This window comes from Linepithema humile, chromosome 1 (assembly GCF_040581485.1).
Source record: "Linepithema humile isolate Giens D197 chromosome 1, Lhum_UNIL_v1.0, whole genome shotgun sequence".
NCBI lineage: Eukaryota > Metazoa > Arthropoda > Insecta > Hymenoptera > Formicidae > Linepithema > Linepithema humile.
Window position 1 is genome coordinate 19,704,197 of NC_090128.1, and position 144,179 is coordinate 19,848,375.

At 38.7% G+C, this 144,179-nt stretch overlaps 3 protein-coding genes and 5 long non-coding RNA genes across 12 annotated transcripts in view; 5 read left to right on the top strand and 3 right to left on the bottom strand.

The window, feature by feature from the left end:
- Positions 1-1,749: 1,749 nt before the first annotated feature.
- Positions 1,750-86,497, bottom strand: LOC105667349 (dipeptidase 1). The gene is made up of 11 exons (XM_012359101.2): positions 86,190-86,497; positions 81,504-83,950; positions 68,738-68,891; positions 60,766-60,898; positions 53,730-53,880; positions 49,697-49,766; positions 32,220-32,396; positions 31,869-31,953; positions 27,180-27,255; positions 10,587-10,722; positions 1,750-4,837 (listed from the first exon to the last, which is right to left on the bottom strand). The coding sequence occupies exons 2-11, from the start codon at positions 81,626-81,628 to the stop codon at positions 4,727-4,729; spliced, it is 1,218 nt and encodes a 405-aa protein (XP_012214524.1). The 5' UTR covers positions 81,629-83,950; positions 86,190-86,497; the 3' UTR covers positions 1,750-4,726.
- A 10,921-nt stretch (positions 86,498-97,418) lies between these two features.
- LOC137000568 (uncharacterized) lies at positions 97,419-102,155 on the top strand. The gene has a single exon (XM_067357604.1). It carries the CDS (start codon positions 99,820-99,822, stop codon positions 100,786-100,788), a length of 969 nt encoding a protein of 322 aa, XP_067213705.1. The 5' UTR covers positions 97,419-99,819; the 3' UTR covers positions 100,789-102,155.
- A 9,680-nt stretch (positions 102,156-111,835) lies between these two features.
- On the top strand, positions 111,836-117,328 carry LOC105667353 (uncharacterized). 2 transcript variants are annotated; one of them, XR_010887856.1, is made up of 5 exons: positions 111,836-113,590; positions 113,684-114,271; positions 114,412-116,346; positions 116,442-117,028; positions 117,148-117,328. It is a non-coding gene; the product is annotated as an uncharacterized lncRNA (long non-coding RNA). The 2 variants fall into 2 exon arrangements; XR_001099915.2 differs by having other exon boundaries at positions 117,173-117,328.
- A 1,605-nt stretch (positions 117,329-118,933) lies between these two features.
- Positions 118,934-121,225, top strand: LOC136997482 (uncharacterized). Its single transcript, XR_010888226.1, has 3 exons — positions 118,934-120,192; positions 120,280-120,874; positions 121,145-121,225. It is a non-coding gene; the product is annotated as an uncharacterized lncRNA (long non-coding RNA).
- Positions 121,226-125,608: 4,383 nt separating this feature from the next.
- On the top strand, positions 125,609-129,382 carry LOC105667352 (uncharacterized). 4 transcript variants are annotated; one of them, XR_010888223.1, is made up of 6 exons: positions 125,609-125,740; positions 125,836-126,024; positions 126,105-126,450; positions 126,580-128,477; positions 128,828-129,018; positions 129,101-129,382. It is a non-coding gene; the product is annotated as an uncharacterized lncRNA (long non-coding RNA). The 4 variants fall into 4 exon arrangements; XR_010888224.1 differs by having other exon boundaries at positions 125,610-125,740; positions 126,165-126,450; XR_010888222.1 differs by having other exon boundaries at positions 125,836-126,450.
- A 477-nt stretch (positions 129,383-129,859) lies between these two features.
- On the bottom strand, positions 129,860-130,248 carry LOC136997481 (uncharacterized). The gene is made up of 2 exons (XR_010888221.1): positions 130,110-130,248; positions 129,860-129,976 (listed from the first exon to the last, which is right to left on the bottom strand). It is a non-coding gene; the product is annotated as an uncharacterized lncRNA (long non-coding RNA).
- A 574-nt stretch (positions 130,249-130,822) lies between these two features.
- LOC105668836 (uncharacterized) lies at positions 130,823-138,050 on the bottom strand. The gene is made up of 2 exons (XM_012361460.2): positions 131,162-138,050; positions 130,823-131,038 (listed from the first exon to the last, which is right to left on the bottom strand). The coding sequence occupies exon 1, from the start codon at positions 137,047-137,049 to the stop codon at positions 131,812-131,814; it is 5,238 nt and encodes a 1,745-aa protein (XP_012216883.2). The 5' UTR covers positions 137,050-138,050; the 3' UTR covers positions 130,823-131,038; positions 131,162-131,811.
- Positions 138,051-141,919: 3,869 nt separating this feature from the next.
- LOC136997483 (uncharacterized) overlaps positions 141,920-144,179 on the top strand; it is a 3,030-nt gene continuing 770 nt past the window's right edge. Inside the window, exons 1-3 of the long non-coding RNA XR_010888227.1 lie at positions 141,920-142,235; positions 142,331-142,919; positions 143,049-144,179. The exon at positions 143,049-144,179 is cut by the window's right edge and continues 770 nt beyond it. This is a non-coding gene — a long non-coding RNA (uncharacterized lncRNA). The remainder of the gene's footprint in view (positions 142,236-142,330; positions 142,920-143,048) is intronic.

The window sequence follows — 144,179 nt, forward strand, 5'->3', positions numbered from 1 at the left end:
TTATAATTATAATTATTTGAATAATTTAGGATCGCTATATTTGTTTGAATTATTATTGGAATAATTATTTGATACTTATTTATTTAAATATCATATGATATAATTTTCCAAATAATGAACAATATTGTTCGTTATTTGGAAAATTATCACGCCTTATTGAATTAATAGGATTTTATTACTATTCAAATATTATGTATTATATTATACAATTGTTAGCAATTCATTAATATTGTATATACATAATTATATTATTATACATATTTTATAATATTATATAATTATGCATAATTATTTGAATAACTATTAGCACGTTTCTGAATACTAATTTCTGAAAACATAACTATTTTTTTCGGTCAATTAACAGACAATTAACGAAATGACATTTATTAAATTTTTTATTGACTTGTACGTAGGAAAAAAATTTTAATATATCATCGCGAGCCTATTTCACTAGGCGGAGTGACGCGAGCGTGCAAGTAAAATAATGCACCATTTCCTTTTACTCTTTTCTCTCTCTCCACGCAGGATGCGGCTAGAGAATTTTCCTAACTTTAGGACTTCTTTTTACTCCGCGCCTCGCGCTCACTTTGCGGAGCACTCAGGAATATCGTCCGCGAACTTTTTGCAAATCCAACAAATTCCGTCCGGGAAACGCGAGCGGGCCGGGCGAGTAACGCCGTCAGGCGTTTCTTAAAACGGCCGCGAGGTATAACTCGCCGGTTTCATATTATACGTTGCGCGGGGCCCGTATTAAGGGATGAAATTTATAGGTCGAGTTTCTACAGTAAACTTAGCCGATATCTCGCCGCGAGGCGAAACAAAGAGTAGTTCTCTTACCGGAGGTTGTGGCACTCCGCTGCCTTCGTAGGCTCTCTCGAAGGTAGTTTCCTCGTTTCCGTCACCTTTCTTGCGCCCCTTTACTCTCGCGGCTAGTTTTTCTCACCTTTTTACTTCTCTTTTTGCCTCCACTCGCGTCCCCGTCTCCTCCCTGTTTCTGCGGCGGAGTGTCGGCCGAACGACGGTAAAAAAAGCTGAAAACTGCAGCGGTAACGGCGCGCGGTAAACGCTGGAAGATGGGGGGAAAAAAGTAGCTGGTTCGGAGATGTCGACGTGCGCGAAGAAACCGGCCGTTCATTCAGCTCCACGATTCGACAGAGGAAAGAAGCTTAAATGGTTTTTCCACGGTCGAATCCGGATCTAAACGTGTCGAAACTTTTTAACGACCTCGTTAGGCTTCCGCGAATACCCGGGAAATTAATTACCCACGAAAAGCCGTCCGCTCATTTACGGACATACGACGCTCCCGCTTTCTTTTTCAACCTTCTCATCGTTCTTGCTTGATGGCTGCACATTCACACGTGAATCTGGCCTGGTGACTGATTCGGTGACTGGTCGTCGACGTTTTTTGCGTTTTCTGCAGAAGAACATAAATTGGTCCTTTTTGTAAAATTAAAGGTTCGTTGAAAAAATTTAAATCTAGAATAATATGCATTTTACAATGAATTACTAATGAGCGATTAACTTTACTCTTTTTTTCTTTCAACAAGTTTTTTTGAAACATTCAACATTTAGAAACGTATATTTCATGGAATGTCAAGTTAAAGTTTTATTTGACGTTTACTCTGATATTCTTGCACTGTAGATTTTCGTCGGAAAGTTCGTCGTAGCTCTTGAATAGTTTAAATTGTGAAATGTTAATTTATTATTAAATTTTGGGAAAGGTATCGAAATAAGTGAGAGAACACGATCGCTTTTGCAACGACGGCGTTCGACCTGCCGTAGATTTATTTTAGATACCAGTAACTTTCAAAACCTTATAGGATATTAGTTACGAGGCTCGCGTTTCGTCGATCCTATTCTGCTCGCACGAGAATGGTCGTTAAGTCGGTCGAACGAGATTCTGCAAGAGATCAGCTCTATTAACTCTCCTGATTGTGTTACCGTTGCGTGAAATAATAAAGCTAAATGAAATTCGACGTTTTGCACATTTTACCGTGTCACGTACCATTAATTAAGCGTAATATTACCAGAGAACCAAAAAAATTGTAATTAAATTTTTGTTTCCTATATTGTTTAAAAAACTTGCGCATCTGTATGCGTTTCTGACACTTGTTTTTATTTTGCAAACCATTCGCGTTGAAATGAAATTTGCCACGCAATGAAACGAGTTAACGACCATATCGTCGTGGCACGAGGGAAGTCGATGCGTTCGTCCGAAGCTCCGATGTAATCACCGAGCTCGTGGCAATAATAAAATTTCGGTGCAAAAACAGTTCATACGAGAGCGGAACCGCGTGAGATAAAAAATCTTTCACCGACCGGAATTGTATGCGACGGTGTGGTATATAATGACGGTATAGAATTTAAAAAAATCACCGTTCAATTCGATAAACGCCGACGTATACGTGATCGACGTCAACTTCGATCGTGCAAAATCGTGTAGGAAAGGCCCGCACACAGTGTCGAGCAATCGTAATCCATCCGACTTGGTCGGACGTTCACTCAGGGATCCGGATTGCTTCGCGCGATTTAGCCTCACTCGCAGCTCTCCTCGTAGATCATGATTGGTCAAGCCAACCATCTGGAATCGTGGTCGGCTAAAAAAAATGATTGGTTTTGAAAAAATCACGAGTATTGCTCGACAGTGGAAACATGTAAATTTTTTTAGCTACCCATCGACGCGCGACTTTGTGTGCGCTTTGCATCTAGATTAAAAAAAATCGAGGACACCCGATGACCTGGTTCTTCGATCCAACATGGCCGGCTTGACATGTCGGAGAAATAATATGTTTTTCGACTTCAGGTACCATATGTACAAGTTGTCATTCGAACACGCATACACGCATACACGCACGCGCGCCGCGTGTCACTTTCATTCAGTTTCACACTCACATCGCGTTTACTCGTACTCGAATATAATTGTCAGCTTCGTCGCACGTAATCGGTCGTGATGTATACATAATATAATTATTGACTAGGACAGTTTTTTTGGTTCCGGCTTCGACGAGGAAATCGCTTGAGTACAAATTTTCATTAACATCGAGTATGCCCGTGCGGCTAAATTGTTAAACATTTATACAAACGCGTTGGTCTTCGTATCGCAGTGATAAGGTGCGTGTTTCCGCCTTGTTGTCGTGCTAATTTCGACGTTCCGTTCTTTCTTTGTGGCCATTTTTCAGCCGCATTGACAGCTTGACTAAGAACTAGCTCGGCTCTTTTATCAACCGAGCACGCAAAACACGCTTTCTCATTCAACCATCGCATGACGAGTGTACGTATCAGTACCGCAACAGTATAATTAGGTAGCCATAATAATTTTAAATGTCACAATAATTTTAAATGTTATCGTAATTTTCGATCATTTCAAAAAATCGTAGGTGTCCTCTTATTCGTTAAGACTTATCCCAAGCTTAATGTCAATTGCGAAAAGAATTGCCATCTTCTAAAATAAATGAATAATGATTAGAACGATTTTAACATAAGAGAGCGTAATTATAACAAAATTACGATGCAAAAACTCTCTTTCGAATCACTATAGATAGATACTATTGAATTTGCATATGAAACTTGCAAATTGATGTTATTATTGAGTACGTAGCGTAATTTTCCATGTATTTCATCATGTAGCATATATTTGATTTTGTTTCTAGGATAAGTAATTAAATTGTACAATAGCTCGCCAATAGCTCGTTTGTATAATCAATAGTACTACAATAGCACTACCCATGCTAGTGTGAAATTAATGGACGATCGCTTCATTAATACGTGCCATACCATTATTATTGCCATTATCGATTAAGTTGGATATTGTTGATAAATATGATGAGGATTATTCCAGAGTTATGAGGCAAGTCAATATATGTTGGTTGAATTAAAGCTTACAAATTGAACTTTAATTCATTTCTAGGAGCAACTAGCTATAATTAATCAATCCCATTTCGCAATTTTTTCTCCCGGGGCGTTGAGCTAGTCGCGTTGAAATTTATTAATAACTGGTATTATCGATAATAACGGAGATTATATATAGCGTATAACAAATGCGCAGCGATAATTATAACGAAGAGAATTTTTAGACGTACGAAGCAGATCGATGTGAACGAAAGCTTTAAAAGACAAAAGCATAACTCGCAAGTTAGATTTCACTTTACTTCTACGAATAACTTAGAGAGCCGATATATACCTGGTCGATCTAGTTGCAATTTTTACTCGCGGCATTGAGCCTGCAGTCGCGGTACTGACATATCCACTGGCCGTCTCGATATCCTTCGCGAACATTCGCATCTCACGGTTCCGGGATCTCTGGCGGAAATCGAGTTTATCTATCTACTTACGTACAAAGATGAGAATCGTGGGGAATAACGTCGAGAAGGATCGAAAGGAGTAAAAGTGAGAAAGAGAGAGAGAGAGAGACAGAGAGAGAGAGAGAGAGAGAGAGAGAGAGAGAGAGAGAGAGAGAGAGAGAGCGAGAGAGAGATGGAGAAAGCGTGTGTGTAGCGGACGCCGAGGCGTCCCCGGGAGATGCGAGGAGTCGCGAAACTCTGGGATGAAGTTGTAAAGAGCGAGTTTTACTCCCGCTGGGGCAGTGAAGGTCTTTTTCTTTCTTCTCTCTCTCTCTCTCTCTCTCTCTCCCTCTCTCTCTCTCTCTCTCTCTCTCTTTATCTTTCTCTTTCCCTGTTTCCGCTTCGATCACTCGATCGTTTACGTTCGCCATGAGGATTCCGACAGCTTAAGGCGCCATCAGACGCTTTATGTTGTAACGGCAATAATCGCGACCAATTATGTCCTCATGCGGGATCTCCTCCTCCAGCGGCTCCTCTGCGGCCAGACTGTCACGAATCTGCACACATAGAGAAAGCTACGATGTAGCAAATGAGTTATTGACTGTTAAGGCGTAGTTTACCGTGATTTACACGCTGAGCCCTTTGATATGCATATCGTTGTCGTCGGCTTCCATCGAACGCTAAGCGCTCGTGGAACAATGCTACCAATCATAGTTTACTGTCGCCGATCACTCATTGTAATCCGCGCGTACATCTATTCGCTGCGAATCGATCAATAAACCGACAGTGATCAAATGTCCTTATTTACGCGGATTAATTCTATGCAACGCACTTCGTTTTTTGCAGCGCTGCTCATTAAAGAAAAAAAAAAAAGACTGCCAGATTAGGAAATACCAAGAGCTTCGAGAGGGTTTGATACAAAGTGTGTTATCGTGTGTTTGAAAGAAAAGCCGGTCTTCCTCATTTCTCTCCGGTGTGCATTCCGGTGGTGGCGCGTGAAAAAAGCTGATGAATTTTGACGCTGCGCTGGGCTTCTGAGACCAGCGCGAGGAGGGGGTGCGGCGAAGATGGAAGACCGTGCACGTCGCAAATGTTCTCAGGAAAAATCGCGCCTGGCGATTGCCGTTGCAGAAGACGGGGAAATAAAAAGAGCGCGCGCCTCCCGGGATGGGCAACGATGAAAGGCAAAGGTGAGCGCGCGGGGAACGGCAGCAGGGAAAAAAGTCGGCGTGATGCACGTATTTCATACGGGCATGCACGGCGCCCATCAATTTTCGGTGAAGCCCATTAACCTCCCACGGGCTTCGCCGAAAACGAAGCTTTCGACGGCTGACGAACGCGTCAGCGATGCTCGCGACATGCCGCCCTTTTTCCCGCGTAATGACGAAAAATCGCCGCGACGTATATGCGAGCCGAAAGTCGTTGAGAACAGATTAACATATTTATGGCCAGCTATATTGACAGCAATTTATACGTGCCGATAACGAAATGAGATTGATGATAATAGACAAGTGTGGAAGAAAAGAAGTTTGAACAATTTCTCTTGATTTGTTGTGATAATTGTTACACTTTTCGTTCGATCAAGTAATTATACAGATTTCTGCTGTGATTGAGTTGCGAACAGAGTTAGTTTTAATTAAATGAATATACGAAGATTGATCACGCCGTATCCACAAGTGAAACGTGTGAAAAGAAGTGTTTCATATACAGGAGATAGGTACATATTCGTAAAAAGTATCATTTGATTGAGATCTTTCTTGCACTCTCCGGAATTTCGCCAAATAAAACTTTTTTACAACATGAAGGGGCAGTCTTTTTTTGATTCGTACAGAAATAATTTATTGGCACAACGTCGGACGGTGAAAAGCTTTTATTGACTTGGAAATGTCGGCCGCGCCTTTTTTCACGCTTTGTAAAATTTATTTCGCTTCTCGTGAAATAAGAAAACTACGTTCTTCGCTCGGGATCGATTCCGGCGGAATACATATTAGAGCGGCGTGGCGCGTGCATTTCTTTCCCGCTCGAAGTCTAGCATGCAGTTTTTCAATTAAACGAGCGTCACAGGAAAGCGGCGTTCTATCACAAATATTTACGCCGTGTAAACGCAACTGCAATTTTTCGGGCATTGGTTATCTGCGCCGCGAGAAACCAATATTGCGCAAAGGGCGTAAAAGAATATTTTTGTTAAAATTAAAAAAATTTCCCAAATAATTTTTATCACCGCCAACGCCGGTAAGTTGATTTTCTCATTGATAAAAGTAACAAATTGTATCATGAATATATAACTTTTTTTATCATAATATTTAAGATATATTATTGTAAAATTGTAGTTGCGTTCGGCCCGATGATTTGTACGATCTGTTTTATACTTTTTCGCGTAATAAATGACTAGGAAAAACAATGTGGAAAAAAAGGTATATCACGTATTGTCTTAAATGTTTATACGTCATTTCTGTGTAACAGTCCATAACGTAAACCCAGTGTATATACGTAAAGTTTCATTTCGTCGCCCCGGTGGATTTCCAATTAAACGAGTACAGAGAATGGCGGCGTGCATCTCTAGTGACGAGGCAACACAGAAAAGGAAATGAGTGGGCGATGTATACGAGAGAACGTCGACAGTCTAATCAAATCTGCCTTTATTGTCGCTTTCACGCCTCGGGCGCACAATGTTTACGGTACTTGCGATATAAACGCTAGCCTGTAATACGGACATCTCGCAGGCGTAATAGCCCTTCTCCCTTCGCCGAACCTTTTATATATTCTGCTTTAAAATTGAAATTTTTTTTTCGAAATATCAAGCGGACGACACGCGCGAGCGCACGAAGAAACTACTAACTGAACGATTAAACGTTAATGGACGTTGGAGTTTCTCCTCATGAAAATACGTGAACGGTCTGGTTACTGTTGGTACTTTTCTACGTTTAATTGCATAAAGCTAAAAGTTATAAATTTTTAGTTGAAAAAATAAATATTGTGGAATGGAAACTATTAATTTTCACTTTTGATATTTAATACATAAAGTTTAATAACTGCAAAAAAATTATATACGTGATACAGTTGCTTGATAATCATATTAGAGTTTTTATGTTTTCAAAAGACACTTGAACGGGAATACATTCTACAAAATGTGAGATTAAAATATTAGATGTTGAAGGAATTTAAAGAAAAATGCATAGACAATCTTAGTACAGTTGATATCATATCACCCGTTAATAGCATATTTCTGAAGTTTCTCATGATAAGGATATAAAGATTTTTGTCTTCAAGTAATCTCAGGAATTTGGTATTAACCAGTGATAGGTTAGTTGGTTCGAGACACCCTATATATCCCTACAATATTTCACGTTTACCGATATTTATGAGACATAAAATTATTACGAGAGGAATAAAACGTTGATGAAATGAGGAGGGAATCTAGATTGCGAACAATGTAATATCAGAACAGAACAGGCCGATAATAACATGACATGCGTGATGCTAATTGCGTTGTTGTTCATAACATGCTGATGACTGTTTGTCAATAGTTCGTTAATGAAAAATATGTGGTAATGAAAGAGAAAAATTTTTTATGAGAGAAATATTTTCTGTATAAATCTGCCAGAGAGATAAATTAATTTTTGCAGTTTTTGAGAAATTATTAATTAAAAGTTTTAAATCTTTATGAATCACAAATGTTGCGTAATATTTTTTATAGAAATAGAATTAAGTACATAAAGATGCAAAGAGAGAAATTACGTGTGAAAAACATGTTTCGCAACATTTTTAAGTATCTTTCTTTTTATTATTTATTTAAAAAATTTTTTTGAAATAAGCGAGTTAATTATAATTTATCTCGTAAAACAGGGAAGAAAATAAAAAAAAGTGGCTCGCCATTAGCACGTTTGAAAGTAGCATGACGATTTATATAATGTGAGCGACAAAATGATTACATTACGTGCGAGGAATTTTCCACCATTGCTTGCGGACGATTTCTCGCGGTGGGCGTTTGGCGGTGTTGCCGCGATCTTGCGAAACAGTATCAAAGTTCCCTTAGATTTCGCCTCTCGTACGAGGGACAATAGCGGAATTGAATTTCAAGGTAACGTAATCGCCATCGTTTTGTTCGCCGCGCCGCGCCGTAGGCACGGCCATTATTTTAGCAATTACGACGTTTCTCGCCTACCGCGAACTAGCACTCCACCGACCGGTGGAAAACGGCGATGAAGTGGGTCGGGATTGCTCAAAGGATTTACCTCTCGCCCATCCTCGTCGACATAGGGTGCGTTCCACTTAACTTCACTTTTCTCATCGCAGTAAGGGTGCGTTCCATTTAACGCCCGCAACGCTCCTAGGATCATTTTATCCTTGTTTTTCATCGAAAGTTAAACGAGGATAAAATGATTCTAGGAGCGTTGCGGGCGTTAAGTGGAACGCACCCTTACTGCGATGAGAAAAGTGAAGCGTCTGGAAACGTAAGCGTGCTATGTCTATGTGTGTGTGTGTGTGTGTGTGTCTCAGGTAAGAAGCTACGACTTCTGCGCGTATTTGCACGTTGAAAATTAATGACGACTCTGCCGTCTCTCGGTCGGAAGAAACTGGAATTTTCACGTGACTCGCGCTACAAATTGTTCCCCGGCATGGCAAGTCACATTTTCGTATTCCGATAATCAAATAATGTTATCCGCGATTCGGATAATACCGCACGCGTGAAATTAGACTGCGATAATTTGAGACGGCGTACGAACGCGATTATACGCGTAATACGTTTCCATTTAGGTTTTCATTGTGCCGTGCGGACTAATTCCGCAGTTCTTTCGCGTGACAATGCGATGCCACGTCTCTCACAAAGGCGCGCGCGCGCGCATTTTTTTGCGACACGACGGTAAATCACCGTGGAATTCAGAGAATAATTTTAATTCCCCAGCTATCCCACTGGCCGGCGTGATCACGCACGTTAATTCTTTGTCCTTACGGAAACCGGCGCCGGAGAGAATTGTTAGGTGAATGCGAAATTTACGCGTGGCTCAAACCGCGCCGCGTTTATTACATTACGATCCAAAATGTGATAGACATTCTTCTCCAAATATAATAAACGACTCTTGCTTTGGACAAATAACCGTGGTTCCGTTGACCGCACCGCGCCGCAATTAAATTATCACAGTAATTTCAACAACGGCCATCCTGAGCGTCCTCAAACATCCGGAACATTCGGCGCACATAATTTCTCACATCATTCCTGTCGGGGCGTGTACCACCGGGTAATATCCAGACTGAAACATTTTCAGGCATGGCGGAATTCTCGCAGGGCGATCTGCATTCGACTGCACTCCGCGAAACCGGGTATTTAACGTTGAAATATACGAGACATTAATCGAGTGGCCAAAGTGTAGAAACCAGATTAAATTAGAGGAAATTTAGTTCAATTTCGGTTAAACATTTGAGACTAACGCGGCGAAATTCAGCGATACATTTTCATCGGAGAAGCACAGACAGTATTGCGCATAGTTCGATAAACGTACAGCGGAGATTCGACCAGTTTTGCCGTTTTTAATCCTTTAGGCGCTGCAATTTTAATTCCCCGCATTTGCATTCGCCTAATCTCTTGTTATTATTACGACGAGAAAATAAATAGGAAAAACGAAAAGTTATTATATTATTGTTACTTTATTTCAAGCCGAGAGCACAATTACGATTTCTGCAACATCATGCGTAAGAAAATATGCTTGAAGCGTTGGATTTTAATTAAAGCGAGCGGCACGCTCAGATTGCGGAGCGCGATTCTCCTTTGAACGAGCTTATCTTTCGCGAAGTGTACTTATATATTATGAAACGTCAGTGTGTTGAGCGATGCTGAGCGATATTTCAGAGTCGTTTAATACACACGTCACATGTAGCCGTGGCTATACGTCATAAGCGCGCACGCGAGAGAAAGAGAGAATGGGAGCGCGTACCAACGGACGGGGTTAGTGGATCGTGCCAGCTGGTTCTACGACTGGCAGGGCTCCAAGGGAGTAAAAATCGCGGTACGCCCGGGTTTTCTCGTCCGGTGATGCACCGCGCGCGGGCCGGATCCATGATTTGTGTGCTTTATTAAATTCGATATTGGTCAACTCGGCTAACCCGAACCAGGCCATCGGTTATTTCGTGGTAGAAACGAGCGCTCTTCTCCCTCTCTCTCTCTCTCTCTCTCTCTCTCTCTTTCTCCCTCTGTCACTCGTCGAAGCGACTTTTTCACTTTCGACACACGTCCGCTTTTTTCATCGAGATAAGTTGGAAAGAGGGTCATTTCGCTTTTTTTCCTCTTTCCGACGTGGTATAATTTACCTGTTCTACCGCCTTGAACACCCGTATAAGATTCAAGCCAGCCAGCTTCTGGATGTCTCTCTCCGACCAGCCACGCGCTAGCAATTCTGCGAAGAGCTCTGGATACTTGCTGACGTCCTCCAGGCCCGTTGGTGTCCTGAGGCAGAGAATTTATGATGAGACCTTATTGAGATTCGCAGATGAGACTGCGACGTGATCGATTAGGGTGGAATCGCAATAGACCGAACTACGTCTCCTTTCTAGACATGGAAATTTAGGAATCTCAGATCGAAGGAGATATTCAAAGGGAGCTTTTCTCGGGAGAAGTACATATCTGTAGAAATATTTCAGCGATAAAATGACAGTTTTCTTTCTTCTTTTTTTTCATCGAGTAATTATTTGTCCAAAAGTTTCTTCATTATTTTTTGTTTTACTAATGTAATCAAGGAAAGAGCAAATTGTTTGCTTTAACTTAATACATAAATATTTTAACGGTCAAACTTGCGTTGGAAACTTGTCAATGCGTTGACTTAGAGCCGCGTTTGGCGAGAGAGATACGGGGCGAAAATAATTTCGTCTTCCTTCATCCCCGAAAATATTGTTTTAAAACACTGCACTCGCCGCGATAAATTTTCGTTGCCGGGCGGGCCATAAAAGTCGATATGGAAATAATGTCCGTCCTGCGGAGCGCCAGCTTGTGAACGTACGGTGCGCCTAAGACCACAATTTACATGAATATTTCCGCTCGATAAGATAGAGCTTTAATGAAGCAGAAAGCTCCGGGAATTTAAATTAGAAAACTGCTTGAAACTTTTATGGGTCCACCCTCGTACTTTGCGTATTCCATATTACCGCGGTAATTTTACAGCGTGCAATTCTTTGCGGCAATTCTTATCTATTACATCGGAGCGTGGTGAATTATATTTTCGTCTATTTGCATTATTCAGTGTGTATGGCCTTGATGACGGACGCTGAAAAGCTCTATTATGCATGCAGCACGAATTAAAAAAGTTAATTAATATGTGTCTGTTTGAGATTAATGATGCACTTTTCATTACAATATTTTGAGCGTGATCCGAGATAAAGAATATGTATCTCTTTCTCATAAAAGAGTAGAATCTGTGAATAGTTAAACTGAATCAAATTTTAGTTTTTATTATTGAGCAAATATTATTTGAACAATTTTTCTACACAGATTCCTGCCTCGAATAAATGTTTGCATTTTTCAGAATAAATGAAGTTTCCACATTTTCACAGTGATATGAAAATTACTTAATGCTTTCCAAGCGTTTCTCCTGGAACAATTATTTGCAGACTATCATCGCTGTAAAAATGAAACGTACGTTCCGCATATCAGGAAGGCAGATGAGAAATGCATTCACGCGGAAGAGAAGGTCAAAGTACAATAATGAGCTAGTCAGGAAGCAGTCACGGATAAATTACACGAGTTACTTCAGGCGGTTTATCCTTCATTACTTTAATTACCAGTACGCCGGGCGACTGCGGCGAACTTACTTTACCGCTGAGAGAGGCATGTCGGGAAAGCGCGACTCTGCTCTCCTGCTTCATGCAATCCTCACTTATAAGCCGAGGGTGGAAATGTGCTACGAGACCGAAATATTCGAGTTTAATGTTGGCGCGGAAAAGAATGTACCTCTCTTGCACAAAAATACTTCAATTAAAAAAATTATTTATAATAAAATTATAAATTTTTTATCTTTACAAAAAGAAAGATATTATAAAAAAGTCACGTATCACTTCACTATAGGTTTGCCGAGATATTCTGCACGTTCGGGAAGCATCGAGCCTTTCGCTTTTCGCAGCCGTCTGCAATTTATCTGCTGGAATTGTTACACGAACGAGCGTAGTCGATATTTCTCGCGAAGAAATACATTGAAACATATTGAAATCGCGCTATTAACGGGTGAACGGGTGGAAGGTAAAAGGGGGTTAGACTGATTTTTGACATTATCATTACAAGCGTCATAACGAGGGCTCGTAGAAGACCGACCCGGTGACAACAGTCCGCGGGTAGGAGGAGGAGGAGGGCGAGCTGTCGAAAGCTGCTCGCTGACAATGTCGGGCCAACAAGAGCGGTTAGAGACTTATTCATGGCGCGTCGTGTCCCGACTGAAACTGGCAGTTATACAGCTGTATACTGTACACATCGGCCGACCGCATTCAGAGAGCGGCCGTTATTTCAATCTCGGAAATTTCCAAATCGAGTATGTCCATCATTATAAGCTGGCTGTAAACGCGCGACAATCGCGTGCGTATCGAGAACGATTTGTATACGCACGCGATCCCTGATAATTATACTTCACTTTTGTTCCGGAATGGCTGTATGTTTTTGGAAATATAGTGTCCGACGCGATTACCGATACGAAATCCGATTTTGCCGTGACAATGTTCGCCTGGAACAACACGTTGGTCGGGCATTTTTGCAGCGCAAATTTCTTCGAGAATATCCAACAACTTTCTCGGCAAGCCTAGAAATATTTCTCTTACGTATTACGTCTGCAATTTATGTAGTTGTTTTAAGCTCGCGTTATAAGCTCAGTAAAAGTCCGTTTATAAGCCTCCTGGGACTCCGTAAAGTGCTGCTTGAGCGTTTTATCTAGAAGTTATTAGAGATGCGGAACTTTGTTTAGCGTATAATTTGTTTCATTTATGATTAAAAAAGGAAGGAACAAACGAGAACCGTGTTTGTGAAGGGGATATAATATCTAATATAACTGGATTGCGCCGTAGTTTTACGATATTGTTGAACGTAGAATAATGTAGAACTTTCCAGGTTTTCGATTTATGCGATGTTTCGACCGTCAAAACGTGAGGAAGGGATGATAATCGAGTGAGCGAAATTATGCAAGCGGCTGCAAATCACTCGACGTGTATTCGAGATGTGTATTTTGTTCGCGGAAATTGTTACGACGTAACAAATAAATAATCGAGCTTTGGGCGAGTTGTACATCGTCGAAAATATTGACCTGTCGCGGACCACTCGTCGCGGATGTAGCCCGTCGAAACGTGACGGTCCGAGGACCCGGGCTGCTGTCGTTGTAGAGAGTTGTTGGCTGACCACGGTCACGAACGTTGTTCCAATTCGTAAAATTTCCCATTCTGTCCGTCGTCTCTCTGTCGGACGGGATTGGTATCGGATCCGGCAGAGCGTGCGCCGTGTCTGCGTTCTCGCGCACACGCGAATACTTTTCGCTGCGGCGAGATACCTGGTGGCGAATTTATGCGGGCGAAATCCGTTGTAAAAAATGTATGCACGCGCGCGGCCCTCGTAAAAATCCGCTATCCGAACAACGACAACGCGGTTACCGTAACATCGATTCGCCTTTCTGGAGCGTCGGACTCTTTCTACTTTTTGCCCGTCTTGTACGTACCTCGTCTATTTGCCCGTCGCTACGACCGAATCGAATTCAAAAATGCCGTTTCCACGGGAAAATACGTTTCGCTCAAACCTAGTGACAGTGATTTATGGACGAGGATGAAAAGCTCGATGGATCGTCCCGCGGAAGAAACGATATGCGGATCTCGACTCTTGCAGGAAAACCGAGGCAGGAAGTGTCCGTCGGCGATCGTTTCGTCGTTTTTCGTGATCGGATATCAAGTCTTTATAAATAAATGTTTTTAATTATTAACTCTTTTGATACAGGATACTGCACAATTTTATTTACATTTTTGCAGCAAATTTATATTTTTTATTTAAAGATACGATACGATAATTATTATTTAGAATTACACAGTTCCGTATCTCGATTTTGATAGGTAAAATTAGCAATAAATTACAGTATAGTAATATAATATTATTATTTCCCGTAATTCTGTTTTGAACGCTGTTACAATGTAAATGTATTTGTTTTACAGATAAACTTCCGAGCTATGAATCCTCAATGCTACGTGAATCGTCATACTTGTCTCATCATAATTTCGTTCCGTCGCAATGTAATAAAATGCGGGAGTGTCGTAAGAGTTTCGCGCGAGTTCGAAACGACGAATTCTAGCGAATTGTATAGACGATCGGATTTCCGATGGATGCAAACTCTGGGACACGATGGTATCTCCGTCAAAGGGTTCGGTCCGGAGGGGGGAAGAATCGGCGATTATTTTAAAGCATCGCGAATGGGCCCCCTTTAGTTATGAAATCGTGTTAGAACATATGATTCATGTGTAATGCATGATGTCACGTCAAGGTGGTCATATGATTCGCGGCTACAAGTCGTCGCTGACTCAAGTTCCGCTGGCATCGACACGAAGATGCTGCTGGGTCACCCGATATTCCGATGACCCCACGATTGATCCTACCTTGTTTTCTTCGTACTTACTCTCTGTTGCGAGATATCCGTGTCCCAATTTGCCAAGTTCGATCGTCCGAAACGCGAGCGGAATTCGCGAATAACGTCGCTGTTTAAACTATTCGATTCAATTCGCCTGCGACGTCCGGGAATACCGTTTAAGTATCGCGCGATTTTCGTGTGCGGGTGCGCTCGCGTGCAATGCGAGCATGATCGCGAACGCGTGTGAGTGCTATGAAGAAGCAGGAAGCTCAAGCGGCATCGGGCGACGTCGGTGCAACATTGTGGTAAGTAGTTTATCGCAAAAAATGTGAACTTTTTTTAGTAATGGTGGAGGGATTACAGCTTAATAGAGAGTTGTTTTATGTAAGCTATGCATATCTTTTATATACTAAAATTATTAATTATTATAACGTAAAAATTTGTATATGAAACAGTGAAAATGATATATTGTTTGTACTTTAACGGCACATACGTGACGCGAAAATTGTAATGGGACGGTCGTAAACTCTTCGCTCGTGCATAAGCGGTGTGATGCTCTTGGATGGCATGCTGTAACTAGTCGCTACTGGAAACTCGCGCCGTTATGAATTTTAATCTAGCGTAAAAGCTTATTGGCCGACAGGACTATCAGCGGGGCCACGTTCTGCCAGTTTTAACCTTCTCGTGCGCTTCCTGCGCGTCCCGCTGTCTATTTCCGCGTAACCCATTTTCCATCTTTAGAAATAATTAAATATATCTTCAGGTTCTTTCCGGCCCATCTCTCGTACAAATATTCCCGTTACTTTTCACGCCACGTGCGAGTTACTGGCTCGTGTAATCAATAAGATGACCACCATCCGCGATTAGCTATCTGAAATTTTAACGATTTACTCCACAGTTCAGACCTGAATGCTTGGCTTCTACGTTTTTCCACGGCGGTGCCATAATTTTTCCTAGATAGCAAAAACGAAAAAATTTTAATTGCACTTTAGCTAGAAGGTTTCAGAATTTTTTTACTGCTCTCGAAACAGATTTTTTGTTAGATTCAACTCGCCGAATTTTGCCGAAAATGTTAACGAAATGAATATTAGTTAATAAATGAATTAAGTAAATTCAAGATATATCAGAATTTAAAATAGAGCTCAGATAAAAAATTTTAATATTTTATATGTACGAACTGTTTAAACAAATCGAAAAAAATAAAAAACGAGCGTCGAGTTCGAATATCTTGGACATAAGCAATGGTCGATTTATAATGTTAATATGTAATGTCTGAAGGTTCGAGCAATTTAGATAGTAAAGCAAAAATAGCACGCACTAGAAGCAGAGAACAAATATTTCGTTGAAATTTTTGAGCAGTACAAATAATAAATAAATGATAAATTGGTTTAAAGTTGTTCCGCTGATGCGAGTTAATATTTTACGGACTTCCTTCTCTTAATAATCCATCGATAATTGCTGCTTCATGATACTCATTTGCGAAAATGTAATTATGATCACGCGAGCAATAATCATTGGGGATAATTGCACGGCCCTACTGTGACGAAAGAATAACTCGGAAAAGTACGATATCGCACGGAGTACGATCCGTTTAATACTCGCAATGTCGGAAGCAAACAACGACGGTAAAGGGAAATCGAAATTGCGCAGCCAACTTTGCGCGTCACTCACCACGGCTATTCTGTTGTACATTTGAACTTTTGTACACTTTTGGAAATGTTCGTGTATGTAAAATAGTGGTTCGAGTATCGACAAGTTTTAAACACTTAACACATTTAAAATATTGTACATTCTATGTTTCTGTGTATTATATTTTAGTTTTGACAAAGAAGATATTATTGTAGAAATTATATCTTTTGTATTTTGGTTTTGTAAACTCGTCAGCGTTATTTAAAATAAGGATTAATTTTGTTGTATTAAAATTTTATTTTCTAAAATAGCTAGAGTATTTTATTAATACAATACATATTATTAGGACCTTGAATAAGTTCTCGCTGTTTTTTTTGTTAAAAAAAAACATTAATTTAAAATATAAGGCTTACAATAACTTTACTCAAAGTATTGTCCATCATTAGAGACCACTTTCTCCCATCTTTCTGGCAGTAATTGAATCCCCCGTCGAAAAAACGATTCATCTTTTGACGCAATCCATGAATCGACCCATTTTTCGGTTTCTTCGAAAGAATGGAAGCGCTGCTCGCTCAAACCATGCGCCATCGACCAAAACAAGTGGTAATCCGAGGGGGCTATGTCCGGTGAATACGGCGGGTGAGGTAGAACTTCCCATTGAAGCGTTTCCAGGTAAGTTTTGACTGGTTTTGCCACATGTGGCCGAGCATTGTCATGTAACAAAATGACTTTGTCGTGTCTCTGCCCGTATAGTGGCCGCTTTTCTTTTAGAGCTCGACTCAAACGCATCATCTGAAGTCGATAGCGAGCTCCCGTGATAGTTTCATTAGGTTTAAGCAGCTCATAATAAATTACGCCCTGCTGATCCCACCAAATGCAGAGCAGAAGTTTCGAACCATGGATATTCGGCTTTGCCGACGATGTTGATGCATGGCCGGGCTTACCCCACGATTTTCTACGCTTAGGATTATCGTAGTGTATCCACTTTTCATCTCCAGTGATGATACGGTGCAGAAAACCTTTTCTTTTATGCCGTTGAAGCAGCAATTCACACATGAGAAAACGTCGTTCAACGTCTCTCGGCTTCAACTCATACGGCACCCAATGTCCTTGCTTTTGGATCATTCCTAACGCTTTTAAACGTTTTGAAACTGTTGACGCATCTACTTGCAATGTTTTCCCGAGCTCTACTAGCGTCTGACATGGATCTAGATCAAGCAATGCCTCCAATTCTTCGTCTTCAAACTTTGTCGGTGCTCCAGAACGTTCTTTATCTTCAAGGTCAAAGTCATTATTTTTAAAGCGCCTAAACCAGTCTCTGCATGTCGTATTCGACAGAGCATTGTCACCATATGTTTCAACAAGAATTCTGTGTGCTTCAGCTGCAGATTTCTTTTGAATAAAGCAGTGCAATAAAATTCCCCGCAAAAACACTTTATTTGGCACAAAAGTAGACATTTTCGCAATAGGTAATTAAACACGTGGTTGACACTGTGGTAAACTGTATCTACTAGAATTTGAGGTTACATATAGTACTACTTAGCTGATGCGTTTCCGTACGAAATTCCATGCACAGAGTGCCGCTACGCCATCTTTTAAGAAACAGCGAGAACTTATTCAAGGACCTAATATAATTTAAATGAATAAACATAGAAGATACAAATAAAAATAAATGTTCGCAAAATAAAACATTTGAAAATATGACTGTTGTTTTTTCACTGTTCGCGCAATAAACTTTAATGGAATAAATCTCACGAAACCAGATGTTCATCGCGTGGGCAGCAAAGTGGCAATCATGTTTTTGAATATTTTATTCCACTGATGTTTGTCTTTTATTTTATCTATTTATATTATAATACAGATAATAAAATGCTTTAAAATCTAAATACTTTAAAACGTGAAATTTCAGTTTTGACTAGAAAATTTATTTTTAAGTTAATAAATATATAAAACATAAGGATATAAAATATACAAATAGTAATTTGTTTGCTGAAATTAAAATTTTAAATTCAAGACACAGAGTATACGTACATTTTATCTCGTAATGTATAAAATATTTTAAACACGTAAATGTCCGAAACTTGCCGATATCCGGACTACTACATTTACATGTGCGAAAAACACAGAAAACGTAGGAAAATAATTCAAATATACAGGGTGTTGCATATACATATTGGGCAGTACGACGGGTTGCGCGACATACTTTGCAGGGATAGGCGCGGTTCAGTGGGTAATGACAGCATATATATGTAGCATCATAATTTATTGATCGAATTGATCGCGCGCATTTTTACTAATTTTGAGTTTACAGCGTTTTAATTATAACGGACTTGAATAATCGTTGCAATTATTACTAAAGAAGCTAAAACACATTAAAGATAAAAAATTAAATTTTAGAAAGTTAACACGTTAAAGGAAACAAATATGATACAACAAAATTTTTTTTCTTTACCGCTTTACTTTTCGCGCGTGTTAGCGTTGTAAACTTTGATAGAGCGGTAAAGAAAGAAATTTTGTTGTATCATATTTGTTTCTTTTAACGTGTTAACTTTCTAAAATTTAATTTTTCATCTTTAATGTGTTTTAGCTTCTCTAGTAATAATCACAACAATTATTCAAGTCCGTTATAATTGAAACGCTGTAAACTCAAAATTAGTAAAAATGCGCGCGATCAATTCGATCAATAAGTTATGATGATACGTATATATGCTGTCATTACCCATTGAACTGCGCCTATCCCTGCAAAGTATGCCGCGCAACCCGTCGTACTGCCGAATATGTATATGCAACACCCTGTACAACAGAATAGCGTCGCGGCGGGGTGACGCGTAAAGTTGACTGCGCAATTTTCGATTTCTCTTCACCGTCGTTGTCTGTTTCCGATGCCGAGTGTTAAACGGATCGTACCTCTGTGCGATTGTGCTTTTCCGAGTTATTTTTTTTTGTCGCTGGTAGTGCTGCGTGATTGTCTCATTTGATGGTTATTGCTCGTGCGATCCTAATTGTATTTTTGCCAGTGAATGCTATAATGGATCGAACTTCTTGAAATTTCCGAGAAATAATTTAAAGCAAGAAAATTTGTTTCATTTATTATCCGTGGCTGTTCGCAAAAACGGATATTATTTTTATAACTGTTTTATTAAAAATTAACGTTAGTCATTGATCTGATTTATTTCTGAAACAAACTTGCTGGCAAGTGTTATATATTATTCCAGTTCTGCATTATTTGCATGAGAATAGAATTATTATATTTATAGCCATGTTGCGATGGACATGGTCAAACGATTTGCGTGCTGAAACGGCTGACGAAGTGGAAATGCAGTAGGCGTAGCAATAAACGAATTGATCGTCGAAGAATAAATAGCATCGTGCTTCCGGCATTCATGAATTTCAGACCAATTTCCTACGTGAAGGCAATGAGCCATCAGCCGTGCACGCGGGCGTTACCCACAAATCGAAGGCTCCCCTGCGAAACGGTTCCCTCGATTAGCTCGTTGAAATTTTAACCACGCGCTGTCAACCAGTGAGTTAATTTAACGTGCAATTAAGAACACGGCATTCCTGTCGTGGATTCAGCATGATGTCAGTCTCTAATGTAGTTGTCAGTACAGTTTCTATGAAATTGAGGGACCGTGCAATTCTTTTCTACAGAACAAATTGCTGATTAATTTAGCAAATAAGTCCTGAGTGAATTTGCCGCTGATAAATTTGAATCCTTTTCGGGAATAAAATAGTGCAGAAAATGTTTTTTTGGGATATTATATTACTTATATTGCTAGGTATAAGTGAACATTCACAATGAATAGTAAAAAGTATTATGTAATTTTATATCACGATACGTCAATGCAAAAATCGTCCAGAAAAACGTTTTATAGAAAATTTCGCTCATCGATTTTGGTTTGTATCGACTATTGCGATTAACACTTTAAAAATTTAACTACGATTGTCAGCCGAAACGCTTCACCGTACGATTCACCGTACGTGATCTCCCTGACACGGAAATAACGTGGGGTTTTACCCCTGGAATTAAATATACTTGCTAGAGAACGGTTTTTGTCTGCAGCGAAAGCACGTTATTGAATTTATTTGCGGTGAATTCGCCACGAATTCGAATAAAAGTCGTTCGATAGATAAAATGCGTTTCGTCCTTTTAAAAAATTCACCCGATTATTATTTTTTTCACATTTATGGTAAAAGATATCAGTCAATATTCTCAAATATTTTCAATTTCATCGTATACTCATTACGAGAAGTTTGGAAGAAAAAATATAGTAAATGAGAAAATGCTGCTTTCTTCTTTCTTCTGGAGTTTCCATGCATGACTTTTTCTTGTTTTCTTTTATGGTGTGATTTCTAATCAGCAAGAGCAAATATGTTGCAAAAAGGCTAGTAATAGATTTCTTTTCTACTGCGAGCGCAACTTTAAACCCCAAGTTACCGCGGTAGATATTAAACCTCCTTTTTTTCGTAGAACGAAAAGCGAGAACGAGATGCGGAGAAAACGAGCATTGTTTTCGTTCCGCTGCGACGTCTTTCCCCAACCGTTCATATGGCACCATCAAAGTACACTCTTGTCATTTACGTCATTTTTTTTCGAAACCATTCAGAAGTCTCAGACTTTGTGAGAAATGTGCAAAATGTTTAAGAATAAGAGTGAGAGTTATTTTCATGTAGATATGCTGCAGTACAAAAAAAAAAGAAATAAAAAAATGCAGTATTACACTTTGTGTCGGACATGTTATCAATTTTGATTCACAATAATTGAATTCAAAACCGCTTTAATAAAGTTTTGATCTGTCCGCTGCTATTACCGCAAATAAATTGAATTATGAAACGATACGAAGCGTGTAAATTGTTTCGCATTTAAAGTTGGCAAGTTTTATACGATATTCATCGAGAATTTCAAAAAATCGAAAATGTTTTATGGTGTGAAATTTACACATTTCTCTCCGATATTAGTTTTGTAAAATTTAGTTTTAAGTTTGTTAACCGAATGCGATTAATTGCAATCACAAATATTTGACTTTCACGCCCTTTTTTAAAAATATTCTCGTACCTGTAAAATTCCACCTGTAATATCGGAAATTGATGCACGAGATATTTATATGCAAAAATTTTGTTGATTGAAAATACAATACGATATCGGGCATCTGCGCTTTAATTTTAATACCGCTGTAATCGAATATTTTTACGAAAAAAATAAAAAATAATTTGTATAATATAATGTGATAAAATAAAATTTTGTGTAGAATATAATTTCCAATATATCAATAATTGGTGATTTATTTTTTTATTTGTTTAACTCTGCTCGTCTCGCAGTTTTTCTCCTCTCTGAGTTTCACAATTCAATCCAATTTATTTGAAAAACAAATTTGAGTTTACGCACAATAATTATATTTCAAATCAGAGGATGCAAATTTCTTGATTTTGCACAAAGAAGTTGTATTGAAAATTAATATTTTTTATACTTAAATCCAGTTGTTGAATGGAAATTTATTTTTCGCCTGAAGAAAATATTGCAGGCATTAATTATTGGCGGTACCAGCGTATCTACATATTTACCTCTGTGAAGTTGGCCCCCCATTTTTCAAAATAAAAAAAAATGATTAGAGTTCTGGATGCCCCCCGAGGAGTTCTAGAGTTCTCAGACCATTTTAGAAAGAGTTCTGCCATTTAAAGTAAAGAAAACACCATTTGAAAAATGGGGGGGCTAACTTCACGGCGCCCCCCATTATGTAAAAAATCCAAATTTTTTTATAGTTCTGAGTAGATTTCAAATAGTTCTATAGTTCTAGATAAGATTCAAAAATAGTTCTGCTCGAAATACTACGTAAATTAAATTTGAAATTCTCGACTTAGAAAACGAAAAATAGCGAGAACTCGTTCAATTTTGATTTCAGCGTTTCGAGCCTTAAGGATAATCGTTAGAACTCGTGAGGGGCTATACAGAACTCTCAACAGAACTGCCGGTTACCGAGAAAAAAATTTTTTTCCTGTAGGACTTAAAAATTTTTCGAATCCGAACCTTCAACCATCGAGAACTTTTTTATTTCGCCTCTGAGCGCTTCGAGTGTTAATAATTATCGTTAGAACTCTTCGGGGGGCGTCCAGAACTCTCATCAGAACTGCCGGTTACCGAGAAAAAATTTTAATAGAAATTTTTCGAATCCGAAACTTCAACCATCGAGAACTTTTTTATTTTACCTCTGAGCGTTACGAGTGTTAATAATTATCGTTAGAACTCTTCGGGGGGCGCCCAGAACTCTCAACAGAACTGCCGGTTACCGAGAAAAAATTTTTTTTTCTGTAGGACTTAAAAATTTTTCGAATCCGAACCTTCAACCATCGAGAACTTTTTTATTTCACCTCTGAGCGTTACGAGTGTTCATAATTATCGTTAGAACTCTTCGGGGGGCGCCCAGAACTCTCAACAGAACTGCCGGTTACCGAGAAAAAATTTTTTTTTCTGTAGGACTTAGAAATTTTTTGAATCCGAAACTTCAACCATTGAGAACTTTTTTATTTCGCCTCTGAGCGCTTCGAGTGTTAATAATTATCGTTAGAACTCTTCGGGGGGCGTCCAGAACTCTCATCAGAACTGCCGGTTACCGAGAAAAAATTTTTATTAGAAATTTTTCGAATCCGAAACTTCAACCATCGAGAACTTTTTTATTTTACCTCTGAGCGTTACGAGTGTTAATAATTATCGTTAGAACTCTTCGGGGGGCGTCCAGAACTCTCATCAGAACTGCCGGTTACCGAGAAAAAATTTTTATTAGAAATTTTTCGAATCCGAAACTTCAACCATCGAGAACTTTTTTATTTTACCTCTGAGCGTTACGAGTGTTAATAATTATCGTTAGAACTCTTCGGGGGGCGTCCAGAACTCTCATCAGAACTGCCGGTTACCGAGAAAAAATTTTTATTAGAAATTTTTCGAATCCGAAACTTCAACCATCGAGAACTTTTTTATTTCACCTCTGAGCGTTACGAGTGTTAATAATTATCATTAGAACTCTTCGGGGGGCGCCCAGAACTCTCAACAGAACTGCCGGTTACCGAGAAAAAATTTTGTTTTCTGTAGGACTTAGAAATTTTTTGAATCCGAAACTTCAACCATTGAGAACTTTTTTATTTCGCCTCTGAGCGCTTCGAGTGTTCATAATTATCGTTAGAACTCTTTGGGGGGCGTCCAGAACTCTTATCAGAACTGCCGGTTACCAAGAAAAAATTTTTTTTCTTGTAAAACTTAAAAATTTTTTGAATCCGAAACTTCAACCATTGAGAACTTTTTTATTTCACCTCTGAGCGTTACGAGTGTTCATAATTATCGTTAGAACTCTTCGGGGGGCGTCCAGAACTCTCATCAGAACTGCCGGTTACCGAGAAAAAATTTTTATTAGAAATTTTTCGAATCCGAAACTTCAACCATCGAGAACTTTTTTATTTTACCTCTGAGCGTTACGAGTGTTAATAATTATCGTTAGAACTCTTCGGGGGGCGTCCAGAACTCTCATCAGAACTGCCGGTTACCGAGAAAAAATTTTTATTAGAAATTTTTCGAATCCGAAACTTCAACCATCGAGAACTTTTTTATTTTACCTCTGAGCGTTACGAGTGTTAATAATTATCGTTAGAACTCTTCGGGGGGCGTCCAGAACTCTCATCAGAACTGCCGGTTACCGAGAAAAAATTTTTATTAGAAATTTTTCGAATCCGAAACTTCAACCATCGAGAACTTTTTTATTTTACCTCTGAGCGTTACGAGTGTTCATAATTATCGTTAGAACTCTTTGGGGGGCGCCCAGAACTCTCAACAGAACTGCCGGTTACCGAGAAAAAATTTTGTTTTCTGTAGGACTTAAAAATTTTTCGAATCCGAACCTTCAACCATCGAGAACTTTTTTATTTCACCTCTGAGCGTTACGAGTGTTCATAATTATCGTTAGAACTCTTTGGGGGGCGTCCAGAACTCTTATCAGAACTGCCGGTTACCGAAAAAAAATTTTTTCTTGGTAACCGGCAGTTCTGATAAGAGTTCTGGACGCCCCCCAAAGAGTTCTAACGATAATTATGAACACTCGTAACGCTCAGAAGTGAAATAAAAAAGTTCTCAATGGTTGAAGTTTCGGATTCGAAAAATTTCTGTCTTACAGAAAACAAAATTTTTTCTTGGTAACCGGCAGTTCTGATGAGAGTTTTGGACGCCCCCCAAAGAGTTCTAACGATAATTATGAACACTCGTAACGCTCAGAGGTGAAATAAAAAAGTTCTCAATGGTTGAAGTTTCGGATTCGAAAAATTTCTGTCTTACAGAAAAAAAATTTTTTCTTGGTAACCGGCAGTTCTGATGAGAGTTCTGGACGCCCCCCAAAGAGTTCTAACGATAATTATGAACACTCGTAACGCTCAGAGGTGAAATAAAAAAGTTCTCAATGGTTGAAGTTTCGGATTCGAAAAATTTCTGTCTTACAGAAAAAAAATTTTTTCTTGGTAACCGGCAGTTCTGATGAGAGTTCTGGACGCCCCCCGAAGAGTTCTAACGATAATTATTAACACTCGAAGCGCTCAGAGGCGAAATAAAAAAGTTCTCAATGGTTGAAGTTTCGGATTCAAAAAATTTCTAAGTTTTACAAGAAAAAAAATTTTTTCTTGGTAACCGGCAGTTCTGATAAGAGTTCTGGACGCCCCCCGAAGAGTTCTAACGATAATTATGAACACTCGTAACGCTCAGAGGTGAAATAAAAAAGTTCTCGATGGTTGAAGTTTCGGATTCGAAAAATTTCTAATAAAAATTTTTTCTCGGTAACCGGCAGTTCTGATGAGAGTTCTGGACGCCCCCCGAAGAGTTCTAACGATAATTATTAACACTCGAAGCGCTCAGAGGCGAAATAAAAAAGTTCTCGATGGTTGAAGGTTCGGATTCGAAAAATTTTTAAGTCCTACAGGAAAAAAATTTTTTTCTCGGTAACCGGCAGTTCTGTTGAGAGTTCTGTATAGCCCCTCACGAGTTCTAACGATTATCCTTAAGGCTCGAAACGCTAAAATCAAAATTGAACGAGTTCTCGCTATTTTTCGTTTTCTAAGTCGAGAATTTCAAATTTAATTTACGTAGTATTTCGAGCAGAACTATTTTTGAATCTTATCTAGAACTATAGAACTATTTGAAATCTACTCAGAACTATAAAAAAATTTGGATTTTTTACATAATGGGGGGCGCCGTGAAGTTAGCCCCCCCATTTTTCAAATGGTGTTTTCTTTACTTTAAATGGCAGAACTCTTTCTAAAATGGTCTGAGAACTCTAGAACTCCTCGGGGGGCATCCAGAACTCTAATCATTTTTTTTTATTTTGAAAAATGGGGGGCCAACTTCACAGAGGTTACATATTTACTTTACCGACTCTTGCATTTGTATTCGATATTGTCGCTGGACAAAAATACAGGAAAACTGTACATTGCGACGAACAGTTCGAGCGGCATGTGCCTTTTACGTCGTTTTTCTTCTTTATCGTTTGGTCTGCAAATCACGCTTCGATGCATCTACCCTGTTTTTTAATCCTCCGCCATATACGTCAGCCACAACCACATGTGTTTTTCATGCGAATCCCGGAAACTCAACAACTTTTTAGTTCTCTACCGCCCTCAGTGTACTTGCGATTAGAGCAGTTTCTCTTCATCTGTCTCTCTTTATCTCTTTCTCTCTCCTTCCCCTTTTTTATGTTCTGTCAATTTTTTTCGTGAAACTTAATGGCAAGGGCCGCGCGAATCCAGCAGCGCGCTACAAAGGGGTCGGCATTTTTAACAAAGGGGTTGGTCGATGCTCGTGTGTTTACACGATTCCCGCGTCCACTTAACAAACTCTGTATACCTCCATCTCCAGTTATCGCGGCAAAGAAGAACTCCGCGGGTCGTTTCTCCGCTGAACAAACTGCGTGAAAAGCGTAACAAAGGCGAGAATAATGGAAAGGAATAATGTCGGTCGTTCGGTAACAAACGGCTGAATACCATCGGGTATTTCGCGAGCACGATCGTACGTAGTTCTTTAAAAATGCATCGGTGCAATAGTTTTCCTGCCAGCGTTGGAAAATGGTGAGCTTCAAACGATATTTATGAAGTCACTTTGACTAAACACTTCTCTTACACATTGTTTTCGTCCCGTTTTTAATCCTGCTATCGCACTGCGGGCGAAACGTATCAGCCGAGCGTTCCGATGTAATCATCTCTGAGATCGGACTGGTAATCTGTTGTCTTCGCGCATAAATTTCGAGAAGGGACTTTGACTATCTCCGAGTCGCGCAAATGATCGGTAGCTCTGTACGTATTGATTTATACCCCGACCTATATTCAAAGGTAGCCGAAAACTTCTTGTACGTTCGCACGTACTAGTTCGCAATCAGTTCGGCAGAACTGGTACGCGGCGGGAAACGCGCTTACGATTTCGCGTTGCTTTCATTTGGAAACTATATCATTCCTGCTAACACGAACAAAGCACCGCTAACTTGAAATTAAAATAGTTATATTGCGAAAAGGAATTTATTTTTGTTAATCAGTAATCAATATGTTAATCAGTTGAGAGATATAAAAGAATTCTCTTTTTCTCATGGTTCAAGCGTTTCTGTTCTTATTCGCCGGCGACGTATTTTCAAATGTTTGTCTTACAATTATTTTTATACCATTAGAGACTTGTAGCAACACTCACAAATTGATCCCGTCGTATCCAGCTCCGATGCCGACGTGGTCCACCCCGGCGATCTTCCGCACGTGATTGATGTGCGCTGTAACATATCACGAAAATCGTAATATATAACGTAATCGTAATGCTCGCTGCGCTTAGCGCTCGGTGATATACGGAACGCGTAGCTCATTCGCCGCGTAACGAGGAAAATTACAGTCCGCCCTAACCACGAACTACCGCGCTCGGTGAATGCACTACGGGCAATTTTTCAACTACGACTAATACACCGTGTTACTTTCCTCGGGAGTCGCCAAGAAAATTACCTACACTTATGCATTTCGTTCGCTTCCATTGTCGCGTCCACCGGCGACGCATTTTTACACGTTTTGACGTGGTGAAAAAAACGTCGTACATCACCCCGCGGCCGCATTTGCATCCCATAGCTGCCGCACTCGTGCTGCGAGTCGCAATTGCTAACGCAATACAGCGCGACATGCATAATTAATTTCGCTCTCAATGTAAGACAATATTGCATTTGCGAGAGTTGGATAAGTTAAAAGTAATTTGTTAATGTTAATGCGCGGACTCGTTTTCCCGGTTTATGCGAAGCCGAGCGGGATGGTAAATCAATTTGCAATTACCGCGGTCGAGTTACAGAGAGAAAAGGATTTGCAAAAATGTGTTGTTCATTTTTAATTGACATATCCGGCAAACGGGATGCAGGCGGATTACGTTCTGCTTATCGCCGCCTTTATAATCATGTTTGTAAAATGAAATTTCCATGGCTATGTGAATTTCAAAGTGCAATTTTTTCCGCGATGAAGATGGATAAAATCGGATCATAATTTGAACGGGTACAATGAGATCATGAATGTACCCATAAACAATGAAAATTTGCATATCCGTCAGACGGATGTTATTGTTAACTCGAAAATGGTCGCGCGCGCTGGTAATTTACACCTCGATGGCCTAATATATCACGGATATAATTTACATTTCAACGACAACAAAATTCAGAAAACAGTTTTATACACTCAAAATCGTGAGCAAGTTTCACTTTTGAATTAATTTAGCAAATTAAATTGTCATCGCAAGGAAGGAGTTCATTATGTAATACATTTCTATTAGAAACATTTTAAATAATAAGTAAAGATCAAATATAATTTAATGGAAAAAATTATTTTAATTCATAATTGATCGATATGAACGCAATTTATCACTAATGGAATTTTTGTTAACATTTAAGACCGACTCAAATATTCTTTTAATTTTATAAAATATAACGCGTTTTAGAAATGCTAGCTATTGATTGCTGATTATCATTGTTATTGCTATTTTTTTTTAATAATAATATGTATATCAGCATCTAGACATAATATATACGAAAAATATTTTAGTGAATAAGGCATTTATGAGACGTAGTGCATGTATAATGAATAACGGTATGCCGCTCGCAGGGATGCAACATGCATAATCGATCGGCTAGATGACATAATTCATAACCGATCAGACTGTAGAGTTACGGCGCGCGTCATTGCACCACAATTTTGCTCGGACTCGAGTTGCCACGAAGCGGAATACGTCAGAAACGTCACAAATTTTGATTTTCGTGTTTGCGCCGTATCGCTCTTTCGCGCCATTCCCATTATATCATAAATTATACGTTGATCGGCGGCGCGCTCTTTGGAAATTGATCATGATTCATTCCGAGGTACGTCGTTACCAAGCGTGGCTAGAAAATCACACAATGTACAGTACGGTGCGGTGAATAAAGAGACTAGCAGACAACTTTACCAATCTGAAATTCTGATTCTAACGAAGTTCCGCATCTGGATATTTAAATAAATTTTACGAATTCCATTGTATTTGCCTAAATTAAGAGAACTATTTATATTACAATTTGGCGAACAACTGGAAAGAGGTGAGAAAAACTAAAAATTGTTTGTACAGAAACGTCTGTAAATTGCTTTTCTTAAAGATGCGAGCGACTTTGTGGCGTTTACTACTGCATATTACCATAAACGCAGAGGAGGTTGCATTTGCATTGCATCTCGTGCATCGTAACAGTTGTGCCATTAGCAGGTTGCTGCGAGATCTTTCGATTTGCATGTACGACGTAAACAGCGCGGTTGACGTTTGTTTGGGCAGAATAACGTGCGAATGTCTCCGGAGATGCGGTGCATTTGATGCTTCGTGTGCGAAATGCGCGCAAGAGAACACAGTCGTACAAACTGGCAACGAACGAATAGTTTCGTGCAAACAGTTTATTAATTCGGAATGTATTACTTTTGAACGGGGGAAAAAAAATTAATATTATCATTCAATATCAATATTATCGCGCAATTTCAAATACGCCGTTAAATATTGTTTTATGGACCGGAAAATAATATTAGCGAAAGCAATGTACACGCTATCCAAAGTTTGTCTTTCAAATTTAATTCGGAAACACCGAAACGCAATAGGAAGAGAATTACGGAAAGGGAGGAGTTAGATAACATGCTGCTATCGATTAAAAGTAGCTTCCGCAATCTCTGCGAGCGTGTATTTGCCGTGAAAGGAATATCATACTTTTCGCGCGTGATATCAGGTTCGCGCGCCGGCTGCGTGCTTAAATCGAGAAAATTGCATTCGCACTGTAAACAAAGGAGCAGTTATTCGACAAACGTAATGCGGGGAATTGCGAGTTGCGATAGCGCGCGACCGCGCGGTTATTATTAACCGGCGGCGATTGTTGCGCGCGGCGTTGGCGGCGCGGTCGCTATGGGATCAGCCACGCTCTGTTGGAAGAGCAGCGCGATGGGATAGAGCGAGGGGAAACAACGAGAGCGCTCGAATCAATCCGTAATACCGGCCCGGTGATGGCCACGGAGAAACGCGTTACAATTTTGAAATTATCAGCGCACACACACGACGTACAACGTACTTCCCGTTCGAGCACATAATTTTCTTCCCTGCTCTCCCACGGCGGACATAATTTTCTCCGTGATTCTGTAACCGGCGATGTAGAGCAATTAGAGATGCTGCCTGCGGAAGGAAGCGATTATTCAAGCACCCGGCTATGGTCGGCTATGTCCGATGCGCGGCCATCCACTACCGGTCAGCAATTATCTCCCGTTCTTTCTTTTGTTGCGCTTGGCGGAACGGTGTACGAGATGCGCATGGCGCAATTTGAACAACCTTTCAATCCCGCGCGATTCATTATGCGTGACATTTGCAATAGTTGCGATTCAGACGAACTGTATTCCGCACCTCATTGTCGGAATGATATTATTGTACGTCGCGTTTGCTTATTCTTTCTGCGTAAGAAGAAAAAAATATACCGGAAAGGGAAACGGCGACATAGATTATCGCGCGATTCTAGCAAAACTACAAATTTTCCGGGGTTTTAAGGTGGGTGCAGTTTGCACGCGAGATCCTGGAGATTAGGGGATAAAAAATGGACGAAATTAAAGAATTTATTATCTCGCGTTTATTATTTTCGTGGATTAAGCATTATGGGATTCCGCTGTCTTTTTTTTAACGAAGGAAGGAAATAAACGCTCTTCGTAGATCAGAACTCACGTTCGCGTCTGCAAAAACCGAGCGCTTGGCTACACTATGAACGGAATTGGCTGTTCCCGCGGGAAACGTCACGGGCATTTCACTTTTTTGTTACCGTTCGCCTGCGGAACGCCGGGTTCTCGCAGGGATGCATTCGAAGCTACGGTTTGGCCGCGCGAAGTGTGAACTTTGGATTACGGCTTCCTGTACATACGACGACTTCGGCTTTCGCAATCGATCTCACTCGCTGCAGAAGAGCATAAAACTAACTTTATCAAACATAGCACACTTCAAATGCTACGGAGAAAAGTTATATTCCACTTCATTCTAGTTTTATTATTTTTTTCTCACAAACTTCGTACGGTTTTTTTAAATTAAAATCGATTCGCATTTTGGACGAGAAATATTATAGGTATTTTGTTTTAATTTAATTTCGGAGTTTGCCGGAGCTTCTCGGAATTTGATTAAAATTCCGTTCCCACGATTCGTATATCTAATTGTGTTAAATATACATACACAGCCGTTTACATTAGCGGTACGATCTCAAATGTTAATGTGTTCGAAACTTCAAGCCGCTCTATAATAATGCAAATAAGATGGTAACCCGCGGGAATTGGCACCTAACGCGGAAACTCATCTGGTCGTCTCGGCGGAGAAATGCCTCGGATGTTGTAGCATCGACGACGATGTTGAAAGCTCATAGTCGTGCAAGCTATATATCAGTCGTGAGAAAAAAAGCTATTCTTCTCAATAGCTATTATCTTGAGATATGAAAACCGATGACGGTTGACGTATTTACAAAACGATCGAAGTAACGTTGATCACGCTAGGGAAAACGAGATTTACTGAGAAAATTTTCCATTTTAGATAATAATGTTTGTTTTATCTTCAAGAAAGAAATGTAGAAATATTAATGCTATTAGATATTGGATCGCGTTGCGTATGTTGCGTTATTTCAAAAATCCTGAGATAATGGCGCATTCCGATAAACGAATACCGAGCTTTGAGCACGTACAATACAGTTTGATTGGATTTTGTAAAATTTTATTAACATCGCGAAATGCAAACGAAATGATAATATCTGTTTTTATGGATTTTAATCTTTTAAAATTCCGCGATTACGAAACTATTGATAATTAAAACGAAACGATTCTTATCGCAAGGATCGCTCACCTGCTACATCCTCGAGTGTAGATTTTTCGCCACAGCTGATAAAATGGGGATAGAAAGATACCATAACAATACCACCGGTCTGCGCCTGCGAACAAAATATTCACATTTCTTTTCAGTCATTGAATTAGATAAAATAAAAAAAAATGTTTTATGTATCTTTTAGGCAGGATAATCCTTTATGATATATGCAAGAAAAAATATTACGTAATTTAATAAAAGAAGATAGGATTATAAAATATAGAGTAGCGAATTCACTTTACACTTTAATGCGACGCCATTAAAGCGTCACTGTGGCGTTACTTACACGCGTTTATTATTTCCGGCTATTTCGTTGTCGAGAAAAAAACTTACCAAAAGTCGCAGCGCGTGGTCAGGCACATTTCGCGAGGAATTGCAAAGGGCATGAGCGCTGCTGTGACTGAAAATCACCGGCGCCCTCGACGTCGTCATGGCAGCCAGCATAGTGGGTACCGAGACATGAGAGAGGTCCACCATCATCCCAAGTCGATTCATCTCCAGCACGACACTCTGAAAGAATCCCGTCATTCGACGTTGTGTAGTGTCGATACTCGCGGATTCCCGCTCTCATCCGATAATGGCATCGAGACATCGCGGATTCAACTACTTGAAAGGATTTTAGACTTTGCATTGAATGGCGCGCTTCTCGAGCATTCTTACGATAAACTAACACCAATCTGGATTAAAGCAAGCTGAAAGAAATTTACAGAATCAGCTCGATGATGACGTAATCATGGAAATCCTAATAAATTTCTTTTTCCGCCATTACGGCTGTGATAAATTTTGGATGATTCAGTATCAGTATCTTTTCTTGTTTATTTTGATGGCTTTAATCTTAGGATTAAAGTTGGACCGACGGAGGATTAGTTGCGTATCTGTTAGGTAGCTTCCCGAATTAAATCTCACGTTAGCAGCGAAACGAACGGACTGGTTTACAGTACGTGCACGTTAAGTCAGTGACACTTATTGCGCGAATCAGATTGAACTTCAGCACGAATTCTTTCTGGGGCTGCAACCTCGAGGAGAATGTCAATGCGAGGAGCAGTGACTTACAGAATAAATCGAAATGTCGGATTTTTTAGCGTTGCATCTACTAATCAATATGCTTAAAAGGTGGCAATAACATCTAAGATGAGCAAGTGTAATCTATAATTTATATGATAAAATATATTTTTTTGATATTTTAAAATTAATAAAACAGCTTAAATAATATACAATGTCTCCAGAGAGCTTTGACTTTAATTTTAATAACTACATTTGCTAATCTACAATTTAAAGTTCGAGATTTTCTTGCTACTGTGCTTCATTGACAATATTCTTTATATTCTTAGGAAAATAAAGACTAAAATAGAAACTTGCTTAATTCTTTGGCACAGAAAAGTCATCCTTGTTAGAAGCCAAGTTGTCGCACAAATTCTCCGATTTCTTTTCTACGTGGAAAACGTTATCTCCGTTAAACGAGAATGCTTTGTTAAATTGGTAACGTGATAAACTGCACGTCTTAGGATTCCTTCTCGGTTTTCTTATTCCCCACAGCTTCGCTATAGTTGTACTTTTATTCCTTTTTTTTCCCCTCGCAAGCTGTGACGAATTCTTAGCGTGACTTCCGTCTCGTTTTCATTGTAAACGCTTTAGGCACGAAGGAAACTGTACAAGAGGAGGATTCTTGAAGTGTTAGCGGATAAATAAAGAAAATTTTGACGTGCGTGTCTGGTGAGTCTTGTAACGGATTGAGTGACACATTAAATAAAGAATTATAAGCGAGGATTTAAATATGAAAAATTTACTAGTCAAATTTATGCATCGCAAACGTTTTTGCCTTTTAAATATACAACGATTTACATAAACATACAGCGATGGTTATTCTTGAGATTTCCTCTTATTAAAACGAACTTATATTTGAGAGTAAAGTAGAATACACCTGTCTTCAACAAGACTAGGATAAATTTTCAAGAGTCAGAGGAGGCTCGCGAAAAATCTCGTTGCATAGAATCGCAGAAAGGGAGGAGTGCGGTCGGGATTGGATACGTGCGAGTGACACGCGATAGGATGGTTCTGTTGGTCGGAGAAGTCCTGATGAAAAGAGGAGGAGAGACGAGAGAGAAAGAGAGAGAGAGAGAGAGAGAGAGAGAGAGAGAGAGAGAGAGAGAGAGAGAGAGAGAGAGAGAGAGAGAGAGAGAGAGAGAGAGAGAGAGAGAGAGAGAGAGAGAGAGAGAGAGAGAGAGAGAGAGAGAGAGAGAGAGAGAGAGATGCGTAAGCCCGGCTCAAGCTATTCTTTTCCATTATTCAAGCAATTTCTTTTCTGTAGAAGCATTTCATGTATTTGCGATCTAGCCAGACTTTCCACTGCACTTACCCCTCCATCGCCTAGGAATGGTAAATTTTAATGAAATTTGCGAGCTAACGAGGCAGGAATGAGATATAATCGCGATTGATCTGTTATTTATAGTTCCATTTCTATATGTTCTTTGCCCGAGCGAATGTTGCTGTATTTTATTGTACCGTCTTTCGCAAAATATATGGTTATTTACATAAATGAAAGAAAGTAATTACAGTATATTGTAAGTACAATAAATTCGCTCACAAATATTTGATTGATGAACATTAGCTGAGGGGCATATTTGATAATAAATATTATATCCCTGATCTATGAGCTCGCTGTCCCAAGCACATTCATAGTAAATTTATTTCTTGCGGAGTATGATGATATACAATATATATTTTTTGGAAGAATTCAGCCTCGAGGATCTCCGGGGTGTGTTAAGGTGGCGCAATGGTGATGGCTTGTACGACCTATCGGTCGACAGGATGACGAATAAACTTCATTTTCCCATGAGACCTTTTGAAAGGTATCCACTCGTATCATAGATATGTTCTTCCATTCATTGCTCCCTTAGGTATTTTTCCAAGAGAAAACCGACGAAGGGGTCGGAACGTTTATTTATTCTACTTTAACCCCTGTGTCTAATCTTATTTTCTTTATTCCGACTTTTGACACCGAGACTAAGCTAATCATTTAGAAACATTGTATCATTTTATTTTTCACTATTTAAGATAAGTCGAAATAAATTTGTCTCGATTTGTAACATTATTTTGCAGGGAGTAAAAAAGCATTTTATGTGGAATTTTTTAAATATATAATATATATATATATATATTTATTTCCATTTTATTAAAATTTTTTCTTTAAATTTAGTATTACACACGCTCTGCACATAGTAGAAACTCAATGTAGGTTGAGATCCTTTTTGATAAGATAAATGGGTCTATGTAAATAAATAGTATATTTTTGTGGAATTAGAGGAGAATACATTTCAAAAATTAAATGTAAAATTTTAATTTTTTCTTGACAGAATTAAATAATTATTAATTAAAACAATCTTCAACGCTCGGTAAAATAATAATTTTATGAAATTTGTTAAAATTATTAATATTCTTTTAATTACGATGCATTGTTAAAATTAATGTTTTGTATATCATAAAATCTGTAATATAACATTTTACTTTTTTAATGAAATAGGTCTTTTGTAAACATTTCAAATAAATATTTTTCATTAAAACCTTTGAGGCAAAAGTTTGAATTGAGCTTTTTTAAATAGAACGTGTTCCAATATATTTCCAATGGAATCTACATCTATAAATTTTCCATGAATAATAACGGGTTTCTATAAATCTCTGAAGAAAAATTTTAAAATTACTTTAAATTAAAAAAAAAAAAAAAGTTTTATGACATTTATCTCTAGCAATTATTATTCGACTATTATTTAACAATGCATGTCATGATAAAGTGTAATAAAATTGATTGATTTAAAAATTCTATAAAGTCATACATGCATTTTTATTTAATGTCGTAAAGTCATTAGGTTTCGATTATCAACTAGGTCATAGGAAAGTAGTGCATTGTCATATTTGCCTCAGGGTCACAATTGTCCCGATTAACCTATATTCTCTGAATTTGCGGTTCTCCAAAATTGAACTATCTGAAATTATATTGGTTTCAATCCCTGCGGCCCCAACGTCGCTTTCCGGGATGCATTTTCCGCCCGAGAGGTCCGCTCGATCGAAACGGACTAGCTAAATCTCCAACAAGATTCTATTTCGGTCCTTCCGCGGAGACAAAGGATCAGTGGACGGCGTATCGTTTTGGTCGCATAGGAAATTGCGCGGTTTGAAATGTCGAAAGTTTTTCCAGTGGGGTGGCCCGGCGGGGCGGTCGCAGCCGAGAGAGCAAGTCGGACGGAAAACACGCGAGCCTCTGTCCCGCCTTTGTTTGCCCCGCAAGTGAGGACGGTCTCGAGGACGGTCTCGTTTTGATTGATTCAAGTTGGCGGCGGCCGACGGTGGAATGGCCGGCCCCATCCTGTTCCTTCTAGGGGGTAAAACTTACCCATTGCAATATACGCGCTTTCCCGTCACTTACGATCACTGTTATCGTACAACTCGAGTTTGTGAAACTGTCGGCGCCCTACCGACTATTTAGACGCGAACTCGTAGAACAAGCTCGCAGCTGGCATCAAAAGGGCGGCCGGTTAACCCATAACACTTTCGGAAACTTATCGGCTAGTTGTACCGCCATATTGCGACTTTGCGAACATTCGCGTCGCTCCTCTGACGTTCGGCCGTGACAGAATTAATTCAGAAACTGTTGCGAAAACTGTTGCAGTCATCCTTCTTTGTATTCAGTTCGCAGCGATTTGAGCCGTAATATTCTACGTTCCAGGCGCCTCGACGTGGGGCGCAAGTTTCGTAGTTTTTATTTCACAAGCTAACTCTTCTATTTAAGTTATATTGTTAATTTTGTTTCTTTATGATATACTATTTCACAGTAAATACATATATACAGTTATAAAATGCGGATAAATAAATTATAATATTTTGTAATTTAAGAGAAAAATTTATGTTGCACCCGAAAAGTTTCGCAAACTAAATTGGAAAAGCCGAGTTCATATTTACCGTAATGTTAAAACGGATTAAGTCTTATCTGTGTCCCGAGCGGCTTGGCGTGAGAATGAAAATCGATTTTGGTAGCAGCTCGCTGAAGTTTGTCGATGGGCAAGGGCCATGCCGCGCGCGGCATGTGGAGGGGGGGGGGGGAGGGGGGTAGTGGCAAGGAACAAGAGGTAAAAAGCGGGAAAGTTAATAAAGGGCCGGTGTTCGAAAGTTTAGCAGCGCCTACGAGATAGTCCGCGGATGCTTGGGAATTAAGTGGACCGAAAGGAAACGATAATGCAGTTTTAAAGAGCCTCGATATAGCTCGGGAACGGTAATGCGCGAAAGGCGAACTTTATGAAATTACGGGAATGGAAGCTGCAATATTGATAACGTCGCGAAGTCAACCGTTGGTAAGTAGTTAATACCTGTCTGCGCGGAGCTGCGATGCGAGACGAGTATTTCGACGGTGCAATTAATGCTCTTACGTCGAAAGCACTGAGAAATGATCGCGTGAAAAGAAGTATCGACTATTCCTCACACGTATAACCCATTTCTCTCGACTCCTATTCCTTTTTTCGCGAAATATTAACCTATTGTCCTCGGAAGTCTGGGCTAGTGCAGCATAATAAATCATGCTTCTGCAAGTCGCTCGCTCCTTCTCCTTTCTCTCTTTCTCTCTCTTTCTCTCTTGCTCTCCTTTCTCTCCTTTCTCTTTTTCGTTTTCTTCGGTTGCAGCTCTTATTTTGTTTATTACAATCCCACTCGATTCCATCGAAGCCCCGCGAAGCAATTAATCATAGACGGAGCGAAGTTGCGTCTTAATAGCAGCCTACACATCGAAGTGGAGTCTTATGTAATATCCACTCAACGAAGTGTGCCACATAAGAAGCCGCGTTATCGATCACATTATTTATCGAAAAAACCGTTTATCCGACTTTAAAGGCGGTCATTGGAGGGTGAACGATACAGAAAAAAAGAGTTATTCGCCTTACTTTGGCGAAGCTTGTGATCCTTTCACGGCTGTTCCTTTTCCATGATTCTAGTCCGTGCTTTCGGTGCTAAGGGCTTTGCCGAAGCAATTAAGCGAGAGTATCGGGGTGTGACTGAGTGTGCTTTTAGCGCGGGAGTAGCAGCGATCCGTAGATATCGGCCACTTTTGGCGTGCGCATGCACACGAGATGCGAATCGGATTCGACGGATCGCACTCTAACGTGCACCCGTGTAAGTGCACATCGGGATCCATACACGTCGCATCGATACAAAGAGTCACGTAGAAGGTTGGAAAACGTAACGCGCCCGTGTCCGGGATATAACAGGGAAAGAGCTACCGCGTGATACATAGCGAAGCTATCGTCCTTTCTTGTACGTGGCAGATCATGGGAGCGCGATAACCGTCTTCCATTTTCTTTCGATATCGTTGTTGTGGATGGACGATTAAATCGCTTTACTTTTGATATGACACGGATAGCTCGAAAATCATGCACGTCAATCATTCCCCGAGACATTCACAAAGAAGTCACGCTATTCAATTCGATTGTGTAAAACAAAAAGAGAAAATAATAGTATTATTATTAGATAATAAATAGATGAAAATGTGTGCGTAGCGAAAAACGCTGAGGTAGATAAAAAATTAGTGAAACCCAAAAGCAGCTGAAATATATTATTCAATTTTTTATCCGATCAATCTTTTTCATTTTACAGTTATTAAGAAAGAAACAGAAAAATTATCTGGGAATTGGAACGTTCTTTCGATTACCTTTCCAATGAATCCATTTACATACAAATGAAATACAATAAATGTAACTGTAATTTTAATCGTGGAAGGATAGTGTAATGGGCTCGTTTCGATTTGATCATTGTCGAATTTTTCATGTTACGCAGGTTAATTTTGCATATAAAACGAGGGCACATAAAACGAGATGTAGTTTAACGCGTCAGCGGTATTTGCCTCATATCTCGTTTGGTCGCGCCGTTTTCAATTTTCTGCATTCTCTTGTCGTAAATACAAGCCATAAAAACACCGATATAATCAATAAAAGAGCGCACTAGCTCTTTTTTGTTTTTAAGATTTTATTAATTTTAATTTTAAGATTTTTTTCACGCGTTTACGGATACTTTATGCTTTTTAAATATAAGATATTTCAAATGTTTTTTTTTCTTCTCTTTTTATCGCTGGCAGTCGTGAATAATCGGTTCTTTTTAAACGCGTTGATGTTTAAAGCAGAAACGTGTGAAGGAATTTATGCGAAAATAGCTCAAAGAGATCGTGAGGATGCGACAAAGAGATGTTAATCAAATTCTGAAAAATAATTAAATAAATTCCGTCAAATGAAGTATTGTCAACTGTACCCGCTTGTTTTAGAAGATCTTTTGCGCGACGCTTTTCCTTAGCGAGACGGCTATTTTCTTTAGTGAGATCATACCAGATAATGATTATAAAGACCGGACGGGAGTTTTGCAAATTACAATGTTCTGTTATATGACTGGAGGCACCTGCCTATATATTTTCAACGCCGTCGTGACATTTTTCTCGCAGTTTTACTCGCCGTTTTTTATATGACGGCTCTATACTCACCTTGCGTATTTCTTTACGCTGTTGCGGTGTGAATCGCGTTTTCTTTTTATGAAAGTTTCCGTACTGGAATTCCCCAGTCGAACGATTATTGGTCCTGGCCGAGGGGGAACGGACTGGAAAGGAACGGGATGAAACAGTCCAGGTATCGGATCCTGGTACTTTTCTCGTAAAAGACGACTTCCGTACACACGGCTGCTTCATTGCTCACTAGACGAGCAACGTTTTTCACAGCGCTACGTTTCTCTTAATACATTTATATATAGAAGAAAAAAATATATGAATTAGTTTATTTGTATCGTAATAAAAAAAAGTAATAATATGAAAATGTTTTCTAATTGAGACAAAGGAGACAAACGTCTATTTGAAGTAAAGAATTTTTATTTTAAGATAATTAAAACATTGGAAAAGGTGAGTGATACAAAAGAGAGAAGAAGCGATGATAATGATATCAAGTATCTGTAATGCAAGAGCTAAGTAATGACTTAAAAGTAATGCTGAAAAAGTTAATAATGTGTCATCAAAGAGATTGCAGGGACGTTAAAAGGGAAGACTGCGCTCTTTTATAGCGCCGAGATACGGGAATTCAATGGATTTTTTTTAACTTTAGTTCCGCCGGGAATTTTCAGCGAGTGCTTGAAGACCTGTTTATTGCTCAGGTGTAGGTGAGAAATGATGCGGATACTGGTCCGAGGCATAAAAGAGAAGTGAGGGATCATATATAAAGCCCATATTGCGAGAGACGGCTCTTGCAATATGGGCGGCAAACATGTGGAAAAGGAGTACATTCTTTCTGGATTGTTAGGCAAGGACATAAAGATACATATGCTGAAATTTATTATATCAATGTCAAGTGTATAAGCGGACATGCCAAATGTATTCACTGTGCGTCGCATAATACCACTTAACGAGTATATAAAACCACTGATTTAACATATAAACGTGTAGACAGAATATACTGATATAGAAAAATGTACATCGGGTGGATTTGAATAAATGATGTGTTAATTATATAAAAAATTGGCCAAGAAAAATCGCTCATTCCGTTAATTTTTTTTCTCCAAAAAATGCCGAAACATGTTAATATTGTCTTCAAGAAGATGTACGATTGTGATAAATTTCTTTGAAAACAAAATTATTCCGTTTCAGCATTTTTCTCTGAAATTAGTCGGTTACAAAGTAAACGGAGTGGAAAGTTTTCTTTAACTTGCTCTGTATATGAAGGAAAATAATTAACTGTTCAGGATCGTTAAATGCTCTTCGTATATTTCCTCGTCAGGACTAAAAGAGAAAGTTTCTTAACCGTGTGGTGTTCGTGTGTTTTGTATTGTTGCGCGAAATGACTGTTCTCCACGTCATAAAGTTACACGTCTACATTATTCCAGTAGATTTCCAAATGGAAACTCTCTGGAAAACATTCTACTTCATCCATCCATCTTGATCGCAAGCTTTTTTACGGTCGAGCGAATCCTCCGTGCTTTCTGTAATCCGTGACTTGAAGCGGGAAACGCCCGATTCCTTTCCCACTGGCGAGTAAAACGTCGGTTTATTTACTCGAAATCGCGTCAATACGTAGATAAGACGGACGCGACGTAAATGGGTCGCGAGAGAGAGAGAGAGAGAGAGAGAGAGAGAGAGAGAGAGAGAGAGAGAGAGAGAGAGAGAGAGAGAGAGAGAGAGAGAGAGAGAGAGAGAGAGAGAGAGAGAGAGAGAGAGAGAGAGAGAGAGAGAGAGAGAGAGAGAGAGAGAGAGAGAGAGAGAGAGAGAGAGAGAGAGAGAGAGAGAGAGAGAGAGAGAGAGAGAGAGAGAGAGAGAGAGAGAGAGAGAGAGAGAGAGAGAGAGAGAGAGAGAGAGAGAGAGAGAGAGAGAGAGAGAGAGAGAGAGAGAGAGAGAGAGAGAGAGAGAGAGAGAGAGAGAGAGAGAGAGAGAGAGAGAGAGAATCAGCAAAATCTGTCGTAAAGTCTCGTAGATAGTGTGCATCACCCCTCACGGTTTTAGTAGCGTATCCGTTGGTTCACGGTACGTGAAGATTTATAATGTCCTGGCTCTCGGTTCAACGGAGGCACGGCTAGCAAACGTGCAGTTAGGTCGATCCCTTTTTCATCGTCAAGGAGCGGAAAGTAACCGCGCAGGAAACTAGAAGAGGTCGACGAATTTTCGAGCATGTAGTACTTGAGCATTCGTAATATCGTGTCGTATTTGAACGTATTCGCGTACGTCTTAAATTGGATATAATTTGATATATATTGCTGCGCTCGAAAATCATTCACGTTCAATACCTAAAATCTTCAAGTTTTCCATAATATTTATCAATGACAAAGTGCAGAAAATTTGCTATTAAAATATGATGTGATATATATAGGACATAATAATATGATATAAATAGGATACTTTGTATAAATACAGAAGAGATATTTGAGAGACAAAGAGAAACAATCGGAAAGTTAAGTCGATGCTCACCGGTGGAAAATTGAACGGCATTGTATTGTGTCACGTGCTCTAACCAGCATCGATACTTTCACATAATTTTGAGAGCTAAGCGACGAGATAGCCAATACTCAACGTTGAGGAAACATCATTTACACCATCGAACACGGCGACGGCAGTTTCATCGACAAATTCAGTAGATTAAATCGCGCCAGTTTGATTGTTCCGAACAGACACGTCGACTCGACACTGTCCCAGATGACGGAATATCGGGACAGTTAAGCCAACCAACCAGCCGAATTGATTGCGTCGAATGTTACTGAGTTGTAGAGCGGCTCTCGACTATTCCGCGCATCGAATCGTATCGGTGTCGAGTTTGCCCCTTGACAGAGACCGTTAGCGTCCAGCGCATGGAAGTTTTGAACGTTTGCTTGACCAGATGTTTCGGCACTTGAATCAGTATAAGGTTTCGCGTCGGTTACCTGTATCGATGCCCGGACAAGTCCGAAGTGGATGTCCGTTCGCAATTGGCCGCGCTTGAAACCGCGCTTCTGAGGAGGTATATAAAATTGTCGCGCAATTGTTTTAACAGTTCATAAAACTTTTAATTGATCGATTAATAATAATTTTATTGTATTGTCACATCGTATTGTCTCGACTGTATTTGGAGCTCGATATCGCTCGAAATGCGGAATTATCCAAAGTATTATTGTTATTGGTATCGGGATCTGATAGAAAAGGGCGTATTGCTATTGAGCGGAGAAGACGGACACGATGAAACTTTTTGTCGATTTTCCAAACGAGTGGTTGAACAGAAAAATTAGTGCCGCTGTTATCTCCGTCTATAGTCGTAGAATGAAATGGTACAAAACCTTTTTCTGTTTATGCTTGCCATCAATATAATCGAAAACTCACTATCTGGCCGTAGTCGCGCGGCGCTCGTTCCACGAGTCCCTATTAAAGTTCTTCCTTTATCCGCTTCACAACCGCCGAAACGACCAAGCTCCGTCCCTCCGTTCGGAGCTGCAATTTCAGAAATAAGAAAACCGCGATTGGCGATGTCATTATCGGAACGCAGTTTGCCGGCTCGATCGGAATTCTTTATTCTACCCGCTTTTCTATCCGATCCCGGCCTAGAAAATATACGGCATTGCGCGCGAGCGCACACGCCTGTGCGGTATTGCGCGAATCGTACTCCGCGAAGATAGTCACGATATTGTCGTTTCCCTTAGTACAATAGATACGTGCCGTGCAACACGATTACCATGTTACATGATTCCACTGCTGATGTTGCTCGGCAAACAGCCGGCGGAAGTAGTTGCCCGATTTAAGCTCGGCGTATACGCGTGGATCATGCGCAGAGAGTATGCCTCTTGATACTCTCGCGAAGATTCCTTTCGGTGGAAATGGAAACACGGCGAGGAGGCTCTTTAGATCTTAATCGGCGTCGCGCTAAAGCTCGGTCGAATCTCGCGGCAGGGAGCGCGACGAGGAAGGGTTAGAAAGGGGTTGGGGATGGGTAGGGGTGCACGGGGGGGGGGGGGGGAGGAGAGTAGGGAGAAAGGGAGAATCGCCGGTTAGCCGCATGAAGAGACTCCGTAAAAGTGAAATACTACCGCGGACGCTCGGCAATCTCGGGAGCTTGGTGACAATTTTTTATCTTTACGAGCTCGGCGCAGCCGTTGTTCCTATTGCATAAGTGGAAACAAGAAGAATTATGCAGTTACGTAAATTATGGCAGCGCCACGGAAATGGCTTTCACTGGTCCACCGCTATTCCCGCCGTTGTCGCCGTTCGTAAGAAGTGATGGCGTAAGAAAAAGATGAAAGAGGAAGAGCGGAAGGAAACAACGAGATAGTACGGCTAGGCAGAAATAAGGCTAGGTAAAATAAGAGACTGCAGACCGAATTGACGAGATGTAAGATAATTCTATAAAATTAAGGATACGCCATAAAAAAATAGTGCGGTCTAAGATTTCAGTTCTTTTCGAGACGCAATAAAGATATGTTTTTTTTTATTTTTCTTTTTCTTAACTTTGATGTTACATTTTGCGCGATGCATACTTCTGCCGATATTTCTGTCTTTGAAGTTTTTTTTTCTTTTCTTTTTTTAATTGGCTAGAGATAAATTATTCTGATAATGCTCGTTTCGTGCGCTATTCTAGCGTTCTATGCATATTCAAAATCTGGAGAGTCTAGGCGCGTGTAGAAAATTGAGCTAACGCAGTTATATTTGCCGTTTGAAATTTACGTAGTACGAGAGTACGATATTAAAAATCCTGTCGATAATAGGAATTTCAACTCTGGCTTTCCGCATGCGTATATGTTACGCGAGTGAAAAACGGTAAAAATGTCCGTGGTTTATTGAATAAACTTGAACGTAACGAAACATACGCATATATATGTATCACATTAAACTTACAGAATAAAAAAATCTCCAAATGGTTAGATCATTTTCTGCATCTGCGAAGGAAAAGATCCGTTTAGACTAATGTTGTATAATAATGTTATGTGTAAGAAAAATCTAACTTTGAAGTTTAAGAACTGATGTGTTCTTGATAGCGCGCAGCTTGTTCATTTCGGAGTTGCCATCCGTCTTTGCAATCCGTCTTTACTTTTCTCGCAAATTTATAAACCTTCTCTCCAATAAGAATTCATAAACCTTCCCTGTAAATTTTGCCGCTGTGTCAGAACGATATCCTCGAGGGAAATACGGAGGAACCTAAGATGATGGAGAACAGAAATAGGGGAAGTCTGGATGACGTATATGAGGAATCGAAACAAGGCTCTGCGAACATAAATAGCTGACGTGTCAGGAGCAGGCCGAATTGCTCGAATAGTGCACAAACTTATCCGGCCAATTGCAGTCGATACTTGGAGTCTCGAAGTTCGCCACTAACAATGAGCAAGAGGACCGTGCACGTCCTCGTGTATTGGTGCGGCAGGCAGGAACTTTCATCTTGAAATCCTTCCACCTTGTTGACGTCGCGTCGATATTGAACGCGGAACGTAAGCTACGACGATGTATTATTTGGAAGCGATAATAAAAAATAATTTGCAATTATTATTGGATTTTTAACGTCACGAAAAATATTTAAATCATTTCAAATTACAAAGGTTAATTGAAAATTTTGAATTGCAAATCTCGTGAAAATAAAGAAGTCGTCATAACGACTGTTTGCATATTTTCTTCAAGAGTACCGCGAATATAATTCAGCAAAAACTCCTCCGAACGCTAGCCGCAACCGTGATCTCTTTTTTTGGAGTTGGAGAATAAGCAATTCAAAAGATATATAAAACATAATTAAATGAAATTTTGAGAAAACTCTTGTAAAAATTTAATTTTATCCCTTTTTTAATAATGTGTCTCTGTGACTTTGATTTTCTTAATAATTGGAGACTTCTCCCAAAAATTATCGTAATTAAATGCGTTAGCATAATTCCTATTGATCTTCTGTAATATTGAATATATAAAACAATATATTAAAGTAAAGCTATTACCGTAAAATCATTAAACAATTCGTACACTTCTCGTTTATTTCCCTAAAAATGTTGCCGAAATACCGCTGCATAACACACGGCAATTCTCTTTGCGCTATCGCCGCTACCACTGAAACAAGTCGTATACTCGTCTTGCCGCGACGTTCTGGATTCTGCTGGCGAATGCGGGGACCACCGACAACGACGACGACGAGTCGCGTTAACTCGCCTACGAATATGCGAGCGATGTAAATTCCGCGCGTCGACGGAAGTGCTCCGTTTCAGCTGCAGTTGCACGGCAACCCCTTCCCCTACCACCGCGAAAACACGCTGTGGCTTTCGGCGAACGAAAGCATGTCGTTGGTATTTTCCCGAATAGCAGTACCGAAAGTGGCTTCGACCGTTAGAAGCGGTGAGCTTTCGGGAACAAAGGAGGATTCGTCACGGTTAACGCTTTTCCTCCTCGCGCATTAATAATTGCAAATTTCAGTTGTTAACCCGCGAGAGTTATTCGCAATTTTGCTTCAGTTCTCAATGCGACGTTAATTCACTCGAACGATCAGAAATTACAGTAAATTTGTTGTAATTTGACGATTCCGCAAAGAAAGGTATTTAATATTTCGTACGGAAATAATAATATGCGTGCGGCTTCTTTATTCTTAAATATAGAGAAATTTACGAAATTTACGAAAAAATAGATAGTTTTTTCTGAAAAGTTTACCTTTTTATTGATATATTGGAATGTGATGCGATTAAGGGTGCTTTAAGCGCGAAATCGATTCTCACCGCGATACAATCGGGCTAATGCAATCAAACTTTTCTAGAAACTTCGGCAAATCCAAGACTCCGTAAGATCGTACCGATTCGAAGATTTTCTATGAATTTTTAATCGCACACGTCCGCAAAGCCGCCTACCAAAATCCGGGATTTTCTACCTAACATACTACGTGGAATAAGATGCGAATGTACAGAATGCCGTTAAAGTATCACGCGAACGTGATGCGAAAAACTCATTGCGAAGGATTCAACCAAAAAATATATGTATCAGGTAATCGCAGCATCTGTCACGGTGAGCGATTTATTTTCGTTCCTAACAATTTAGACCGAATGCAACCTGTGCACAGTACGTGGCAGATCTAAAAGGCAAATGAAAGTATATATATCTTGGTGCCCGCATTTGTATAGCAATCTTATCTTTAACAAGTCTTATATATTATAACCGCCTTGTTTGTTGCAAAACGGGGCCATCTCATAAATCTTAAATAGATCATTTTTGACGTTTTGACGTTTTATGACGCGCGTTTACACAGAGACGACAAAGATACGATAAATCTCTCCTTGTTCCAGAAAGAGATAAAAAGGGCGCACCGTCGTGCCATTTCCACTGAATATTTGAACAGTTTTTACGTCGACAGTTGGCTTACATTTGTACCACATTCCTAAAGTCATTCACATGCATCTTCGACGTTCTAAAATACCCCTGAGAGCGTCTGCCACTTTCTCTCTTTTGCTCCTGACCATTTGTCGCGCTTGGAAGAACGGCGGGTGATATCCGTCAGTACAGACGGATAAACGCGAGCCAGGAAAGACTCGCCTCGCTCTAACCTATAAAATATGAATGAGCTAGTAAGTGCATCTTGCAGGAAGAGCTTGAGGAAATTCCTCTGCCACCGCTTCGCAACGAACGATCAACTTGTTTATGCACGTCCATAAATGCATATGAATAAAATTAAGTAATAAGTTTAACAAATTAAAATAGCGAATATTACGCTATTTCTTAGTTATTTCTTATAAAACAGTATATTGCTCTAATTGTTTCTAAATAGTTTTATTTTAAATTCTAAAAGAAGTTCAAAAGTGAAATTACATTATATATATTTGTATACCAAATGTACGCAAAGTTTTTTAGAAATTTTAAAGATAATGCAAAATTTAAAAATAGAGGAAAGGCAGAGGCAAGCAAAAACATTTATTGTTATCGTACTTGATTAAACGTCATCCTTTACACAATCCTACCGATAATGGAACAAGACCTAAGGTGGTTCCTTGCACTGAAGGCGATGAAGTTCTTAGAGCTCTGTTTGAGCGTGCAACTAACAGCTCCAAGCAGCACCGTGGTGCAAATTCAATTCCTCCTTGATCGGCGAGGACTTAACCATACCACTGTCTCAAACACAATCAAAATTTCTGTTACGGAACAGCTACGGTGGTTAACGTCTACGTGGAAATCGATTAATTGGAAACCAGCGCAAAAGTGCTTCAAACAAGCTGAATGGATATTGAAATGATTAAGGCGGTAAAAATATAAAAGTGATTCTATATAGCAGTTTCTTCGCTTGCGCTCAAGTCGAGACTACAATGCCACTTTTCAATTAAATTCACTTCACTTCTATAATCGAAATAAATTTGATAAGCCACTCGGAGACAACATTAATGGCACAAATGAAACTGGATCAATTACTGCAATTTCGAAACTTAGGGAAGTTCAGCAGTGTTGCTGTTTCCTAAGCTCATCCGAATCGATGAGGACTGTCGACTGACATTCCTGTTGCTCAGACTACTACCCAGAGTAAACTTTCGCAACGACTCTTCTGTGTGACACTTTCTCGGGATATTTAAAGTTTGACACGCGGAAGATATATCCTTGAAAGGTGAGAGGCGGCATTGCTCTTAAGTGATTGCCTAGGAACGGCCTTCTTGTGTTTGCGAATGGAGTAAAGTACCAAAGTTAGGTCGAAGTCAAGTGTAAGATCTTATATCACTCGGTGCGCAATTAGTGTCCTGAACTTACCATTGTTTTAATCACTATTCGATTTTGTCTCTCAAACTTTACTTTAACGTTATTAAACTGTATTTTTGTAATTTGTCACTTCCGCATTCGCTCTCGATATTTCCATAAATTGAAAAGTTTGCTCCGAGCATATTTTTTAAAATATTTCTATTCTTTATGAAGGAAGAAGGATGTTATGTTCTTAAAGTTCTTGGTGATGAAACTTACATATTAAAAGTTAAGTAGCTACTTTACCAGTAATGGACAAAACTGGGGAAGCATCAGAGAGTTGAAGGGAATTTGGAAACGACCACTAATCCGTTGGACTAACCATCCTTCGTCATGTAAGTGAACAAGGGCGTTGTGGAACTTCGAAACATGTTCCATCCATTTTAGTAGTTTTCGGAGGATCAACTTGATTGTAGATCGCTCGAAATTTAGTTTCGTGTGAAATTTGGCAAATACGATATCTTTCAAGTATCACAAAATATTCATATTAAATTTGAATATTATTTATTTGCTAATATTATGTGGAATATATTTTATAATAGTCAAAAATATTAAAAATATTCCAAGACCTCTGATATCACTTGTTAAACTACTTTATAGTTGTAGTGCACCTAATTCCTTATTATAGAGCAGAAATGTTCAGAATAGTTCAAGTGATTCATGAGACACTGTCGTGCGACGCTATGCGTGTAGCATTAACATAATTTCGCTATTCTTGCTATTCTAAGACGCGATGCAAGACGCAACGAAATTGTATCATAACCTTTGATGCTATTACTGTGATGTTATAGCGTCAGCTTTCCCAGTGCATACGTATAAACCCCCCCGCGAAATCACCATGGCAATAAATTCGATATCACCATTCTCGATGGATCTCCGATTGGACCAAAAACATTTCGGTTCCACTTTGGTGAAACCATTTTTCGTTTAAATTCTCATCGGAATCCGTATATTTATGGACGACACGTTGATATAACCCGGCACAGAACACACCAGATTTACGATTAAACTCAGTTGAATATGGCTGACGCGGTCAAAATCGGTCATTCTGTCACAACGAGCAGGGGACTAGACAGGAAGTGCGTTTTAATTCTGTTTGAAGTCATAATCGAACTCTCTTTGAAACTGTTAATCTAGAACGTTTTGAAAGTTTTGTTTCAAAAAGAAATACTATCAAATCATATTGAATGCGTAGCGCCTACGATATTTTTTTTCAATTTTGTTTTACATACGGGTATATCATAAATAACACCGAGCGAGATTGATAGCATTAGTTGCAGAATGCTTTACACCACGACCTGCGACTACGCGAGATTTCTGCCATTGCACGGTATTTTTGCTTCAAAAATAATTCTGTAGATTGCAAAAATGTGTATGTTTTATAGGATTATGCTCGATGCCATAATCGGAATTTGTGATTTAAAAAAAAAAAATTACAAACTTTGTTTCCGAAGGAATATCATGAATATTTTACTACAAATAGCATTATTGATATTCTTCGCGTTATTTTATTCGATATTATTTTTCGCATCTAATATTAGAAGAAAATCTGATTTTTAATCCATATTGCAGTACTACATAGATGTATATTTTTTTTTCAGCTTTGATTTTTTGTACTCACCTTACCGAAATTCGAGAGACCACCGATTTGAGGCACTTGACCGGGTTCATCCGCCGTGCTGCAGTCTGCCCTAACGAACCAACAGGTCAGTAACTCAGTAGCGACAATCATGAGCGTTATTGCGATAGAATCTCCTCTAATCACAGATTTCCACACCCCCATAATGCTAACGACAACAACGAATAGCATTATTCGCAGAACAGTAACTTGCGCCGAGTCACAATGGGTACGTCGCAATCATATCGCAACTAACTCGTCCCTATTCCAAATCATCTCGGAATATTCTAATACGTAACTTCATTAAATTTACGTTACGTACCCATTCATCAGTCTCATTGTATGCTTTCACGAGAGAAATTCAAATACATATTTCAGTATTAGTATGACACATTGTATCCACACAAGGATATTTTCATTGTGTGAAAAAAATTGGAAGAGTGATTTTCTCCGCGCAAGCTACGGCGTGCGTTGAAACTATTACAAACTACTACATAAACGTTGCATGCCGTCTATCTCAGTTTTTACATTGTTTTTTCGTACTAGGTAATTTATAGTTTTCCAAACTCTAATCGTCCTTTGATTTTATTAGGTGTAAAAATGGAGATTGACAATATATATACGTAACATTCCGAGTGAGTATAATAAATTAGCGCAGTGAAATATTTACGGGATTATTTTATTAATTTGCAATTTGCAACTCTATTTCGAGATAATTACGAGTATTTCTCTATGGCCATTGTAAGTTGATTGGGTCGATTGGTACATTTTCTACAGCGTGATGCATTGTTAATTGGATCCTGTCATGTAACATGCAAGTAAATAACGTTCCGTTGAATTGGATGGCTTTTATGTGAGAGAGAACGACCAGTTTCCGTGTCAACAGCGAGAAAGAAAAATATATATCTTGATCGGCCCCGATATTTTTCTCCAGAAGTCATTCTCTTCCGTTTCGTATAAACGTCTTTTAATCACATATCACATAATGCGTTCCAATTCTCGCGAGACACGCAACGCATCTGATCGCGATAACAACTCGCGATAACACCGCTCTGCAGCGCGGTGGTTAAATATCTTATGTAGATGGGATTATGCTAGACGTACGACGTGCTTTGGGCGTCAGCTCGAGGACTCGGGGTAATACCACGCTGACAATCGTGCGCATTAGTGCCGTATCCTCTAAAGCCATCGCGAATAGAGCAATGATGCGGTGGGCGGTAATAGCGACGATAATCGATAACCGAGCCATTGGCCCGTCGCGTGTACTACCCATCGACTCGAGATCGGTTCGAAGTTTCAGCCGCATTTAATTGCGAGCGACGACACGACGGACAACGCGCCATTAAATCACCGGATCGGGCGCGACTTTCCCCCTTCGTTTGAGTCGCTAATCGAACTTGTATACGGCACGGTCGTCACCGGGCGACATTTTACCGAAATCGGATTTACATTAATCGCGTAGAATTCACTCCGGTCCCTGTCTCGCGCACGAATTTGTGATTTCACGAATTTATGATCGCGACTAGAATACCGCGGCGATGGCTGGCAGATCCGGCATTTTTGTTTAGCCGCGCAAATCGTAATCGCCCTATCTCACGCAGTTGTAAAACGCCGAGCGTCCGCTGGACGCGTATAATATTGTTACAATACACATTAATCCGCGCAGGATTTATCGCGTTACACGCGAGATTTAATTGCAAAACGACGGATAAGCAAAGCAGGGATGCATGAAATATGGCGGCCGTCGTGTTCTGAGTGCGGAAATAAATCGGTCGGTGACGCGTCTATTGTTAACGACTTTTATCGATGCGGCTTTGCGCGCATTTCCTCCGAGCGGTATCCTTACGCCGGGTTAAATGCACTCATAAATAAGCCGTGCGAGTTGATCACCGTCTTGCGTGTTCCTCATTATACGTCGTGTAATATCGCGTTTATAACGACGAGGGTATTATTCGACAAAATGGCCTGAAATTTTCTTTTATTCTTGAGTATACGGGAACATTAAGGATGTTTTAAAACGCGGTGTTTTAGATAATTTTACCCTTGGATAATTTCAGTCACAGTAATAAATATGCCGTTTAATTGGGCAAAACGGAAACGCGTCAATTTAATTGAGGAATGCTTTTGAATAACGCTATCGGATAACAAAGTAATCTACGAAAAAATTTTAATATTGCTTATTATTAATTAACCAGAAATTCGAGCGTCTATTGATTTTAATTAATAATCTCATTGAAATTTTATGAGATTTTCGACAAGTGGCAATAATTCGGGAAAAAATGTAAATTTTTATCTTGGCCATAAATGCGATAATGCAGTAAAATCGATCTATAATAGAGCATCGATTCTTGTGACGGGCGACATCGTAAAAGAAAACGTGATACTATAAAACCGGAAGCCGAAACTGTAGAGATAGATAAATCAGAGTTCATCTCGCTCGTAGGAGAGTGGCACATTAGAATGCGCCGTCAGTCCGTCCGAAAAGTTTCTTATCGCGTTCTTCTTGCAGCCGTCAACGTCTTGTAAATGGTCGCCGCCACTCGCAAATTCGTCTATTGTTTGTCGCGCAGTAATATTTTTACGGCGAGTGTCTGACGCGGCACCGGCTGGAACAGACGACCTGCGACCTTTACGTAATCCCGCGACCCCGCTCGATACTTTTCCTATCTCGAAACGAAAAAAGCACACCCGACGTGTAAAAAAAAACCACGGCGGATTATACCGAGAAATTTCACTGAGAACCAAGAGTGGATTGTGTAACGCGCTATAATTAAATTATTTCCGCTTTAGAATGGAATTCAATCTAAAAATATCGAAAATGCGCGCTCGTTTTAAATTATTCGCGATAACTTTCTTTTGTGCAGATACACCTCTGTGTACAAAGGAAGTTTATTTTTGCATACATATTCAGGCTTTTATTTTCACAAAAATTAATATTTTTTCCAGTCGAAATATTTTTGCAGTTGAAATATTTTTTGAACCTCACAGAAACTTTGCGCAATTTGCAACGTTGAATGACTCCATATAACCGATCCCTCGACACATTGCAATCACCATCTTTTTCAATTCGGCCTCTGAAAGCCTGCGGCCTGGCACCGCAAAACTACGCTGTACGTGAATTTTGCGGATTACACCACAGACGCACCGCGGTAACGTTGTGCCGTTGATCTTACGGCCCGCGCATGGACTATTATACAAACTTTAATCCGTTTACGTTAAACGTTTTACCGCCCGTGTTCAAAGCGATAGCTTTTAATGCCCGAGAAATGAACGAAACTGTATGGCTTCGAGTTACTATTGCCGATCGGGTATTTCGCTCTGGGCAATGCAGATGAGAAGTCCCTGCCAGTGAATGCATTGGCGAATGCATTCGCCATGATGCGGCGTCGTTATTGTGCGGCTTACGGCCCATTTTCAGCGGCCGGACAATAAAATTCTACACATGTAATCGCTATTCACGCGTCAGCGAGCATCGAGTAATCTATTTCGTATTTTATTTCTGACCCCGGCGACGGAGGTCCAGTTCGTGATATTCTCGCCAACGATTCTTTCTCTTTCGCTGAATAGATGCCTCGCGCGCGAAGTGATTACATTCTGCAAAGCAAAACACGCAAGACATAGACGAGGTAATCATTAATTAATCTTCAGATCTTTTACAAATATAACGGCAAATTTTTCCGATGCGGAATGTAAAATTAAAAAAAAAAAAATTATCGAGCAGCAATTTCTCACGTTAATCAAATCGCGTTTAAGCGCTTTTAGCGCCTTGATTTGCGCGAAATGAATTTATTCAGTGTGCTGCGCTCGCTGCACTTTGCAGATTCAACGCGATTAGGGCTTGAGATTGTCTACGTGTACGTGTGTGCGCGCGCGCGCAAATGTATAGCGGCGACGGCATTTAACGAAATTGCAGCTCGTACGATCCCGTAGAGGCGTAACGCCGGTGTAACGCGTTTTATTCATGGTGCTTTTTATTGTCCCGCTTTAAAGTACGATTACACAGCAGACATTCTTATTTCTGCGTCGGCACACTCACCAAGGCGTGTTGCAGGTGTGCGTGAGGGTGAGGTACCTGGCGCCCAGCTCGTACAGCATCCTCAAGACCGCCAGGCTCGCCCCGACGGCGTGGCCCCCCTCGACCCCTATCAGGCTCGCTAATCTACCCTCCTTGTGCGCCCTCTCGATACCTGAAGCCCATACATTACAACATTGTATAACATTATAACTTACTTCGCGCAACCCTCCTCCACGCCACCGCGTTATTCATGCGTGAATAGCGTAAATCTGGATCTTGGGGCTTGAGCCCCGACGCTATTACGCGCCATTATTCCGACGACGCTAGATTTGAATCGCACGTGTCACAAGCGAGCCCGACAAGTTGCAGCAGAACGTTTCAGACGTGCGCCTCGACCAGATTTCAATACCGATAATGCGTGCAAGTGTGCACCGCAACGGCTTAATCCTTTCGTTTAGCGTTATGAAAAATTACTGTTGAAGAAAGTTTTTTGCCCCAGGCTCGACTAAATGCGTGTACCGTCCATTAATTTTCCTCGGCGGAAGAATGATCTCGCCTTCGCGAAACTTTGTACGTAACGCATGTGACACGTGAATCTGATAATGGCTGGAACGCCGTCACGAAGTTCCGGAGGCCGTGCCTCCGATAAGTAATGTTGATGGTAAGTGGATCCGAGAAGTTTGCAAATTCTCTTTGCAGACGAAGTCGTGCTGAAACAACATTCTCGACGGACATACGTACATTCCGGCGCGAGAGATCGTCGCAAAGAGAAAGAGAGAGAGGGGGGGGGGGGAAGTGAGAGAGGAAATACTTGAGCGTTAAACGCAATTTCCGATACTCGCCGCTGTATCGCCTTTTATTTCGCACGAGCGTAAACAATACGAGTGCAAAATTTAATTACGATGCGCACAATGCGCGACGCACGCGGATTATAATTAAGCGAGCTTATCCGATGTCTCCGATCTTCGGATTAATTAAATCCTTCAAATTACCTGTCGTTATCGGGAATGTTTCATCGCGACGATCGTTAATTACAAAGTGTAAATAAAAGTTAATTAACTCGGCGGCGTGCGCGCACCCGAGGCCCGAAACCTGAGTCCATCGAAGAAAGCTCTCGGAGCCGGAGCTCTTAATCAGCGGGTAATCGGACGTTTTGTCAGCGTTCCGCGAATTCGATCCGTGACATTTAGTCGTCTAATCGAATCCGACCGCGCGATATCCGGCTGGCGAGTGTCGGGAAATTCAATTTCGCGATTCGCGCCATGCGGACTTCGTTTGGAGCGTCTTGTCGAATGTAACGCGCGCCGGATGAAAACGTCTTGCCGTTAACGTGTTTGCATAAAATTGCACAGAAATGCACGCGCGCATTTATATCGTTTTCTTCCATGCGAATTCTCATGGCCCGCCTCAGAGCGCGCGCGTTCAGTATCGGCTTACGCGGTACGGATGAGTTTGATAAAAAAAGAAAAAGTGCATGCCGTAATTTATCATCCAATTACAAAGAATTTACGGCAGCTAGGTGGAAGTAATACACTTGACGCCGACGACGGATTACCGCGCTTCTAAAAATATCGTTCCGGAGCGAGGTAATATCACAAAAGCAGTAACCGGAATACATAATACTGTGCTGCTGTGTCGTTGCAATATATTGCTGTATATTTTTAATACGTTCACTCGCGTGTCTACACTCGCACGCTGCTTGAGCGATCGATAATTGAAGAGATAAGCCTTATGCCATAATGGATTAGCGTTTTCGGAGGTGAATAAAATTTTGCGATTTTTTAGTCATTTTCAAGTTGTTTGTAAGTAAAAATTATTATTTTACTTCAATTGTTATGAACATTTTATCGATAAGGCGTTTTTTTTTTTCATTGTATCGCTTTACAATTTTTTTTATATAAGCGACACTCACGAGTGTTGATAAATTATAATTTTCTTTGTACTTCTAAAAGTTCGTAAAACGAAAGTTTGTGCAGCTGAGTGCCTACATTATCCGTGCAATTTTTAAACGTATAATCTTGTTTTAAATAAAAAAAAGATCGCGGAAGCCACCAGCCTTCCATAAGCCTTATATGAAAACTTCCGACATATCAATTTAAGTCACTTTAGATATTTTTAGTCGTTTAACTTTCGTCCAGTCCCTTTTCTTCCCCGTGCAAAGACGACGACAAAGTCGCACTTTTTTGCGAATCCCGAACTAAATCTAACGCGTCACAGCGACGTTATTTGTCGCGGCACGGCGGCTTTAATTTTTCCCGCTGACGCGACCGGCGATTACGTTGTATTACGGCTTCTAATGCACGGACGGACGAAAAAGGAGCGACGCGAATAAAACGCGTGCTGTCGATGGGTCCCTGATTTAGTGCACCGCGCGATTTATACTTTTACACCCGCCCGCACGTAACGCTGATACATTTGATCCTGCAAGTGTATCGGTTCCGTGTATCCTCACACGGATGCGTGTATGTAGCTTTGCGGCGCGCATGTATGTGTGCGTGTATGCGCTCGCACGTATACGCCAAGATCAATGCTTCGACATTATCGGAGAAGCTACGGCAGGTTCTATGGTTTCAGAACATTCTTCCATTCCTCGTGGAATTTCTCATCTTCCGCGTTCTAGCAGCGCCCTTTTTTCCATCTGGCAGATTGCTTCCCCGAAGTGCTATATTTTGTACTTCCTCGTTTGCACGGTGAACTTTCTCTTTCTCTCTCTTTCTCTCTCTCTCTCTCTCTCTCTCTCTCTCTCTCTCTCTCTCTTTACGCGACCCCCTTTTTCAGTCGGAAGAGATAACACGCTACTAATGTGCATGAAATTTGCATATTTTTAAAAAGATAGGTATGCGGTTTGCCTCACAGTAACGTATGGACGTTTGTCTTTTTATCAACACTTACGTAATGCACTATGAATAAAGTGGAAGTAAAACTTTGAGAAGTACGAATAAAGAATGGGTAACACGCTTAGAATAGAATACGGGGTTTTCTTTTTACGTGTCGATGAGAAAATGCGAAACGGAAAACGAAAGTGAGATTATTTATAATAAAAATTATGTAACGCTTACTTCCACATAGATCGATTGCACGTGCGTCAAGAAAATGTAGCAGAATGTACTATATTCTCAAAGTGTAATTGTCATCTTTTTTCCCTGAATTCAGATACAGAAACTTGCGATATAGAAACTTGCGATACAGAAATGCTCTCGAGATTGACATCCTAAAATTTATCGCACGAAAATGCAACAACATTGTAATGTTAGAATTACAGTGTATACTGCACTGTCTGAAATAACTTTTAATCAGCGGCGAAAAAGTCGCGACGGGGAATACGCGCACGGGCTGTCGGCTCCGTACAATCAGCTGTCCGTATGTATGAAAACGTACATACATATGCGTATATTTTATGTTCATTTACATATGCATGCACGCGGCGACATGCAGTCGTCGGCGTTCGGGGTTATCGAACGGAGTGCGCCGGGCGGTACACCGGACCGACATTTTTCCATTCCAGTTGGAATTTATCACCCGGCGCATCTTCCTCGTGTTCCATCATCTTCCCATCGGATTTGCGTTACGCTTAGACAGTGCGCATTGTGACAGTAGGACGACGAAATCCAACGGCAAATATTTGCTCGTCAAATACAGGAATATTTTCTAGGAATTCCTGGCGCATACACACATCTTCGCAAAATATGACGTATTAAAAATAATGGAGAGGGAGGGAGGGAGGGAGGGAGGGGAGGGGGGAGAGAGAGAGAGAGGGAGGGAGGGGGGGGAGGGGGGGGGGGGGAGGGGGGGGGGGGGAGAGAGAGAGAGAGAGAGAGAGAGAGAGAGAGAGAGAGAGAGAGAGAGAGAGAGAGAGAGAGAGAGAGAGAGAGAGAGAGAGAGAGAGAGAGAGAGAGAGAGAGAGAGAGAGAGAGAGAGAGAGAGAGAGAGAGAGAGAGAGAGAGAGAGAGAGAGAGAGAGAGAGAGAGAGAGAGAGAGAGAGAGAGAGAGAGAGAGAGAGAGAGAGAGAGAGAGAGAGAGAGAGAGAGAGAGAGAGAGAGAGAGAGAGAGAGAGAGAGAGAGAGAGAGAGAGAGAGAGAGAGAGAGAGAGAGAGAGAGAGAGAGAGAGAGAGAGAGAGAGAGAGAGAGAGAGAGAGAGAGAGAGAGAGAGAGAGAGAGAGAGAGAGAGAGAGAGAGAGAGAGAGAGAGAGAGAGAGAGAGAGAGAGAGAGAGAGAGAGAGAGAGAGAGAGAGAGAGAGAGAGAGAGAGAGAGAGAGAGAGAGAGAGAGAGAGAGAGAGAGAGAGAGAGAGAGAGAGAGAGAGAGAGAGAGAGAGAGAGAGAGAGAGAGAGAGAGAGAGAGAGAGAGAGAGAGAGAGAGAGAGAGAGAGAGAGAGAGAGAGAGAGAGAGAGAGAGAGAGAGAGAGAGAGAGAGAGAGAGAGAGAGAGAGAGAGAGAGAGAGAGAGAGAGAGAGAGAGAGAGAGAGAGAGAGAGAGAGAGAGAGAGAGAGAGAGAGAGAGAGAGAGAGAGAGAGAGAGAGAGAGAGAGAGAGAGAGAGAGAGAGAGAGAGAGAGAGAGAGAGAGAGAGAGAGAGAGAGAGAGAGAGAGAGAGAGAGAGAGAGAGAGAGAGAGAGAGAGAGAGAGAGAGAGAGAGAGAGAGAGAGAGAGAGAGAGAGAGAGAGAGAGAGGAATAGAGAATACATTCTTGAGGAGCAAACGTTGAGAAAGAAACAATAGCTATTGCCGCGGTGGAGAACTATGGCAGGAATTTTATGTTGTTTATTAGGAACGAAAAGGAATTTGATATATTTCATTAGAGTTAAGGAATCTCCGAGAGGAATTTCCTATATCTCATCAGATAATATTTGGTTTATATTTAGTAAAATATATACGCTTGAATCTTCTCTGCTTTTGACTTTTCCAAATACCGCTGTCGGAGATTGTATTGTACAAATATCGTAAAACATTTAATAATGAAACGGGAAACGTCGATATCTGACCTCTGGTTGAATATTCACTCTATTTGTCTCAAAGCTGCCAGTATCTGTCCATAATGTTTGCAGAAAAAGAAATATCGAGGACATTTCCTGTAATATTAATTTTGATAAATTTTTTTCCGCTTCGCAAATCCGTCTTTGTCGCGGTATGTATACGTCAGTAAGTTAGTCAATAGAGCGAGGTTGTTTACTGGGACTAGGCGATCTTTTTTTTGCGACATCGCAAATCCATTACGTTGTAGCTGTAGTCGTTGTCGTCACCTTTTTCTGTTCTTTCTTTGATTCTTTCACGCTTGACGAAAGGTCTAACGAGAGAAAGGTATGGTAATACTTTTAAATATTATCATTATTATAGCTGCGAAAGTAAGTGTAACATTAAACATTTTTACGATTCTTTCTTGGTAAATAAATTGTGTGAAGGTATTATTAAATCGTAATAAGCATAATGCAATCCAGACGATGCAATTGTTTTAAAATCATAAAAGAGTTTTTAAAGAACGTTATAAGAGTGTCTACAGACATTTAAATTTTTAAAATAACTTACAGATCTTAATTAGCTCGTTAAAATATTAATGGACTAATATTTTTCTAGCATTTTTTATGTAATTAATTTACTAATATACTAAAAAAAGAAACAAATTCAAATGCTATGACGATTTATTGATTGAATATAAAATGCTGCATACAAATTTATCCTGCAAATATTATCTGTGAAACACAGGATCAAGATACTATTGATTTTTAACATTTCTATGCTATATTTTTATCAACCCAATATCAATCTCTGACAGGATTAATAAATTGTTCTATTTTTCATACAGATTATCTTTCGTTTACTCGATTCGTTTGTGCAATACATGTCTGCGTAAGAGTCCCGTCTTGCCTATATAAGAATTCCGCTTCTAAAAATAGAGAAGAGCTGATGCGAGGGAAGTGTTTCCTTCGGATCGATCTTATTACACTTTCACTTTTTTTTTAATTTTTTTGTGGAACTTTACACCTGGAAAACTCGACTATTCCGGCGGATCGTTTCGGAATGGATTCGATGAGGCCGAAAGACACTTCAGAAGACATTCGGAAGACGCTTTTTACGCTCAAGAAGCGATTGCTCGTTTTCTAGCTCACGCTTCTTCTTCACGGTCTAAAGTGCAGTCTAAATTTTTGAAAGAAAGTAGCGTGGATGATAGAAGGAGGAAACGGAGATGGAGGACGACGACTCTCCCTGACATCGTGCCAAGGGAATTCGAATATGCTGGAGGGACTCGAGCGGAAAATAGATAACGCGATTCGACAATAAAAATTTAATGCTATAACGATCCGCCGTTTCTAAAACATATACCGAAACATGGCGCGAGCACGTGCTGCGGACGACACATTTCCCGGGTACGATGTTCCAGCTGTGCTTTTATTTTCGCGGGTATCCATCAACATGCGAGAAATGCGAGACACGGAGATTACGGGGAAGGGTCCGGCGCTGAGTGCGGACGTGGATAACGGTCTGGGAGGGAAAAAAAAAGAGATTAAAAAGAAGAAAAGTAGAAGAGATTTAAAATTCTGCGCTCGGAAATGAGGGGAGACCTCTATCACATAACCATATCTCTGCAACTTTAAATACTCGCCGAATCCGCGGGGAGTAGATTGATATAGCGAGCAATTATGCAAGATTGATCCAGCGTCGAGTAACGCATTAATCTCCGGGCCAAACTCGGATTATCAAGTAATATGGTGGGCATTAAAGGGTTAAGTGGTATATTCGTTGTAATCCGACGTCGGGATAAATTCCCTGTCGAATGAAGAATAGCGGGCATTTTAAATTGATGGCACTTGAAAGTTCTCCCGCGGCCACATATTTTTCTGAAAGGCGAGATGTCGACCGGGCGAGTTCGAATCGAAAGTATTTGAAGTATTGAACGAAAGTCGGGATCTAACCGAGCTGGCCGCGCGCCAAATGTATCGCGCGTCGGATTTTCATTCTCGCGGGTCGCGGATGCTTTTAAACGTCCCGAACTAGTATCTTATGCATTACGGATTTTATCGGAATCGCTGCAAAAATCGCAAATGCGCGGATAAAAATATACAGACCTTCCGCTGTGGTAACGAGGACCATATTTTCCGGATGCTTGTTGACCAGTCGGCGAATAAGATCGATTTGTTCCAGGGCCAGTTGCACCGAGTCGAGATGCTGCGACGAGCAGGGCACATACGCGGACCAGAACTGCAACAGCGAAGCGGAAGTACAACGTGAGTTAAATTGCATTTTACAATTTCCGGCTGCTGTAAACAGCGACGGTGTTGATTTTTTTATCGATATTCATCGCAACGATGTGTATATCAATATTTTATTCTAATTCATATATAACAAGCAAACATAAGCAATAGCGATTATTATTTAATTATTTAAAAACATGGAAATTATGTACTGAATTAATTTACGGAATTTATCATATTTATGGCTATATTATGATGACGGCATTCTAATGTAAAACAGACTATTCTCATGTTAAAGCTAAAATCGATAAAAGTGTGTTGCGATTTATTGCGAAGGATTATCCTTATTTAATATTGGCTCGCGGGTTTATTCGCGTTTAAAACGCGATAACGTTAATCGCATTCGTATTCTAATTACGGGAGTATTTCTGACACACATAATACTCCGCCTTAATCCGGCATCTGATAACGTTAGGAAATAATTAAATGCACATTACGATAGTGTACAAACCCGGGAAGAGGGGGAGCGATTTGCATTTTAAATAACCTGATATCGGCGACAATCATAAATAACGGAAACTTTAAGACTTTCCTTTCTAATGCATTCAAAGCAAGAATGTAACTACTCGGTTGGGAATAATTTGTCTCTGAATGTGCCGTCTCTTAAGGTTACGCTCTATGCACGACATGTACTCTTGGCGTTACGAAAATAACAGTGCGACTTCAAAAAGGCACGCAATGCGAAGATCGCGACGTACAGTTCCGTTTTTTTCACGCCGTCACGCGAGATCGTCGTACGGCGATACAATTAGTTCTTTTATTCGTTATGATATCCGTTTGACGTTTTATATGCATATTTCAACCTGTTATCGTTTGTAGTCGAACAACTTTGCGATTAGATTTTGCGACTTTTTTCATTATGTTTTATCATTGCGTTTCTATGTAGCTTTTTTCCAAAAAAAAAAGAAAAATAAAACGATTAAGTGAAGTTGATAAATTTTTATCAAGAGAAGCGGTTGATATCTCGACAGATGACACTTTGCTCGGAACTCGGAAAAGAGAAACATTAAATTCTTGCGCCCGGTCGGAACGTGAACGAAGTGTCTTACTTTAGCGCGAATTTTCCGCATTATGCGCAAGTGCGCGCATCGCGCGTCGTCGGCGAGAAGTTTTATTTAACAATGCGGGTGGGGAAGAAATTTATGCCCGAAGTGTGAGGTCGCCGTCGCGGCGGCGTAAATCAACGAGGGCGAGGAGGCGCGAGGGCACTTCCGGTTTTTCCTGTCTCATCCCGCCTCGATTTGCAGTCGACAGAAATTGCATTCTCGCGAGTCGCGACGCCCGCCGGCGGCGCGCGCCCGGCTAATAGTGACGACTTTAGCCGCGCGCGATGCCGGCGTAATTACGTCCGGGACGTCTGTATTTTCGAGTACTTCGGTGAGTCTCGCCGCGGGAGACGACTTATTGCGACACGCAAGTAATTCAACGGCAAAAGGAAAGTTCAGCCTACGCTCGCGGCTTAATGTTGGTACGTCAAACGGAAACGGCGAGACGGGAAACTTTTAACTCGTAATTACTTTCGTATATAGTTGAAGGAGAGCACTTGCGCGGCGGCGCGATCGAAAGGAGCGTGGACTCGACGTCATCGCGTACGCGGTATCTATTCGACGAGCACGTTATCGCGATAGGTATACCTATTCTATAACTTTCTAACAACAATATCGCTTTTGTTACGTGCCGTTGCGCCGCTATAACGTATCACATAATAGCTGCGCAACGACACATAATGATAGCGATATTGTCCCGTTAAAATTTACGGAATAAAGGCCTGGCGTCTTTCGCGTTGAATGCGGTTTGCTCGATTACTGGGGAAACTATTAAGGGCCCGTGCTTTATCAATCGATAAAATATTATTTGCCATTTGTCTGGAAGCAAAATCAGCTAACTTCTTCGATAATTTTCTCCCTTTTTCATCATCACATCGAAACGATGTGAGCCCCGGCGGGGATTTGAAATCGCTCGCGTTATCAATAATCTCAATTCCAGATGCGAGATCTTGATTTCGAAATATCACGGCGAAAGAGTTCTCTATTTTGGAAGATGAACAGAGCTACGTAATCTTACATCGCGGGAAATGCAAGGATATTAAGCGAAATATACCGACGTCTGTATTAGCGCATAATCGCCCCCCGCCCGTCCTCCTTCTTCTGCACTCTGCGCTACAAGGAAGCAGTTACAGCAGCATTTTAGGTCAGACGTTCACAGAAACATGTGCCATATCTATGTATGTGTGCATACTCGTGTATGCGTGCTCGTGGTTTCCTTTTTTCCTTCCGCGCCTTTAGTTCAGTCTGGCGCAAGAACGAGCAGTAGTCACGGCGAGTTTTAGGTCAGACGTTCGTAAAAATACTTTCCTCTCCGCGCGCGCGTACAGAACGTGTCGCGTCTGCGATTCTACTTAAAGGCGAGCTGTGGTTGCGAGCGGCCGCGGGTTTGAGAGGTGTGCTTTAGCAATTTCGTGGCTGTACGATGCGAGCCGGCTGCATTAAGACGATCGTTTTACCTTACTTTGTGAAGACCATTTCGCGAAGTCATCGCGCATGAAAATCGATTCAAAAGATTGCTTCCTTTTTCATCATGTTACTTTAATCCGTGTAAGTTTCAAATGTGTCTCGCATTGCAATGTCACGTTCAGACCTTCCGAATATCATATTTTTCGTAACATTACAATGTAGTTACGCACACAATTTCTTGTCTTGAATAAGTTTTTAAACAATACAGCCACTGTGGAACTATAAATTTTAGAAAATCTTGAAAATTTCAAATTCTTGATAGCTATCTTGAAAAGTCTTGAGCGAAAGTTTTGAGTATTAAATGCGAAACGAGAGGAATTTATTATATTAATGTCTTCATAAGTAAAATACTACTTATTTTAATTACATTATGAAATTAAATACATTAAATTATACTCCGTATAATTAAAAAAAATGGTAATACTTACCATCTTCAAAACTTTTGGCAACACTAATATTTCAAAATTTTCGAGTTTTAATATTTTGCTGTTGTTAAAAATTTTTTTTTGTATATTTGATCGATATGCAAGATAATTGCATTTTTATTGCCATTTGTCTTGTTATTGGACGCAATAACGTATAACGAAAAATGGGGAAAATAATAGGAATTCAATTTGATCGCAGTTATTTGAAAAAAAATAAAAAAAAAAGGAAATAAAAGTTTATGTTGCCTCTGGCGTTCCATCCTCCACCGGTCTCTCTTTCGTGTTACACCTAAAAGTCCGAAACAATCGCGTGAGACGTAAATTTCCTCACGCCTTGCGAGTTGCTTCTCTTGCGGCGAAGTCGCTGGAAGTGTAACGCAAATTCCTACCCGAAGTCCTGCGACGCGATAAATCGAGGAGCTTCGACTCATCTCAAGTTAGAATGCACTTTCGTGATTTGTGACATGCCGAGGGTCCCCCGGGTAGACAAGCCTGAGGGGTCCAAACGAAAGCACTTGTCGGATGTACTCTTCCGATTCTACGAATGCGTCAGTGTGCCGTGTATGTGGTGGAACGTTTTACTTCCCTTTTACTTGAATTCCTGAATAGGAATAAAAGCTCGACGGAACTCGCCTTCGGAGGGGCAATAATTCATCTTAATAGCGAAATTGATTGTTACGTCTCGCTTTGTTGCGAATTTGATTGAAGGAGCGATCATTACAAGGGAAAATCTTGTTCAAGCCGCGATGTTATGTAAAATCGTGTGTAAGTCGACGTCACGCGATCAATGGCGAGTAACCTTCCGCGATGGATACCGCCGGTCTGTCTGAATTATCCAGGACAGTGATAGATCGAGACGGCCCTCGGTTTGGTTACTGTATACATATAGTATACTGTGTATACGTTATATATACATTATATGCATATGTGTGTATACGCTTACGTCCCAATGGACATAACCGAGTGGTTATCCCTTTTGTCCTGACGTTAGTAGACTGGGATACCTTAAGGGATCTGTTGAGGTCGGAATATAATTCGAAATACTCTCTGTGACTCTCAAAGGTTTATCTTTTGATAGCATTTTTCAAATTGCCAATAAAATTGTCGATATTTACATAACCGCGTGTTTAGATAATCGTTTTGTTTTTCTTTTCAAAATAGTATTATCGAAAATTATTTGAAAACGTCTGCGACGTCGCGTGTTTCTACTACTGCTGCGCGACATCGTTCTATGCGATGCCATCTTTTGCGCGCTTTCCATTTAGCTTAATTATAAAATTCTCGCATCGCCTGCATTCCAATTTTAATCACACGTTATTAATGCGCCTCGTATAAATATGACATTTACAAAAAAGCTTCGCGTAATTACCCGACCATTGTGCGCCGCGCTATCATCCTCATAATTTCTCCTCGTTATTACGCGGCACACCTTGCGCCTCGCAATCGCAGATTGGCATTAATTATGAAAAATTGCTCGCAACGCGCGACGTTACGTTGCCGCGCACAGTAAATACGTGCTATCTGCTTCACTGCGCTATTATGCACCGAATTAATATTCCATTTAATAACATTAATGATTTCATTACATTGTGACGGTAAGCGGCGCGCATTTACACGTCTTCTCGTTAGCGGTGGATGCTCATTTGGCTTCCTTTTCTGCCTCGCCGGAAGGTAAGCGGATACCTTAACATTAAGGTGAACGACTAAGACCCACCTCCGATCCTTTTCAGCGGGTGCCTTATTCCGCCGTTCGCGCTTTCACGAGGACCGAACTTTTCGGATCACGGCAGCCGCTTTATCATGGCTCGCCACTTCGCCCACGGCTGCCATGACTGGCGTCTAGAGCGTCTGCTAATAGCCGGATCACCCCAAGACTGTCTCGCTAACGAGTATGCTGGTATTTTCAAAGGTCCCCCGAGAATTTTCCTTCCCGCCGATAGGATATCGGGCGATCTTTGACATTACGCTCTTACCCGACACCCAACGGGAATACTCTCAATTTCTCCATTCTCGCCGCGGGCAGAGAGGTCTATTGTAACTGAAATTTTCACGACGGTGTAACCTGTCGCGATATATTATTTATGCCCACGAACGTCGCGCTACAATGTAGCGCGAGTAACGGCGCCGTTAATTCGTAATGCGTTTAAACAGGTTTCGCACGTTACCCCACGCGCGCGTTTTATTTGAAAAAGCACGGATTTACGGGGAACTCTCTCTCTCTCTTTCTCTCTCTCTCTCTCTTTCTCGCGCGCGCGCGCGCGCGTGGGCGCGCGACGTTTCGAGAATGAATATCGGCATTCGCGAAACCGAAATCTCGTAATCCTCCTTCCGATTTAATCCGATATTTAATGCATTTAAGGATGTATATATCGCGGGACGCAGGTCTGCCGCGCGTTCCGTTCTCGCAGCCCCATTCAATATCGGTTCCTAATGGATTCGCGCGCTATATCGTGCCCGTAACGGGTCCACGATCGGTACACCCGTTATTACCGTGCTATTGAGTCACATCGTTTATTTAATATGAGCCAAGATTCTCGTCTGAATGGACCGCGGTATACGGGCAACCTCTATACATGCGGCACGCTCCATCAAATTCGACGTTTGAGCGCACATTCACGGGGAATATCTTTATTCTCCCGTACGCGCCTGAAACTTTCTGCCGGACTGCTTTGCGTTTACACTGCGACTGCGTGCGTCTTGTCTTTATCCGCGTCTTCCTCTGTGCTAACTCTTGACTATGCACTTCACGTCTTCAGATGCGCGCGCGCGCGCGCGCGCTCCAAGTACCGTAAATAAATTCCCCGCGCAGTCTCTGCTCTCCTTTGAGAGCTACTTTAAACGCAATAAGCGTTGCGATGCACAAAGAAGAGTAATTTTTGATAATGAGTTCATTTCGAATTGGAGGAAATCGTCGTGCGAAAGAGTTTGCGTGGCATTAGCCGGAGCGCTTCCGAATATTTATTTTAATTTCTTAGTATTTTGTCTAATTAATTAAATCATTTTTAAACTATTTTCATACTTTTTATACCTTATATATTATATATTTTATACTTTTTTCTTACAATTTTTTTTAATGAAAAAAATGTAAATACGTGTTATTGGTGTAATAATCCTTTTAATTTGCTGTAATCCTATTATCATTCTTTGCTTTAATTCTTTTTCTAACTTTAGACTATCTCGAATGTGGCCATTGCTCAATCGACGTCTTCGGACTTCGCGCAAAGTTTCGCGCGCTATGTCGAAGTTTACTCGAAACGATACCGAGTCGTTCGAAAAGGATTTCTGCGAGATTAATCGAAGGTATCTCGGCGGATGGAAGGAGAAGAAACCGATCGTGTCGTGGTAAATTTTCGGCGGCACGTGAAGCACGGTGGGCAACCGAAGGAAATTAATTGCCCAAGTTCGCTTCGATTTTCCTCGGATCGTTAAAGAGCCGTTTCCGCCGTTAATTGAACCGAGCGGCGATTTTTTACGGTTAGATCTTAATTGCGATTTTAGATTAATCCCCGTTATTAACGATCGCCCGGTGGAAATTTCGCGTCGCGCACGCGAAAGCTTTAACTGCGCGATCGGAAAGGCCGAATTTATATTCGTTAAATTCACGGCTCAAGGAAGATTGGATCCGCTGGTAATTTCGGATATCCGCGTTATTCAGGAAATTTTGCTCGCGAACTTGTTCCGGACGACGTAGCACGGCGGATAATTAATTTTTGCATTACCGTAACACGTCCGATATACATTGCGGAGCTTTATTTCTCTTGTACCGCACATTTTACAGCCCGTACCTTTTTGCAATGCAAATTTCATCGCACTTGTCAAGATTATAAAATTTACGTAGATTGGCACATTGGAACGTTTCAAGCTTGCAAAGCGTTGCGCATTCATGTTTGAATTAAACGTCAACACGAAATCTTCGCAAAATCGATTAATCGCAATTAGGCGTGTGGCATCGCTGTTTGATTTATGACTGAGCTACGTACACAGCATGCTATAAATTAATAATCCGCAGTTGCCATGAACAAAACAGGCTTCAGGATATGACGGACGTTTAATTGCAATATTGGTGAACGGGCAATTGCGTGCGATTCTGAGAGTCGGCAGCCGCTTAAATTTAAATCAGACTGGATTAACGTGACTTTAAATTAGTTATAATTGTCGATGACTCTGCAGGTTGGGTTCTATGTGCGAACATTTAATTGCAATTTGGCGGTACTGCGGCTTGTAGGTGACATGCGATTCCCTCATTCGCGTGGATTTAATTTTCACTTGCGAGCTACGATGAAGTTGGCGAAAATCACGCGTTAAACTCGACTAATTGCTAGGTTTGTTTGTTCGAAAACCGAAAAATTAATTTGCAGCAATGTTTTTTTTTCTGTTTGACCACTTTGTGTGGTATTACGCAATATTTTACACAGTATTTTTACTGATAAAAATAAATAACCATGAATCTATATCTCTAACGTGAAATTTTAGTCCCAAAATCCCAGAAATATTTATGAGCATAATTATTAATATGCATAATTAAAATAATTAAAACTTGAAAAGTTAACAATCACGTCTGACGAGTAGTTTTTCAGTGATCTTTTTAAGAATTTTATGATATTCTTGTTTATTTCGCAAAATCGAGCTATCAGAAATCATTTGTCACGACGTTTTTCGATGTGCTATTAGATTTTGCTCCTAAATTTTATATCACGGCGCTATATTAACAGCAATTAATTGTTGCATGTTTGATATTGAATGAAAAACTTTTGGTACATTCAATCAGTTTCGCGATACGTTGGGCGAACTTCGGTCGAAGTAATAACTTTGGCGAACTCTTGTTATTACGGTTATTATTAAACTCACCTGCGCTGCAACCATGCCCTCCTTCAATCTCCTGAGATCTGTGTGGCTCCAGGCGCTTCGTGACCAAGGATGAGTGTCCCTTAGGTCATCAAAGCTGAACTCCCTCAGCTGGTTCTTCAGAAACTTCCGTATGTTCCAGGGTAGGTCGTTGTGCCTGAGGAAAAAGGAAAAATATTGCACTGTATGTGTGTACACGCGCTTTGTCCGAGATTTTTCTGCTCTTTAAACTTTTTAAGCTAAACATGGCACGCCACTTTAAAATAGTTGGATAAATTTATTCCGGTAGAACACGTGTCTTATGCGCGTGACACGGAATACATTTTGCGTTGGGAAACTCCTACCAAATACTTTCCCAATAAAGTTGTTATATTAGGTTACACGGATGCGCATAGTTTTCCAACGAAAAAAAAGAAGTATCGCAACGTAAATCTTAAAAAAAACCACGGACAACACACTATTGATAAAGTATCAAAGAGTTTCTCGTCAAAGATTTTAACTTGGCTTTTATAATATGCGTTTGTGTTTTTTGTCACCATTTCTTTTTTAATCTTTGAAGTTTAATTATTCCATTGTTAGGTCTCGAAAATATCCCATGTTTTATAAAAATAAAGTATCAATGTGATGCTAAACGAAGCGTAAATGCGATTTATATAAAGCGATTAACTTGCTTTTGAATATGGAATATTCCAAAGCTTTTTGTCAAAGTTTTTCGCAACGTGTAATTTTTCCTTTCCTTTCTTTTTCTCGTGCTTTATCGTTTTATCGTGTGCTTCTGGTTTAATTTCTTCCGACATTGATCATATTTGAAATGCGAATATTCAATGTCCTGTAATTTCATTCCATGTCAAAGAAACTCTATATAGTCAAAGTTCGGCCTTTACAACAGCATTATCTGATGTTCAACTTGTGGTGAACTCAGTTGCTGTGTCAAACTTATTTTCCATAGAGCTACAGAGAATGTTCCGCGGAAATAAGAAATATGTCTGCATTCTTGCCGAGATGAGACATGAAGTTAATTCAGCGACGTGTTGAATACCAAATTTCTTTCCTCAAGATAAGCATGAACGTCGTGCATCTTGTATAAATATTAAAAATGACAATTTTTTACACGCGGATATAATTCCAATATATGTCTGCGTTGATAAAAAGAATTTTTTTTCTTCTTCGTGTTGCGAAAGTTGCCAGCGGAATAATAATTATTTAATTAGCGTAAGATGCAAAATTGACAGATTCGTCGCGCCGCGATGCCAAATATTCTTTGCACTTGCGGAATTTACTCTAATCGCAAACCAGCAGACAACGGCATAGTTTGACGTAAAGGAATTTCGGTGCTCGATGCACACACCGATAACGAAGAGGCGTGCGCCAAGTGTGTGCGTGCATTGTTACCCCAACAAATCTGCCTCGAATCAGCGATGGATCTGCCGTTCGTTTGTAACTAACCACACCGTACCTTCTCCAAATGTACTTTACATGCGGCGCGATAGGTGCCTAACTTCTAGCAGAATTAGATAACCAAACGAACATTCGCGTACTATCGGATTTTCGCCCTTTCCCCTTTTCCGCCCCCCCCCCCTCCTGAATAATGACAGAGGGAAATTTGAGAGCAAATGATATAATAGAAGTCGGAGAGAGGTAGCCGTGCTGAACATGGGTCAGTAAGTGTTGTACGAACGCAGGGGCGCGTATCCTCTTTTTGGTATAATTGAGGTAGCACGCGCGCGCACGAACTAATGAGAGCGTTGATGTATCGGATGTCGTATAAAACGAACGCTCTGACGTTCCGAATGCCGTAAACAAGAAAGTATTTTTATAAAAATTTTTGCATAAAGTTTTGCCTAAAGTTTTTTGCAGAATATTTTTATATTTTATTTATTTCTCCCTTTTGCGATAATTTGTATGAAAATTCGTTTCTTTCATGATAAAATATTGATTAGTCTGATGTTATTTTACTTTGTTTCAAGTCAAATTATTGATAAATATGAATGGATAATCTTCAAAGATTAAAATATTAAATAATGATAATTATAGATTATACAATATTATTGCAATACAGCGATTTTAACATCCTGCGTTTTTAGTTCGTACATCTATATTCATGGATAACAAAGCATTTGTATCCATTTTAGAGTTGGAATTACATTGTATTGTATTACAGAATTAAATCCTGATTCACAATTTGCGCATGTAGCGTGAATAAATTGTTCGTGTAACATGAACAGACTGGCGGTGTCGAAAAATAAATGCTGCACACTGCGAACTTCAAAATGGATGCAGATAACGATGACTACGTGAACAAGGATCGTTTCGCACAAAACCGGGATGGCCGCTCTCAAGCTTCTCTCTGGCGATAGTTCGATCGTTTTCGGAATATATGAATGTTGGCAATGCGCGAATGTCCGACTTGATTTAAATATCAGGGACGTGCGCCATTCTGTTCGACAGTGTCCAAAGTGCATATTTAGCTACGTAGCTTTATAGGGGACAAAACAATTCTGTTATGAAAGTCCAAACGCAGAATGCATTTTATACATTTGTATTATGCGCTAAGTGCACTTTAACTTAGCGTCAAACGGTTTCTTTGTTACATTATCCAAGAGTTTTATCTTTAGAAGGGAAGGATATGCTTGCCAAGGATCAAAATAATATCAGGTTGAAAGGGATAAATTTAGTAGTAGGTCGCTCGAGCCTGTAAACCATCTCCAAATGCATGTATACAACAGTCGGCTAAACAGATACAATGAGACTTCCTGTGTGCATAGAGAGACCGAGTCCTTTTGTTCATTGGATCGCTCATGCAGGATAGTGTGACCAAACGCCGGTAAAGCCCTTTGTTTCATGTGGGCTACCACGCACGCAGCCTCGAGACACTCGAACTACGTACGTCTCGTTGGAGACGTGCGCGAGAATATCCGTAAAATGCACTTTGACAAAGAGCGATGTAATCCATGTGTAATTCTGAGTGTTTCGCATATAATTAATCCCTCAATCGACACCGTTCTATTCGATTCACTTCTCAGCGATTCGCTTCTATCGCGTGCTCCGCATTATGCTGGAATTTCGCGACGACGTCATTTGTAATCGTCATTTGCCTCGATTCGCTCTTCGGGCCGGCCGTTAACAACACGTAGGCAATTTTTAATTCATAAAAGTGCCCGCGTGGAATTTTGGCCGACGGCCAGAGTCGTGTTTGCATTCGTCGATAGCGGAACGTCATGGAAATCAGCGCACTTACTCGTTTTAGCCGCAACGATTTATTTTCTAAGAGCGGAATTAAAAACCCGACGGAGGCTACTTATATAAGACAGCTTGCCGGCAGTTTCGCTCTTGATTTATGCGCTACTGCCGTACGGTGAAACAATAAATTTACCTCGAGTCTAGAGGAATGCTCGCGCTATTACAAATTCATGATAGAAATTATCGTCATAAATCGCCTAATTATCGTTACCTCGTAATTGCGAATTATGAAAACTCAATTTCGATCGAACTCCGAATGGACTACAGGAATAATGCATGATTTACAGTAGCGTACGTTACGCTATTCGGCAATAATGATCATGAAGACACTTCCGCGCTATTAAAGTATGTTTCCGTTAATTCCCTATACATATTCAGCGAACGGAACTCTAAGGCGAGATCCGATGTTAATTTTGGCTCAGTGGATACTAAAACTTTTGCACCTATAAAAATACGAAAAAACTGCAGGAGCTTTACATTAAGTCGTCTTATTCGATTATTAACATGAGAAAAAATATTTTAGAAATTTTATAAATAACAGCAAATTATATATATACTATATTAATTGCAAAATATATTAAATTGACTTCAGTATTTTTATCCAGTTTTGGTTTAATTATATATTCAATTTTATAGAGAAATGAGTTTATCACTCGCAATTAACGTAGCACAATTGCTTTTCCGTGATGATAACTGGTTGTCGGCTGTTTATCCCGCGCGCGTAAATACATATTGTGAGTTTTGTATGGACAGCTCGACATTTAACGGTTAAATGTATATCGAGAAGTGATTGATTAAAAGCAAGTAAGAGTTAAAAGAGGAAGAAAAAAACGCGGATGTGGAAATGAAGCGCGGAGCAGCACGAGCGAAAAAAAAAGAGGTGTTGCAGCAGTGATTTATAAAATATCGCGCGTAAGTGCTCGCCTGAGCGTTGCTACTTAAAACTCGAACTCCCGAATAACCACGGCTTCAAACTAAACGGTACAATTAATAATTTCGATGGCATCCTTCTCTTCGTACTTTTAAGTTCCGCCCTCTTTCATCCTTTGCGATCTCCTCATACATATTCACGGGATGCAACGCGCGCTTAAGAGCCGAGATAGCTTTGGTGTCGATTTCGCGAAACTACCGACGAATTTTCGTCGTTTGCCGGAGCGACGAAGGGGTTAGCCGGCGGAATCGCCAGTTAAGAGGCGGTGGGCGGCGTGGGCGGTGAGCGCGGTAGTTAATTGGCAAAGTGCGATAAGGTGGCTGGTCCCCCATATATGCATATGAATGGCGAGTATATTCCGTTTGCCGGCTGCAGTTACGTTACTCGGCATGCAAATAAGTCTTCCGGTCTTGCGCGCCGACGCGCTTCGAACCCATCACCTTTATAGGATAAATAAGGAGTTTAACGATACGATCGTAACCAGGAGTTACCGGCGTTTCCTGCTTAAAACGGCCGTTAAAAATAATTCATTAAAGATCCGCCTTTGTTTAATTTTACAGCCGCCTCTGAGGATGTACACGTTGCTCGAATTTTTCGGTTTCGCATTTGGGATGCGTTTAACGACGCACTGACAAATTGTTACCACTCGCGTACCTCTTTTTGGGAATATGTACCTCTTCGCCGCTGAGCATACAGCGTGCTCGGATTATTCTTTGTCGACTGATTTTTTTTTGCCGCGACTTAACGTCAATGCCACATTTTGTTGGCTCTGCAGAATATATTTCACGGTTACGTTATCAATAAATGTCAGCGAGTCAACGTTCGAAATGTGTTGGAGAAGATTTTTTTCGCTGCAACAGCTACATTTGGTAGCAAAAAATTTGACAAAAATTGTTTGATAAATATAAGCATAAATGAGTTTGTAGTTACAATTTTTTTCAACAATTATCTCGCGATTTTCAAAGTTTTCGGTTGCCTCCGTGTAATTCGTGAAATTTAATCCATCTACTTTGATCAGCGCGGCCTCGCCAGTAAATCTCGTTAGTACCTCTTTAAAGTTATTCCTCTTACCGCGAAGCCAACCTGCAGCGTTTTAAGGCTTATTACTTTCCGTAATGGTGACAATTTATTTCGTGGTCCTGCGCTATTTGCGTGCCGTGTCTCTATTACGTTATTAACTTTTTTATTAACCCTACTAACGTACGCAAACGTTACTGCCTCATATATTCATATATTCATGAAACTTGCTAGGACGGGACATGTTATATCATGGTGTAGAAGATTAAAAAATTTTAAACACATTGCGCCTGACGTTTTCATATGGTGCGATTTTATCACATTTAAAATCTGCATGTGATGCGGAATTAAATTAATAATCGAACTCAACTGCGAATTTTTCTCTTCTTTAATGTAACAAAAATTCCCTGCGCGAGTCTGTAAATCATTGCTTTTAATCAAACTGTTTTTCAACAATTTTTATATTTTATCATGCGATTTTGCATACATTATTTTTTTTATCTCGCCTCACCTTGACAATTTTCTCAGTCAAGCACAAGTCGGAATATTACCTTGAGAAAATTAAGTTTAAGCGATGTGGCATTTGCGCAAGAAGCGAACTTTCGTTATTTTAACCGAACAGAGTAAGCAAATTTTCTCAATTTACCATTCGAACCGTGAACGGGAGCGAAATCAATGAAATTTCGTGACTGTTGTCGCGCAAAACTTTGCGTCCGCCTGATTTTCGCCGTGCGCGCGTGTCCCATTGGGCTCCTCGGACTTTACTCGGAGTTTTCAGTCACGTTTCTGAATCCAAGATCCAGATCCGATTTCAGCGAACAGGATAGGGTCCCTGAGAGGTCCTGGGAGCGCCGAGTACCGAACGCGTTCGAGCAACTCCGTGAAATCGAGTTACGCGTTACTGCTACATTAACTCCACCGGAAGTTGGTGTCTGTCGGTTCCTGGCGTACACATATATCGTGGAACCGCGAACGCGCAGTGCCGAAAATTAACTTCGCCGCATTTGCCGCTGACGATCGTCGTAGCGACGAAGATTTGTCTTCCGCGTATCTCTCCGACATACTTGCTCCGCAGTTTGGCGAATTTGCGAATTTATCTCTATTTCCTTTTCTACGTTGATTTTATAGCCGCAAATATTTATTGCTTTCTTTCCGTATGTTTTTTTTTTTATATTTTTCTTGTTTCCCTCGATCTGATTTCACTTAGCAATTGTCGCAATTAAAAAGTTCCGCTTGTGACTGTGCAAATTAACTCTTTCAATTCTTTTGTGTACGCTAGCATAGTAGCCGTTTCGCTTCAATCCGCCACTTCATCATCCGTATCTTTTCGCTTTCCTCTATCCGCCTGCGTCGGTCGGTTTATCGTTCACTCGGCCGGCATTTCCTATGCGCTGCAAATTACTCCGTTAATCCGTCTACCGCTCAGTATCTCGAGCACTGGCCGAATGAGATCCCGGATTAGTACCTAGCGTGTTTTTGTCTGAATTTCGTGGTGCCCTCGGTATGAACGCCGCCATCTGTCTTCCGTCCCGTGCAAAATTTGCGGCTTGGAAACATCTCTCGGAAGAAACTTAATTAATTACCGCGCCGACTGATTTTGATTAATGCGCATTGTCTTTTTATCCGGCGCTGCGCGCGAAGAGCTACGCGTCGAGCGGCCGCGATGTATCTTTCCGCCGATTTTTTGCCAATTATTTGATTAGATTTGCAGTGATGGTCCCGCCATTGTATCGCTTTGTAATCGGCGTAGCGGGAAATTGATACGCCGCTGTTACGAGAATGAGTTTTAGAGCCGTGCCGGTCGGCCATCAGTCGAGCACATAAATCTCGGAGCCGAGTGAACGGCCGCCCGTTGCGTTATAATATGATCTCACGGTGACCGACCCTTCACAATTCTTCCGTTCCTTACAAATGGATTCAGTGGACGGCGCCAATAATTCGTTTCCATTCTTCTTTTCTTGAATTGCTTCGTACAATGGCGAATTTTTAAATGGGGATTGGAAGAAACTTCGATCGTTATCAGAGGCCGAACGAGGCCCCGGGCTCGCTTGTCGGCGTACTGTTAACGAACACCCTAACGAAAGCTGCCATCGGAGTTCCGCAAGTCTGACGACTTCGCAGCTCGTTAATAAAATCAATTATAACTAAGGGTGGCAAAAAATTAGCGAAGTCGTTTGAGGATGTCCGCGGGAATTTCAGATTAACGAACCCGATATCGAACTTTGCGTTCGGGTACTACCGCTCATTAGTTTTAACGCACTTTCTCGAGATAAAATCTATATTTTTTTATACTCTACAGCAGACAGTAAAAAAAAAAAAAAAAAGGTATAATAAATAAGATCAACGTTCAGTTGAAAAAAATATAACTGTTGTTTTCAGATATAAGAAAGATACAAATTTTTGTTCCAAAACATGAGGAAAGTAAAGAAGTGAGGAAACTTTTTTGCTATGAAAAATATAATGTTAATTTTGAATTCTAGCATTAGATAAGAAGCAAGATAAAAAAATATAGCACAGCCAATTTAAGAAAGAAATGTGTATTATTATCTTCTTCCATTTCCGTATTTTTCGAGCGATACATCATTAGTTTTCAACTTCTCATTCCATCAGGTTCTATTTTCGATTTTCTCCTTATCTCGATGCAGGTGGAAATGAAAAAAGAAAACACCCTCATTTCTTACTCCCACCTACATCCACGAAAGTGGAGCGGGCTCGATTGCGTTCGACGAAATCGCCTGCAATCGAGCGACCGAATAGATTCGAAATAAATTGGAAATGCTCGCGGCTTTTCTCATTTTTATTTTTGTACACAAATAAAACAGCCAAATCAAAAGAAGCGACCCTAAGATTCAGCTTTATGGACAAGCTTACAATTAGTGCGTCGCGGCAGCGAATTTCGATCTTCCAAAGAATCCATTCGTCTTGTTCGAGCCACGGTAATCAGATCGCACATTTCCTTCGATCGTGTTTCGATAGCGAATCGTAGTTTCGATAACGAATTTTGACGATTATTGCGATCGTAATCATTCAAGAATATCGATTTCGGCAGGAAAGTTACTCGATTCTATCGAGTGTCTGCGAGGAAAGGCGCGCGACATCATTCCGTAGATCTTTTTTCTTCGCGTTTGACGGTTTTATATACCGTCATGAGGAGTACAATATTTTTCTAAATATGATAGTTTTCCTTTCTTACTTACATTGAGATAAGAAGAAAATTGAAAATACGAAACGGTGGAACGAGAAGTTGAAAGCTAACGACGTATAGTTCAATAGATACGAAAAGTATTTTCTTGAAAGCAGTCAATCGAAAATTCGCGTGCATGTTTTATAATAATGTTGTAAGAAAGCGCGAAGATACATGCGCCATAGTGTGTGAGAGAAATTTTTAGATAACTTGAAGTTGGCGAAAGTATCTTTTAGCATTTTTTTCTTCAAACGTTAGATACCGCTATTTTCTTTGGAATTCTAAAATTTTTATTTAGCAATCTTTTACTTTAATGTCTTTAGGCATTTTTTTCTTTATGCTATTTTGCGCTTTATCCTGTGGAGAAAACAGCTTAGGGAATGAACTTACATTTCGCCTGATATTGCGAAATTTTCCTCAACAGGCTATAGACCAGCTGAAATGGCTCGCATTTTCATTATTTCGGCGACATTACCCCAATTTCGCTACCGAGAGCGTACGCGCATAATTATGGAACAAACGCGCGGCCCATTTTCGTGAGCGCGCGCTGCTCAACAAAGAGGGCAACATTTCCATTAAATAGATCACATTTTGCCTTGAAATTTTCTGCGTGCGTAGGAAAGCGTGAAATTGCCCATCGCACTGGCGATAACCGGGACCTATCGCGGCGAAGAGAGAACACGGGAAACCTAATTGCAAATAATTAGAACTACTCGGGACACTCGCGCGGCCAGCCCGAAGGAGCGCTCGAGAGTGTTTCGGTTGGAGTTGAACGCCCCTAATACCGAGCCTAGTTCCGAGCAATTCTTTCTCGCGGCAGCGGAAGCACTCGGAAATCCTTTTGGCATGCAACGACGACGTGGGGACCCTCGTTCAGTTCCTGTACCGCCGTTTTTTAATCCGCCCGACACCGGTTCCGTCTAGTCCGGAATTAATTCGGAGAGGGTAATTAAATATTTCCGCGCGACGACGAAAGCTATAAACAGCGGTGGCGTAACGAGGTAATTAAGCCGGTTGGTCCATCGCAGTTATCAGGTTTATGGAAGCGTATTTCCGAGATCTCCATCGGTCGCCGGTGGAGTCCTCTTCCAATGCGAGAAACTCATCGCCGGTTTAATTATATGATGACGCCGTTAACTTGTTTCGCTTACAATATACTTGACGGCGCCGACGGGATTAAGAACTGCATTTCTACTTCTTGGGGATAGTAAATCGCCAAGTGTCGTCCGCCGAGCAGTTTTTATCTCCGCCGTTTCCTTGTTTTGTTTTACATCCTTTCTCGCAATTATTCGTTTGCATTCATTTGGTTTCTTTTCGAGATTAATCAATTAATTCCAATCACGTTGATGAAGCGCCGCGATAATCTCGTGGGATTACAAGAGGATTATTTTCTCTCAGCAGTCTTTTGTGAAATTATTTGAATATCGCGGATTAAGTGAAACATTGATTTCAAACGTATCGACAGAATATCAAATATACACCAGGCACTTGAGAGTTAAGCTCCACGGCTGCCGACGCGAATTTGTAATGTGGAACGCGGATGGATGCGAAACCGATTGCTTCGCCATCCTTGTATGGCACGCTGCCGCTTTCGCGTCCCGCATCCTGCATTCCGCATTCTGCATTCCATATTCAGCATCCATTTGCGCGGATCTTTAAACATTAATATTGAATCGAGATAATCGCGCGGTTTGCGTTAAGTACGATCGAACGGTTTTTCATGCAACTCGCGCTTCATACGCTTTCATTCAGCGTTTCGCTCGGAAATTCCGGGCACAATTTTTTTCCCTTTTCACCAACGACACGTGACGTGCCCGTCGCCCGCGGGTCACACGAACCACTTCATTCTAGAGCCGGAGCAGAAGGGCTGAACTATTATTTGCTGCACAATGCGCCCGGCGAGGCTTTCGCTCGTTATTGGTAACGAGCCGCTTTCGGTCAGTTCGCCAAGGAAATCGCTGGTGTGTCTCTTCCTCGGTCTTTTATCGGAACCACTTTCGAGAGTTTCTCAGAGAGTTTGCTCGTGGAATCGGCGGCCAGAGTAGCATCGGAGTTTCGTAGGAAAAATGTGTTTCGCATCGACGAAAAGCGATTATTACTTAAAGTCTACTTAAGCGAAACCAGTTTCCATGCAATATCGTCATATCGCCTCGATATTTTGAAAATATATTGTAAATACATGAAGAATGAATGTTTAAATATACAAAATGGAACATTGCAATATTTAAACCACGTTGCCTGTGCTAACTGTTAAAATATTTAAATTGAAAGAAATAATATAAGCGTAGTGTCGCGATACACAACGGTACGAATTGTAAATTCGAAGCTTACGAATTCTTTTTGTGGGAAAAAGAAAAGGAACGTCGGACATTAGACGCATCGATATAGATACTCCCCCGGCGAATACACTCGAGTGGTTACATATTTACTCTTGCGCGCGTGCGAACACGGAAGCGAATGGAAGAGACATACGAGTTTGTACCGAGCAGGAGAACCGGAAATTCGTATCTACTCTCCGGTAACCCGAGAAACCCGGGGACCAACAGCCAACGGGCCTCTCGAGTGAATTCCATCCTCCTTCGCCGTCTCCTGCCGGTGCGCCCTCCGTCCTATTCTCTCAGGTTTCTTTTTTCCTTGCTCTTCTCCATTAACGTCTTTTCTTTTCCGCGCTCGCAAAACTTTCTCATTATCTCAGCGAAAATGCGCGACTCTCTTTCTCGGTACGATTCAATTGGGTTTTTTTTTTTTTTTCTTTTCTTTTGCTTTTGTATGAAGAAACGATCCTGGTAGTGACCCCAATAGACCGGCGAATCCTATTTACGCAGTCCGCTGTCTGGTTATTTTTAATTCCCGTCGCATCTTGAGTCTGATCTTATTTTTGTTTACTGTATATCCCCTGTTCTTGAAATTGAAGCCGCTGGCCCGTGGAATACTAAACGGGATTGTTCTCCAGTTTCAAATATTCAAGTCGTGATTGCAAAATTGCGAGCAAGTTTCAGGCGTCTAGAAATTTTTAATCTTGCATCGGAATGTTAGAATCATTCTTTGTTTAATAGCAAACTTGCATTCAGCCGGTTATAAAAAGTAATAGCAATACAAATTTTTAATGTGCCATTGCTGAAATAGCGATATTTTATTTCAGTAATTATTATCATATTTTCAATCTAAAATGTAATGTAAAGATAAGTTTTGCACAAATTATCTTTGACGCAAAAAGCATTCTTCTTTGACTCTGACTCTATGCGCCACTCAAGTGCTAATTTTTTCATTTGATCTTGCCAATGCGCTCTTCTGATTATTAAGTCAGATATCCGGTCTTCCGGAAGACTGGATATGACAATACGGCTAACAGGATTGTCTAATAGAATCGTCATTGTACGGCGCAGATGGTTGTAACGCGTCACAGCAAATCGGACACGACGGACATTCCTTTGAAGTTTAATTCTCGGTGTAATTAGAGTCACGCCCGGTCATACAAAGTCGACCGTGCGCGACGACCGTGTCGTTACGACGACATTGTTCTCGCCGGCTATAAATTCGCGCGCCGTAGTAGTACCTTTCGCGTTGCCACGGCTAACGATTATACGATGGGATTCAAGTTATCCGTTGAATTTTTGACGCAGCATTTTTTCGCTGCTCGTCAACGGCTGACAAAGGCGAGCGGGATACGCGAGAATGGGCGAGGCGCCCATTTTCCTGGCTTTCACGGAATTATATCGCAGAAGTTTTCGCGAGAACTTTTGTTTCCATTTTGAAACAGAATTCAGTTTGCTCCTCGTTTCAGTCAAGAATTTTTTCCGAGTGCAACAAAACGTTCTGATACCACGAAAATTTTCAGATATTGTAAACGCGCTTTGTTTTAAGACTAATATTAATTACGTTAATTAAATCGCGGTTTCCTAACATTTGAACGGTGGCCCGCAGATTCTCATATATACGAGTTCTCTTCTCTATTTTCCTCGCCGACGCAAATTACACTAGTTTCGCACATATATTTTCCGTTTGTAACTGCTTCGTGAAATATGGCGGGACGAAAATGACTGCGAATATAACATACAGAATCTACAACTTCACTATTCACATATTTGCGAATGTAGATAAATTAAAATAATAGCAATATAATCAGAAGACATTTTTATTGCAATTCAAATTTTTGATTTTGATTAATTTTTGAATAAGAAATTAAGACATAGTAGTCAAGATTAACGAGAATAATTATTAAATGCACTTTTAATAAATATTAATGCAGTTTTAAGCAGAAATGAACGAAATAAGATTAATTCGAAACGCCCGGAGAACGCTTTAATGAGGCTCGCGCGTTGCGGCATTTTGGCGATTTGCGTTAAATGCCCTGCAACTTGTTGAAAGGTCTCTGGTTTACACAGGATTTAACTTACCCATCTATCAGCGGCACGTCTCTGAGAATCCTGCGAGCTGCCGCGAGGCGATCTCCTGCGTGGGCTGCGAGTAGGATCCTCGTCAGTAGCTGACCAAGGACCATCACGCCCACCACCATCCTCATCCTCCTCCTCGCTGGGCCCGCAGCGCGTCCTTACTAATGTCCTCATGCCATCATCATTAACCCACCGGCTCACCCGCAGCACTTCCTTCACAACCGCGTTGCAGGATGGCCGAATGTAATAGGATCGTGGATCCTTTGTCTTGATAAGATGTTTAATTAACCTCTTCGAAAGGATTACTTAGCGTAACCATTCTTCATCGGCGATAATCCTCAAGTAAATTTCACGGTGCAGCAATAATCAGGATTTATCGCGATCGCGCGAAGCTTTTCTAAAAGTCTCCTCGAATTTTCGTGAGGACTTTAATGGCGAGTTTTTTTTTTGGAATTAACGAAAGGGGGAGGGCGATCGGCAATGTTATTCGGTGATAAAGTCGCACGAAATACTACGCACTCGATTTTATTACCGCGCACGTGTGGAGGCACTCGTTTTCCTTTCTCGCCAGGATAACAGAGTTCAAGGATCAATGCTCGCTTCCCTCTTCAGCCGGCTCTTATCTTCGGCGCATTCGTCTTCACACATCCTCGAGCCACCCCCAATTTCTCACATCCAGCCGGTCCGAAGGTCCACTTTTTCCGCCGTCGCGATAGCTACTTCAGGCTCTCCTTGCCTTCGCTCTATCCAACCTTCCAGATTAACCTTCCGGTCTCATCGCCATAGACTCCGTCCAACGCAGCTGCTATCTCCGCGCTTCTTATTCCTTTCGTTGCGCCTCTTCCGGTCTCTCGTCTCGCCGGCCGGAATACGTTTGTGCTCGTCTGCCACTCGTTCCGCCACTTAATGTCCTCGCGTAAAGCCAACCGTCCGTGTTTAATGCTCCGCCGTCGCGGCAAAGATCACAATGACCCTTTGAACGGTTCGTGAATTTCTATCGCGTTCGTGAAATTCTTTCGACCACTTTCGGAATTAATCTTCCGAAATGTACCGCACCGTTTGTCACCGTCGTTTCCGCCCTGAATGATTGCAGATTGATTCTTCTACATTCACTTTGCGGAATCGCGCAACGAATCGAAGTAGCGGGCTTTATTCGTCGAGTTTCTTCTTGATCGCACTATTCTTAATCACTTGCGAGGTGTACGTCTTCTTTCGCCCCGACCTCATTCGCTCGTAGATTCTTCGAAGATGAGGATGACTTTTTGAAGCGCCGAGTTGCCTCGGGGATTTGCCTCGATAGTTTGATCAGGGACAGGGTTTTTCAAAGATTTTCCCCAACTCCCGTCTTTCTATCCGCCCTTCAAGGATTGGAGGCCCTTCTCTATCGGAGTAGCGCCCTTATCGACTTCTTCGTGAACGTTCGAGAGATCTAGAGTCGGTCGATAATCGAAGACACGTCGCCCACCTTTCGCGATCCTCACCGGTGCAAAGTGCCGCCTGGTTGAAACCACTTAAGCGAGGTTATCGATGTCGATGGTCTTTAATTTACGTCGGCGCCCGACCTTGAGTTCGCACTCGACGCGCTTTGATCGCGCTATCCGCGTAACGGGTGTATTTAAGGAAATTGAACCCCAGTTAGCTAAAGCGCTCTGTTAATTAACCACTTGACCTACACGCTTTCTCCCGATTGCTCGGGCCATAGTAAACAGGAAGGTCGGTCGCGCGTTGAAGTACCACGAGTCAGACTCGTGCTTATTGCTTAGGGACCAAATTCCTTACCACGAGTCTTACTCGTGGTTGTAGGCCAAAGGGTTAAGGCAGCATCTCGAACGTCGAATCTCTTCTCGCGCCTTTCACCGTCTCATCTGACGGCTAGCTCGTTTGCTCGCGCTACTTACAGCTCTACGTGCCACCTGCAGCTGAGAGTTTCACAAGGAAGAGGTATCTTCGGCTCGGGGGTGTCGTGCTACGAGGAGGATCCCACGGGCGGTCCGCTCGTTACGAAGATTAATTAGAGCGCCGAGAAGACGTCCTGCTACCCGAGCGCGAAAACGTCTCACCCCCCTTTTCTTTCTTTATTTCTGCGGTCCGGGTTGTTCAGTGTTCCGGCATGTTTTTTGATACGCGATCCATCTTCCGGTGTCCTCGCGGCACACGGTTTTCTCCCTTCCGGTTGTCGCCGCACGGTCTTTCTGCCGTCTCGCTTATTGCCGAGTCACTTGCACCGGCGACGGCGTTTCATAGTCGCGCGCGCGAGTGGTACTGCGGCACAACGCGCGGTTCGTGAATTTCGCCGCGATTAATTCGGCACTCGATTGAGTTCCACGATTAATTACGCACTCGAAAACGACGGACGGAATCTCGTGGCGGCGGCCCGGCCGACGCTTCGACGTCACTCGGTAATGGATCGCCGCGCCAGTCGGCCCGGATATTTTCTAACTTCCGCTGACCTGTAAGAGGTGGATTTTCGTAACTCGTAAATCGGCTCGCGAAGAATTATCGCGCGGAGGAATCTCGGACAAAGAACATTCTCGATCGGCGAATTATTCATTACGACAATTCAGTATGAATTATCGCCAAGTTGGAATACACGTGAATTTATTATGCTATCGGAAAATTGAGCTCTATTGAATTGGGATTTAAATTAGATAATACCCACGTTACAATAGCTCGCGTACATACCGATAGTGTGTTGAAACAAGATAATTAAGCTTAATATTCACAAGAACAATCGATTTTTAGAACTACAGCCGAAGGTTGTTGTATACCGCGACAACAAATTAACATTATCCGCGTAACGGATGAAATTTCATTTATTCCCTCTCGAAGAGTACAATTATTTCCCGCATTAATGTCTTACTCTCATCGAAATAATGCGGATCAGATTGGTTAATATCGCGTCGGATTATGTATACAAAGTCGGTGTACGGCGTCAAGCATAATTGATGACCATAATCCGTTCGTCACCGTTGTTCCCACGCGTATTAGCATCGCAGCATTTCGAGTTATCGTAACGTCGGACGTCACAGGGATAATTCCCCCTCCGTAATCATCTCTATCCGTGCTTTCTTCCCGACGCATAATCTCCTCATGCCCGTCACATCGGACGCGTAATCTTCTTAATGCGAGCGCGGTTAGTAATTCGACAGCTTATAGAAGACCGGACAAACCGGGTGGGCGATGGCGTGCAACAACGAGGCCGTTAACGTCGACTGCGACTAATGAGTTTGCTTGTTCATAATCATCGGCAGACGCGGCCGCCCGCTCACGCCTAGTTATCGCCGTGATACACGGTATTTATCTGCATGCCAATGATTAATTAGCGCTAACGACATTAACGATCACGCCTTTTCAACCGCTGCGGTTGAGCATACGTTTACCTATACAGATCTATGTTATCTTTAACGACGGAGTTTTATTCTCTGTAGTTCTCTCATACGAAGGATTTGAAAATGATTACTCGATACAAACGCGAATATTTCAAGGTTTGATATTGATTGATTGCGAAAATTTGTTTTAGCAGAGGTGTTTTGTGTATCGATCAACGCGTGCTTGTTATTTTATTTCACGGTCTTTTAAATATAAAAATATGATGGCTAGATGAGTATTGCGAAAGCAATACTGCAGCTCCGAGCAATTGCGTTTTATATGTATGATGGATATATTTATTCACTATTCGCGGAGAAACGCAACGAAATTTCGTTTCGCGTATCGAATCATCGCGGTAATTTAAATTCTTTCCCCTCCGCTTGATTATATTTTTTTTTTTTACCAGGCACGTCCGGAAACATTAATTGGCCAGCGTGGGGAAACTTGGTCGACGTTATTAGTTTTGTATTCGAAGATGCGTGCGGGCGTTCAGATTTTAACGCGACGCGGCAAAAGTGACAAGTTAATTTAGCGATCTGCAAGATGTGCATCTATTGCTGATCGAAGTAGACTTTTCCGGGGAGCGAACACGCGATTCGACGCGGATGCGTCTGACAGCTGCATTTCTCGGCAGACATTTCGATCGTTTCTTCCAACAACGTATCAAATCGCCGCGCAGTTGTCGGAATTGCTTTTGACAAAACTTGGATGCCCGCGGAGAGAAGTTGCACGTACCTTCGCCGCGCACGATATGCAGCTAGATTTTTCTGTCAAATATGAATAGAACACTTGCGAGATTTCGCAACGATCGACGTCATTCAACTTGACATATGAATTCACGCAAATTGTCGTTTTATCCATTTATAATATAAACGATTATCGGAATTGTACTTTTTACGCGGAAATACAAATATCACATTTTGCCTTTTCAATTTTTCGCAATTACGTATAAAAACTTCGATATTTTTTTTTTTATTCAAAGAAAATGTCTCTTACACACAGATCCGCAGCGGAAGATATCTGATTAAGCTAAGCGCGACGCGCTTTCTCGCGTGATTCTATCACAAAAGTTCCTCTCCACCTTTTCGCCGTTGGAAAAATTTCAGTCGTCGTTCCGCGGAAAGATTCGCATCTCGTAAAAATCTACGCGCGGGTCAGGGCACATCTGTTCCGTTCGTAAAGTCACGGAAGCGCTGCCCGATATGAGATTCTCCGCGCGATTTTCCTCGCGGCCGATCATGCGAAACTTTCGCCCGAGCTTTTCGGTGTAAGTTTCGATCTCGCGAGAGCGGGATTACGTGATCGCATTTATAAACGTACAGATGAAACAGAGCGGACGGAGAAAGGATCTGGAACACGGGGTCCGACGGTGCCTTCAAAATCTCGTACGTGACCCTACTTCGCTCTCTTCTTCGGCGTGCCGTGGGATAGGTCGGCGCAATCACGACCGATATATAACCGTAGGGGTGGTTCCGCGCGTCAGGAGGGTGCGTCGCGACACGAATGACGGCGCGAACCGAGCCGTTGCTCGCGGTCCGGAGTTGAAGACCCGACTGATGGAAACGCACGCAGGAACTCCGGCATACTCGAAGGGCGCAGGCGCCTCCGCGTTTCTCCGCGGTGATCTTCTGTTACAGGGAGGCTGCCCCGTCGCGCCGCGCCACGTCTCCCCTACCGATGGTGCTTTGCCAAAGTGTCGCTGTCCTCTTCGACATCGCGCGTCCTGACCTTAGGGCGGTCACGCGCTTCTTTTTCCGCTATTTTTCTTGAACGGGTAACTACGCGTTAGTTTATGTGTGCTCTGACAACACGTACACAAAGATTGTACACGGTTTGCTGAAAGGAGCAACGTCTAACATGTCTGACCCCGCTGTCATGTATCCAAAAATTTCGGTTCAGATATTTATAATTTTATTTTTTTTCTCGAGCGGAATTTGCTTGATTAAAATTGAATGTTTTTTACGAGCTTATTTTAGGATTTCTGCACGATTATTAAAACTTTCACAGCGCACATGTTATAAACATTGCATAGATTTATCGAAATGAGTTTATCCATGTTTGACTTTTTAATTGAAATGTCTGGATTTTAATCCGCGCATTTAAAGTATTATTATTGAAGCGGTATGGTAATTATTATGTGTAGCATAATTTTTTATTGAATCGTTCGATTAAATTTGTACCAAACAAATTACTGAGTTTATTTGCAAATTATTTAAAATTACTTAAAATTAAATGCTTTTTTCCTCGCGAGCGAACACGTCGAACTTTTACTGCGCATATACACACGTACAGGCTTTGCAGCGTACGGACTTACCCGTTCGCGTAAAATAGCGAAAAACGAAGGTAGTGCGCGATCGCCCTCCGCGCGTCGGGTTACAGCTGGTTTTCTTCCCTGGCGGAATTACCGACACTCCCGAAGATGGGCCTGTAATCTCGCAATTTTATATCGACCCACTGCTGCCGAAGGAGAAACTTTTACTCGCGGGTAGCCGTCCGAAGTCTAATTAAACGTAAGAGAGCGCCGGAGTACATTTGTACAACCCGTTCTTATTTCACGCCGTTTTCCGCAGTGCGCGCGTTGTTTCATAGCTGTTATCACAAATTAACAACTCCACGCAGATTTGCCAAGTTGCCATTCGGCCAGCGGCGCCGGGGAATTATTGCTCGGAAAGTTCTTAAGGAAAGTCGTCGCGCGTCTTTGAGTCATTGTTATGTATCATGCAGCAACTTTATATCATATCTCAGTTCGACTTCCGACGCGGTAAGTGTGCCGTAATATATTGTTTTACGAATGGTCGTGCTACTTTGCCGTTCCACGGGATGCACGCAGTTTCCTCTTTTATTTTGAAAGAGAGGCAGAGCTCGCGTCCCGCACGCGCGCGCGTCCGTTGTCTTTTGCGACGTGAATATCTCCTTCGACATTTCGCATTTCTATCTTACTTCACTCCGCTGTTGCCTGTTTGAATAGGGAGACAAGAACCGCCAAGTTTTTCCATTCAGGAAATACTCGACTTGTATCTTGCAGCTACAAGACACTCGCGCCGGGGCGATACGAGATTTCGATATTCCCTTTGCCTTACCTTCCGCTTGCCTGCGTCGTATCTGGCGCTGCAATAGCTACGTGGCAGAATGATCGGCTTTGGGAATAAAGTGTCTGGGAAAAAGAACAGAGGAATAGTGAAAAGCGGGAGGATACTAAATTAATGTCTCCGAGGAGCACCGCGGATTGCAATTTCGTAAATTAAGTTGCTTGCCGCGAGCTTTTGTAATCCAGGCAATGACGGAGCGAGGAAGTTTTTCCATTGTGAGAAAGAAAATATGTTTAGAGAAATTGTTTCAACTATTTGTTTTTCGAGAGAAAGAGAGTGAAACGAGTGGATGAAATCATTGGCCAGAAACGTATTTAGATCAAGTTTCACGCGCACACGAGCTAGAAAAATCGCTGCTGTATACTCTCACGTGAAACTAGTTAATATTTGTTGGCTTTGCGCGGAACAGTATCAAAGGGAGGAATCAAACGGTTTGAATTTTTGTGGTGCCGCACGGATCCAGCGAGGGAGGGAAAGAGAGAGAGAGAGAGAGAAAGAGAGAGGGGAGAGAGAGAGGGGATGGGAGGAGAGAGAGAGAGAGAGAGAGAGAGAGAGAGAGAGAGAGAGAGAGAGAGAGAGAGAGAGAGAGAGAGAGAGAGAGAGAGAGAGAGAGAGAGAGAGAGAGAGAGAGAGAGAGAGAGAGAGAGAGAGAGAGAGAGAGAGAGAGAGAGAGAGAGAGAGAGAGAGAGAGAGAGAGAGAGAGAGAGAGAGAGAGAGAGAGAGAGAGAGAGAGAGAGAGAGAGAGAGAGAGAGAGAGAGAGAGAGAGAGAGAGAGAGAGAGAGAGAGAGAGAGAGAGAGAGAGAGAGAGAGAGAGAGGGGGGGGGGGAACTTCCTGGATTCCAATCGGAATACCGAGATTATGCGGATGACCAGCTGAAAATCCGTAAAACGAACCGAACGAAGTGTTTGCAGAGGACGGATCTAATTTCGCGTGTACCACGATGATAAACGGATCCACCTGAGAGACAGAGAGGGAGGGGGACGGCTCGCCGGGACTTCATTCGGCCCCGAGCCATCCTGCCACCTTTATCGAGTTATCCTTGATTCCGTTAGCTCGGCCTAATCTCTCTCTTTGCTAATCTCTCTCTTTCTCTTTCTATCTTTCTCTTTTTCTCTCTCTTTTTCTCTCTCTCTCTCTCTCTCTCTCTTGTCGCTTTTAACCTCCGCTTGCTAACCTGTCCTCATAATCGTGCTTCCTGCCACGTTCCTGCGACCTCTCTCTTTCTCTTTTCGATCTTGTGAACTGGTTCTCTCGCCGCCATATTCATCCATCTCTCCGCAATGCAAATTTCGAAAAGCCTTCTGCCCTGACCATAAATCAAGTTAGCATTGTCCAGATTCGCCTGTCAGCTAGCCGGAAGCGTGTGCATCGCACAGGCCGCATACTATCTATAAGAGACCGCGTTATCACGATTTCACACTAACCTTTTTCCCGTTTCGTCCGCCGCTGTTGTAATCTTACAATTGCATTTACCTACACGCGCTGACAATATAATCGGCGAAATAATTCCAGCGCGCTTTGACCGTATCGCGAAATACCGCCGTTGGAATTGCCGTTGCTTGTTTGGCCGTTTAATTGTAAAGAAAATGCGCTTTTAACTCGTCGTTTCAACGTTGTAATGCGCATTTTATTTCATCGCGGAACACAGATAGCGCTTTATTTTCTAGCCGCTTTTCTCTTTAGTTTTCCGCTCGATTTGGCGCCAGCCAGCAAACGCAATATTCTGTTGACGCGCGGCAGAGTCAAAACTGGGCATGATCCAGAATAACCGTGCGCGATGCGCGACGACACTCGATTATTGGAAGAAATAGCGTGAGAAGTATAGATAAAGGACGCGAGAATATAATGCAGCCCGCAAGAAATTCCGCCTGGTACGAGGTATCTCTTGCTGGATTTCGATCGGCGCTGCGTTTATTTCGTGCGGGACCGTGCAACGGTGGGCGTTATCGGATCGAATTCAATTTTGACGAAGAATAAAAGCGGCGACGAATGTACGAATATTGGGTCATTGTAATCGGGAGACTTGCATGCAAGGGGACGATAGTAATAAACTCTGAAAAACAAATCGAACGTTTGTCTTTTTATTTTGTCAAAAATTTACTTTAAATTATAAAATTTTTTAGATATAAATAATTTTTTTATAAAATTATAAATACTTCATAACTGAAATAAAAATTTCTGCAGTAAAAACATTGAGAATTGGAGAATTTATAAGCTTAGTTAACGTGTCGAATTACAAAGCTTTAATCTTGTATTTCTTAAGACGTAAATCTTCGTACATCTTGGCAAATGTTGCGCGAAGGGTCTCAATTACAACAGCAATGGCACTTGTATCGCGCGATCGAGACGTAAGGTATCGTTATAAACTGCCGTCCATTATGTTGGTATAACTACTTGCGATAGCGAGCGACACTCGATTATTGGGAGAAATAGCGTGAGAAATATGAATAAAGCCGTGCACATATATTGCGCCACCTACGGTATTGTGCAGCGATTCGCTTGGTACTACCGGGGTATTCTCGAGTATTCGATTGTAATTAGAATTTATCGCAATAGACCGGCGGGAGCACCAATACATAAAAGACGGTTTGCATCGATTGTGAGGCTGGCGCACGAAATTGTGCAATTTATTATAAAAAGCGTAAACGTATGAGCGAATACGTTCGATACGCGTTATGGTGAATTTTCTATTTTAACGGCTCTCTTTGATCATGATTCTATCGGTAGACTGTAATGATTTATAATGACGAAATGTACTTTGCATTGATCAACGGTATTGAGTTATTCAATTTTGCGCACAAAAAAAAAAAGCCCGGCGCGCGTATATGCGGCAAAGCGCCGTTTGCCCCGCTGTAGTAAAACACACGATGATGAATCGGATGTGAATCGGAGTGCGGATATTTTCACGGCTCGCAATAATACGCGATCACGCGCGGCCTATCTCTTTAAATTGCGCCCACGCCCAAAGTGGCGATCTCAACGTAATAACGACATCGGTCGGGCGTTACGCGACACCATTAGCCTTATCGGCCAAGTATCGATTCCGTTGACCCGTCGTTGCGCGGCCAGAAGGAGAGTGTACGATAAATTTCGCGGAGGGTGGGGGAGAGGGTGGGGGAGGGAGGGGGGAGAGGGAGAGCGACAAAACGATTGTAGTTGAAAATACAAGGCGCCGACGATTCTTCATGCCGCGTTGCGCGTGAATAATTCATCGCTCGCTGTGTGTCACGTATGAGAGCTCTCTATGCGTTGTGCACATAAATTAATATTGCAATAAAGCAATAATAGAAAATAAATATAAGGTCGGACGGAATAATGCGTTAACATACATACATACACATACACACACATACACACACGGATCTTATAAATTCGGCAAAGATCTAAAGGCCGCGCAATGTCTAACGATAGCGTCGGCGGTACTTTCTGACTTTTTTTATATTGGCGGTATTTTTTTATCTTTTTCATCGTGGGTAAATTTAAAAACAACAATCTTTGTCGGCATATTGTTGATGTTACCTTATGTATATGAACCAATGGAAGTTCAGAACCAATCAGAAGCCGGATCCAAGAAACCTAGCTTGGAAAGGCTAAATTAGGATTCAATACTGTTCTGCCCGAGCTAGTCGACGGTTCTACATCTAGACTATTTTCGAAAAGTTCATACGATTAAACATAAGAAAACGATACCGAGTGTGTGTGTGTGTGCATATCCATAACAATAAACACGCGACTCAAGACGATTCGTCTCTAGGCGTTGTCGCGGTTCGTCCGACCACTAGGACTCAGGGTGAAAGATATAACGCCCCTAGGCGAGATCCATGCGACTCAGGGCGTTCGAAGGCCCCTAAGCGTCGTCGCAAAACATTAGTGTGTGTCAAGTCCATGCGACTCAGGGCGTACGAAGGCCCCTAAGCGTCGTCGCAACATTAGTGTGTGTAAAAACCCACAAACCTGTACAATATCAATAAACTAATTTTTCATATACGGAACCACAGTGTGGATATATTCTATCCCTGCTGACACAAAACACTGTGATAGGCGTAAAAAGTCGCGAGACCGTCCGAAATGAAAATGTCCCGGCTGGCTCGTGAATCGGATACTTAAGGCGGGACAGTTTCGCGGGGGGGTTGAGGGAGAATTTTCAGCATCGTCGCTTGTGTGTGACGCGATATAAAATATTTTTTAATGGATATTCGTGGTAATGGCGGCGCGAGCGGCGTAACGGTGCCGTGTCACGGCGAAACATTTCGCGATGTTCCTTTTTATCTTGACCTCTTAACGAGAGAAAAATAAAGATTGATATCCTTTCGGGGTGGCGCTCGGTGTCGGCCAAGAGCGCGACGGCCCGTCCGGAGGATCGTCCGCGTATCAGATCGCTGTTTGCCATCAAATAGCGTTGTAATAAATTAATGGGCAAATTACGAGGTTCCGTTCGTGACTCGACTGAGTAATCGAGAAGCGAAGAAGGTTCTTTGCTCGTGGAAATCCCCTTGGAACTGACATTTACAGGTTATTATTGCCGGCTGCCTACGTCCCGCGTAATTACCGGCGGCTTTGTTTCGCCGATTTATCGCCGCGAAAACGTTAGATTTGGGATATTCGGCGGAAGAGTCGTTTCACTCGTCCATTTGCGCGGGCAATTTGCCCGGAGCCGGCGGGGACGGAAGGGCGAAAGGGCGTAATGCGTTTATTTCCTCGGCGCAGGGCGCAAACCACCGCGTGCACAGACGCGGACCATTGCAGGTGGCAGATTGCGTCGCTGCGGAGTCGACGTGTCGCACCTATGAGAAATTACCCTATGGCATGCGGTGCGGCTCTCAAGCACCTGTCTAACGACGCATTTCCATATATACGCGTGGCCTTACACAACCCTCGTGCGCATAGCTCGGCATGTACCAGCCGCTGTGTGCCCGCTCTGCAAGGTGCACGTGACAGCTCTGCGGAACCCGGGAACAAGATCCTTCTTGAGTCGAACGGCTTAAGCGCTCCCCGCCGCATGATTGTGAATGCAGCTTCACTCGCTCCGGGAAACAGGCTGCTTGACGGCGCGAGAGTGGTAAGATAAGGTGGAGGAGGGAGGGGGGAGGGGGGGGGGGAGAACGGGACGAGAATGGAACCGTCTGCGATTCGGGGGTCTACTACGATCGATTATCGATAAATGCCTCGTGGAAATGCTCTCGATGGTCCGATTGTTAGACGCGCGGTCTCTTTAGCGCCGATTAACGGCCCTGGCGGCTGTCGTAACCATCTTCCGCGCAAAGATGCGTCTTGGAGAAATCGTAATAAATCGGCGCCGCGAGCTGTTCCGCAGCACTCATCGCGCGCTGTCGCGCAATCAGGATAATAAAGCTGCGGAGTCTCGTTATATTTATTGCCGCGATTCTTTTATTAGTTCCTTATTCGGATTGACTCTACAATTCCGAGTGATTCACTCAATGTAACGGCTCGCGCTACATTCAGCACAATGAAATGCGCAATGGCGGGATAAATAATGTATTTTAAACTTGCCTTAGTGTATAGTTCAATTTACGCTCATGTCGCTCTATACATTTTTTTTTCCCCTAATGTTCCACGGAAAATTCTATTTTTGCAATATTCTAGGATAAGCCGAAAGCCTATCCCGCAATCCGTAGAATTTATATCATTACAATGCAATTTACGGGTGCAACGCGCGATCAATTATCGATAAATCGTTTGCGGACCGTTCTCGATGTTACCGATCGTTATGTGGATTCCCCTCAGGGCTGGGGAGGGTTAGCCAGCCCGAGGGTGCTGACATTTCACATGGCAGCCGACTGGATTCTTTCCAGTCACTTAGCACGACGGGAGAAAAAATAGACCCGCGCGACGATTTATAGATTTTCTTTACCGCCGCGAAAAATTTCACTTCTCTCTCGTTGCAAGCGCAACATCAACTTCCACTTATTGAAAATCAAATTTACGCCTTGATTATTTGAAAACGATGAAGCGAAGCTTGTAGAACTTTATATATAAAACAAGTTTCAGCGTAGGAATTTTAATATGTAGGTAGAAATTTCAATGCTTTATGCATCAAAAATTATTCAAAACGTTATTAGCCGATAAAATTTATAAACTTTCAGAACGATAATTCAGTATCAGATATACGGGTTAAATAGCAGCACCATTGCGCGTTTTCTTCGGAGTTGATTTACGGTACGGAACACACGCAAGTGGGAAAAACTTTTCATTGTGTGATACAATGATGCATACGCAACAATACTTTCCTTTTTTTTTTTTTTCTTTTCTGTCAACGACGGGAATTCGCGAAAAGTCAAAAGGAAGTGCTTGCTCTTTCCTTTCGCGAAGTTCCTTTTCACCTTTTCTGTTGTTCCAACTTTGACCCAGATAGTCAACGACGCCGTTGGCGAACAAGTTCTACGAGGGAGCAAGAATTGTTCCTAATTGTTAAATGCTGTTTCTCCCGACCTTTTACGTTCTTCTCGTTATCATCTTTAAACTGCATCGGATAGATAAGGCTATTTCCTCCGTTCCAAGTAGCTTGAAATGAAAATTCATGAGGCAGAGCAATATCATTACTGGAACACCGACAGATCAGTTGTAAGAGAGCGACTTTCGATTTTCCGTCGATATAAGAATCTCTCTTCCGAGAATGTAATTTCAATGCAATCTGCAAAGAAGATAAGTTCCAGATAATTCATACACGTAAGCTCTAATCAAATCAACCCGTCTGATGCCATATCAAAATTTGCCCCATAACTGCATAATGATAACGTATCACCGCGGAAGACAATAGATCCATTTGTCAGATTCGACGTTGTGAGTTATGACCTCATCCCTCTCCCTCTTCGCTCCTGCAGCATCCACAATTCATCCACTTCCCATCCGTGAGATGCCTCTGGGCTGGCGCGATTCTTTTCGCCGCGACTTATCTCTCGCATCTCCCGGCGCCTTCGAGGAGGAAAACGAGAACGAAAGATAGGAATAGCCTTCGCATCGGGTGTGTGCCGGCCAATGCATGCTGATAAACCCGTCGGACGAATTTAAATCCCGCGTCGGCGTCCGCGTCGGCCGCTTCCTCCTCCGCTTTCCGCTTCCGTGCTCTTCGATCCCGGATCCTTCGTGTTACAACAATTCCTCAGCCGTTGCTGCGGCTTAAATGTATCACGCCGGACGATTTATTAACCCATTTCACAAGCAGACATTGCGAACTTGGAGGATTTCGTCGAGATAGATACCGATAACTTTCCGCGTTGGAACGAGCCCCCGCCGACGCTTTCGCACTCTCGCGGCTTTCGTGATTGCGAGGCCGGCCATTTTCCTACCGGGAATATTTGCGATCTGATGGATCGCCCGCGGTATTCCGACTTACGAGAGTTCGAGCATAAATAATACTTTTGTTACACGTCCCACGGTTCGTTTTATTAAAATTGCAAACTATATGATAAATCTTTGGTAGGAGATTTTTAATTGCGGCCGGCAACAGTTACGTTGTCCGTGGAAAGTAGCTGAGAATAAGTTTTTTCACCGTGAGTTTTTTATCCGCCGTTGACAATACGTCTTAATTTATTCGGCACGCTCGTACTAACAGAAATATTAACGTCCATCGCTTCTGTTTATTACTGCGCTCATTAGCAGAGTTTGCGTCAATGAATAGAAGACTCTCTCGTTATTAAAATAAGGACGTATTAAAAGAGCAGCTTGTTGAAAGTATTTTCCGGCAAGTGCTTCAGCGTAATTAATGTTTCCGCAATATAAGGTTTTTTTCTTGATAAAAATTATCGAAATTTATGAATAGCAAATAATTTTGTTTGTGTCAAAAATATTTTTCTTTGAGCTCTATATCTCTGCTACTCATAATTTAAAAACTTCTTAAGCCAGCAAATGGTTTGAAAAGCACGATGTACGCAGAGAACATAATTCTAAAATAATTTTTAAAAATAGTATGCAAGTTTTTTGGTAACTTGATCTTGGAGTAAATTTTGAACGAATTTTTCAATTTTTTATTTAAAAATTATAAATATATGCAAAAGTGAAATTTCAGGAAACACCGATATCCATTTATATCTAAATGAAATTTTTGAAGATTAAGATAGCAGCGATAAAAAGAAATTGGAAAAATTTATCGAACATATTTTGCGCGTATCGTGGTGTTTATACGAAAGGTAAGGCAATAATGGAAAATTATTATGAATCTCGACCAAACCTTATGTTTTATACAGATAGCATAGCGGATGTAATTTTCGCTTTGCATGCAGGTGTAAATCGAGCACGATCTTGGTGCTACAAACTAACCACGGAGTTTCGTATAATTTTATTAGTTACTTACGCGTTGTATCACTAACCCGTAGTTGTATCACGTTAACATGTTTATCGTCATGAGAAAATGGTTCATTCAGCGTGAGAAGATTACTGCTTGCAATCAACGGATTTCATTCGCGAACAGGTTGATCGGCGTATTTTCTCGCAATTTTTAAAGAGAGCTCTTAGTTTTGATTATCGCGCGGAGTAAAGAATAGCACTTACTCCACTATTATCTAGAAGCGTACTTTATACAAATGCACTCGCACTCTTTCTTGATTGGATGGTCATTGCCGACAATTTTCTTATCTCGCAGCTGCCTTGACTGCGAAACAATCGCCTCGGCAACGATGTGACCAACGTTCCAGCCCGCGAAAACATCACGTCGTCTTCCGTTTTCCCATCGCACTGTTGCATCCAGTCCCACCGTTGTTTTCCTTGCGCGACGACGGGATAATTCGCTAATGGAGGGGCGACGCGCAATTACTTCGGCGTCGTCTTTATCGCCTTTTGCAGTGACACTTTCTTGGAGTATCCATTGTTAGACCGCCGCGCACTTCGCGTCGTCTCGACATATTTTGCGCGCCACTCGAAGACAACTTTATATCGGAAACCGCCGTCGCTTAATTGTATTAATTAATTAACTACGGGAACTGCCGGTGAGACCAACTTACAGGCACATTACGGTAACAAGTTTGCGGTTGTGGAAAGACGGAAGTTGCTCTAGGTCAAAGTTGAACACGATGGGGACGTCGAGGCAAGCCATTCAATCCGCAAACAGGATTTATCTTCGCTCGCTCGCTCGCCTTGCGTATCCTCATTTTGTCTCTCGCGCCCTCTCTTTGTCTTTCTCCTGATTCCTACATCTAACAAAGAGACAATTTCCTGATGGACGAGCATTCCCCAAATGTTTCGTTGGCCTTGCCAGTACCATGGCAAACTTGAAAAGTAACTTCCGACAAGTAATTTAGTACGCTCTGTAAACTTAGAATTCAGATTCCGAGTTTCCAGAATTGGAAAAAATTTTCAATCTTATAATTTCGACAGTCATTATCGTATTTTCGTGTCTGCAGTCGTGGAATCGGAATCAAAGGCATAACATTTTGGTTCAACGTTGCGCACAGAGGAACAGAGGAAAATGGGACTGGTAATTTGATTCGCAAACACAATTTATTTTCTCTCATTCTCTTTTCACCAGTCTGTTTCTGCGTCTCTTAGCCTTGGATCTTCCCGTTCTTTGATTCACTTATCACGCTAAAAGACAATTACTAATGGACAGACGTCTTTCGAATGACTTTCACTTTTCCTGGCGATGTGCACTCGAAATTCTGCTCTACATTTTTTCCGCTTTAATTTTATATTCCATTTATTTATTTATTTTTTTATATATAATATCGCATATCAAATTGTCGAATTGTGCAACGTCTGCCTAAAAGATTTTTCGAGTAAATCAATTTGAATTAATCTCCTCTCCTCGGAATTTACCTTGCTACTTGAGACGGACATATCTACTCTTTTAATCTTAAAGTATAACAACATCTTTCTAGCGAAGCCGTGAGCGATAAAGGCGTCAATTCAATCCACAAACGGGATTTATCGTTCCATCTCTCTCCTTTTGACCTCTTGTCCCCGCCATAGACCTCTCGTCCGCCTCGATTTTCTTATCGCGCGGAAAGATTCTCCGACAGAGACACTTTCAAAGATTTCTAAAGTGTTTCCTTTTTTTTTATTTTCGATAAAGCTTATCCAAAGTTGTTGCTGTTATTCGATCTTCTTCATTCTCGGCGATCTCGCTGATCTGTCAAACAGTTTCGGCAAATATAGCGAACTGGAAGCCCAAATCACAATGCCCATGGTAAAATGTCATCCGACGAATTACAGCGTCGAGAGGGATCTCTGATAACATTAACGGATTACGCGTGCTCACGTCCAAAGCTAAACCGATGAATAATTGATCCATTATCCGCCGCGCGAGATAGGTATATTGTGTGGTTTTCAGTGTATCAGGTCTGAGAAGGATACTTCGCTTCCTACACGCTTCTTAACTCCCGCTAACTAAGAAATTGCTTCCATGAATCGCAGCTTGCCGGGAGAAATTAGTACCGTCTGTAAATTATTCTTAAGTCAGAGAATTACGACTACAACCCTCTCTACCTAAGAAATTACATTAGTCAGAAGTTAACTTTCGGATCGTCTTCCGAATTGAAATTATACAATTTCGTAATTTTCTCGCTAGAAAATAGTTGAACTTTTGTTCGATTCCTTCATTTTCTCACGCATTGATGCCGTTTATCTTGACGACAATTAACACGTTTTCACTTTAATCTACTCCTTCCGTCGTTTGCTCGCATTTCCACGGATAAAATTTCTTGCAGCGGCATAAAAACTACGCTCTTTGCCATAAACTTTAAATATTGTCTCTCTTCCGTGGAAAAACGAGCCGTCGTTTACCTCGGCTTTATAGTAAGGGGCCAGGGCGGTGGAAAAATGAAAGGATCGTAAAGTGGTGAAAACTTTATATTTCAAAGGTGTCAACAACGCTCGAATAATGTCTGACTAACGAGAAACAACGCTTAACGAGGGACCTGCGAGCCTCCACCACGATCGAGCCGTAATCGTTTTCTCGAACGACGCCATGGCCGAGAAAAAACAAGCGGGTAATGTAGAACGGTATTCACCTGGATTGGTTTTCTACGACAGGGTTGAGGAACTACAAGTTTAATGCGGCGACTCTCGTCGATTATACGTACTGTTCAGTTTAGAAGCAATACGTATGTCGCATTGTGTGAGATATTGAATTTCAACGAAACGCATGAAATTAGTGCGACGCCTTTTATTTCGAAAATAAATTAATTATTTAATCCCAGTAATTGAAGTGGAAGACTAAATTTATTATACGACTAAATATCATTTTCTTATTTTCAAAATCTTATTATTTTTCCTCTCTAATTATTTCTGTCTTATTTATTTTAATTGAAATTTATATTTATATTAACTCAGTTATTTTTTCTTAAATACATAAAATATGAGCAAAAGGAAAATACAGCCAACAAGTTGATCTAAAAGAAAAAAAATTATACAATGTTTAATAAAACATTTTTTTAAATATGTCTACGGTAGAAGGTTAAATAAAATCTGAATGTAAATTGATGCTATGCATAACTTTAATAAAAATTTCTCGATCAAAAGACGGCGCTTTAAGACAGAATTATAATCAGAATTACTTTTCTTAGAAAAGTGCAATAAGCTCTAAAATTGAAGTATGTATATAAAAGTAACGACAATGATATCTTATTTTACGGTTTTTACTAATATAATCTTTTTCAATTTCTTTTTGCGGATATGTTATTATTCTCATGCAATTTAATTTATACGCTTCTATTTCCAACAATTCTGCCGTATTTACGTCGTATAATTCGTTTATCAAACTTGTGCGGTTTCCACGTTTTCTGCAGATTCTCTCATTTCCGATGGTTTCTTGAGCTTTAAAACGTCGTCAGCCGGCGGTGTCACGGAAATCGCTTCGCTTTCTTCTGGAAATACGTAATCTTCGCGAACGGGCGGGGATTCGAGGTGATGACCGAAGCTTTTATAATGCTCGTGATTCTCAATCGCATGATGATGGTGGTCTTCATGATGTTTCTGATCGTGCTTATGATGGTGATCCTCGAAATGCTTATGATCTTCATGATGTTGGTGGCCATGCTTATGATCGTGTCCCTCATGATGCTTATGTTTCTCATGATGATGATGATGCTCGCGATGATCGTGGTGGTGTTTATGATCGTGATCATGTTTGTGGTCCTCTTTATGCTCGTGATCATGCTTGTGGTGCTGGTGATGATCCTCGCGATGACCATGATGATGCTCTTCGTGATGGTCGTGCTTGTGCTCGTGCCCGTGATGATGCTTATGGTCCTCCTTGTGTCCGTGCTTGTGGTGCTCTTTATGCTCGTGTCCGTGATGATGATGATGATTTTCGGTCTCCTTGTGAGTGTGATGGTGATGGTGTTCGTTAACATGATGATGATCATGGTGGTGATGATGCTCGTTATGATGATGATGCTTGTGGTGATGATGATGCTCAGAATGGTGCTTGTGTTCCTCATGATGTTCGTGCTTCGAATGATGATGGTGGCCGTGATGATGTTTATGCTCTCCATGATGCTTGTGATCGTGATCGTGATGATGCTTATGGTCTTCGTGATGTTTATGCTCTTCGTGATGCTCGTGATGGTGCTTATGTCCGTGATGGTGCTTATGTCCGTGATGGTGCTTGTGTCTTGCGTGATGATCATGATGCGAACGATGATCGTGGTGGTGTCCGTGATGGAAGGAACGCGACCTGTGAAACGACCTGTCGAAATCGTGAATTCTGCGCTGCGACTCAACGGCCGACGGGGTCGCAACGGTGACGTGACCACTCGGCGGCGAGGTCTCGGTTATCCGCGTAATTTGCTTCGATTGCGGTGCGATTCGCGGAACGACGTGGGCACCGAAACCCGTGGCGAAGGTCGCCCCGAAAAGCGGGGCTTGGCCATTTAGCGGTAACAAAAGTCGAGGTGGTCCGAGATCGACCAGCTGACGTTTCTTCTGGTTTCTTTCAGCCGGTGCGATAATGCCCGGCAGGTCCTGAGGCACGAACAGCCGCGACGGCTGCAATTGCCGCGACAGCCTGACGGAGCCGACCAGTTCTTGCTCGCCCGTCGACACTTGCGGTCGAGTCTCATCTCGTGTTCCACGTTCCTGGCCGGTCACTGCCGCCAGCAACAAACTGATGATCGAAAACCATGCCTAGGGCAATAAACGAGTCATAAATCGCAAATTTCCGTTAGCGACATTTTTCGGACTTTTAATGCTTGACAACTTCTAAATTTTGATTCTTCATGATTATTCAATTATAATTATATTTTATTATAACGTTATCACACATAATCTATTATTATAACCGAGTTATAATAATCTAGATTGTAAACATATTATTATTTATTGCTTATTCTCATCCTAAATCGATGACGCTCTCAAAGAAACGACGTGGATAATGGGTGTTTAACTTCCCAAGACACAAAAGCGTGTCGTATCAGTATTCACTTTTGTCGCACACACGTGTACGCGTGCACGCTCGAGCGGAAGAGCCGGAGATAATATCCAGTAAATCGTCGGGGAGTCGTTTTATCGCGCATCGGCCTTCTTGCCGCGGATTCTCCGAGGGAAGAAAGGGAGAGATCGCACGGCTAACGAGAACCGAAATCACATCTCGAATCCGTAGGAAAATCAGCGTGGTCAGCTGGCGGCATGTTTGCCGCAAGGAATCAATTAATCACGCTCGAATATAATCGGTGATTTATTCGAATTTCCGGCAGGATCGCGCGACGCGCGTAGGAATTGGGAATCAGCAGAAGAGACGACGATATCAAATTATTCTTGGAGATCCACTTTTGTGTGTGTGATTCACTCGACCATACGATCGAACTCAACGAAAATAGATTGAATCTATGATGCGATTTCGCGCTTTATCTACTCCGAGCTTATTTAATTGAACCATTTTAAATGAGACTTTTTGCTTATACGTCATACTATCAGATAAGTCTTTTCAATTTTATCTATTATTACTGATCTGTATGTCCAAAATTGAAAACTGGGTTATCATTATTTATGTAATTCCTTAATTTGTCTCGTTCGAAGGCGCTACGCTATCGCGTTATTTCAATACGAGCGGTTTCACACACGACAGAATTAAATACACGATCTGATATGCAGTGAGAAAATATCGGAATATCACAAATAAGTCCGCGATCCGACGTAATTAGTCTCAGCCGACGGAAACATTCAGCAGATCGTACTTTTTCGAGTCTAACGTAAACTTCAGGGATGGCATAATATCGCGTAATGTATGTCAATTGCAGCCCAGAAAGGTATAAAGAAGCTTTCAGAACGATTATTTAACGTTCTCAATCGACGCGGAGACAATTAAACGCTAGATCCAATTTGAATCAAAAGAGTCCTATCGAAGAAACTTCAGAAAGTCGGAATCCCGATTTCCCTCCGGCTCTCCATCGTCTCTCCTTCCGCAATATCTCATTCTACAGCGCCGTCGCCGCTAATTTCCTCGCTTCCTAGCAGTTGCAACTGCAGCAAGCTGGCGTTCGTAAGCGCGATGCGCTGATATATTCTTCTGCGAAATGCAAATGTTCCGGCGTTTAATAACTCGGAATTTCATCAGCGATAAAACAATTTATACAAAAGATTCCCGCGGACGCTGTTGACGCCCGACGTCGCTGGACATCGGGCGGCGCCGAGGGTCGGACTGGCGAAACGTGTATTGCGGGCTGACATCCTTCTCCATTACGAACTTCAGCCGCGCTTACAGCCGGATTAGCGTTACGAAGAGGCACAGCTGAGTTTACGGCGAAAATTTCGGGACACTCGTCAATTAAGCACAAATGTTTCGTCCGCGCCGATGATAGACGTCCTAATGATTTTTATTTGAGACACTTGTACATCGCGACTGTCCGCAAACTCGAGCTGAATATATTCGTTCCTAAATCTAGACCGATGTCAGCGATAAATCTCGAGCTTTGTATTACGCGGTGACGAGCCATCCTGCGACTAAAAGTTGAATAATGCGTACATATTAATCAGCGTAATTGACAGGGCAAGCGTGGACGTGGAAATGGATTTTTATCTTCCGCAGATAAATTATTCGCGTAGATAAATTCTTATCCGTTGCTGCATCATGCACGTAGTACTTTAGAAACGATTACAAACTTCGCACGCTTCATTCACCCCGGCCCTTCAATTACTTCCTTCGCTAAGGAGAAACGTTCCGCGCGGGAACTGCGAGGAACTTACCCACGTAGCCATGTCGGCGTTATTCCAGCGGGCGCAGCCAACGAACACAACTGGATGCCAAAACTGAGTGACTACGTACTTTTATAGTGAGCACCTAATTCTCGAGTGTACTTTCCTCCGTGCTAAGCACCAATGTCGTTTACGACGAATGCCTAATGGTTTAATCATCGCCGTAACGCTCGCTGGACCGGCTTCGATTGTTATGTGCAATCGTTGAAATTGCATTTAATGATCGTTTCGTCGAGTCTATTTCCGCCACACTAAAAAAAAAAAAAAAAAACAAAGACTCGAGAAAGCATCGATTACCTTCCGACGATCCCGACAATTGATATTGAAACATCGATTAACACTCTGACGACGATTTTTTCGAATGCAACGCGATATATTTTTCAGAGTTAATGTCACACTGGAGCACCGTTATTTTTTTTCTCCGTATCCATAAAAGTATCCATAAAATTTCTATGAATTTTTATTTTTGCGCACGGTAATAAAATGCTCGGTGGATATACGTGTATATGAATAAGCGCGGTTTGCGGACATTTAAATTTTTGGTGACATTTATCTCGTGTTTATAAATTTATTACAGCGCGGAGTAACGGGATAATATACAGCCGCGCTTATTATCTCGGTTTAAAAAAAAATAGCGGCTCTTAATTACCGGAAATAAACGAGTAAGATGCGATGAGCGCGGAGGTATTTTCAGAGAGGCATTGTTACTGCCGCCAGCGTAATTTTACTTGTTTCTATAATGCTAATCGAATTTTCCGCTTTCACGTCACTTTCATATCCGCCCGCGTCCCTTGAGGGCAATGACAGCACCCGCGTACATAGACTATTCAATACGCATATTAAGCATGTGCTGCGCGATCAGCCGGAAATGAAGCAAGCGATGCATACGACTGAGTCAGATTAGTAACATTTACTCAATAAGAGGCAAATCGACATCTTCCAATGCCGTTTCTACTGACACGAAAGCTCGGAACGGTTTAATATAAAAGCATCCGATAATATGCTTACGTGATGGATTAAGCAAACTTCTCAAGTTATTACGGGATAAAATTAATTGAAAGCAGTATACAGCATACGAAATATACTAAGTATGTTAATTTTTACTTTTTACTCAGGCAACGTTATTATATATTTTCGAAAATGTTGAATATGTAAGAAAATGTTGAGTGATAAAGAAAGTATATGACAAATAGTTTATAATATTTATTACATGATGTAGCAGAGATTTATTTCATACGCTGTTACAGTATTTATTGAGATTAATATATGATAACTCGGCGTCACAAATTTCACATATTTATCAATTAATACCGTTGAATTAATTCATTTATGCTGATTATCTTACAAAATGCAGGTATTGCAGGTACCGAATGATCCATAATTAATGGACGATCTCGTTGAAGATATCCGATCCACTCGCGCAATTATAATTAAGAGCTGAGCTGGAGCGCATCAGACTTCGCCGATGGTCTGGAGATTATTGTTAGCATTCGTGTCTCCGTGTCACAAGTATCACGGTGAAACGTTCTCGTTAAATGACGATAAAGATAAATGTCTAAACGTATGAACGCTCGCACGTCAATGGCTCATCGCGCTCCTCTACAGTTCTCTCACGTAAAACACTTATCCGCTATCGCGCAAACTTCGCGGTAACTCGTCTTACTTATTCATAGTTGCCTGTTTCCTGATAGTTCCCGTCCCGTCGTACTACACGTACGATTTTCTTCCGCTCAAGACTATTACGGTAATTCTCCTTTTGTGCGCTCCAATCTCCTCGATCCCGCTGTCACAAATTCTACATGCGTCATTTTTAACTGTATTTTCAGATGTTTTTCTTTTATCTCGCGTCTATAGCCGTATCAAGTTTTTATTTTATATTGATATTGGTGTACAATGTAATTACGATTTTACGTTTTACTTGTTCAATTAAAATTGCATTAAAAAAATATACAGAGGTAATGCGTTTTTTGTTAGATATATAAATTTACATATTGACAGTAATGGCACTAATGAATAAAAATAACATTCTCTTCGAGATTTTTGTTTTTTATTTTGGATATACGCATTCATGTTTGAAAAATATCTATATTTGTTTAAATTATATAATTTAAAATTTGTACTCTCCATATATATTCGTGGTTATTCGTTTTTATTTCAATTCAGCTTTGATTAAAAATGTTTCCAAATTTTTATTACACGTTAATAACTCTAAAATGTTATAAATTTAAATTATATGTAACTTAATGCCTCTTTATTCTCATCAATTTAAACGAAAAACTACAAGATAAGACGTAACAGAAACTTTTTCAGGCTTTTAATATACCACCTCTCGATTGGAGAACCGTAATATTTGTTTAATGCGCGCATAGCGCGAGATAGAGAGGAAAGAGAGAGAGAGAGAGGAGAGGAGAAAAAGAGAGAGAGAGAGAGAGAGAGAGAGAGAGAGAGAGAGAGAGAGAGAGAGAGAGAGAGAGAGAGAGAGAGAGAGAGAGAGAGAGAGAGAGAGAGAGAACAACTATTGAACGAGAAGAGTTTCGGAGCCAAGCTCCGGAAGGAGGGGGAGGGGGGGCATTATTAGTTGAGCCGCAAGCTTTCCCCATTTACCGCCTTCTCTCCATCTTCGAGACTGCAGCATTACTAGCGGCCTGATAATTATTTCCGCACGATTTTCCCAGCGATATGGCGTCGCGTCGAAATTTAGACAACAAACGAGTGCGCCAAATTGATCGGGACGTTAGTTACGGTTTCGCTCCGCGCCAGCAATTTGGGATGTCTTCGCACAACATGCTTACAACTGCGCGCGATAGCACGGATAATTACGAAGATATTTACGCAGCGATGGAGGAGTGATGCAAAATTTTTCGGCTTGACGTTTTTTCTGATGTTATTGATTTAAGCATTAGCGTCCCGCTGTGATAATAGAACAGCGTTTGTGTGCACTATCAGTGTCGCACCATCAGCGTGTTGGTTATTAAGTGACGGTCTCATTATTTTCCGACTATCGTCAGTTTTTTTCTGTCTCTATCCTGTTCCTTAATCACTATAATGTCGACGTGTAATCGCATCTGCAACATTAATTTTCAATACCTCACGCCTGTCATTCTTCTCGACCGCTAATTTATTTAAAACGTGCGATTAACTGACTCCATGCATTGTGCTTCGAATGGTGTTTCGAACGGGATGGCAATCTATGGAACATAGAGAAAAGCCTCATTACTCAGTGAACGTGCAATAACTGTGACCGCAGACGCAACGATAATAATGACGTCATCACGCGAGTTCATGCGATATGCATCGTCGGCAATTTTGCATTTCGCGGTTTTTTGAATTTTTCGACGTCGGCAATGCGTTCCTTTTTTTGCGCCTGTTATCTGTCACGTCTAGCTGATGTCCTGAATTTTTTAAGGCGGTGTCGCGTTGCAGCATCGAGCGACATAAAAAAGTATTCGCAACGTGCTGCAAAAATTAGTGACGCATGAAACTTGTTTTATGTGTTTAACGAAATTGGTTTTTTGACGGAAATGTTGATCACGTTATTTTCGAAATAGTGGTAAACAATTTAATATACATTTGAGTCCAGCGGTAAACATTGAAATAATTCATCGAAAAATCGAAAAATCGAAAAACATACAGGATTCACAGAATATCTTGACAAAGAACAGATGAAACAAGGACAATGTATTTTTTCAAATAGATTTTTATTTACGTGATTCTTTGTGCTGTTAAGATCTCAATTTTGCATAGAAATAACGAAAGGTTGATATATCGAATACTTTTTACAACAAATGGAAATGAAACTATTATATGATTTAAAAATAAAAATAAAAATATGATTTAAAAATAAAAACAGGTCTTTATTTTATTTCGTCTCCGTTGCGGACTAAATTGACATTTCCTTCGCTATTTTTGCAAAGAGTTGACGTTTTTTTTAGCTTTCTCTGAAATTAACGATACGCTGTTTCGTAACAGAAAAAATTTAATTTATTTATGAGATAAATTATGCTTTTTTTTTGGAAGAGCAATAAAAAATAATAAAACAGCTAGTCCTTTGTCCTGCTAGTGAAAATGAGCGGCTGCGTTTTTATCGTGCTTGCGAATGGTCACGAATAGCGGCGACTGTCGTTAACAATGCACTATCGTGTAACGCATTGTTCGCACCAAAGCCGTCTACTTGTTAACGTCTTAGGCGGTGAGGAGAAAGGGCTGAAAAGAAGGCTAGCCGTAAAGAAGGCTAGCCGTAAAGAATTCCGAATAATCAGCAAGAAGTTCCGCTAACGAGTACCAAGAGGACAAAGCGAGCTCGTTGCATATGTGTCTACGAAACGGTCGCTCATAATATAATTCTTATTTTATAAAGAAAGCTGAAAAATATATTATAAAAAAATTATAATATTTTTTCATAATATATTTTAGTAAGCAAAATGTTATCAATGTTGGCAGATCGACAGCAAATTTGATAAAATTTTATCTTTGCTGTCGATTTGCCAACATCGCTGATATTTCGCTATTTGGATAAATTTGCATATTACATTAACAAATAATATAAAATTCATATTGTAAATAATTAATAATGTGATAATTACATCATGTCACGTTATATCAAGTGATCAGTTTTTCTATTGTTTTATCGTGACCCCGTTTGAGTTTGTTTCCGTGTGATTCTTGCAAGAGATTTTTAATTTCATAAATAAGCCATTTCGCTTGAACACATTACTGACTAAAGCGCTATTATAAACGCCGTCACGTTTTACCGATAACGATCAAAGTGCTATTTTTAACGTTTTGATTGCCCATATATTATCATCAACATGAAATCAGCTGGATGATGAACATAATCGATACGCGATAAACAAACATAAATCAGGTTGACCTGATAATGCTTGAAATCCTATGGGATCAATTTTCACACGAGCGCAAGAAGTGTGCACTTCTATTTAGTGCCTCACATTAACGGCACCGTAAACTGAAATAATAACACGCGATAGCATGCACGGCATGCCAAGTATAATAAATCGGGTGTGTGTGGGGGGGGGGGGGGGGGGAGGCGTGCGGTGTGGCGTCAAAAATAACGATGAGTTAATCGGAAACGGAGAACGCTCGGGCGCGGTGATATCCGGTGAAAAACGACGGCGTCGGAACGTCATGCTGTACAACATCATTTATTCTTCATTCGTGGCAGAAACAGCGGTAAGGGACAGGAGTAAAACCACTAAAGAGTCGGGATGAGTAGCGCGCGGGAGAGAGACGGAAAGGAAGGATGACGGTGGGAAAAGGAGAGGATCGGAGATAAAAAGTACGGTAAATAGACGCCAGATACACCCTCGTAAAAACAACTGGCACGGAAGCTCGTCGTTTCCCCGGTCTTCGCCACCTTCATTCCTTTTTCCATCGTCGCGTCCTGTCGCTCTCGCGAGCGGAATCGACGGCGCGCCGACGGCGTAGCGAAGAGAATATCCATCGATCGAAAGGTCGTTTTTTTAATATATTCTAATCATTATTGGGGCGTCGCGAAAAAAGTGTTGCGGTTTTTCTTCTTTTACCAGTTGGTCGCTGTTGGGTATATTAGAGGGGAACTAAGATAATTACATGCCTCTCTTAGAGCGTCGTCTACCATTTCTTGCGCCGGTAGCGGCAAGCACTTGCAGCGCCCATAAGCGAATGCATTTGAGAAAATTACAATTTTTTGCGCTTTTAGGTGTAGCTTCGCTCTTTGTTTCGAGGGATGGTTACGTCTCGGAGATCCTGGGACTTCGAGGATTAGCTGCGGATCGTTAACACATTGTGAATAGACATAGAGGGACTTTTTTTAAAGGATTTGATTTTTTAAACATGTCTTTTTTAAAACTCACTCTCGTACAGTACATAACATTTATTTACGAATAAACGCACTTATATTTTTTTTATTTGAAGATAATATTTTAGCAGCACGGGAGAAAAAATGGAATGTTATAAATTCAGCCGCGAATAAATTATGCAAGCGATAGAGACTTTTATCATCCCTTACTATCATCGTACTCACTATCGCTTCTTTACGCAATATTAAATTAGTAATAGCGGGAACGCTTTTAATCAGAGACGATAACGAGAACTTCATCTCCCCACTTCCGTTATTTTAACCACTCCGTTCATCTCCTTTCGACTCTAACTTGCGAAACAGGGCGGTAGTTCGAAGTTTAGCAGCCCGTTGTCTCAACGACCTCTTATGAATTAAGAATTGGCTTAAATTATGAACACCCTCGTCGTATCTCGAAACGCGTAATTTGCATTTCAAAGACGAAGCGTCTCGCCTTGAACTTCGAACAATTTGTTCGTCCTCTCTTTGACGAGAGCTGCGCATTCGAAGCGATTCGTGTGTTGAGCAAAGAAAAACGTCCAAAATTATTAATACAATCAAATTTTTACGTCTTTTCTTCATTTTTCTGCTTTGCATTTTCCTCCTTGCACTATTTTTTCATTTTTACTTATTACAGCGAATAAAAGACAAAAATTTGCAAGCGATGGGAATTTTATTTAATATTAATACACGATTGGGTAAACTTGGTCAAAGTAGAGTTTCAGATGTATAATTTATTGTACAACAAAAAAGCCATTGACACAATTGCGTATACTAATAATTTATAATCCCTGACGTAATTTTATTGAACAATTTTTTTCTCTCCAGGTATTACAAAACTGGAGAGCCTTTTAAACGACGCTTCGCACAAAGAGCCTTTCCTGCATGGTGAGTAAAAAATATGCTATATTTTTTTTCATTACATTTTGTTATTTTTATCTGCAACATTACCTAAATATTGTGTACTGTATAAAGAGTGCGTTTAATTTTGCATTTGCTTCATATATGCCGCGGCATGGAAAATTCGCTATTTCAATTTACGATTTTCAATGCTAATATTCCCTCAACAATGCAGAGAATTACGATAACGATTATGTCGCATTTTTATCGCGGTTGGCAGTAATTTGCACCGATTTGTCAAGACTTCCAGTCCGCTGCAGAGTTACGACTCTTTTCCGGGTAATTTACGAGACACAAAGTTTACGCATTACACAATAATAAGCCGCCCACTACATCGCCAGTCGCGCGATAATTGCCGCGGGCATATCTGCAACTAATCCGCTTTGGGAAGAAAAATTCGCCCGCGCGCCCGCTCGCTGGCGCGTGATTAAACGCCGGCCCGCAATCATACGCGTCTCGGCAGCATTTTTCTTCCTAAATCCCGACTTACTGGTTGGCGCTATAAATTCGCTGCGGCCCAACAAACATCACCGCGACCGTGCGATGCATACGGCGTTTTTCCTTCCCCCCCCCCTTTCCCTCCGTATTCGCAAACGCATCGTTCCCACGCCGCGATCGTATTCAATTTCAGCCTCTCCTCCACGCTCGCGGACCGTTTGGTCGACAATCCTTCCGTTTTATCCATTTCGTAAAGCACGGCCGTGTAGCCGACATTAGGTTGATTACGTAAAACGACGGTGTAGCCGACATTAGGTCGATTACGCCGGTCGCGTGCGAACGCAAGGCGGAAAGGCTGAAGTGCGCGCTTAAAGCGCGCATACCGGCAAACGGGGGAGTATGTAAAATCCATGGAGGACCTGGAGAGAGCATTAGGTAATGGAGACAATGCTTGGTAGTGTAACGGATGTGACGAAATACAGGCCACTTTTCGCACAGATTTAACGCATGGTGCGCTATCGTCGGGCAGAAAAACTAATATGGCTGCCTCCATGTATTGACACTTGACACATGAGTGAACCCAAATTGACTTTAGGTCTGTTTTTTTTAACTGAACTGGCTACACTAGTTCAGAGTTTATCTTTTTCCCTCTACATTGAAAGGAGAAAGATAAACTCTGAACTAGTGCAGCCAGTTCAGCTAAAAAGAACAGACCTTTTATATTGTAATTATTTTAAAAAATGGGTAGTTGCAAAATTTGTGGTCGATCAAAATCGAAATCCAAAAATATATCTATAACTTTTCACATGTAAGTAAATAAAATTAACAATGCTTTGGAAACGCTGCTTTCAGATGCCTTTTTTATGCTTATGTAGAGCGTTATGTTCTAAACAAATGATTTGACGTTTAAAAATGATAAAACTTTGTAACAAAATATTCCTTCAGGTTTCCAAAGATCCGGAAAGACGGAAGAAATGGATACAATTTGTTGATCACCCAGATTGGGAACCAACAAATTACGCCTATGACCATTTCAAAATTTCCCGCCCAGAATTTTGCTTTCGGTATATAGGCCATCGCGGTTAACGCTCGATCGTCTAATGCTCTCTCCAGGTCCTTCATGGTAAAATCGCTGTTTAGCCGCCATCGTACTGATATCGTGTCGGTGCTGATTGGCGACCTGATTGGCGTCTTAAAACCATTAGCCTACTTCGTAGGATGGAAATTCCATCCCACCGTTCCGCCGGGCGCGATTGCTTTAGCCGCCGCGCGGCGCCGCGCCGTGCCATCCGTAGCCGGAAGGACGGGTCGGGAGCGTTTTCCGCCGGAATGCTGGATTTCATTCCGCTACCTCAAATCCTGCCGGTCTTATTGGCAATGGGCGACAGTTGGTACACGTCCGCAAAGGCACGTGATCGTTATCCTTTTCTTCTTCTTATCTTCGACCCGGGAGTCTTCCCTTTCCGCTTGGCGCATTCCACCTTGCACTCGTCCTTTTCGTTCGCTTTTTTTCTCCTCGACAACCGGAAGTTACTGTCAATCCCGTCGACGGTGCTTTCCTCATGACATGCGTTCTTCGTGCTTTTGCTCGTTCGCTTGTTTGTCCTTTCTCTTCTTTTTTCATTCCTTTTCTTGATCACTTAGTAGTGCGATTGGTCGTAGTCGCTTGTGACATTTCCACCTGGACGATTAAAAATTTACGGTATTTTACACTTTTTAAGAATTTTTTTAGTTTTTTTATTTTTAAGTATATAATTTCACGACGCATTAATATTTTAAAGTAATATTTTTATCTTTAGTTTGTGATAATTATATTATATTATGCTTTAATATAACAATTTCCAGTTGAATTGTTAAAGTTTAATGCATAAAGTAGAGATAAAATTTTTGTAATTTTGCATAATTAATTGTGCAATTAATTTAATTTGATCATTAGCATGTATTTTAGTACATACTTTAAAATTAAATTTATGCACACAACTCTCCCTATATAAAATTATATAAAATATATTTATTGTTTTATTATTAACATAAAACATTTCTTTTACAAGCGGACTTTGCAGTTTTTACTTTTCTTTGTCTTTTGTATTTATCTACGGAAAAGTCGTATAAATTGATCGGGGATAAAAAGCGACCGACTCAACAAGTATCTACGCCAATATGCAAAAGTGTGTCAAGTGGCTATCATTAAAGTTATTGCCTTCTTTTAACCGCGAAATCAGTCTTGTGACGACAATCAGTCTTGTGACGATTTCTTTTTGGTCGAGCATGCTTTACAAGAGGTCCAGATAGAAAGATAGTCACTTGGAAACTCCAAAATTCAGCGCTGATGTAAAATGAGAACATGACAGACAGCAAAAGGTTACCGTCTGGCAATCTTTATATCGCTCTTATAGAAAACCGATATCAATGGACTCGTGAGAGTTCTTTTTATCGATTCTTGCCGATATCGGACGCATAATAATTTTTTAATCCTGGTGTAGCTTACAAGGAAACGTCGCGAACCCGGAAATTTAGATCACAACTTTGCACACATGTAAATGGGAAAGATACACGAATATGAAAAATTTTCAGTTGATTTTAAAGTGTAAAATTACTTCTCAATAATTCAAAAGCTTTTGATTTTTTTATATATATCATAAACTATTTAAGATATCAAAAAATGTATTACATAAAAGTTTTATAGTTAAAACACCTCTATTTATGGCGACCCATAACATTTTGAAAAATTAATTATACATATCTTTAACTTTGCTTTTTGCATCCTTTATATGGAAAAAATCTTTTGCATTATAACAGAAAAGTATTATTAGTCTACTACTTAATACTTACAAAATTTTTATATTTTATAATATTCACAATCATGACAATCCTCAAAAAATGTAAATGTGCATTTCAAAAGTATACATCAAAATATAGTAATAAATAGAAAAAGTCACTGGATATGGTTGCATTTCAATATAATTGATTATTTACACACGCATTGCAATATTTGTGAATACAGTTATACGAACGCAGTTACGGCAACATTCATCAGACATGTATCTCAAAATCTAAAATACTTGTAGAAGCAGATACGTATTTGTACCAGCTTTATATGAGAACATATTACACAGTATGATAATTATTGCGTGTAGTGTAAAGAGTGTAGTTGAATCTTAAAGTTTATTGTTAGTTCTTCGAATCATTTAACAAGCACGTGTTCGAAAGACAGCTACATACATGCGCAATAGAATAACACATCGCAAGTACACAAAGAGAAACTACTGTGTCTGGGCGCATCAACAAGCATAGAACGATATAGAGAAAGCAACGGTAAGCTTTATTAATATTATTATATTAGAAATATTGATTAATATTAGTTTATTATCTTACGTTGCCTTGTTCATTTTTTATCTTCTTACATAGTTATTTGCACTCTATCTTATAAATCGGCCAGAATGTCTGCACTAAACGATCAAAAAGAATGGGAATGGAGATACTTTCAAAAATGGACTTGTTATCAAGTAATATGTAAATTGTGTGGAGCTCCTTCAATTAATAACACAGTTACTTGCTGGAATATGCAATTATTGTTTGATCATTACAGACTAAAACATCCAGATATAGCAAACAATACACAAATACGTTGGATACATACGCATTTTAAAAGAATTAGCTATTCAAGCATGAAATGTTTTTTATGTCCTTATAGAGGTTCACTTTCAACGGTAGAATTAAAAGAACATTTATCTAAACATTACATAATTCCAGAAGAAGACTTAACTTATCAGACCAGCTTTATTTTTAATCATGTAACAGTGTTTGACAATTTGCACGTGCTGTGTAAAGAATGTGTTGCGCCTTTAGAGATTATTTCTATGCATCACATGAATCATCACATGTTCAAAATGCATAATTATACATGGAATATACAACAAACCAATGCAACTGCACAAAGAAATACCATTATGTCTGAGTATCAATAATTGTATAAAGTTAAAGGATAAAACAACGGTAAGTTATATTAATATCATTATATTAAAAATTTTCACTTTTTTTTTGTCATGCTTAATGCTACATTCATATATAATATATGCATACCCCAAATAAAAAAATTAATGTCTTCCTAATAAGTATTTCAAAATTTCTCATAGGTTTGTCCAAAACAGATTTGACAGAGGTTTTACATTTAATTACCGTGACCAGAAGTAGCAACAATCTTCACTTTAACAACTTAAACGATTCAAAGTATCTAAAAAACTGTCATATCTGTGATGTAATATTTATGATGATATATTATGTGATGTATGTAATTATTATATTACTTATTATATCATACATTTATATTATATATCATACATTTATATGATGATATATTATGTGATGTATGTAATTATTATATTATTTATTATATTATACATTTATATTATATATATATATGTATATATATATAAATATAAATATATAAAATAACAACGACGAATAATATGACCGTAATATTTTTCATATTCAATTCTTACATATGTGTACATAAATATTTATGTTTATAATGTAAATCGATTTAACGAGCAATACATTTTTGCAGACATGTATAATTTAATAACTATTCGTTAATTAACTGCCAAATATTCTACTCCCATTTTATTTTTTTTATTATGTTTTTATACTTATGTATCTCTATTATAATATTTTAAGCGTTTTATGAAATTTGAATTTGACATCAAAACTTTTGTGGAGACAATGCCCAAAATGTAATGGGCAAATAAAAATTTGTTAATTTAAATATTTAGTTAGTATTGATTTTAAAATTATTATGCGATTAATTAGCTGTAACAAATACAATGCAAGTGCAAAATTTACACTTTACCATTAATAAAATAGCATGTTAAAATAAATGAGTTATAATTTATTCATCCAAGATACGCACAATTTTCTTTTGCTTACTAATAAAACAATGTCGAGAACCCAAAAATTCTGATCTTAATGAAATTTTTCGTGAATAAAGTAAATACTTTAATTCTATTTCATCACACTTACAATAACTTCAATATAAACATTTTCAATTAGTACTAAAAATAATTTTAAGATGTAAACTCATCTCTCAAAGATTCAAGAGCTTTTGATATTTTCTTTTTCGATATTTTTCATAAACTACTTAAAATATCAAAAAATGTATTTTACAAAAATTTTATATTAAAAACATCTTTATTTATTGCGATTAATAAAAAAATTATTTTATTTTAATTTTGCCTTTGGCATTCTTTATGTCCAAGAAAATTTTTTGCATGATAACATAACAGGAAAATATTTTTAGTCTAAATATTGAAAGCCATTTATATATAATCGCAATAATTAGATAAAAAACTTTCTATTGAACAGAATATCTTCAAATGAATATATGTTGGATTAAACTATTAACAAATAGTTCATTAAATATGTCAAAAATCGAAAACTGAAAATTTTTATGCTTTTGTATTTACCGCATTTATATATGTGCACAGTTTCATTGAGATCAAAATTTTTGGGTTTGCGAGATTTACCAGTTGTACTTTGCCGCATAAAGCAGTCAAAATCTCTACATCAAATAATCTTGAAGAATGGGAGTAAAAATATTTTAAAAAGTTGATAAATTTTCAAGCAAAATATATACTGTGTGCTACTTATATAATTGCAATAAGAGAAACATAAATACGCATTTCAAAGATACACATCTAAATATAGAAACAAATAGAAAAGTTCCTTAGATTTGGCTGCAATAAAATTTACACTTTTAATGCAATATTTGATATTACAAATATTTTAATATATATAATGCGACAACATTAATCAGACATTAATCAACATTTATCATAACATAAAATACTTCTAAAAGAAGATCCCACGTCTCGTTTGTGATCTTCATATTAAAGAATATCACCTAGCATAATGATTATTGCGCGCATTGCAAAGAGTGTCGTCCGATCTTAAAGTTTAGTTCTTCGTGTCATATAAACAAGCACATACTCGAAAGACACCACACGCAAATACACAAATAGAAATCAATGTACCTAGGCCATCAACAAGTACACGACGATAAAGAAAAAGCAAGGGTAAGTTTTACTAATACTATTATATTAGAAATTTTTATTAATTTTAAAGCATTATCTCATGTTGCCACGTTCGTTCTTTTTTTCTTCCTACTTAGTTACTTGATATTACCATTGCATAAGCCGGCCAGAATGTCTACACCAATCGATGAAGAAGAATGGGAGTTGGAATATTTTGAAAAGCTGAAGAATTTTCGAGCACAATGTAAATTGTGTCCACGTTCTGATCCAACCATTTTGAAGTACCGACGTATGGCCAGCGTGAATAATCATTTCAAAAATTGGCATTTAAATGTAAACATGAATAGAAATGTTCATCCGAAATGGGAGTATTTCAGAAACACTGACGATTCGCGCATGAAATGTAATCATTGTAATGAGAGTTATGTGATCAAAACTTCAAGCAAAAAATTGAATGCACATTTAAATAAGAAACATGACATATATGCAAATTTAGAAAAACATTTTCAATCAAGTTTTATATGGAACTATATTATAGAGCTTGATAAAGATACTGTGATGTGTACTGAATGTTTTGCTATGCTTAAAGTTGCTCGTTGGGATGCTTTACGTAATCACATATTTAAAAAACATTCAAATGTGTTGGGAAAAAATTGAAATCCACAAGGAGAAACCAATATGCCTGTTCAATAAACAAGTGCACAACGTTAAAGAAAAAAGAACGGTAAACTTTAATATTATATTTAAAATTTTTACTTTTCTTAAGTCAAGCTTAATATACTTTTAATGTGTGCATACCTCAAATAAAATAATTAATATGCGTTTCTAATAAGTATTCAAAAGTTTCTCATAGATTTATCTCATTCAGATTTGACAAAGGTTTTACATTCAAGTATTACGACCAGCATCAATCTTGACCATGACGACTTAAATGATTTGAGATATCTGGAGTAACTGCCATATTTATGACATGTGTAATTAGCATATTATTTATCATCTACCATGCAATAACATTATACAGGGTGTTCATTTGAAAACTTTCCAGCTGATTATCTCGAAAAGTATGAAAGATACAAAAAAAAGCTAAAACACGTTTTCCATGATTTCGAGGGGGAAAGAGAACGGCATTATTAATTTTTTATTTGGAAGGCGTTTTCAACGTAATTTGAAGGTCAAATTTGTTTTTTTAAATGGAAACCTATATTTTTTATTGCAGAATTTTATTCTACACAAAAAAACAAGTAACTTCTATAGGAAACATTTTTTTATTTGATCACTATTTTAGGAGATATTTAAGAAAACAGCAAGACTTAGTTACTGCATAAAATTTTGTCATTTATTATAACAAATGTTCAAAATGTTCTCCGTTGTTTGCTAAACAATAATAAAGACGATTCTCAAATTCTGAACGAACATTTTCAAATACCAATATAGGAATGTAGAGCTATTCCAACAGATACCTTCCAAAATGTTCGTTCAGAATTTGAGAATCGTCTTTATTATTGTTTAGCAAACAACGGAGAACATTTTGAACATTTGTTATAATAAATGACAAAATTTTATGCAGTAACTAAGTCTTGCTGTTTTCTTAAATATCTCCTAAAATAGTGATCAAATAAAAAAATGTTTCCTATAGAAGTTACTTGTTTTTTTGTGTAGAATAAAATTCTGCAATAAAAAATATAGGTTTCCATTTAAAAAAACAAATTTGACCTTCAAATTACGTTGAAAACGCCTTCCAAATAAAAAATTAATAATGCCGTTCTCTTTCCCCCTCGAAATCATGGAAAACGTGTTTTAGCTTTTTTTTGTATCTTTCATACTTTTCGAGATAATCAGCTGGAAAGTTTTCAAATGAACACCCTGTATATATACATATATATATTGTAATATGATTATATATGTATATATATTGTAATATGATTTGGAATATATATAATAAATGATTTGCAGTATCTGAAGAAACTGTCATATATGACAAGTAATTAGTATATTAATTACTATATACAATTAATTACTATATACAAATAGGTACACTATTTATATACATATATATATATATATAATATAATATTGTATATATATATTATATTATAGTATTTAAATTATATTATTGTATATATAAATTATATTATAAAAAAGATATATATTATGTGTATATTTTTTATTACTTTTATATATATAAAAAATAATAATGATGTACATATAAATCCACATTATTTTTTATATAATAATTACACAAGTGTATTCAAATATCTGTGTTTATAATGTAAATCGATTTATCAAACAATGTACTTTCTGCAAACATGCATATAATTTTACAACTATTCATTAACTATCAGTGCCAAATAATCAACTCTTATTTTATTTTATAATGTTCTTATATTTATGTATCTTTATTATTTTACATATTTTATGAAATTTGAATTTAAATTATAATTTTTGTGGAGCTGCTCAAAATGTGAAGTTGAATATATGTTATTTTAGATTTTTGATTAGTACTGATTTTAAAATTATTGTGTGATTAATTGGCTGTAACCAATGCAGTGCAAAACTAATAAATTAATATTAAAATAATATGGCATTTTAAAATAAATGTATTGTGACTTTTTTTATTTGCTATACCAATTTACTCTTAAGTTCAGTTAATTTATTTCTTATTTCTTCCTGTTTATCGTTCTAATAATAACAAAACATTAAATGCATTTGATAGTCAAATTTTTTATATTTGATATGCAGAAAATATGCAATACCAGAATTATAGCAATCTGTATTCTTACTAATAATAATCTGTATCCTTATTAATGTATTTGACAAAATTTATTTTACTTTTATTTGATTAAGGCTTTATTTAATTAATTCTTTTATTTTATTCATTATTTTTTATTATAATATTTAATTGCTTATTATTTTTCACTTATTAGGGAACTTCCCAAATCCATAAATGATTTGAATAAAACTTTGTACATATGTAGAAAGAGTAAGTATAAAAATTTTCAGTTAGTGCCAAAAACTATTTCAAGGTGTAAACTCATTTCTCAAAGATTCAAGGACTTTTGATATTTTCTTTTTCGATATTTTTCATAAACTACTTAAAATATCAAAAAATGTATTTTACAAAAATTTTATATTAAAAACATCTCTATTTATTGCGATTAATAAAAAAATAATTTTCTTTTAATTTTGATTTTTGCATTCTTTATGTTGAAGAAAATTTGTTGCATTATAACATATCAGGAAAATAATTTTAGTCTAAATATTGAAAGCCATTTATATATAATCGCAATAATTAGACAAAAAACTTTCTTGAATTCTTTTGAACAGAATATGTTTAAAGGAATATATGTTGGAATAAATATTATCAAATAATTCATTAAATAAATCGAAAATTAAAATTTTTTTTTACTCTTGTATTTACCGCATTTACATATGTGCAAAGTTTTATTTAGATCAAAATATCTGGGCTTGCTTAATTTACTAGTTGCACTTTATTGCATAAAACAGTCAGAATCTCTACATCAAGTAAAAACAGTTCAGTAAGAATGAGAATAGAAATAATTTAAAATGTTGATGAATTTTCAAGCAAAATGTATATTGTGAGCAGCTACTTATATGACTACAACTACAAACTACATGTTCAACTTTATATGGAAGAAAACACATGTTCCAACTTTATATGGAAGCATATTACATAGGATAATTATTCTGTGCAGTGTATAGAGTGTGATCGGATCTTAAAACTTACTCTTATGTTAGTTCTTCTCGTCTAACAAGCGCATGCTCGAAAGACATCTAAATACATGAGCAGTAGAATAACACATCGTAAACAGAGAGAAATAAACGTGTCTGGGCCATCAACAAGCATAGAACGATAAAGAGAACGCAACGGTAAGTTTCATTAGTATTATTATATTAGAAATTTTTATTAATATTAGTTTATCTTATCTTCCCTTCTTTGTTTTTTTACTTTTTTAGTTGTTTGCACTCTATCGCATAAAACGGTCAAAATGTCTACAACAAACAAAGAAGAAGAATGGGAGTGGAAATACTTTAAAAAGTGCAAAGATTATCAAGCAATATGTCAATTGTGTATGAAAAAAGCTGTTCCAGCTTTTACGACAATTATTTACTACGATATGCAATTCGTGAATCTTCATTTTAAACTAAAACATCCAAATATACAAACAATTGCTAAAATTCGTTGGATACATGAAAAATTCGAAAGAATTAACAATTTACATGTGCAATGCGTTCTATGTCCTAATTCATTCTCAGTTCTGCAGTCAACGATAGAATTAAGCAGACATTTATTAACACACAAAATAATTCCAGAAGAAGACATATCTTATCAGATTAACTTTATTCATCAGTATATAGTACAGTGTGACAATGAGACTTTGCTGTGTAAAGAATGTTGTGAGCCTTTAAAGTTTATTTCTACGCATCACATGAACTACCACATATTCAGAAGCCACAATGATGAATGGAATGAAGAACAGTTCAAAGCAATTAGACAAAGAAAACTACTTCGGCTATCAAGAAAGCACATAATGTTAAAGAGGAAACAATGGTAATCTTTATTAATAGTATTAAATTAAAAATTTTTACTTTTCTTAAATAATGCTTAATATACACTTATATATATTATGTACATATCACAAATCAAGCAATGAACAGGTTTTCTTAAGAAATATTTAAAAAATTATATGTATATTGTGTGTATTTTTTACACACACACACACACACATAATGTGTTATTATACATATATATGTATATATATATTACGTGCATAATATATATTATTTTTATTACTTTATATATATATATATATATATACAGGGTGTCCCAGACCTACCGTATCACCCGTTAATGGCAGATTCCTGAGGTCATTTGGAGACGAAAATCTTAATGCCAAAATGTCGAGGCTACTATAGTATTTGAATGGGAAAGGTTTAAAGCTTACCAATCAGCTTGTCAGAATTTCGCGCGCTCAGGGACATCGTATCTCGAAAGGACCCTTGCACAACACTTTATTCAATACGTTTTATTCACTTCACTCAGTCCTTATTCACTTTATTCACATTGTTCACAATACTGACGAATTTACTAACGATAATAATTTCTAAATTGTATTAAAACACGATGCGCGTCGAACTGTCAAAGCAGTCGTGCCATTGACAAATGACGCTTCTCATGTCATGAGAGAAAATCAATACTATCGGAACGAAGTATGATCTGCTACATGAAATGTCGGTAAGAAATGTCGGTAAGAAAAAAAACTAATTTTTCTTTAAATAAAAGTGTTTTTTGTTCATATATTAACACATATCAACAATAAAAATAATGAAATAACAACAATAAAAAATAATAACAATGAAATAAGAACAAGATATAACATTATCGTTATCCGGAACGAAAAATGATTAGTTACAACATAATTTTGCGACTGCTGCATCGGATGCGAGGAACAGGATTGTAATGACCAACAGACGAATCAATGTTGCCGTTGAACGTCACGCTCGTACAGTATCGAATAAAGAAGCGGTCTTGCAAACCGTAAACAATACACCCGGCTATAAGTGTCCGCGAATTGAGTTCACACATCAACTGCAAAAAATGCGCTAACTCTTATTAATGAAAAAATTAATGTTGCGTACCTATTACAAAAGATGTTCAAAATGTCCACCATCGCATTGGATGCACAATTGCGCACGTCTAATTAAGCTTTGCTGCGCGTTACGCAGCATTTCCGGTGTGACAATAGCGAATGCCTCAGTTATTTTTTCTTTTAATTCTTCATAATTGTTAATCCGTTCTCGATAAACATATTCTTTTATTGTGCTCCAAAGAAAAAAGCCTAACAGAGTTAGATCTGGAGATCTCGCTGGCCAATTTACAGCACCTCCGCGGCCTATCCATCTATCCGGATAGCTCGCATCCAATACACGACGCGCGCGTATAGATGCGTGAGGCGGCGCTCCGTCATGTTGGAAAAACATTTCTAATCTTTGATTTAGCGGCACATTCTCCAATAATTCTAATAAATCCGTTTGCAAGAAATTGCTATAAAATTGTCCTGTGAGTCTCGCAGGCATTTCAAACGGACGAATCTGAAATGGTTACGTGAGAAATAAAATTCGTGGAACTTTAAACATTTTTGTACAAAATTGTAAAACTCACTATTGAAGTGTTTAATATACCAGCCCATAAATTAATGGTGAATCGATGCTGGTAACTTTTAATATGATATCCATGTGGATTTTCGTTTGCCCAGATGTGTGTATTGTGTGTATTAAATATTCCATCGCGCGTGAAACATGATTCATCAGTAAATAGGATGTTACTCACAAAACCAGGTTGATTTTCTTCGTTATTTAACAACCATGTACAAAATCTTACTCTTGAGATATAATCTTGGGGCAACAAATTTTGCACTTTCGTAAAATGATACGCGTGAAATTGATTATCATGTAATATGCGCAGTACTGTGCTTCTCGATATCGCCAATGATTGATTTTTCTCTTCATTTACGATCTACATGGTATATACTAAATGAAAAATGTGAAAACGAGATAACATAAAACGATCAATGTTGAGCAAAATGGATTTTACGCCGGTCGAATATAGCGACATGCTAATAATTTACGGCGAATATGGGCAAAACGCTCGTCAAGCCGCGCGCGAATACAACGTCCGTTACCCGGAACATAGAGGGATTAATTATAACATAATTTTGCGATTGTTGCATCAAGTGCGAGAAACAGGATCTGTAGTGCCCAATAGACAAATCAATGTTGCCGTTGAACGTCACGCTCGTACAGTACAGAATGAAGAAGCGGTCCTGCAAACTGTGGACAATACACCGACTATAAGTGTCCGCAAATTGAGTCAGGAGTTGGCGATATCGAGAAGCACAGTACAGCGCATATTACATGATAATCAATTTCACGCGTATCATTTTACAAAAGTGCAAAATTTGTTGCCCCAAGATTATATCTCAAGAGTAAGATTTTGTACATGGTTATTAAATAACGAAGAAAATCAACCTGGTTTTGTGAGTCCTCTTTACTGATGAATCATGTTTCACGCGCGATGGAATATTTAATACACACAATACACACATCTGGGCAAACGAAAATCCACATGGATATCATGTTAAAAGTTACCAGCATCGATTCACCATTAATTTATGGGCTGGTATATTAAATACTTCAATAGTGAGTTTTACAATTTTGTACAAAAATGTTTAAAGTTCCACGAATTTTATTTCTCACGTAACCATTTCAGATTCGTCCGTTTGAAATGCCTGCGTAAAATGATGAAGATACATAAATGTTTTTACATTTATGTATCTTCATCATTTTACGTGTTTCATATAATTTGCATTTGACATTACAACTTTTGTGGAGAAAAATGCCCGACATGTTATATGAAAGTGAATATATGTTATCTAAGATTTTTAGTTAGTACCAATTTTAAAATTATTGTGTGATTAATTGGCTGTAACAAATGCAGTGCAAAACTGACGCATTATCATTAATAAGATGGCATTTTAAAATAAGAATATTGTAATTTATTCAATCCAACATATTGTTAAATTTGGTTGATTTATTCTATATTTCCCCTTTTTTATCATTCTAATAATATTGGAAAACATTAAATGTACTTGATAGTTCCTACATTTGGTAATGAAAATTATAGCAATATATTTTTGTCATTATTAACTTATTAATGTACCTGCATTTATGTTTTTCTTTCATTTTATTATTACTAATTCTGTTCTAATACTTCATTATAATGACCACTTGGTACAATTACCATTTCTCACTTGTTTTCGTTGTATAAATACTATATTGCACACTTGCAAGAAAAGTGACATAAATCAAAAATACAAAATTGTTCAAAAGAAAGGGGTGGCGGAATTGCGTTAAGTCAAGATAGGTTAATAATAATGCGTCCTATTAATAACATTATGAATTGATTTTTATTTCAATCTCTATCGCAAATTATAAATTGTCAGAATCAAATTTAATTTTTACAGAAAATAATATCACATGTCACGTTTTGCCATAATTAAATTTTCCCACAGTGCACATTTTTGTTTCGCTTACTAAAGAGGGAATGTCGTGAATCAAAAAATCTAATGTTAATGAAACTTTTCGTACATATAGATGTGAGATAAACATATAAATATAAAAATTTTAAGTTACTATCAAAAACGATTTTAAGACGTAAACGCACCTCTCAAAGATTCAAGGGTTTTTGATTTTTTTCGATATTTTTCATAAACTATTTGAAATATTACAAAATGTATTATACAAAAATTTTATAGTAAGAACTTTTCTATTTATTGCGACTAATAGAAAAATAATTCTCTTCCAATTTTGCCTTTTGCATCCTTTATGTCGATGAAAATTTTGTGCATTATAACATAACAGGAAAATATTTTTAATCTGAATATTGACAGCTATTTATATATAATCGCAATGATCAAACAAAAAATTTTTTATTGAACAGTATATGTTTAAATAAATATATGTTGGAATAAACTATTACAGAGCAAAAACAAGCAGACTTTTCTTATGTAATTTGGGTATGCGCTATCGATTGAGCCTATTGCCAACTCAATCGGCCCAGCCGTTATCGAGATCCGATAATCTCGGCTCGTCTCAACTTTCGGGCTCGCGTAAAGATACACGGTCGGTCTTGCGCTTGCGTTGCGCGCTGCGCGTGAACTTGGCGCGAGACACTACCGTGTCTCTTGATCTAATAGTTCATTAAATAAGTCGAAAATTGAAAACTGAAAATTTTTTTACTCTTGTATTTACCGCATTTACATATGTACAAAATTTTATTGAGATCAAAATTTCTGGGTTTGCTTGATTCATCAGTTGCACTTTGTCGCATAAAGCAGTCAAAATCTCTACATCAAATAATCTTGAAGAATGGGAGTAAAAATATTTTAAAAATTGATAAATTTTCAAGCAAAATATGCATTGTGTGCTACTTATATGACGGCAATATGAAAAACATAAATACGCAATTTTAAATATACACATCTATATATAGAAGCAAATAGAAAATTCATTAAATCTGGCTGCAATAAAATTTACACGTTCAATGCAATATTTTTCATTACAAATATTCGAATGCATTTACGGCGACGACATTTATCTCATAATAAAATACTTGTAAAGGAAGATGGCATGTCTCATTTGAGTTTCAAATTAAAGCATAGGTAGCATGATGATTATTGCGCACATTGCAAAGAGTGTGGTCGGATCTTAAAGCTTAGTTTTTTGGGACATATAAACACGTACTTACTCGAAAGATATCTAGGCACACGCGTAGTAGAACAACACCACACAGATATACAAACAGAAACCAATGTGCCTAGGCTATCAACAAGTACACGACGATAAAGAAAAAGCAACGGTAAGTTTTTTTAATACTATTATATTAGAAATTTTTATTAATTTTAAAGCATTATCTTATGTTGCCACGTTCGTTCTTTTTTTCTTCTTACTTAGTTATTCGATATTACCATTGCATAAGAATTATAAGATATGTATGCATATAAAAAGGCCAAAATGTCTACACCAAACGATGAAGAAGAATGGGAATTGGAATATTTTGAAAAGCTGAAGAATTTTCGAGCACAATGTAAATTGTGTCCATGTTCTAATCGAACCATTTATATGTACCGCGATATGACGAAGGTGAATAATCATTTCAGAGTTCACCGCCACCCAAATGTAGACATGAATAGAATTCGTCATCCGAAATGGCATTATTTCAGAGAAACTGACGATTCGCGCATGCAATGTAATTATTGTAATAAGAGTTATGTGATCAACAGTTCATGGACACTATTGAATGCACATTTAAATAAGGAACATGGCATACATGCAAATGTAGAAAAACGTTTTCAATCGAGTTTTATATGGAATTATATTATAGAGCTTGATAAAGATACTGTGATGTGTACTGAATGTTTTGCTATGATTAAAGTTGCTCGTCTGTATGCTTTACGTATTCACATATTTAAAAAACATTTAGATGTGTTGGAAGAAAATCGAAATCCACAAGGAGAAACCAATATGCCTGTGCCATCAACAAGTGCACAACGTTAAAAAAAAAGAACGGTAAGCTTTAATATTATATTTGAAATTTATACTTTTCTTGAGTCAAGCTTAATATATTTTTATTGTGTGCATACCTCAAATAAAAAAATTAATATGCCTTTCTAATAAGTATTAAAAAATTTTTCATAGATTTATCCCATCCAGATTTGCCAAAGGTTTTATATTCAAAGTTCAAAATTTTATATTCAAATATCACAACCAGCATCAATCTTGACTATGACGATTTAAATGATTTGAGATATCTGGAGAAACTGCCATATCTATGATGTGTAATTTACAAATTGTTTATTATATACCATGCAATAACATTATATATATATATACATATATATACATATATATAATGTAATATATATATATATACGATTTGGAGTATATATAATAAATGATTTGCAGTATCTGAAGAAACTGCCATATGTGAAAAGTGTAATTAGTAATTAGCATATTAATTACTATATACAAACAGTTACACTATATATATATATATAAATATAGTATAATAATGTATATATAAATTATATTATAGTAATAAAAAAGATATATATTATGTGTATATTTTTTATTACTTTTATATATATATAAAATAATAACAGTGTATATATAAGTTTTACACATTATTTTTTATATAATAATTACATAAGTGTATTCAAATATCTGTGTTTATAATGTAAATCGGTTTAACGAACAATGCATTTTTTCAGACATGTATAATTTAATAACTATTCTTTAATTAACTGTCAAATATTTTACTGCCATTTTATTTTTTTTATTATGTTTTTATACTTATGTATCTCTGTCATAATATTTTAAGCGTTTTATGAACTTTGAATTTGACATTAAAACTTTTTTGGAGACAATGTCCAAAATGTAATGGGCAAATAAAAATTTGTAAATTTAAATATTTAACTAGTATTGATTTTAAAATTATTGTGTGAGTAATTGGCTCTAACAAATACAATGCAAGTGTAAAATTGATACATTACCATTAATAAATCAGCATGTTAAAATAAATGAGTTATAATTTATTCCATCTAAGATACGCACAATTTTCTTTTGCTCATTAATGAGAAATGTCGAGAATCCAAAAATTTTGATTTTATTGAAATTTTTCGTGAATGAAGTAAATACTTTAATAAAAAAATTTTCAATTAATACCAAAAACAATTTTGAGGTGTCAAATCATCTTTCAAAGATTCAAGGATTTTTGATTTTTTTCGATATATTTTATGAACTACTTGAGAATCTCAAGTTGAGATATTATTAAATAATGTATCATATGAAAGTTTTATAGTTTGAACACTTGTATTGCGACCAATAACATCTTGAAAAAATAATTTTTTAAATTTTGTTCTTTGCATTATATGGAAGAAAATCTTATAATATGACAAAAAAGTAAATTTAGTGTAAATATATTAATAGTTATTTATATACAACTGCAATAATTAAAAAAAAGGTTCTTGTGTGTTGTATAGTTTAATAGGTTTCTTTATTTAAAAGATTCCTTGCGTATGCGGACGCTATTTTTTACAAGTCGTGATACACTTAGGGCCACTTTTTCCAACGTCGGTTAAGCCTAACCGTCCGTTAACTTTTCAGAATAGCCAACTTCGAAACTTGTAACTAAAATACACGTCATCGATTCTAACTGATCCTAACCTGTAATCTTTTAGCACGGTGACGGCACGTTAAATACACAATAAAAAGAAAGTGATATAAAAGTGAAAGAGTATATAAATATATTAACAATTAAAAATAGATAACAATGCAACGATCAAGAAACTTCACAACTAGTGATAAAAATAGTTTATTAGACATTATTTTTTTATATCGACACATAATAGAAAATAAAGAATGCAATAATAATATAATTTTAAAAAAAGATGAAACGTGGGCAAATGTTACAAAGGAATTTAATGCACGTAATACGATACAACGAACAGAAAAAAATTTAAAATATTTATGGGATAATATAAAAAAAGAAACAAGAAAATATTGCGCTACATTTAAGCGAGAAATTTATAAAACAGGTATAAATGTTATATCGTGCCTTTTATGTCAAAACCACGAATGTGCAAATTTTAATCTCATTTTTCTTTGTAACATTTATTTTGTATTATTTGATTTTGTATTTACAAAGCTTCAGAACTAAGTATTTAAAATATCCTAGGATATTTAAAATATCCTCTGAAGCTCCTAGCTTTGTAAATACCTTATCAAGTAGTATAAAATAAATTTCACAAAGAGATTAAAGAAAATTTGCACATTTATGATTTTGGTATAAGAGGGACGATATGTATATTAATATAATTAATGGTATTATATTATTATATTAATGTTAAAATTAGAAAAGTATTATACTTTGTTATCGAATTTGTAGGTGGAGGTGTGTCTAATTTAGAAAAAAATATGTTATATGAACGAGCTAAAGAAATTATGGGGGAAACAGCAACAAATGGATTATTAAATCCCTATGATTCAGATTTCATTTATAATAAAGAAAACATTATAACAGTTGATGATATTTTACAAGATACAAATGATGAAAGCAATTCAACTGAAGTATTTACAGTAAATTCATAACTCAATAATACAAAGTTATTAACAAAATATAAATATATAATATTTAACACAAAACATTTAAAATTTTTAGCATTTAATAAAGAATAAAGAAATTAATGATTGGACAATTTGGAATAGCAAGAAATTAAAATCACAAATAAGTTTTCCGTTACAAAATAAAGAAGAGGATATACCAACAACATCAACATGTACTATTGGTAAAAAAAGGAAGCATGATGAAATCAGCCAGTGCAATAAGATTTCAAAACTAAAAAATACTGAAATAGCATGTAATAAAAAAGCTAATATAGAAGAAAAAGAAATGTACGAAATGGAAACGTTAAAGAACAAATTAGAAACAGAAAAATTAAAAGTAGAATTATTAAAATTATCTATAGAAAAAGAAAAAATATTAATAGAAAAAGAAAAACTGATAAAACAAAAAATTGAGGAACAAGAGGTAATATCTTTAGAATAATATGAAAATAAACTTTTAGTTTATAGTTTACAATATTTTTATTGATTAGTTTTTTTTTTACTCGAATTTTACTCGATAAGATTGAATTTTTTATTTCTATTAAGTTTCTTTGAAGAGATAATCTTCTGTACCTGAAATATGTTTGTTTTGTTCATTGAATTTAAAAGTTGAATTTATTTAATTTCTTATTTAAAACATATTTTTAGTTTATATTATCAGAGTTTGATAAACCAGATTATTAAATACGACAAATGCATTATATTAAAAAAATAATATAAAGGTGCTGTATTTTTTATTGTATTTAATGTTATTACTATTATAAATACATCTAAAATGTCATTATTTTTTGTAAAAGGTTATTAATAATAACAATTTCTTTCTTTAAGTTGATAATCTGTTTTTATTTATTTATATTTAAAAAATTAATAAAATATATTATTGTTGCCTTTAATGTTTTTTTGAAGTTTCTTTGACATGCTTCAAAGTAACCTGCAATTATTAAATTTGTAGATACATAATTTCATATTATATCTTATTTGTAATAATTTCATATATATATATATATATATATATATATATATATATATATATATATAATATATATAATTCATTTCAATATTACCTTTTAAAATATTCTAAAATTAATTTTTCTCGTTCATTATTATTATTTCTAGAATTTAAATCAGCATTTTGTATTTGTATAATAGTATTATCACATTGTTCAGAATTACTAATTAAGTTTGAATTATGTTCCTGTTGGGCAATATTATGCAAAACGGCTGTTGCTATTATAATAGGAAATGTATTTTCAACTGTGCGACATCGCATTCCAATTGATAAAATAGCAAATCTTCTTTTCCAAATGCCAAAACATCTTTCAATTCTTGTACGTGTTCGAATTTGAGCTTCATTATATAAATGTTCTTCTGGTGTTGTGGGATGTAACAACGGTGTCATTAAATATGGTAGATTTGGATACCCAGAATCTGCAAGAAGTAAACTGTCACCAAATGTATGTGCATCAAATAAGGTTTTAATTCTAGAATGATTAAAAATTGTAGAATCATGTGTTGATCCTGGCCAACGTGCTACAATATCAATTATTTCTAATTTGGCATTTATTATGACTTGCACATTTATAGAAAAAAAGCCTTTTCTATTGCGATATAATTCGCAATTTTCTCCTCCTAAAATACAAATATATTATTTGTTAATTACAAATATATAATTTTGTAAGCTAAGAATAAGTTCAAGTATTACATACCAAATGATTCCACTTTAATATGTGTGCAATCCATACAACCAATAACACGAATAAATTTGGCTACTTTGAAAAATTTTTGTTCATTTTCTCGAATTTCCTCAGATAAAAGAGGTAATTTTATAAAATCGTTTCGTAATGCAGCAATCTCAGGAGATACTCTATGAATAATTTTGTGAGCGCTTGTTTCACTAATTCCACAAAAATCAGCAGCTGTTATTAAAAAGCATCCAGTTGCATAAAATCTGAGTGTAACCAATAATTGAATGACTGGTGGAATAGCAGCATTACTGAAATAACACATAAAATGATATTAAAATATTGTTCATAGAAACGTAATTGTGTACACTTCTTTTTTGGAAAATTTATTTTATACTACTTGGTTTTGTATTTATAAATATTATTATTTATACCGATTAGTATTATATTGTATTTTATTTTCGATTTTTTGTAATAACATTTCAAAACTTTTTTTTGATATTACAAATCTTCTTTGAAAATCTTTTTCTTCACAAATATTAAAATAATTGTTGCGTAATTTTATAATATGTAATTTTTTGAAATTTTTTTTATTTAAATTATCACACTCATCACTTTCATCATTATAAAAATTGTCATATTCCGAAAACCAATTATCATTAATAATATCCATGACAGCAGCTCAACAGTTGTTTAGGTTATGAGAGAAATTTTCTCTTTCTACTACAATATTTTGTTCTTCATGTTGGCAATCCTGTAACAGTCGGTTAAAGTTAACCGACGTTGGAAAAAGTGGCCCTTAGAGAGGCGCTTCTACTACTACTCTTGGCGCGCGGCACACCCATCCGCATCACACTAAAGGAGGGGCACGATATTTGAGGGGTTTCCCTCACGCAGCCAAACAAAACACGGAAAAAGGCGCGCGATACAAATAAGCGCGCACATACCGGCCGCCTTGAAAGCCAGTGCTTTCAATTAACAAACCCAAAATCAGTGCATATGAAAATTTATGATATTACGCTAACTTGAGCAAAACTTATATACTATGTGAATGAACGCAAGGAAAAATAAACGCTGACGAGACTTAATCTATAGGAAGCATACAAAGTTTAGTAATAGGGCGTTTGTAAATACTCTTAGCGGTACGCACTAATGCTGCGCGCACTATTCCATCATCTCCTGGACAAGTTTCTTCAATACGACCTAAAACCCAGACTAACGGAGGCAAATTGTCTTCTTGCACTATTACCAATTGTCCTACTGTCACAGGAATTCCAACCGTGTTCCACTTGCTCCGTTGCTGACAATTATGTAAATATTCTTTGGTCCATCGCCTCCAAAAATGTTGGCGTAATTGTTCGACGCGTTGCCATCTTGTTAATCGATTCTCATTTAATCCTTCCAGACTTGCTTCTGGATACGACGTGATAGGACAACCTATCAAAAAATGCGCTGCTGTGAGAACTGACAGATCGTTTGGATCCGCTGATAATGGAGTAAGCGGTCTCGAGTTGAGAATGGCCTCAATCTGTACTAATAGTGTCAAGAATTCATCGTAGCGCAATGAAGCCTCTCCGATAATGCGTTTAATATGAAATTTTGCGGCCTTTACTGCTGCTTCCCAAAGCCCTCCCATGTGTGGGGCCCTCGGTGGAATGAAATGCCAGTTTATACGTTCACCGCTTGTATTTTCAATTATTTTTCTTCTTGACTTATCATCATTGAGAATGTCGTACAGTTCGCTAAGCTGATGCTCAGCACCGACGAAATTCAAGCCATTATCAGAGTAAATGTCACTTGGTCGACCTCTTCGGGAAATAAATCGTTTCAGCGCATTCAAAAAAGTCTCCGTAGTAAGGTCGCCAACTAATTCTATATGTACAGCCTTTGTCGCAAAACATACAAATATAGAAATGAAACATTTGACTAATCGCGAATTTTTACGCTGTCCTTCCTTATAATACATCGGACCTGCATAGTCGACTCCGCATTTTTTAAAGGGTCTCTTGAAGACACTAACGCGAGATTCAGGTAAATCTCCCATTAGGGTATTGGATAACTTGGGAGCATTACGGAAGCAGGTTACGCATTTACTTATAATATTACGCACGACACTACGCCCAACGCATGGCCAAAAATTTTGTCGAATCGCGGACAGAGTTATTTGAGCCCCAGCATGAAGCAATCGGGTATGTTCATGAATTACAATTAGCCGGGTAAAGCTATGACGACCGGGTAGTAAAATAGGATGTTTTGCATCATATGATAATTTTGAGTGCTTCAGACGACCACCAACCCTCAGAATTCCATTCGCGTCTAGATAAGGATTTAACTTTAATACCGAGCTTTTCCTGTTTACGACACCGAATTTAGAGATATCGTCAATCTCCCTTTTGAACGAACTCCTTTGCACCATTTTAACGAGAGCCAATTTGGCGGTTTCTAACTTTTCACTGGAACATGGTGGTGCTTGTTTAATCAAGTTATCGTTTGAACACTTATGATTGAATTTATCTTGCTTATGCTTGATTGCATTGATAAATCGCAAGCAGAATGCAAAGATTCTTATGAGTTTTTTATAGCTTGAATATTTCTTAAATATATCGAATTTTGATTCCAAAGTGACGATGAAAGAGGAACAAGATTTGCTAGATCCTCTTTTTTCCGGGATATTGTTTGGCGTGTCTATGACAGAAACAGGCCATCCAGAGTCCATACCTTCCAACCACTCAGGCCCGTGCCACCAAGTCGTTGATTGTGCTAACAGTTTGGGCATAACGCCCCTCGAAAGTAAGTCTGCTGGGTTCTCCTTACTCGATACATGCCGCCAATTCTCAATCAATGATAGCGATTGAATTTCGCCTACGCGATTGGCGACAAAGGTTGTCCAGTTACGACTAACTCCTCTTAGCCAGTGCAGAACGATACTAGAGTCAGTCCAATAATATGTAGCCTTGATTTCGAGATCTAAACATCTATGTAATTTGTCGATTAGCTGAGCAAGCAAAAGTGCTCCGCAGAGCTCTAAACGCGGGATTGAGATACTCTTAACCGGAGATACACGAGATTTGGATGCGATCATATGAGCCTTAAACTCACCGTTAGGAGATAAAGAGCGTAGATATACGCATGCCCCGTAGGCTTGCTGACTGGCATCGGCAAAACCATGTATTTCAAGAAGTTTTGGCTCATCAACTGTTATCTTGCGGGGTATTTCAATATTGCTTAAGCATTTTAATTGCTGCTCATAATCTTGCCATTTCGTGATAAGATCCATGGGAATTGATTCATCCCAATCGATTTTTAGCAACCATAATTCCTGCATGATAAGCTTTCCAACTACTATTACAGGGCCTAAAAATCCCAAGGGATCAAAGATTGATGCAATTCTCGCTAAAATGTTTCGTTTGGTTGGCTTTATTGATGATTGATAATTATTAGAATTTACAAAGTTGAAAGTGTCTCGTTTGCAATTCCAAAACACTCCTAAGGCACGAGTTTTATCACATTCATTTCCCGCATCAATTTCCTTGTCAATTGCAAGACACTCGTCTTGCAGTAGAGAATTATTCGAGAACCACTTTCTTAATTTGAAGCCACCTTTTTGAAGTAAGGCCATTGTTTGCTCCTTGATATGTAAAGCCTCATTTAGAGTGGAAGCACCAGTGAGCATATCATCAACATAAAAATCTCTCAAAATGATTTTTGATCCTATTGGAAATAAAGTCGAACCCTCTTGTGCGAGTTCTTGTAAACAGCGTATAGCTAAGAATGATGCTGAAGCTGTGCCATACGTTATAGTGGCGAGTTCGAACGTTTTCAACTTATGCTGTGGAGTATCACGCCAAAAAATACGTTGAAGGCATCGCTGAGATGGATCAACAAGAACTTGTCTATACATCTTTGCAATGTCGGCTGTCATTGCAAAGCGAAATGTACGAAAACGAGATAAGATTGAGAATAAATCCTGTTGGATGGTAGGACCAACAAGCAAAGCGTCATTTAATGACTTTCCCGACTTAGATTTGCACGAGGCGTCAAAGACAACACGCAGCTTGGTTGTAGTGCTTGTGTTGTTCAGAACTGCGTGATGAGGCAAATAATATTGAATATTGTTATCATGCTCTGCTGTTACTTCAATCGGATTCATGTGATTAAGGTCCTGATATTCACGCATAAATCTACGATACTCCTCATAAATATCAGGTTGTTTCGATAATCGTCTTTCCAATGCGAAAAATCTACGTTCTGCAATTTCTCTGGATTCGCCTACTTGCGAGATTATATCATTTCTGATGGGAAGTTTGACGATGAACCTACCCTCATCATTTCGCAGAGTGCTTTCTTGAAAAAGTGTCTCACAAGCGAGCTCCTCAGGTGAAAAGACATTTGTGTTATGACGATAATTGTCTTCTACTTGCCAAAATTTGGAGATGGCCTTGTTAAGATCGTCGATTGTACTTACATGACAAAGAGCAGCCTTTCCTTTTCTCTGAACGAGAGGGTCAACGATATGACCCGAAAGAATCCAACCAAGTTTCGTTTTTTGGATTGTAGGATGATCCTGACACGCCTTAATATGGCCTATGGATAAGAGTTGCCAAAATACCTCGGCTCCTATCAAGAGATCAATGTCATTAGGTACGTTAAAATTAGGATCTGCTAATTGAATATTCGGAGGGATTTTGAATCGCGAAAGATGAATAAAGTCTTGTGGCAATTTTTGAGTTATGTTCGGCAAGATAATGCAATTTAATCGATTTCGATATCTATTAAATCGAGACTGTATTGTTAAATTGATTGAATTTTTTGCATTGATACTACCCTGTGCAATGCCCGAAATTGGCATATTTATGAATTGTTTATTCAAGCGCAACCTTTTGGCGAAATCCTCAGTTACAAAATTTAGCTGCGAGCCGCTATCTAATAATGCTCGGCAGGCATGAGCCTTGCCCCTTGAATCTTCTACGTGTATTATTGCGGTAGATAGAAGTATTTTCGAGGGATTTTGTAACGAACATTGTGTGACTACAGGAATAGACATTTCCTTGTCATCTGAAGATACATTTTGATTGATCTCTGGTTCTGTATTTGATTCAAAATGCAACAGAGTGTTGTGCGTCTTTTGACACTTGCGACAAGACGAAGAAGGACAAGTTTTGGCTTGATGCTTGTTAGTTTTTAGACAATTGATGCATAAACGTGAATTTTTTACGATTTTAAAACGCTTGTCTACAGACAATTTTTTGAACGAGTTACATTGATAAATGAAGTGATTCTCTTTACAACATTCGCATGCAAGATTTGCTGTGGCTGCATTTGCCACTGTCCTTTTTGTCTTTGGCAATGCAACATTATTACCTGTAATGGACGTGCTAGTAGACTTGCTTACAATAGCTTCTAAAGCCAGACATCTTTGAAGAAGAAAATCCTTGAGCTGTTTGAAAGTGGGAATTGAAGAGTCCGAACGACTGATTTCCCACTCCTTTTTTGTGGCTGCATCCAATTTGGAAGTGACCAAATAAATAATAAGATCGTCCCACTGTTCGACAGGCCTTTCCAATGCTCTGAGCGCACGTAAGTGCTTGCAAACCCCATCGAGTAAGACACGCAATTGCGAATGATTTTCCTTAGACATAACTGGTAAATCGAACAGCGATTTGATATGACCTTGAACGATGCGTCGCCGATTGTCATATCGTTCAATCAGTAGTTCCCATGCCTCCTTGTAATTTTCGGTTGTGATTTCGAATGCCTTTATGACCTCAGCAGCCTCACCCTTAAGAGACGATCTCAAATAATGGAATTTCTGGATTTCAGAAAGATGTGGATTAGAATTGATCAATTTCTCAAATGAGTCGTAAAAGGTATACCAATCCTCAGAATTTCCTGTGAAGGATGGTAATTCAATTTTTGGTAAGCGAAGTTGAGACGACATAGAATTATTGTGAAGTTGTGCGACAGAATTCTGAGGTTCGGCGTTCTCCCGATTTTCACGGCGTTCCAAATTATGAATATTTGCTTCTAGACAAGCTACGAGATTAAAATACGTTGTTTCAAAATTAGCACGTTCGTCACTGTGATGCTTATGCAAAGCGGCTTCGTCTCTATCTCCATTACTCGCGAGATCTAATGTTTCAATACGCGTTTGTATCTCATCGTATTGATCCCATAAATTATGCAATTTTTTGCTTCGTTCTGTTAAATCGAAACTTGACAATTGAGTAGAATCCGAGGCCTCTATGAAATGTCTGATTCGCGTGACCATAGCCTTAATGGTCTTGCGCCTGTTTCTCGCTTCGGTTGCTGAGAGTGCTGACATTTTGTGAACGACGATAAACTAACTGTTAGTTGACAAACGATAGCCTAAGATTATGACTAATACAATTGACAAAATGTTATAGATTCTTTTCACTACAATGTATCGCTAGCCTTATACTACTTGCGTGTAGATTCGATGCGATGTGACGCTCTCGATTGATGCGATGTCCGAAGCGCCGGCAAATGTCCAAATATCCACCGTATTATGTTCCTCTCACTTCAATTGTCGACGGTGCGAAAAGTTCCTTGACTGGTGCCGATGCTGGTGCCGATCCACGTTACGTCCGAGGTTATGGACACCTTGAAGTGCTTCTGTTTCAGTCCAATGCAATGACGTCGAAAGGTTATGTAAATGACTCGTGCGTTTCAATATTCCGTTGGGAATCAAAGAATGACGCTCGAGATTGCGATAAATCGTTGCTTTGCAAACCAAATTGCAACCAAATAGCAACGAATGCGAGATGCACGTGTAATGTGCTTTCAATAATGGCGAACAATAATCTCTCTATGGCATCCAGAAATTCTTGGCGTGCCTTGAGTGTACACGACTCGTTGCTAAACTCAATATTTCCAATCCGAATCACTAATCCGGCTCGAAGGACCATGTATAGTTTAATAGGTTTCTTTATTTAAAAGATTCCTTGCGTATGCGGACGCTATTTTTTACAAGTCGTGATACACTTAGAGAGGCGCTTCTACTACTACTCTTGGCGCGCGGCACACCCATCCGCATCACACTAAAGGAGGGGCACGATATTTGAGGGGTTCCCCTCACGCAGCCAAACAAAACACGGAAAAAGGCGCGCGATACAAATAAGCGCGCACATGTGTATTGAACAGAATGCATCAAGATGCGCGTCGTATCTCGCGTTCATCTGTTCTACACCTAACGCTGTGATGACGATGTGAGCTTTCACACTATATATTTTTAAAGCGGTTTTTGTAATACATGTAGATTATTATGACACAATTTAGCAATACAAATATGTTTATTACAATTATTTATTACACGCATCTTAATGCATATTTTATTCGTTTTCTTTTAATTATTGCAATTGTATATAAATAATTTTTAATATATTTAAAATAAAATTATTTTTCTACTATAATGCGAGAAATATTCTTTCTCATAAAGGATGCAAAAATTAAAAAGAATTATTTATTTCAAATTTTATTGGTCGCAATAAATAGAGACGTTTGAACTATAAAACTTTTATACAGTACATTTTTTGATATCTCAAATAGTCAAATATAATATATCATTTAAAATTAAAAGTATTTAAATCTTTGAAAGGCGATTTTACTTTTTAAAATCGTTTCTGATAACAAATAAAAATTTTTATATTCTTGTATTTACCGCATTTATATATGTGCAAAGTTTCGTTGAGATTAAAAATTTCTGGGTTTGCGAGATTCACCAGTTAGTTATTTGCACTTTGTCGCATAAAACAGTCAGAATCTCTTCATCAAGTAAAAACAATTAAGTAAGAATGGGAATGGAAATAATTTGAAAAGTTGATGAATTTTCAAGCAAAATATATATTGTGAGCAGCTACTTATATGATTGCAATATGAGCAACATATATGAACATTTCAAAAATTCAGATGCAAATATAAAAACATACATAGGAAAGTTTAATGGATCTGGCTGCAATAAAATTGTCAATTACACATTAATCGCGACATACAATATTTGTAGAAGAAGAATGTTCGAACTTTATCTGGAAGAAAACACATGTTCCAACTTTATATGGAAGCATATTACATAGGATAATTATTGTGTGCAGTGTATAGAGTGTGATCGGATCTTAAAGCTCATTCTTATGTTAGTTCTTCTGGTCTAACAAGCGCATGCTCGAAAGACATCTATATACATGAGCAGTAGAATAACACATCGTAAACAGAGAGAAATAAACGTGTCTGGGCCATCAACAAGCATTGAACGATAAAGAAAAAGCAACGGAAAGTTTCATTAGTATTATTATATTAGAAATTTTTATTAATATTAGTTAATCTTACGTTGCTTTCTTTATTTTTTACCTTCTTAGTTATTTGCACTCTATCGCATTAAATGGCCAAAATGTCTACACCAAACAAAGAAGAAGAATGGGAGTGGAAATACTTTAAAAAGTGCAAAGATTATCAAGCAATATGTCAATTGTGTATGAAAGATGTTGTTCCAGTTCATACGAAAATTATTTATTACGATTTGCAATTCGTGAATCTTCATTTTAAACTAAAACATCCAAATATACAAACAATTGCTAAAACTCGTTGGATAAGACAAACATTCGATAGAATTAGTGATTCATACATGCAATGCTTTATATGTCGTAATTTATTCTCAGTTCTGACGTTAACGACAGAATTAGGCAGACATTTATTAACTGAGCACAATAGAATTCCAGAAGAAGATACATCTTATCACATGAGCTTTATTCGTTGCTATACATTACAGCATGATAAATACAATAAGTCTTTGCGGTGTAAAATATGTGATGAGTTTATAGAGTTTATTTCTACTCGTCGCATGAACAACCACATATTCAGAAGCCACATAAGTATATGGAATATAGAATATATCAAATCAAGACAAGAGTGTATATAAAGAAAACTACTTAAGCTATCAAGAAGTACACAATGTTAAAGAAGGGACAATGGTAATATTTATTAATAGTATTATATTAATGTTTACTTTTCTTAAATAATATTGAATATAAACTTATATATGTATATTATGTACATATCACAAATCAAACAATGAACATGTCTTTTTAACAAATATTTAAAAAATTTTTATAGGTTTATCTAGAACAGATTTGACAACGATTGTACATTCAAATATCAGAACCAGCAATAGCAACAATCTCGATTTTGATGGTTTAAATAATTCGAAATATTTAAGAAAATTACTATATATCTATGACATACGAGTATATGTGTAATTATATTATTTTTTTATATTAGACAATTATATTATGTACAAGTCTAAATATATATATCTATATTGTGTGTGTGTGTGTAAAAACACACACGCATAATGTGTTACTATATATATATTACGTATATAATATATATTATTTTTATTAATATATATTACTTATATATATATATATATATATAAAATAATAACGATGTTCATAAAAGTCCTTTTTATATTTTATATAATTATTACATATGTGTATACAAATATTTGTGTTTATAACGTAAATCGATTTATCAAACAATGTACTTTCTGCAAATATGCACATAATTTGATAACTATTCATTTATCACTACTGCCAAATAATTGACTTTTACTTCATTCACAATGTTTTTACATTTATGTATCTTCATTATTTTACATGTGTCATATAATTTGCATTTGACACTATAACTTTTGTGGAGTTAATGCCCGACATGTTATATGAAAGTGAATATATGTTATTTTAGATTTTTAGTTAGTACTGATTTTAAAATTATTGTGTGATTATTTGGCTGTAACAAACGCAGTGCAAAACTGACACATTATCATTAATAAAATGGCATTTTAAAATAAGAATATTGTAAATTATTCAATCCAACATACTGTTAAATTTGGTTGATTTATTCTATATTTCTTCTTTTTTATCATTCTAATAATATTGGAAAATATTAAATGTACTTGATAGTTCTTACATTTGATAATGAAAATTACAGCAATATATTTTTGTAATTATTATCTTATTAATGTATTTGCATTTATGTTTTTCTTTCATTTTATTAATGCCAATTTTGTTCTAATACTTTATTATAATTATTACTTGGTATAATTACCATTTCTCACTTGTTTTTGTTGTATAAATATCATATGCACACCCTCGAGAAAAGTAACAGAAGTAAAAAGACACAAAATTGTTCAAAAGGGAGGAAAGAAGGAATTGCGCTAAGTCAAGAGAGGATAAAAATAATGCGTCCTATTAATAACATCATGAATTGATTTTTATCTCAAACTCTGTCGCAAATTACAAATTGTCAGAAACAAGCTTAATTTTTACAGAAAATAATTTTACATGTCACGTTTTGCCATAATTAAATTTTCCCACAGTGCACATTTTTGTTTCGCTTATTAAAGATGGAAAGTCGTGAATCCAAAAATCTGATGTTAATGAAACTTTTCGTACATATAGATGAGATAAACATATAAATATAAAAATTTTAAGTAACTATCAAAAACGATTTTAAGATGTAAACGCACCTCCCAAAGATTCAAAAGCTTTTGATTTTGTCGATATTTTTTATAAATTATTTGAAATATCTAAAAATGTATTATACACAAATTTTATAGTATAAACATCTCTATTTATTGCGACTAATAAAAAAATATTTTTTTTTAAATTTTGCCTTTTGCATTCTTTAAGTCGAGAAAAATTTTTTGCATTATAATATAACAGGAAAATATTTTTAGTCCAAATATTGAAATTCATTTATATATAATTGCAATGATTAAACAAAAAATTTTTTATTGAACAGAATATGTTGAAATGAATATATGTTGGAATAAACTATTATCTAATAGTTCATTAAATAAGTCGAAAATTGAAAACTGAAAATTTTTATACTTTTGTATTTACCGCATTTACATATGTGCAAAATTTTGATAAGATTAAAATTTCTGGGTTTGCTTGATTCACTAGATGCACTTTGTCGGATAAACCAGTCAAAATCTCAATATCAAATAATCTTGAAGAATGGGAGTAAAAATATTTTAAAAAATTGATAAGTTTCATGCAAAATATATAATGTGTGCTACTTATATGACTGCAATATGAAAACATAAAGACGCAATTTTAAATATACACATCTATATATAAAAGCAAATAAAAAAGTTTATTAGATCTGACTGCAATAAAATTTACACGTTTAATGCAATATTTGTCATAAATATTTGAATACATTCAAGGCGACGCCATTAATCAGACATTTATCTTAATATAAACTACTTTGAAAAGAAGATGCCACGTCTCGTTTATGAGCTTCAAATAAAAGGATATTAGGCAGCATAATGATTATTGCGCGCATTGCAAATAGTGTGGTTGGATCTGAAAGTTTAGTTTTTTGTGTCATATAAACAAGTACATACTCGAAAGACACCACACGCAAATACACAAACAGAAATCAATGTGCCTAGGTCATCAACAAGTACACGACGATAAAGAAAAAGCAACGGTAAGTTTTATTAATACTATTATATTAGAAATTTTTATTAATTTTAAAGCATTATCTCATGTTGCCACGTTCGTTCTTTTTTTCTTCTTACTCAGTTATTCGATATTACCATTGCATAAGCCGGCCAGAATGTCTATACCATACGATGAAGAAGAATGGGAGTTGGAATATTTTGAAAAGCTGGAGAATTTTCGAGCACAATGTAAATTGTGTCCACGTTCTAATCGAACCACTTTGATGTACCGAGATATGATGAAGGTGAATAAGCATTTCACAAATCGCCGCCATCCAAATGTAGACAGGAATAGAATTCGTCATTCGAAGTGGCAGTATTTCAGAGAAATTGACGATTCGCGCATGCAATGTAATCGTTGTAATAAGAGTTATTTGATCAAAACTTTAAGCAAATGTTTGAATGCACATTTAAATAAGGAACATGGCATAGATGCAAATATAAAAGAACATTTTCAATCGAGATTTATGTGGAACTATATTATAGAGCTTGATAAAGATACTGTGATGTGTACTGAATGTTTTGCTATGATTAAAGTTACTCGTCAGTATGCTTTACGTAATCACATATTTAGTAAACATTCAAATGTGTTGGAAGAAAATCGAAATCCACAAGGAGAAACCAATATGCCTGTGCCATCAACAAGTGCACAACGTTAAAGAAAAAGAACGGTAAGCTTTAATATTATATTTGAAATTTTTATTTTTCTTGAGTCAAGCTTAATATACTTTTATTGTGTGCATACCTCCAGCAAAATAATTAATATGCCTTTCTAATAAGTATTAAAAAATTTCTCATAGATTTATCCCATCCAGATTTGACAAAGGTTTTATATTCAAATATTACGATCAGCATCAATCATGACTATGACAATTTAAATGATTTGAGATATCTGGAGAAACTGCCATATCTATGATGTGTAATTTACAAATTGTTTATTATATACCATGCAATAACATTATATATATATACATATATATACATATATATAATGTAATATATATATATACGATTTGGAGTATATATAATAAATGATTTGCAGTATCTGAAGAAACTGCCATATGTGAAAAGTGTAATTAGTAATTAGCATATTAATTACTATATACAAACAGTTACACTATATATATAGGTATAAATATAGTATAATAATGTATATATAAATTATATTATAGTAATAAAAAAGATATATATTATGTGTATATTTTTTATTACTTTTATATATATATAAAATAATAACAGTGTATATATAAGTTTTACACATTATTTTTTATATAATAATTACACAAGTGTATTCAAATATCTGTGTTTATAATGTGAATCGATTTAACGAACAATGCATTTTTTCAGACATGTATAATTTAATAACTATTCTTTAATTAACTGTCAAATATTTTACTGCCATTTTATTTTTTTTATTATGTTTTTATACTTATGTATCTCTGTCATAATATTTTAAGCATTTTATGAACTTTGAATTTGACATTAAAACTTTTCTGGAGACAATGTCCAAAATGTAATGGGCAAATAAAAATTTGTAAATTTAAATATCAACTAGATTGATTTTAAAATTATTGTGTGAGTAATTGGCTCTAACAAATACAATACGAGTGTAAAATTGATACATTACCATTAATAAATCAGAATGTTAAAATAAATGAGTTATAATTTATTCCATCCAAGATACGTACAATTTTCTTTTGCTTATTAATGAGAAATGTCGAGAACCCAAAAATTTTGATTTTATTGAGATTTTTCGTGAATGAAGTAAATACTTTAATATAAAAATTTTCAATTCGTACCAAAAACAATTTTGAGGTGTCAAATCATCTTTCAAAGATTTAAGGACTTTTGACTTTTTTCGATATATTTTATGAACTACTTAAGAATCTCAAGTTGAGATATTAAATAATGTATCATATGAAAGTTTTATA

Bases quoted from the DNA above. Each gene is read 5' to 3' on its own strand.
- LOC105667349 (XM_012359101.2), bottom strand. From the start codon at position 81,628: ATGAGGATGGTGGTGGGCGTGATGGTCCTTGGTCAGCTACTGACGAGG. The intron at 31,954-32,219 runs GTAAGTTTTTTT...TTTTGTTCGCAG, and splicing joins ACCACGCGCTGCGACTTTTG to GCGCAGACCGGTGGTATTGT. The intron at 4,838-10,586 runs GTAAATTATACC...CTATGTGTGCAG, and splicing joins TGTTCAAGGCGGTAGAACAG to ATTCGTGACAGTCTGGCCGC.
- LOC137000568 (XM_067357604.1), top strand. From the start codon at position 99,820: ATGACCGAAGCTTTTATAATGCTCGTGATTCTCAATCGCATGATGATG.
- LOC105668836 (XM_012361460.2), bottom strand. From the start codon at position 137,049: ATGTCAGCACTCTCAGCAACCGAAGCGAGAAACAGGCGCAAGACCATT.